General features: G+C 40.5%; 3 protein-coding genes, 1 non-coding gene and 2 pseudogenes across 9 annotated transcripts; 3 read left to right on the top strand and 3 right to left on the bottom strand.

The window, feature by feature from the left end:
* The first annotated feature begins 40,456 nt into the window (after positions 1-40,456).
* LOC119534864 lies at positions 40,457-43,062 on the top strand (annotated as a pseudogene).
* A 25,413-nt stretch (positions 43,063-68,475) lies between these two features.
* On the bottom strand, positions 68,476-106,394 carry TRPV5 (transient receptor potential cation channel subfamily V member 5). Of its 2 annotated transcripts, none has more exons than XM_037837419.1 (15): positions 106,146-106,394; positions 103,592-103,689; positions 103,297-103,419; positions 102,692-102,829; positions 102,245-102,343; positions 101,919-102,094; positions 101,417-101,563; positions 99,290-99,502; positions 80,685-80,771; positions 80,512-80,588; positions 80,083-80,248; positions 79,834-79,900; positions 77,955-78,223; positions 70,466-70,572; positions 68,476-68,648 (listed from the first exon to the last, which is right to left on the bottom strand). In XM_037837419.1, exons 1-15 carry the CDS (start codon positions 106,259-106,261, stop codon positions 68,639-68,641), a joined length of 1,893 nt encoding a protein of 630 aa, XP_037693347.1. In that variant the 5' UTR covers positions 106,262-106,394; the 3' UTR covers positions 68,476-68,638. The 2 variants fall into 2 exon arrangements, with proteins under 2 accessions (XP_037693347.1, XP_037693346.1); XM_037837418.1 differs by lacking the exon at positions 68,476-68,648 and adding an exon at positions 69,067-69,388.
* LOC119534737 lies at positions 84,652-89,542 on the top strand (annotated as a pseudogene).
* Positions 106,395-110,672: 4,278 nt separating the features above from the next.
* On the top strand, positions 110,673-111,602 carry LLCFC1 (LLLL and CFNLAS motif containing 1). The gene is made up of 2 exons (XM_037835894.1): positions 110,673-110,835; positions 111,424-111,602. Exons 1-2 carry the CDS (start codon positions 110,682-110,684, stop codon positions 111,600-111,602), a joined length of 333 nt encoding a protein of 110 aa, XP_037691822.1. The 5' UTR covers positions 110,673-110,681.
* A 617-nt stretch (positions 111,603-112,219) lies between these two features.
* Positions 112,220-131,793, bottom strand: KEL (Kell metallo-endopeptidase (Kell blood group)). 5 transcript variants are annotated; one of them, XM_037835971.1, is made up of 19 exons: positions 131,634-131,793; positions 131,183-131,264; positions 130,710-130,851; positions 130,223-130,399; positions 128,431-128,555; positions 127,964-128,110; positions 124,994-125,056; positions 124,712-124,900; positions 124,335-124,483; positions 123,077-123,206; positions 116,889-116,999; positions 115,556-115,654; positions 115,164-115,238; positions 114,602-114,702; positions 114,298-114,408; positions 114,074-114,141; positions 113,679-113,848; positions 113,226-113,321; positions 112,220-112,497 (listed from the first exon to the last, which is right to left on the bottom strand). In XM_037835971.1, the coding sequence occupies exons 2-19, from the start codon at positions 131,204-131,206 to the stop codon at positions 112,336-112,338; spliced, it is 2,139 nt and encodes a 712-aa protein (XP_037691899.1). In that variant the 5' UTR covers positions 131,207-131,264; positions 131,634-131,793; the 3' UTR covers positions 112,220-112,335. The 5 variants fall into 5 exon arrangements, with proteins under 5 accessions (XP_037691899.1, XP_037691901.1, XP_037691902.1 ...); XM_037835973.1 differs by having other exon boundaries at positions 112,336-112,497; positions 124,994-125,023; XM_037835974.1 differs by lacking the exon at positions 131,183-131,264 and having other exon boundaries at positions 112,336-112,497.
* LOC119535642 lies at positions 126,018-126,124 on the bottom strand. The gene has a single exon (XR_005217255.1). It is a non-coding gene; the product is annotated as a U6 spliceosomal RNA (small nuclear RNA).
* Positions 131,794-144,179: the final 12,386 nt, after the last annotated feature.

The following is a 144,179-nucleotide window of genomic DNA, read 5'->3' as shown; positions in this document are numbered from 1 at the left end:
GCATAGGATAAAGCCAGACAATATGGAGAACCCAAACCCAAACACCTAAATCAAAAGATCAGAGGAGACACAGTACTTGCAGCAATTAATCAAAGAACTAAAGACAAACAACTAGAGCATTGCACAGGATATAAAGGACATGAAGAAGAGCATGGCACAGGATATAAAAGATATGAAGAAGACCCTAGAAGAGCATAAAGAAGAAATTGCAAGAGTAAATAAAAAAAATAGATGATCTTATGGAAATAAAAGAAACTGTTGACCAAATTAAAAAGATTCTGGATACTCATAGTACAAGACTAATGGAAGGTGAACAATGAATCAATGACCTCAAGGACCAAAGAACAAAAAATGAAAGAACAAAAGAAGGAATGGGGAAAAAAATTGAAAAAATCCAAATGGACCCCAGGGATATGAAAGATAAAATAAAATGTCCAAACATAAGACTCATTGGTGTCCCAGAAGGGGAAGAGAAGGGTAAAGTTCTAGAAAGTGTATTCAAAGAAATTGTTGGGGAAAGCTTCCCAAACATTTTATACAATATAAATACACAAAGCATAAATGCCTAGCAAAGTCCAAATAGAATAAATCCAAATAAACCCACTCCAAGATATATTTGACAGACTGTCAAATACTGAAGAGAAGGAGCAAATTCTGAAAGCAGCAAGAGAATAGCAATACACCACATAGAAAGGAAACAGCATAACACTAAGTAGTGACTACTCAGTGGCCACCATGGAGGCAAGGAGGCAGTGGCATGAGAGAGAAAAATTTCCAACTAAGAATACTTTATCCAGCAAAACTCTCCTTCAAATTTGAAGCAGAGCTTAAATTTTTCACAGAAAAACAGATACTGAGAGATTTTGCTAATAAAAGTCCTGCCCTAATTCAGATACTAAAGGGAGCACTACAGACAGAGAAACAAAGAAAGGAGAGAGAGATATGGAGAGAGGTTCAGTACTAAAGAGATTCAATATTGGTTCAATAAAGGACATTAAGAGAGAGGGGGGAAAATATATCTGACAAACATAAACCAAAGGATAGAATACTGATTCAAGTAATGCCTTCACAGTAATAACATTGAATGTAAATTGATTAAACCTTCTAATTAAAAGATATAGATTGGCAGAATGGATCAAAAAATATGAACCATCAATATGTGCATACAAGAGACTTATCTTAGACACAGGGATACAAAGAAATTGAAAGTGAAAGGATGGAAAAATATTTCATGCAAGCTACAGCCAAAAGAAAGCAGAAGTAGCAGTATTAATCTAAGATAAAATAGAGTTTAAATGCAAGGATGTTAGGAGAGACAAAGAAGGCCACTACATATTAATAAAAGGGGCAATTGAAAAAGAAGAAATAACAATCATAAATGTTTATGCACCCAATCATGGTGCTACAAAATACATGAGACAAATACTGGCAAAACTAAAGGATGCAATGGATGTTGCCACAATAATTGTAGGAGACTTCAACACATCACTCTGTCCTGTAGGTAGATCAACCAGACAGAAAACCAATAAGGAAATTGAAAACCTAAACAATCTGATAAATGAATTTGATTTAACAGACATATATAGAACATCACATCGAAAATCACCAGGATACACATTCTTCTCTAGTGATCATGGAACTTTCTCCAGAATAGACCATATGCTGGGACATAAAACAAGCCTCAATAAATTTAAAAAATTGAAATTATTCAAAGCACATTCTCTGACCACAATGGAATACAATTAGAAGTCAATAACCATCAGAGACTTAGAAAATTCACAAACACCTGGAGGTTAAACAACACACCCCTAAAATAAATGGCTTATAATGTAGAATGTAGGGGAACTAGTGATAGGGAGAAATTAATGCAGGGGGAGTAATAACCCAATAAGAACACATAAGCTATCATGGGTAAATTTAACATTCTGGGAATGCCCAGGAATGACTATGGTTTGTTAATTTCTGATGTATATGGTAGGAACAAGTTCACAGAAATGTTGCTATATTAGGTTATTTTCTTGAGGTAGAGTAGTAACATGTTGGAAGTAAGTAGTTATTTTAGGTTAGTTGTCTTTTTCTTACTTCCTTGTTATGGTTTGTTTGAAATGTTTTTTTATTGTATATCTTTTTTTAAAAAATTTGCTTTTGATATAGTTAATTTAAAAAAAAAGAGTTAACTAAGAGTTAATGACAATCAATGCAATATATGATACTGGAGTGGATCTGAGCATGAAGGAGAAAAACTCAAAGGGGGCATAAGGAAAAATTGGAACATAGAATTTAAGCTTTATATCCATATTAATTTTCTTGAATTAACTGCAGTTAAGTTAATGACATAAGTGAATATCCTTGTTCATAGGAAATGTACATGGAAGTGTTATGAGTTCAAGGAGTATGATATATGCAACCTGCTCTCAAATATTCAGAAGATGATAAATGGGTAGATAGATAACTGATAGAAAGATAATAGCTATAGTTGAAAGAAAGAGAGAGGTGGGAGGGAGGGAGGTCAAGAGGAAGGAAGGAAGGAAGGAAAGAAAGAAAGAAAGAGAAAGAAAGGTACTGCAAAGTTAGCAAAATTTAGAATTGGTAGATATGGATATCTGGGGGTGGGGGGTGTTGGAGTTCTCTGTATAGGGTTTGTACAGTATTTGCAACTGCCCTATATGTTTGAAATTATTTCAAAATAAAAATTTAAAAAAGTCTAAAAAAAGTAAATGGACAGTGGGGGAGGAGGAGAATGGGATAGTTTGAATGTTCTTTTTTATTTTAATTTTTGTTTTACTTTTTGTAGTAATGAAAATGTTCAAAGTTTGATAATGATGATGAAAGCACAACTATATGCTGATGCTGTGAACAACTGATTGTGCACTTTGAATGATTGTATGTTATGTGATTATATCTCAATAAAATTGCATTAAAAATGAGGGAGAGTTTAAAATATTCACAGTTAAGCACAAGCTGAGAGAGTTCATTAATAAGAGACCAGCCCTGTGAGAACAATAAAGGGAGTTCTGCTGTGTGAAAAGAAAAGACAGGAGAGAGAGGAGAAAGATATGGAGGTGGGTATAGAATTGAAGAATATTAGTATGGGTAACTGGGGGGATAGATCTGACAAATAAAACTAAAAGATAAGATGGTTAAATCAAGAACTGCCTTTACACTAATAACTTTGAATTTTAATGGATTAAACTCCCCAATCAAAAGACACAGATTTGCAGAATGGATCAGAAAATATAATCCCTCTATATGCTATTTAAAAGAGACTCATCTTAGACCAAAATATGCAAGTAGGTTGAAAGTGAAAGGATGGAAAAAGATATTCCATGCAAGTAGTAACTAAAAGAAAGCTGCAGTAGCTATACTATATCAGACAAAATAGACTTTAAATACCAAAATGTTCTAAGATAAAAAGAAGCACACTATAGAATAATAACATAGGCAATTCAACAAGAAGAAATAACAATCATAAATATCTATGCTCCTAATCAAAGTGCCCCAAAGTACATAAGGCAAACACTAGCAAAGCTGAAGGGAGCAATTGACAAGTCTACCACAATAGTGGAAGGCTTCAACACACCACTCACTCCAATTGAAAGAATAATTGAAGTGTTGATCAAAAAGAAACAGAACCTAAATATTATGATAAATGAACTAGACCTAACAGATATATATAGAACACTGCATCCCCCAAAGAGAAGGATACACATTCTTCTCAAGTGCTCATGGAACATTCTCAAGGATAGATCACGTGCTGGAACAACAATGACAACAACAACAACAACAACAACAAAACCCACAACAAAAAAACCCAAATTTAAAAAGATTGAAATTATACAAAGTACTTTCCGTGATCATAATGGAATGAATCTGGCAAGCAATAACAAATGGAGAAATGGAAAATACACAAATATATGGAGGTAAAACAACACACTCTTAATCAGTGGGTCAAAGAAGAAATTGCAAAAGAAATCAGTAAATATCTGGAGATGAATGAAAATGAGAAAACAATGTATCAAAACTTATGGGATGCAGAGAGATCTGAGATGGTGGCATAGAGAGGAGTGGAAGCTAGTTAGTGCCCCTGGAACAACTAATAAACCACCAGGAACAACTAGTAAATAATCCAGAATGATTGCAGGGGGACAAAAGTGACCATCCACTCATCATACACCAACCTGAATTGGAAGGAATGCCCAAGATCACAGCATAAAATCTGTAAGTAAAAACTGCAGATCCAAGCTGAGAGCCCCCTCCCCTCACAGCCTGAGCTGCAAATCCTCATGGAGCTAGAGAGCAGCTCTCTCCAAGAAAGTGAAAATAGCTCAGCTCAGCACTAACTGGGGTTTTAATTAACAAGCATGGACTACTCAATATGAATCCCCAACAAGCAGACAGAGGCTTTGGGTGAAGACTGACCTTGGACAGCCAGAGGGTGGCTGTGGACTGGCCCTGTAGGGGGCTTTCTGTCCATGTTTTGGCTCAGTGGAGAAAGCGTCAGCCATTTTCAGTTCCCAGTGCTCTGACCCAGATAAGGGTGGAGATATCACAAGCAGAGAGAGACCATTGAAATGCTAATTATCTCTCTCTAGGGGGTCTATCTTCCCTAAGAGGAAAGGGATAGGGCCCAGCTCTACTACCCACCTTTCATTCAGAACCAGACCCCAGAGCTGGGGGAAAACAGCCAAGGGCCACACCTCCTAACACCAGTCTGAAATTATAGGTTGATAGGCACCACCTGCTGGGCAGAAAAACACAGTGACCCAAGGCCTCACAGAGTGTACCAATTTTCTAAGACACACCCTCAGGGAAACTGGATACTGAATATTTCCTTCTGGTACCAGAGCCCATTTTGGTCTGGGAAAACCTGATTGGGGTAACCAAGGAAACCATGTCTAGACAACAGAAAACTACAACCTACACTAAGAAAAATGAAGTTATGGCCCAGGCAAAGGAACAAACTAGCACTTCAACTGAGATACAGGAATTTAAATAACAATACTAAGTCAATTAAAAAAGTTTAGGGAAGATATGGCAAAAGAGATGAACCATATAATGAAAACAGTGGGCATACATGAGGTAGAAATTGAAAGGTCAAAAAACCAACTGGCAGAATCTATGGAAATGAAAGGCACAACACAAGAGATGAAAGACACAATGGAAACATACAACAGCAGATCTCAAGAGGCAGAAGTAAACACTCAGAAACTAGAGAACAAGACACCTAAAAGCCCACCCACAAAAGAACAGATAGAGAAAAGAATGGAAAAATACAAGCAATGTATTTTTAAAGGAAGCACTGCAGACAGAAAGGAAAAGACATGAGTCGGAGGTTTGGAAAACAATTTTGGGAGATAGTAACACAGCAGTGTAAGTACACTGAACAAAGATGCTGTGAGTATAGTTGAAAGAGGAAGGTTAGGACCATGTGGGACACCAGAACAAAAGATGAAGGATAAAGACTGGGACTGTGTAACTTAGGGAAACCTAGGGTGCTCAATGATTGCAATAAAAGGTACAAATATGTTTTTACATGAGGTAGAAGAAATGAATGTCAACATTGCAAGGTGTTAAAACTAGGGTGGAATTGGGGGGAAAATACAATCAATGCAAACTAGAGACTATAATTAACAGAAACATTGTATTATGCTTCCTTTAATATAACAAAGGCAATATACCAAAGCTAAATTCATATGGGTGCAGGGGGGATAAGGGAAGGATATGGGACTAACATCATCATACTCAATGGAGAGAGACTGAAAGTTTTCCCTTTAAGATTGGGAATAAGACAAGGATGCCCACTGACACCCCTGTTGTTCAACATTGTACTAGAAGTTCTAGCCAGAGCAATAAGTCAAGAAAAAGAAATAAAATGTTTCCAGATTGGAACAAAGTTAGTAAAACTGTCACTATTTGCACCTAAGAGAAATCAAAGAAGACCTCAATAAATGGAAAAATACGCCGTGTTCATGGATTGGAAGGCTAAGTGTCATTACAATGTCAATTATACACAAATTGATCCACAGATACAATGCAAAACCAATCAAAATTCCAACAGACTACTTTGCAGAAATGGAGAACCTAATCAATTTTATTTGGAAGGATAAGGGGCTTCAAATAACTAAAATCACCTTGATAAAGAAGAATGAAGTGGGAGGTATCACACTTTCTAACTTTAATGCATATTAGAAAACCACAGTGGTCTAAAGATCTTGGTACTGGCACAAAGATAGACATATTGATCAATGGAATCAAATTGAGAGCTCAGAAATAGACCCTCAGATCTATGGTCAACTGATTTTTGATAATGCTCCCAAGCCCACTCAATTGGAACAGAAAAGTCTCTTCAGTAGACAATGTTGGGAGATCTGGATATCCATAACCAAAAGAATGAAAAAGGAACCCTATCTCACACCCTATCCAAAAATTAACTCAAAATGAATCAAAGACCTAAATATAAGAAATAGTACCATAAACCTCCTAGAAGAAAATGTAGCAAAACATCTTCAAGATCTAGTGATAGGCAATAATCTCTTAAGACTTTAAACCTAAAGCACAGGCAGCAAAGGAAAAATAGATAAGTGGGAACTCCTCAAAATCAAATACTTCACTGCTTCAAAGGACTTTGTCAAAAGGTGAAAAGGTAATTGACTCAATGGGAGAAAATATTTGGAAACCATATATCTGTTAAGGGTTTGATATCCAGTATGTATAAAGAAACCTTACAATTTAACACTAAAAGGACAATCAAACCAATTAAAAAATGGGCAAAAGACATAAATAGATATTTCTCCAGAGAGAAAATACAGGTCTCTAGGAGGCACATGAAAAGATGCTCAGCTTCACTAGCTATTAGGGAAATGCAAATCAAAACCACAATGAGATGCCATCTCACACCTACTAGAATGGCCTCCATTGAATAAACAGGCAACTAAAAGTGTTGGAGAGGATGTGGAGAAATTGAAATACTCATTCGCTGCTAGTTGGAATGTAAATTGGTAGAGCCACTGTAGAGAACACTGTGGCTGTTCCTAAAGAAGCTAAGTATAGAGTTGCCTTATGACCTGGCAATCCTGCTACTCAGGAAATACCCAGATCTGAAAGCAGGGACATGAACAGACATTTGCACACCAATGTTCATGGCAGCATTATTCACAATTGCCAAACAATAGAAACAACCCAAAAGTTCATCAACAGATGAATGTATAAACAAAATGTGGTATATGCATATGATGGAATATAATTAAGCAGTAAAAAGGAATAAAATCCTGAAATATGAAACAACATGGATGAAACTTGAGGACATTACGTTAAGTGAAATAAGCCATACACAAAAGGACAAAATTTTTCTGATCTCACTGATATGAACTAATTATTATATGTAAAGTCATAGACACAAAATATAGAATATAGTTTACCAGGATATAGAATGAGGCTAAAGAATAGGGAACAGTTGCTTAATCTGTGCAGAATGTTTAACTAGTGTGAATTTTAAATTTTGAAATTTGCAGGGGTGATGGTAGCATGCTATTGTAAGAATAATTAACTGTGATGAATGGTGTGTGAGTGTGGAGGAAATGGGAAGTATGGAGTCATGTATGTCACCAGAAAGTTGTAGGTCAAAACATGGTGTATCAGTCTGTATATATATTATGTCCTCCAGAAAAAGCCATATTCTTTAATGCAGTCTTGTGTGGGCAGATATATTGTGTTGATTAAGTTGGAAACTTTGGATTAGGTTGTTTCCATGGAGATGTGACCCACCCAACTGTAGGTGATAACTCTGATTAGATAATTTCCATGGAGGTGTGGCCCTGCCCATTCAGCATGGGCCTTGATTTGTTCACTGGGGTCATATATAAGGTTAGACAGAAGCAGCAAGCTTGCTACAGCCAAGAGGAACACTTTGAAGAATGCACAGGAGCTGAGAGAGGAATGTCCTGGGAGAAAACCATTTTGAAACCAGAACTCTGGAACAGACACTAGCCACATGCCTTTCCAGCTAACAGAGGTTTTCTGGACACAATTGGCCATCCTCCAATTATGGTACCCAATTGTTGATGCATTACCTTGGACACCTTATGGTCTTAAGAGTGTAACTGTGTAACCAAATAATCCCCCTTTTCTAAAAGCCCATCCATCTCTGGTGTTTTGCATTCCAACAGCATTAGCAAACCAGAACAGATTTGGTACCAGAAAAGTGGGGAACTGGTGCTGCTGAGTTTGCAAACACCAAACATGTTGGAGTGGCTTTTTAAATGGATGAGGGGAAGATTCTGGAAGAATTGTGAGGAATTTGATAGAAAAGGCCTAAACCACTTTGAAGAGACTGTGGAAATATGGACCCTAAAGACACTTCTGGTGAGGACTTGAGCAGAAATGATGAATGTGATGTTGTGAACTGGAAGAAAGGTGATCCTTGTTTTAAAGTGGCAGAGAATTTGGCAAAATTGAGTCCTGGTGTCAGATGGAAGGAAGAATTTGAGAACAATGAACTGGGATACATGGATGATGAGATTTCAAGACTAAAAGTTGTAGACATAGCATGGCTTCTCCTTGCAGCTTATAGTAAAATGTGAGCAGAAAGAGATAAGCTAAGAACTGAACACTTGGGTATGAAGAAATCAGAAACTGATCTTTTGGAAAATTCTGGGCTTCCAGAAAGTGAGATCTCAGAAGCTGTAGTCCCATGTGAGGATTTAACCAAACATGGAACTCGGCCACCATTTCAGTACAAGCCAAGATTTGAGATGGAGTTATCCAGAAGGGATTTTTAGAAAATTCTGTTGTCTGATGGTTTTGACACTTCTGTACTCCATGCCAAACCAACAAGATTTTTGTGAGATCTACTTAGACAGAGATACTGCCAGTCTGGACTGGAGGGGACAGAGGAACAAATCAAAGGAAAAATGTCTTCAAAGACAGAGCCATTGAGGTTGAGATTTGGAGTCAAGAGGTCTCAGGCTGGGAGAGTGGAGTGGCCCACATGCATGGAAAGGGTGAGTTTGCCCTACAGGTCGAGGGTGGGCCTTCCACCTCAATGTTCAGGAAGAGTGCTGTCACCCCTGGCCCCAGATAGAGTAGAGCACATTCCCAGGGGATTGTGGAGAGCCTGGCCACCACCCCACCATTCTGAAGGGATTGAGCATGTGCCCAGAAGATGGAAGAGAGTCTGGGTGCTGCCCCAATATTTGAGGAGGTTGGGGCTGAAAAGGTGGTCTCCCAATGTATGGATATGTTGGAGAACTCACCCCAGCATTTGGAGAGAAAAGGGCTGCCACAAAGGCCCTTAGGAAGGGTTAGACTCCCTCTCAAGCCCCAAGAATAAAACTTAATTCCTTATATGTCTCTCAGACTTTGAAATCTAATGGAGTTTGCCCTGTGGATTTTAGGAACTGTTTTGGTCCTGTTAACCATATTTTCCTTTCAGTTTCTCCTTATGGCAATGGGAGTGTTTATATTATGACCGCCCCTCCTTTGTATTTTGGCAGTACATAACTTGTCCTGTTTCACAGATCCACAGCTAGAGGGGAATTATGCCTTAGGACAGACCACACCTGTAACTGATTTTGATGGGACCTTGTACTTACCTATTGTTACTGAAATGATTTAAGTTTTTGTGATATAGCTATAGGATGAATGTATTTGTATATGGAAAGATCATGTCATTTGGGGTCCAGGAGGTGGAATGTGCCAGTTTGAATGTATTATGTCCCCCAAAATGCCATTATATTTGATGCAATCTTGTGTGGGAAGATATATTAGTGTTGATTAGATTGTAATTTTTGATTGAGTGTTTCCATGGAAATGCAGCCCACCCAACTGTAGGTGATAACTCTGATTAGATAATTTCCATGGAGGTGTGGCCCTGTCCATTCAGTGTGGGCCATGATTAGTTTACTAGAGCACCACATAGGCTCATATATAAGAAGTGAACTTGCTACAATGAAGAGGAACACTTTGAAGAATGCACACATGTTGAGAGAGGGGCTGCAGCTTACAGAGACATTTTGGAGGTGACCTTTGAAAGCAGACTTTTGCTCCAGAGAACATAATTATGGACAAACACCCCAAGAGCAACTAAGTGACATTTTTGAGGAGCTGCAGCCTAGAGAGGAACATCCTGGGAGAAAGCCATGTTGAAACCACAACTGTGGAGCAGATGCCAGCCACATGCCTTCCCAGCTAACAGAGGTTTTCCAGACACCATTGGCCATCTGCCAGTGAAGGTACCTTATCTTGGACACTTTACGACCTTAAGACTGTAACTTTGTAACCAAATAAACCCCCTTTATAGAAGCCAATCCATTTCTGGTGTTTTGCAAAAAGTCATCATTAGCAAACTGGAACACATGGGAATGTATGACATAGTGAATCTTTATGTGGACAATGTCTATGATTAACTGTACAAATATAAAAGAAATGTTATTTCATGAACTAGAGTAGATATATGACATTATTATAAGGAGTTAATAGAGGGTATACCAGTTTGTATATATTATGCCCCTCAGAAAAAGCTGGGTTCTTTGATGCAACCTTGTAGGGACAGACATATGAGTGTTAATAAAGTTGGAACATTTGGATTAAGTTGTTTCCATGGAGATGTGCCCCAAACAACATTGGGTGATAACTCTGATTGGATAGTTTCCATGGAGGTGTTGCCCAACCCATTCAGTGTGGACCTTGATTAGTTTACTAGATCACCATATGAGCCCAGACAAAAGGAGCAAACTTGCTACAGCCAAGAGGGACATTTTGAAGACTGCCATTGGAAGCTGATGGAGACATTTTGGAGAATGCCATTTTGAAATGCGACCTAATAGCAAGCAGACGCCAGCCACATACCTTCCCAGCTAACAGAGGTTTTATGGATGCCAATTGCCATTCTCCAGTGAAGGTACCCTTTGTTGATGGACACTTTATGGTCTTAAGATTGTAACTGTGTAACCAAATAAACCCCCTTTATAAAAGCCGGTCCATTTCTGGTATTTTGCAAAAAGGCAGCATTAGCAAACTGGAACAGAGGGGTACATGGGAAAACATGTACCTATTGCAAACTGTGGACTATAGTTAACAGTAATAGTCTAATACTCTTTCATGAACAATAACAAATGTACCATACTAACACTATGGGTCAATAATATGGGGGAGGGAGCAGGGCAAGACGGTGGAGTGGTGAGGTGCAGAATTTCATCTCTCCCTTATATCAGCTGGCTATTACACAAGAACTATATGAAACAGTGTTTTCAGGGTCTCCAGTAACCAGTCACACATTGGACACAAGTTTGGAATTGGAAGAAAAGCTGAGATCACAGTGAACATTGTAAGTTCCCCGGACCAGGGGTCTGGCGACCCTCCCCACCCAGACCTCACAGGCTGTCTTGCTGCTTGCTCCCTGAAAGGGAAAACCAAAAAACAAAAAAAACAATAATCTGCTGAGGGCAAGAAGGGGGACTCAACCCAGCCTCAACTGCAGAATTAATTCACAAATTAATTAACTAATTTTTGGAGCTGGGGGTGCTAAAGAAACGCTGGGCTCCAAGAAGGGGGGGGGCACATAAAAGAGGGAACCCATTCCCAAGCTCCAAAAAAGCCATTTTTCTCCCCTACATTTTGTCCCTTCTGGCTTCTCACTGACTCCTTCTCTTTTTGCATTTCAGTAGCCCCTGGCAGGGGTGGAATTGAAGCTGTTAGAGAGTAATTATCAGACTGCCCAAAGTACATCTTTAAATGCTCTGTTCTGACACTGACAAAACTTCAGGCTGGGGAAAGACTTTTAAAAGGGACTCCTGTATTTTTCTTTTTTCTTGTTCTTGTTTTTCTTTTCTTTTTCTTTTTTTAATCTAAAAGTAACATATGTGGTTATTTTCTATCAGAAAGCCCAGGTTGAAGCACTAGGCTGGGCTTGGGGGGAGACAGAGTACCCACAGTGTCTGAGTTCTGGATTCACTTCTGAAGAAGGCCTCCACCACCGTATTTAATTGGCAACTCAGGCTGACCAAGAAATTTAGCTGGAGTTGCCCCAAAGAGGAGAGGGGAGAAGGGAATAGTGCCCCTGAGAGACAGCTGGAGTTCCTGGGATTGGAAGAGTGGAGGGAGGTTCAGTTCAACTGCAGTCCTCCTTCTGGGAACTCAGACCCCTGGGGCTACAATTCAGATTCCCCTGTCAGTCAGCTTCACCCCTGAAAGGATCAGAGTTCTAAAGGCTCCATACCTCCTTACACTGGTGGGGAAGCTGCAGGCTGGCAAGCACCACCTGCTGGACAGGAGAGGAAAAGCACTGATTCTAGAGGCCTTATAGGAGGTCTCATTCTCAGGAAAACTCCATACCCTCCCTATGAGACCTGGGCCTCTCTAGACTGGGAAAATCTGACTGGAGTCAACCATATCTGAAGAGAACCTCTCACAAAAAGGCTACATAGAGGCAGGGCAAGAAACAGAAAAAACAAGAGGGGAAAAATTCTAATCAACTAAATAAAACCTAAGTTAGAGGTCTAGAATAAGTTGAACTGAATAACAGAGGTCAGAAAACAAAGCCAACCAACAAGAAACCCCTAGGTAAAAGATAGAAAACAAGCTCCAGAATAAACTAATCAAGAAAATCAGATGCCTAGACAACTTAAGATAACAAGCCATGCCAGGAAACATGAAAATATGGACAAGCAAAAGGAACAAACTAATAGTTCAACTGAGATACAGGAGTTGAGGCAACTAATGCTAAATCAATTCAATGAACTGAAGGAAGCTATAGCAAAAGAGATGAAGGATATAAAGAAGACACTGGATAACCATAAATAAGAATTCAGAAACTTGAAAAAACAAGTGGCAGAACTCATGGGAATGAAGGCCACAATGGAGGAGATGAAAAACACAATGGAGTGACACAATAGTAGATTTGAACAGATAGAAGAAAGGATCAGTGAACTGAAGGACAAGACATTTGAATTCATACATATAAAACAACAGATGGTAAAAAAAAAAAAAAAAATATGAAATGCACAAATATACATGTTATGGGTATCCCAGAAGAAAAAGAGAGGGTAAAAGGGGCAGAAAGAATAATAGAAGAAATGTTCACTGAAAATTTCCCAACTCTTATAAAAGACAGAAAATTAAAGATTCAAGAAGTACAGCATACCCCAAACAGAATAGATCCCAATAGACCTACTCCAAGACATTGATCAGATTGTCCAGTGTCAAAGGCAAAGACAGAATTCTGAAAGCAGCAAGAGAAAAGCAATCCATCACATACAAGGGAAGGTTGATAAAACTATGTACAGATTTCTCTGCAGAAACTATGGAGGCAAGAAGACAGTGGCATGATATATTTAAGATATTGAAAGAGAAAACTGCCAACCAAGAATTCTATATCTGGCAAAACTGTCCTTCAAAAATGAGGGAGAGATTAAAACATCTTCAGACAAACAGACACTGAGAGAGTTTGTGAATAGGAGACAGTGCTACAAGACATACTAAAGTGAGAGCTACAGGCTGATGGGAAAATACAGAAGAGAGAGAGCTGGAGAAGAGTGCAGAAATGAAGATTATCAGGAAAGGCAAAAGTAGAGAGAGGAAAAAATAAGATATGACATATAAATTCCAAAATACAAAATGGTAGTAGAAAGTACTGCCCTTACAGTAATAATACTAAATGTAAATGAATTAAACTCCCCAATAAAAAGACACAGACTGGCAGAATGGATTAAATAACAGGACACATCTATATGCTGTCTACAAGAAACTCATTTTAGACACAAGGACAAAAATAGACTGAAAGTGAAAGGTTGGAAAAAGATATTTCATGCAAACAACAACCAGAAAAAAGCAGGAGAAGCTATATTAATATCAGACAAATTAGACTTCAAAAGTAAAACAATTAAAAGAGACAAAGAAGGAAACTATATATTAATAAAAGGGTTAATTCATCAAGAAAACATAACAATCATAAATATTTATGCACCAAGCCAGAATGCCCCAAAATTCATGAGGCAAACACTGAGATCACTGAAAGGAGAAGTAGACTCCTCTACAATAATAGTTGGGGACTTCAATACACTGCTTTCATGATGGATAGAACATCTAGACATAGGATCACTAAAGAAACAGAGCTGTTGAATTGTACAATAAATGAACTAGACTTGACAGACATTTATAGAACACTACATCCAACAGCAGCAGGATACAATTTTTTCTCAAGTGCTCATGGAACATTCTCTAGGATAGAACACATGTTGGGTCACAAAGCAAGTCTCAACAAATTTAAAAATTTTGATATTATACAAAACATTTTCTCAGACCATAATGGAATGAAGTTGGAAATAAATAAAAGGCAGAAGTTTGTAAAATTCACAAACATATGGAGGCTAAACAACACCCTCTTAGAAAACCAGTGGGTAAAGGAAGAAATTACAAGAGAAATTAGTAAATACCTTGAGGCAAATGACAATGAAAACACAACATATCAAAACTTATGGGATGCAGCAAAGGTGGTGCTGAGAGGGAGATTTATTGCCTTAAATGCCTATATTAAAAGAGAAGAGAGAGAAAAAATTGAAGTTAACTGTTCACCTAGAGGAATTAGAGAAAGAACAGCAAAATAACCCCAAAGCAAACAGAAGGGAAGAAATAACAAAGATTAGAGCAGAAATAAATGCAATTGAGAATAGGAAAACAATAGAGAGAATCAACAAAACCAGAAGTTGGTTCTTTGAGAAAATCAATAAAATTGATGGACTTGTTAGGCTACAAAAAAAAAAAAAAAAAAAAAGAAGAGAGAGCAGATGCAGATAAATGCAATCAGAAATGGGAAAGGAAACATAACTACTGACCCTGTGGAAATTAAGCAGATAATTAGAAGATACTATGAGCAACTATATGCTAATAAACTAGACAATTTAGACAAAATGGATAACTTCCTAGAAAAGCATAAACAACCAATATTGACTCAAGAAGAAATAGAGGACCTTAACAAACCAATCACAAGTAAAGAGATTGAATCAGTCATCAAAAAGTTGCCAAAAAGGAAAAGCCCAGGACCAGATGGCTTCACATGTGAATTCTACCAAGCATTCAAGAAAGAATTAGGATCAATCCTACTCAAACTCTTCAAAAAAATTGAAGAAGAGGGAAAGCTACCTAATTCATTCTATGAAGCCAATATCACCCTAAACAAAGATACTACAAAAAAAAAATTATAGACCAATCTCATTAATGAATATAGAGACAAAAATCCTCAACAAAATACTTGCAAATTGAATCCAGCAACACATTTAAAGAATTATACACCACAACCAGATGGGATTTATTCCAGGTCTGCAAGCCTGGTTCAACACAAGAAAATCAATTAATGTAATACACCACATCAATAAATCAAAGTAGAAGAAACACATGATTATCTTGCTCAATGCAGAAAAGGCATTTGACAAAATGCAATATCCTTTCCTGATGAAAACACTTCAAAGGATAGGAATAGAAGGGAACTTTTTCAATATGATAAAGGTGATATATCAAAAACCCACAACTAACATCATACTCAATGGGGAGAGATTGAAAGCTTTTCCTCTAAGAACAGGAACAAGACAGAGATGCCCACTATCATCACTGCTATTCAACATTGTGCTGGAAGTTCTAGCTAGAGCAATTAAGCAAGAAAAAGAAATAAAAGGCATCCAAATTGGAGAGGAAGAAGTAAAACTTTCACTATTTGCAGGTGTATGATTCTATATGTAGAAAATCCAGAAGAATCTACAACAAAGCTACTAGCACTAGTCAATGAATAATGCAAAGTGGCAGGCTGCAAATAAACATGCAAAAATCTGTAGTGTTCCTATACACAAGTAATGTGCAACAAGAGGAGGAAATCAAGAAAAAATTCCTATTTACAATAGCAACCCAAAGAATCAAGTATTTAGGAATAAACTTAACCAAGGACACAAAAGACCTTTACACAGAAAACTACAAGAAACTTAAAAGAAATTGAACAGGACCTAAAAAAATGGAAGAACATCCCATGTTCATGGATTGGAAGACTAAATATAGTTAAGATGGCAATTTTACCTAAACTGATTTATAGATTCAATACAATATCATTTAAAATCCCAATAACTTCCTTTACAGAAATAGAAAAACCAATAACCAAATTTATTTGGAAGGGCAAGGTGCCCTGAATAGCCAAAAATATCTTGAGAAAGAGGAATGAAGTGGGAGGTCTCATACTACCTAACTTTGAAGCATATTACAAAGCTACAGTGCTCAAAACAGCATGGTACTGGAATAAGGACAGATATACTGACCAACGGAATTGAATTGAGTATTCAGAGGTAGACCCTCACATCTATGGACAACTGATCTTTGATAAGGCAGTCAAGACAAAGCAACTGGGACAGAGCAGCCTCTTCAATAAATGGTGTTTGGAGAACTGGATATCCATTTCCAAAGAATGAACGAGGATACCTATCTCACACCTTATACAAAAATTAACTCAAAGTGGATCAAAGACCTAAACATTAGCACCAAAACCATAAGACTCTTAGAAGAAAATGTAGGGCCATATCTTAAAGATCTTGTGATAGGAGGTGCTTTCTTAGACCTCACATCCAAGGTATGAGCAACCAAAAAACAAATAGACAAATGGGATCTCCTCAAAATTAAACACTTTTGTATATCAAAGGACTTTGTCAGAAAAGTAAAAAGGCAACCTACACATTGGGAGATGATATTTGGAAACCACATATCAGATAAGGGTTTAATATCCCAAATATATAAAGCAATCCTACAACTCAACAGAAAGACAAACAATCCAATTAAAAAATGGGCAAAAGACATGGACAGACATTTTTTCTGAAGTGGAAATACAAATGGCTCAAAAACATATGAAAAAATGCTCAATTTCACTGGCTATTAGGGAAATGCAAATTAAAACTACAAAGAGGTATCATCTCACACCAACCAGAATGACTATTATCCAAAAAACAGAAATGACAAGTGCTGGAGAGGATGTAGAGAAAGAGGCACACTTATTCATTGTTCGTGGGAATGCAGAGTGGTGCAACCAGTCTGGAAGACAGTGTGGAGGTTACTTGGGAAGCTAAATATAGATTTGCCATATGATCCAGCTATTCCAGTGCTAGGTATATACTCAGAGGAACTGAAACTTAAGACACAAACAGACATTTGTAAACTGATATCTATTGCAGCATTATTCATGATTGCCAAATGATGGAAACAGCCCAAATGTCCATCAACAGACGAGTGGATAAACAAGCTGTGGTATATCCACATGATGGACTATTATGTAGCTGTAAGACAGAACAAAGACATGGATCATGTAATAACATGGATGAAACTTGAGGACATTATGTTGTGTGAAGTTAGCCAGAATCAAAAGGACAGATTCTGTATGATCTCACTAATATGAACAAACATTAATGAACAAACTTTGGGAGTTAAAAGCTGACAACATAGGCAACCAGGAGATAGAAAGAGGGTAGAGATCAGGCATTTGATGCTGAAGGACCACAGAATGTTTAGCAGGATTGATTGTACAGATCCAGAAATAGATAGCATAATACTGTGTGAGGTAGCACAGTATTGTAAGTACAACAAACAAAGATGTCTGTGAGTAAAGCTGAAAGATGTGGGATAGGAGAATGTATGACACCAGAAGTAAAGATAGATGATAAAGACAGGGACTGTATAACTTGGCAAAAACTGGAGTGGCCAATGACTGTTACTAAATATACAAATATAAAAACGTTTTTGCATGTGAGAGAGCAAATGAATGTCAACCATGTAGAGTATTGAAGAAGGGATGGTATTTGGGAAAAAACATAATCAAAGTAAACTGGAGTCTATGGGCAACAATAACATTGTAATATGCTTCCATTTAATGTAACAAAGGCAATATACCAATGCTAAGTGTGTATGAGAGGGGGATATAGGGGAGGGATATGGGATTCTTGGTAGTGGTGTTATTTTCTGTTCTTACTATTACATTGTATTGTATGACATGTTATTTTTCTTTTTATCATCTTTTTAATTATTGCTAAAAAAGTTTTTCTTGTAGTAATCAATATGTTCAAGCATTGATTGTGGTGATAAATGTACAACTTCATGATGATACCATTGATGACTGACTGTACAGTGTGGATAAATGTATGGTATGTGAATATAACTATAAAATTGTAGGAAAAAAATATATATAGGAGTAAAAGTGTTGGAGAAAACATGGTGAGAGGGATATACCCATCTATTGTTGATGAGCAGGTAGAATGGTGTTGCCTTTCTGAAGGTCAGTGTGGTGGTTCGACAAAATCTAAGTATGTGGGGACCATAAGGTCCTGCAACCTCATTATGGGGTATGTCATTGGAAGATCTGAGAGCAGAGACATGAATGGGTATTTGCACACTGGTATTCATGGAGGCAGTATTCCTGATTTGCAATGGGTGGAGGTGACCTAATGGTACATAGACAGGAACAGAATGGTGAACTGTGTCATATGCATGCAATGGAATATTGAGCAACCACAAGGAGTGAAGCCATGAGACACGCAACAAGGTGAATGGATCCTGTACACAGTATTTGAGTGAAGTACTTCAGAAATAAAGGCAAACACTATAATGCCTCACCAGTATGGACTAACTACAATGTGTAAACTCAGAATTGAATCTTAGAACACAGCCTAATTGGAAATGATTATTGTAATGGTCCCTAGATTGTAAGCTCTTATAGCAGTCAACTCTATTCCTGAATTGTAATGCCTATCTCTAAACTTTGAGATGCTGATCCCTTAGTGTATAACCTGATTGGTCTCTGGAACAATGGATATTTCTGAGATACCTGAAACTCAGAGCTAGAGCTTGGCAGATATGAATGTCAGCATTATTAGCACATATAGCAACTGTTTAAAAAAAAAAAAAAAGCTGAAAAAGAGCCCAAACTTCAATTAGTGAAATGAATGAAGCAGATCTGGTTAAGACTAGGGCAAACCAAGCCAAAGGGTAAAGGTCGAAACTGACTGTGTTTTAAAACTTCAATTTCCACGTGAGACCAAGGGAAGAGATGTCTATTTGGTGCAGGATCTATATTTTCTAAACGGTATGACTCTACAGTCAGTTTGTTCAAACACCACAATTACATGGAACTTTGAATAGGAAGTTAGATATGGTAGGTTAGCATAGGTTAGAGTGAAATAGTGACACATCCCAAAGTAATTTTGGCAGAGAATAAAAACATATATTTATAGCCCCCCACCCAGAGTAGCTGGGGGAAGGTGCTGAGGTGTTGGACTTCCTCATCTGGACTGGTGTTGATGCTGTCACAAACATTGGGACTGGCGGTTTGATGTGCTGAGCCCTCTATCATGGGACTTGCCCTTATGAAGCTCATTACTGCAAAGGAGAGGGTAAACTTGCATATAATTGTGCCTAAGAGTCTCCCCCTGAGTACCTCTTTGTTCCTTAGATGTGGCCCTCTCTCTCTAAGCCACCTCAGCAGGTGAACTCACTGCCCTCCCCCCTACATCGGCCCTGACTCCCAGGGGTATAAATCTCCCTGGCAATGCAGAATATGACTCCTGGGGATGAATCTGGACCTGGCATTGTGGGATTGAGAATATCTTCTTGACCAAAAGGGGGATGCAAAATGAGATGAAATAGTTTCAGTGGCTGAGAGATTTCAAATGGAGTCAAGAGGTCACTGTGGTGGACATTCTTATGCACTATCTAGATAACACCTCTTAGGTTTTAATGTATTGAAATAGCTAGAAGTAAATACCTGAAACTATCAAACTCCAACCCAGTAGTCTGGACTACTGAGGATGATTGTGTAACAATGTAGATTACAAGGGGTGACAGTGTGATTGTGAAAACCTTGTGTATCACACTCCCTTTATCTGGTGTATGGATGGATGAGTAGAAAAATGGGTAAAAAAACTAAATGAAAAATAGGGTGGGATGGGGGGATAGTTTGGGTGTTCTTTTTTACTTTTATTTTTTATTCTTATTCTGATTCTTTCTGATGTAAGGAAAATGTTCAGAAATAGATTGTGGTGATGAATGCATAACTATATGATCATACCATGAACAGTTAATTGTATACCATGGATGAATATATGTGAATATATTTCAATAAAACTGAATTTAATTAGGAAAGAAAGTAATATGGGGGAATAAGGAGTATTAGAGAATTGGGATTGTCTTTTTATTTTTATTTCTTTTCTGAAATAATGGAAATATTCTAAATTTGATCATGGGACTGTATGCACAACCATGTGATGATACTGTGAACCAGTGATTGTATACTTCATATGGTTTCTATGCTGTGTGAATATATCTCAGTAAAATTGCACTAAAAAATCAAGAATCAGACATCACAGGGAATAAATCCCAGAATTAACATTTTAAAATCTTGAAATACACGTGTGCAACAAAAGAGTACGAGATAAACAAAGAAACAGAAAATGAAGTCCCATCCAAAGGGAGATGATTAAATTCCAAAAACACCAATGAAGAAGACCAGGATATGGGCATACCAAACAAAGCCTTTTCAAATTAGTCTTAAAAATGCTCAAGGATATGAAGGAAAATACAGAGAAAGAACTCAAGGATATCAGGAAAACAATGAATGAGAAATATGAGAATCTTAGTAAAGAGATAAAAATTTTAAAAAGTAACCAACAGAACTATCAGAGTTGAAGACTACAATAACAGAAATTAAAAATGCCAAGGGGAATTTCAAGAGCATTAGAGCTGGCAGAAGGAAGAATCAATGAACTTGAAGACAAGACAATGATAATGGGCAAGACTGAGGAGCAGAAAGTAAAAAAGAATGACTGAAAATGAAAATAGCCTAACACAGCTCTGGGACACCATCAAGCATACCAGTATACACATAATAGGAGTCCCAGAAGGAGAAGAAAGAGAGGAGGCAAAAGGAATATTCAAAGAAATAATGACAGAGAAATTCCCAAACATAGCAAAAGACATAAATATACATATCCAAGAAGTCCAGAGAACACTAAACAGGATAAATATGTAGAAAAATATACCCTATCATATATCAATCACATTATTGAATGCAAAGGACAAGTGGAAAATTCTAAAAGATGCAAGAGTGTTTTCTCTTACATTTTACCTACTAGGGAGTCCCAATTAGATTTAGTGTCAGCTTCTCATCAGAAAACATGGAGGCAGCAAGGCAGTATGTTGAAATATTTTAAGTGCTGAAATAAAGCAACTTCCAGCAAAGAATTTTGTATCTAGCAAGAATTTCTTTCAAAAATGAGGGAGAGATTAAGGCATTCTCAGATAGACAAAAGCAGCAGTTCATCAACTCTAGACCTGCCCCACAAGCAATGCTAAAAGGAGTTCTTCAGATTGAAAGGAAAGGACACTAGACAGTATTTCAAAGTGGCATAAAGAAATAAAGAACTGCAGTAAAGGTAACCATTTGGGTAATTATAAATGCCAGGATTGTTGTAGTGTATTTGCTATGTAACTCTTCTTACTTCCTACAGGTGCTAAAATGCAAATGCATAAAAAAACCATGATCAACCTATGTTTTTGGATATACAATGTATAAACAGATAAGTGGTAACAAGTGTGAAAGAAATAAGGTGGGGGGACAGAAAGGTATAGGAACAATGTATGTGAAGCTATTGAAGTTAGCTCAGCATCAAATACAAAATGGTTGTTAACATTTAGGATGTTAACTTTTAATCCCATGTTAAGAACAAATAAAACATGTGAAAGATATATCCAGATAGAAATGAGAAGGCACTCAATGTGGTATAACACACAAAAATCAAATAAATATAAAAGCAGGCATTAGCAGAAGTGTGTGAAAAAAAGTATAAAACTTTTTTCCGGTTTGCTAAAGCTGCTGGAAATACAATGTTGTAGTTTGCTAATGCTGCTGGAATGCAAAACACCAGAAATGGATTGGTTTTTATAAAGGGGGTTTATTTGGTTACACAGTTGCAGTCTTGAGGCCATAAAGTGCCCAAGGTAGTGCATCAACAATTGGGTACCTTCACTGGAGTATGGCCAATGGCGTCTGGAAAACCTCTGTTTGCTGGGAAGGCACATGGCTGGTGTCTGCTCCAAAGTTCTGGTTTCAAAATGGCTTTCCCACAGGACGTTCCTCTCTAGGCTGCAGTTCCGCAAAAATGTCACTCTTAATTGCTCTTGGTGTGTTTGTCTTCTCTTAGCTTCTCCAGAGCAAGAGTCTGCTTTCAATGGCCATCTTTAAACTTTCTCATCTGCAGCTACTCTCTCAGCTTCTGTGCATTCTTCAATGTGTCCCTCTTGGCTGTAGTAGGTTCACTCCTTCTGTCTGAGCTTATATAGTGCTCCAGTAAACTCATCAAGGCCCATGCTGAATGGACAAGGCCACACCTCCACAGAAACTATCCAACCAGAGTCATCACCCACAGTTGGGTGGGGTGCATCTCCATGGAAACATTCAAAGAATTACAGTCTAATCAACACTGATAGCTCTGCCCACACAAGATTGCATCAGAGATAATAGTGTTCTGGGGACATAATATATTCAAACCAGCACATACAATATACCAGAAATGAATTGTCTTTTTAAATGCAGTTTATTAGTTCACAAATTTATAGTACTAAGGCCATAAAAATGCCCAAATTAGTGCATTAAGGGATTGATACCCTCTCTGAGGAAAAGGCCGATGGTATCCAGAACACCTCTGTCAGCTGGAAAGCACATGGCTGGAATCTGTTGGTCCTTTGCTCCAGGGTTGCATTGCTTTCAGCTTCTAATTCCAGTGGCTTTCTCCTTAAGCATTTGTGGGTTCTCACTTAGCGTCTTGGGGCAAATTCTGGGCTTCAACTCTTAGCTTATGTCTGGGTCTGTGTCAGTTCTTATGGGTCCTCCTTGCTTCTCCTTGGGGCAAACTCTGGATTATGTATTTTAGCTTCTCTCCAAAATGCCCCTCTCAGCTTCCCTGAGTTTCTTTCTCTGTGAGCTCTCTTAAGGACTCCAGTAAAGTTATTAAGACCCACCTTGAATTGTCACGGTCATATCTCCATGGAAATAATCTAATCTAAAGGGTCTCAAGCACAACTGGTTGGGTCACATCTCCATGGAAACAATCTAATCAAAAGATCTCACCCAAAATATGTCTGCCCCCACAAGATTACATTGAAGAACATATTTTTTATGGGATATCATAACAAATTCAAACCAGCACAGACACAAAAAAGGCTAAATAGAAAAATGGCAGAAGAAAGTCCTGTGTTATCATAGAGATGTTAAATGCAAATATATTAACCTCTTCAATCAAAAGGCAGAGATTAGCAGAACGGATAAAAAGGCATGACCCAAATATATGCTGTCTGCAAAAAGACATGCCTTAAATTCAAAGGTAAAAGTAGGTTGCAAGTGAAAGGGTAGAAAAAATATACCATGCAAGTAATAACCAAAAGAGAGCTGGGGAAGATATACTAAGATAAAATAGACTTTAAGTCAAAAACAGTTATGAGGAATAGAGACAGTCATTATGTAATGGTTAAGGGGGTAATTCAACAAGAAGATATTACAATTATAAATATATATGCACCTAAAAGCAAAGCACCAAAATATAAGAAGCAACTACTGACAGATTTAAAGGGAGAACTTGATGGTTCTACATTACTAATAGGAAAATTTGATATACCACTTTCAATAATGGATAGAACATCTGGTCAGAATATTAATAAAGAACTACAAGACTTCAATGATACACTTAAAAGACTAGGCCTAACAGACATATATAGAACACTTCACCCAACAAAAACAGAATGCTTATTCTTTCAAGTGTGCATGTATCATTCTCCAGGGAAGACCATATATTAGGTCACAAAAAAGTCTCAATAAATTAAAAAATATTGAAATCATATAATTTATATTCTCTGACTGCAAAAGAATGAAGCTAGAAATTGCAACCAAGAAATTAAGATTTAACAGATATGATGACTGAATCATCATATAGATGTCTTTTTCTTACTTTCTAGTATATTATAGAGTAGCAGAAATGAAATTCTACAGAATTACTGAAACCCACTGAAATGCATATTGTAAAAACCTCATGGTGGAGGCGGGGCAAGATGGCAGACTGGTGAGCTGTATGTTTTAGTTACTCCTCCAGGAAAGTAGGTAAAAAGCCAGGAACTGCGTGGACTGGACACCACAGAGCAATCTGTCTTTGGGCATACTTCATACAACACTCATGAAAACGTGGAACTGCTGAGATCAGCGAAATCTGTAAGTTTTTGCGGCCAGGGGACCCGCGCCCCTCCCTGCCAGGCTCAGTCCCGGGGGAGGAGGGGCTGTCAGCTCCAGGAAGGAGAAGGGAGAATTGCAGTGGCTGCTCTTATCGGAAACTCATTCTACTGATTCAAACTCCAACCATAGATAGACTGAGGCCAGACACCAGAGACTCTGAGAGCAGCCAGCCCAGCAGAGAGGAGACAGGCATAGAAAAAAAACAACACGAAAAACTCCAAAATAAAAGCAGAGGATTTTTGGAGTTCTGGTGAACACAGAAAGGGGAAGGGCGGAGATCAGGCCTTGAGGCGCATATGCAAATCCCGAAGCAAGGCTGATCTCTCTGCCCTGTGGACCTTTCCTTAATGGCCCTGGTTGCTTTGTCTATTAGCATTTCAATAACCCATTAGATCTCGGAGGAGGGCCGTTTTTTTTTTTTTTTTTTTTAAATCCTTTTTGCTTTTTCTAAAACAATTACTCTAAGAAGCTCAATACAGAAAGCTTCAAAGAATTGAAATTTGGGCACGTCAAGTCAAGAGCAGAACTAAGAGAGCTCTGAGACAAAAGGCAATAATCCAGTGGCTGAGAAAATTCACTAAACAACACAACTTCCCAAGAAAAGGGGGGTGTCCGCTCACAGCCACCATCCTGGTGGACAGGAAACACTCCTGCCCGTCCCCAGCCCCATAGCCCAGAGCTGCCCCAAACAACCCAGTGTGACGGAAGTGCTTCAAATAACAGGCACACACCACAAAACTGGGCGTGGACATTAGCCTTCCCTGCAACCTCAGCTGAATGTCCCAGAGCTGGGAAGGGGGAGCAGTGTGAATTAACAGAGCCCCATTCAGCCATCATTTGAGCAGACTGGGAGCCTCCCAACACAGCCCAGCAGCCCAGAACTGCCCTGGGGGGACGGCACTCACCTGTGACATAGCACAGTCATCCCTCAACAGAGGACCCGGGGTGCACGGCCTGGAAGAGGGGCCCACTTGCAAGTCTCAGGAGCCATACGCCAATACCAAAGACTTGTGGGTCAGTGGCAGAGACAAACTGTGGCAGGACTGAACTGAAGGATTAGACTATTGCAGTAGCTTTAAAACTCTAGGATCATCAGGGAGATTTGATTGTTAGGGCCACCACCCCTCCCCAACTGCCCAGAAACACGCCCCACATACAGGGCAGGCAACACCAACTACACACGCAAGCTTGGGACACCAATTGGGCCCCACAAGACTCACTCCCCCACTCACCAAAAAGGCTAAGCAGGGGAGATCTGGCTTGTGGAGAACAGGTGGCTCGTGGACGCCACCTGCTGGTTAGTTAGAGAAAGTGTACTCCACGAAGCTGTAGATCTGATAATTTAGAGATAAGGACTTCAACTGGTCTACAAACCCTAAAAGAACCCTATCAAGGTCAGCAAATGCCACGAGGCCAAAAACAACAGAAAATTATAAAGCATATGAAAAAACCAGACGATATGGATAACCCAAGCCCAAGCACCCAAATCAAAAGACCAGAAGAGACACACCTAGAGCAGCTACTCAAAGAACTAAAGATGAACAATGAGACCCTAGTACGGGATATGAAGGAAATCAAGAAGACCCTAGAAGAGCATAAAGAAGACATTGCAAGACTAAATAAAAAAATGGATGATCGTATGGAAATTAAAGAAACTGTTGACCAAATTAAAAAGATTCTGGACACTCATAATACAAGACTAGAGGAAGTTGAAAAACGAATCAGTGACCTGGAAGATGACAGAATGGAAAATGAAAGCATAAAAGAAAGAATGGGGAAAAAAATTGAAAAACTCGAAATGGACCTCAGGGATATAATAGATAATATGAAACGTCCGAATATAAGACTCATTGGTGTCCCAGAAGGGGAAGAAAAGGGTAAAGGTCTAGGAAGAGTATTCAAAGAAATTGTTGGGGAAAACTTCCCAAATCTTCTAAACAACATAAATACACAAATCATAAATGCTCAGCGAACTCCAAATAGAATAAATCCAAAAAAACCCACTCCGAGACATATACTGATCACACTGTCAAACATAGAAGAGAAGGAGCAAGTTCTGAAAGCAGCAAGAGAAAAGCAATTCACCACATACAAAGGAAACAGCATAAGACTAAGTAGTGACTACTCAGCAGCCACCATGGAGGCGAGAAGGCAGTGGCACGATATATTTAAAATTCTGAGTGAGAGGAATTTCCAGCCAAGAATACTTTATCCAGCAAAGCTCTCCTTCAAATTTGAGGGAGAGATTAAATTTTTCACAGACAAAGAAATGCTGAGAGAATTTGCTAACAAGAGACCTGCCCTACTGGAGATACTAAAGGGAGCCCTACAGACAGAGAAACAAAGACAGGACAGAGAGACTTGGAGAAAGGTTCAGTACTAAAGAGATTCGGTATGGGTACAATAAAGGATATTAATAGAGAGAGGGAAAAATATGGCAAACATAATCCAAAGGATAAGATGGCCGATTCAAGAAATGCCTTCACGGTTTTAACGTTGAATGTAAATGGATTAAACTCCCCAATTAAAAGATATAGATTCGCAGAATGGATCAAAAAAAATGAACCATCAATATGTTGCATACAAGAGACTCATCTTAGACACAGGGACACAAAGAAACTGAAAGTGAAAGGATGGAAAAAAATATTTCATGCAAGCTACAGCCAAAAGAAAGCAGGTGTAGCAATATTAATCTCAGATAAAATAGACTTCAAATGCAGGGATGTTTTGAGAGACAAAGAAGGCCACTACATACTAATAAAAGGGGCAATTCAGCAAGAAGAAATAACAATCGTAAATGTCTATGCACCCAATCAAGGTGCCACAAAATACATGAGAGAAACATTGGCAAAACTAAAGGAAGCAATTGATGTTTCCACAATAATTGTGGGAGACTTCAACACATCACTCTCTCCTATAGATAGGTCAACCAGACAGAAGACCAATAAGGAAATTGAAAACCTAAACAATCTGATAAATGAATTAGATTTAACAGACATCTACAGGACATTACATCCCAAATCACCAGGATACACATACTTTTCTAGTGCTCACGGAACTTTCTCCAGAATAGATCATATGCTGGGACATAAAACAAGCCTCAATAAATTTAAAAAGATTGAAATTATTCAAAGCACATTCTCTGACCACAATGGAATACAATTAGAAGTCAATAACCATCAGAGACTTAGAAAATTCACAAATACCTGGAGGTTAAACAACACACTCCTAAACAATCAGTGGGTTAAAGAAGAAATAGCAAGAGAAATTGCTAAATATATAGAGACGAATGAAAATGAGAACACAACATACCAAAACCTATGGGATGCAGCAAAAGCAGTGCTAAGGGGGAAATTTATAGCACTAAACGCATATATTAAAAAGGAAGAAAGAGCCAAAATCAAAGAACTAATGGATCAACTGAAGAAGCTAGAAAATGAACAGCAAACCAATCCTAAACCAAGTACAAGAAAAGAAATAACAAGGATTAAAGCAGAAATAAATGACATAGAGAACAAAAAAACAATAGAAAGGATAAATATCACCAAAAGTTGGTTCTTTGAGAAGATCAACAAGATTGACAAGCCCCTAGCTAGACTGACAAAATCAAAAAGACAGAAGACCCATATAAACAAAATAATGAATGAAAAAGGTGACATAACTGCAGATCCTGAAGAAATTAAAAAAATTATAAAAGGATATTATGAACAACTGTATGGCAACAAACTGGGTAATGTAGAAGAAATGGACAATTTCCTGGAAACATATGAACAACCTAGACTGACCAGAGAAGAAATAGAAGACCTCAACCAACCCATCACAAGCAAAGAGATCCAATCAGTCATCAAAAATCTTCCCACAAATAAATGCCCAGGGCCAGATGGCTTCACAGGGGAATTCTACCAAACTTTCCAGAAAGAACTGACACCAATCTTACTCAAACTCTTTCAAAACATTGAAAAAAATGGAACACTACCTAACTCATTTTATGAAGCTAACATCAATCTAATACCAAAACCAGGCAAAGATGCTACAAAAAAGGAAAACTACCGGCCAATCTCCCTAATGAATATAGATGCAAAAATCCTCAACAAAATACTTGCAAATCGAATCCAAAGACACATTAAAAAAATCATACACCATGACCAAGTGGGGTTCATTCCAGGCATGCAAGGATGGTTCAACATAAGAAAAACAATCAATGTATTACAACACATTAAAAACTCGAAAGGGAAAAATCAATTGATCATCTCAATAGATGCTGAAAAAGCATTTGACAAAATCCAACATCCCTTTTTGATAAAAACACTTCAAAAGGTAGGAATTGAAGGAAACTTCCTCAACATGATAAAGAGCATATATGAAAAACCCACAGCCAGCATAGTACTCAATGGTGAGAGACTGAAAGCCTTCCCTCTAAAATCAGGAACAAGACAAGGATGCCCGCTGTTACCACTGTTATTCAACATTGTGCTGGAAGTGCTAGCCAGGGCAATCCGGCAAGACAAAGAAATAAAAGGCATCCAAATTGGAAAAGAAGAAGTAAAACTGTCATTGTTTGCAGATGATATGATCTTATATCTAGAAAACCCTGAGAAATCAACGATACACCTACTAGAGCTAATAAACAAATTTAGCAAAGTAGCGGGATACAAGATTAATGCACATAAGTCAGTAATGTTTCTATATGCTAGAAATGAACAAACTGAAGAGACACTCAAGAAAAAGATACCATTTTCAATAGCAACTAAAAAAATCAAGTACCTAGGAATAAACTTAACCAAAGATGTAAAAGACCTATACAAAGAAAACTACATAACTCTACTAAAAGAAATAGAAGGGGACCTTAAAAGATGGAAAAATATTCCATGTTCATGGATAGGAAGGCTAAATGTCATTAAGATGTCAATTCTACCCAAACTCATCTACAGATTCAATGCAATCCCAATCAAAATTCCAACAACCTACTTTGCAGACTTGGAAAAGCTAGTTATCAAATTTATTTGGAAAGGGAAGATGCCTCGAATTGCTAAAGACACTCTAAAAAAGAAAAACAAAGTGGGAGGACTTACACTCCCTGACTTTGAAGCTTATTATAAAGCCACAGTTGCCAAAACAGCATGGTACTGGCACAAAGATAGACATATAGATCAATGGAATCGAATTGAGAATTCAGAGATAGACCCTCAGATCTATGGCCGACTGATCTTTGATAAGGCCCCCAAAGTCACCGAACTGAGCCATAATGGTGTTTTCAACAAATGGGGCTGGGAGAGTTGGATATCCATATCCAAAAGAATGAAAGAGGACCCCTACCTCACCCCCTACACAAAAATTAACTCAAAATGGACCAAAGATCTCAATATAAAGAAAGTACCATAAAACTCCTAGAAGATAATGTAGGAAAACATCTTCAAGACCTTGTATTAGGAGGCCACTTCCTAGACTTTACACCCAAAGCACAAGCAACAAAAGAGAAAATAGATAAATGGGAACTCCTCAAGCTTAGAAGTTTCTGCACCTCAAAGGAATTTCTCAAAAAGGTAAAGAGGCAGCCAACTCAATGGGAAAAAAATTTTTGGAAACCATGTATCTGACAAAAGACTGATATCTTGCATATACAAAGAAATCCTACAACTCAATGACAATAGTACAGACAGCCCAATTATAAAATGGGCAAAAGATATGAAAAGACAGTTCTCTGAAGAGGAAATACAAATGGCCAAGAAAACACATGAAAAAATGTTCAGCTTCACTAGCTATTAGAGAGATGCAAATTAAGACCACAATGAGATACCATCTAACACCGGTTAGAATGGCTGCCATTAAACAAACAGGAAACTACAAATGCTGGAGGGGATGTGGAGAAATTGGATCTCTTATTCATTGTTGGTGGGACTGTATAATGGTTCAGCCACTCTGGAAGTCAGTCTGGCAGTTCCTTAGAAAACTAGATATAGAGCTACCATTCGATCCAGCGATTGCACTTCTCGGTATATACCCGGAAGATCGGAAAGCAGTGACACGAACAGATATCTGCACGCCAATGTTCATAGCAGCATTATTCACAATTGCCAAGAGATGGAAACAACCCAAATGTCCTTCAACAGATGAGTGGATAAATAAAATGTGGTATATACACACGATGGAATACTACGCGGCAGTAAGAAGGAACGATCTGGTGAAACATATGACAACATGGATGAACCTTGAAGACATAATGCTGAGCGAAATAAGCCAGGCACAAAAAGAGAAATATTATATGCTACCACTAATGTGAACTTTGAAAAATGTAAAACAAATGGTTTATAATGTAGAATGTAGGGGAACTAGCAGTAGAGAGCAATTAAGGAAGGGGGAACAATAATCCAAGAAGAACAGATAAGCTATTTAACGTTCTGGGGATGCCCAGAAATGACTATGGTCTGTTAATTTCTGATGGATGTAGTAGGAACAAGTTCACTGAAATGTTGCTATATTATGTAACTTTCTTGGGGTAAAGTAGGAACATGTTGGAAGTTAAGCAGTTATCTTAGGTTAGTTGTCTTTTTCTTACTCCCTTGCTATGGTCTCTTTGAAATGTTCTTTTATTGTATGTTTGTTTTCTTTCTAACTTTTTTTTTCATACAGTTGATTTGAAAAAAGAAGGGAAAGTTAAAAAAAAAAAAAAGAAAGAAAAAAGACAAACAAGGGAAAAAAAAAAAAAAAAAAAGATGTAGTGCCCCCTTGAGGAGCCTGTGGAGAATGCAGGGGTATTCGCCTACCCCACCTCCATGGTTGCTAACATGACCACAGACATAGGGGACTGGTGGTTTGATGGGTTGAGCCCTCTACCATAAGTTTTACCCTTGGGAAGACGGTTGCTGCAAAGGAGAGGCTAGGCCTCCCTGTATTTGTGCCTAAGAGTCTCCTCCTGAATGCCTCTTTGTTGCTCAGATGTGGCCCTCTCTCTCTGGCTAAGCCAACTTGAAAGGTGAAATCACTGCCCTCCCCCCTACATGGGATCAGACACCCAGGGAAGTGAATCTCCCTGGCAACGTGGAATATGACTCCCGGGGAGGAATGTTGACCCGGCATCGTGGGATGGAGAACATCTTCTTGACCAAAAGGGGGATGTGAAAGGAAATTAAATAAGCTTCAGTGGCAGAGAGATTCCAAAACGAGCCGAGAGATCACTCTGGTGGGCACTCTTACGCACACTTTAGACAACCTTTTTTAGGTTCTAAAGAATTGGGGTAGCTGGTGGTGGATACCTGAAACTATTAAACTACAACCCAGAACCCATGAATCTCGAAGACAGTTGTATAAAAATGTAGCTTATGGGGGGTGACAGTGGGATTGGGAATGCCATAAGGACCAAACTCCACTTTGTCTAGTTTATGGATGGATGTGTAGAAAAGTAGGGGAAGCAAACAAACAGACAAAGGTACCTAGTGTTCTTTTTTACTTCAATTGCTCTTTTTCACTCTAATTATTATTCTTGTTATTTTTGTGTGTGTGCTAATGAAGGTGTCAGGGATTGATTTAGGTGATGAATGTACAACTATGTAATGGTACTGTAAACAATCGAAAGTAAAATTTGTTTTGTAAAAAAAAAAAAAAAAAAAAAAAAAGTAAATGAATAATATGGGGGAGGAGGGGTATGGGATGTTTTGGGTGTTATTTTTACTTTTATTTTTAGTCTCATTTTTGTTTTTTGGAGTAATGAAAATGTTCAAAAATTGATGCGGTGATGAATGCACAACTATGTGATGATACTGTGAACAATTGTTTTATACTTTGGATGATTGTATGGTATGTAAACATATTTCAATAAAAAATAAATAAACACATAAAAAAAAAAATGGCAAAAAAAAAAAAAAAAAAAAAAAAAAAACCTCATGACTGGGTCCATTGTACCACCTTATCTTGTTTTACAACTTTAAAGTCTTCTGACCACAAAGACAACCCCTAATATTAACGAAGGAACTTGAGTCAACCCAGAATTATCCAGGGACAACAGTGTTTCTATTACAATGGACATTTTTGCTTAGTTCTAGCTTGGGTCCACTCTTTTACCTTCGTAATTTGTAGTTGTTTATACTTGCTATTGTAATGGTTATTCTAGCTTGTTTCTAGCTTAGCTGTGCTGCTTTACATTTGTGAATTGTCATTTTGATATTTATTATCATAATGGTAACTTTATACTTATTATAATTCTTTATTTGAATCCATGAAATCCCTAAATCACTTAGACTCAGGAAGACAGGTTTCAGGCTGCTAAGTCATCTGCTCTCCTTGCTTTGCATAACAATAAACTCTCCTCTTGCAACCCCAGTGTCATGGATTGGTTGTTATACACATCAGACAGAAAACCCCATATTTCATCAGTGTTAATTTGGTGACTCTGGTGGGACATGGATGTCCATAAAGAATAAGGAATCTGACTACCCAGAGTCCTGGAGCCCAGAAGGGCAGGTAAGCATGGTAATTGAGCTTTTTGTGGTTGCTAGATACTTTTAGTCTAGAGACTCAGCAACCAAGTTTTCATGTGCCCTGCCAATACCCTAGGCTCCTTGGAAATTTAAGTCTTCAAATGGATAAACTTTTTCCAGTTCTAGGTCTGGATATCTGACTGGGTAAGTAGGTCTGCCAAGGTAGAAGTGGATTGGGAAGTTAGTATGAGAGTTTGAGGCCTATGCTGGTTTGTATATTTGTGTCCCCCAGAAAAAGCCATATTCTTTAATGCATTCTTGTGGGGGCAGATGTATTAGTGTGGATTGTGTTGGAACCTATTGGTTCAGTGTCCATGGAGATGCGCCCCACCCAACTGTTGGTGATAACTCTGATTGGATAATTTCCATGGAGGTGTGGCCCTACCCATTCAGTGTGGGCCTTGTTTAGTTTACTGGAGCACTATATAAGCTCAAACAGAAGGCGCAAGCTTGCTACAGCCAAGAGGGACACTTTGAAGAATGCACAGGAGCTGAGCGAGGAACTGGAGCTGAGACAGACATTTTGAAGTTACTCATTGGAAACATGCAGACATTTTGGAGAACACTATTTTGAAATGCAACCTGGGAGCAAGCAGATGCCAGCCACATGCCTTCGCAGCTAACAGAGGTTTTCTGAATGACCATGGCCTTTCTCCAGTGAAGGTACCCTTTGTTGGTGGACACTTCATGGCCTTAAGATGGTAACTGTGTAACCAAATAAACCCCCTTTTACAAAAGCCAATTCATTTCTGCATTCTGGCAGCATTAGCAAACTAGAACAAGGCCCTTGGACCTGGGTTTGAGGCTCTGGGCCCTGCTTCTAGAATGATCTCCCTTGCTCTGTCTTCTACACTTTTCTGTTTTCTGAGCACCAATCCATATGGGGTTGGAGACACTGACCTGAGTTTGTCTTTTCAGTATACTCCTTAAATATAAGTAATCCAACAATTAATTGGTATGTAATGAAATTAAGTGTTTAATATCTGTTTAATTGTTAATTGGTATGTTACTACATTTGTTTTGTTCAAGTGTTCCTAATTTGGTACTGACTAATGAAATTTTTAAAAATCAGAAATTATAATTCTAATAGCATTCCTGAATGTAAATCTTTGGGCTGTATTTTGAAAAATTGGAAAGATTTTATTTATGAGCCTATGAAAAAACAAAAAAAAAATAGTTTATTTCTGTAACACAGTTTAGACTGACTATGATTTAGAATTAGGAGAGAATGGCCTGAAAATGGCCCTATAAAATAGAAAGCTGTGTTACAGTTAGAATTGTTCTGCAAAGAAGAGCAGAAATGGGGTTAGAGGGGGTATGCTCAATCCTTTATATGTGTCTCTCAGCAGTCACTGTTGATGAGGAAATGTAAAATTTTTACCTGTAAAGATTAATGGAGAAAAGAAAAATGTCCTCCCTGATTCAAATCCAAAGGGTCAAAAAGAGCCTTCATCTGCTCCATCTCCACCCTATAATGGAGGGGCCAATACATCAGGAAAGGAAGAAGCTCCCCTACCTCCTCCTCCTCCTCTGTATCCCTCTTTACTGGAGGTAAAAGAACCTGAGATAGAAATGGTGTCTCCCTCCCATACCCATCGGTGTACTCAGTTCAGCCAGGGTTGCTCTCTAAAACCAGCGACTGAGCCAACAACACAAATTCTACCCTTCTGGAAGTGCCTATAGCAGTAGATGACCAGGGAGTCCCTAGAGGATTTGTATATATGCATACCACATTCTCCACCCAGATTTATATAATTGGAAAAATAACACCCAACTCTGCAGGTAGGATGCAATGAAAATGGAAAACAGTTGCCTCAATGTTAGGAAGAGACCTGTTAACCAAGCTGAATGCCCAGATCATGTTTTCTCCAGATTGTCCATCAATACATGTGCCACCAGTAGAAGCTTGTGCATTGCAAGCTGCACTACTGTTTGCTAAAAGAGATAAGCAGATCACCCCTATCCCAGAAGAAATATTGAAAGCTGTAAACCAGAGGCATGGGTTGACGAAAAACCTGGAACTTGCAAAAACAGTAAGACTGTTTCAAATGAAACTCCAAAACCAGGTACTGTACATTATGTTAACATTCACTTAAACTAGAATCCAGATGTGGAATTACTCTATTAATAGAGACATTTAAAAGGATATCAACTAATATGTCCCTGTCAATCACCAAATAACACTCCAGTATTGCTGGTACAAAAGTCAGGCTCCCTAAATGGATACCATTTTGTGCAAATTCTCCAAGTTATTAATCAAATTGTAGAAGACATCCATTCTGTAGTTCCAAATCCATAAACTTTACCCACTATATTACCTAGAGATTTCTGTTGGGCCACAGTCTAAGAGTTGAAAGATGCCTTTTACTGCATATCCCTTCATCTGGAATCTCAATAATGTTTTGCTTTTGAATGGGAAGACTCCATTGCTAACATGAAACAGTATTGTTGGACTATTCTTCCACAAGCATTTAAAAATGCTGCTACAATATTTGGAGAAGCTTTAGCTAGAGATTTAAGGGAATTACACTTACAATAAGGAGCATTACTATAGTACACAGATAACATATTAATTAAAAGTCATACCAGAAAAGCATCAGGTAAGAATATTATTCAAACTGAATTTCTGGGCCAACCAAGCTTACAAAATCTTCAAGAAAAAGGCTCACATTTCACAAACATCACTAAAATATTTAGGTTTTGAATTATCCAAAGAACAGAGAAATCTATTGCCAGATTGGAGGGAAGATTGAGCCCAAGTAGCAGAGAGATTTACAAGAAGGAATCTTGAAGGATTCTTAGGAATGGCAGGATTCTGTAGAATTTGTGTATTTAATTTTGGACTCATAGAAAAACCCTTACATGGAAACTCTAAATTGGACTACAGAGTGAAGCATGTCTTCCAGAAAATAAAAAAAGAACTTTTAACAGCTCCAGCCCTAGGGATCCCAGTCCCAAGAAAATATTGGGAGTGCTTACTACAAAATTAGGAAACACAAGACATCCCATGGCCTATTTTTCTAAAGAGTTTGACAGCACTACCCAAGGATGTCCAGTATACCTAAGGGCTATAGCAGCCACCTGTGACATTCTTAAAGAAGCTGAAAAATTCACTTTAGAACAATCCACCACTGTGCATATGCTGCACTGTGTACTGCCATTTTTAGAAGAGAAAGTGCATATTGGCTTAGCACTAGACAAGTAAATATTAAGTTGTTCTACTAGATAATATCACTCAGAGAGCTTCTTTTGGCGTAAACCTGGCTCTCTTACTTCCAAGTGGAAAAAGGGGACATGTGCATGATTGTATACAAATAATTAATGACATTTATTCCAGGTATTCAAACTTAGTCAATCAAACTTTAGAACATCCAGACATTGATATGTACACTGTTAGAAGCAGCTCTATGGATCAAAGTCTTTGAAATGCCAGTTAATTCAGTGGTAAATCTAAAAGAGTACTAAAAGAGTACTTCAGACCCTTTCACCAGGTATGTCTGTGCAGTGGGCAGAAATTGCACTCGCTAGAGCAATTTCTGGGAAATTTTCATCTGGGAAAGCAACAGTGAATAAACATATATACAGACTTTAAGTGTGCTTTTATTATAGATCATGCCATCTGAAAGGAAAGAGAACTTAACATCTGATTAAAAGGAAATCAAACACACAGAAATAAGCTTTATTAGAAGTAATGTTGCCTAAAGAAGTTGCCATAATATGTTGTTACAGTCATCATAAAGGACACCTAGACTATTAAAAGCAATCAAATAGCAAATTTGGAATCAAAAATAGCATCCAAATTGAAATCTCTATCCTCACCATTAGTACTTTCTCTGATACTAGGTATAAGACTAAAGAATATTTCTCCTCAGTATTCAGTCCATGATTTTTTGAGAATGAAAGAGCTGGGCTTTGACTTAAAAGAAACAGATGTTAGTTCCCAATCAAACATTCCATACAAGGAACCAAAGAAGGATGGATTTATAATAAAGATGAAGTAATTCTTATTCCTGAAAACCTAATGGAAAGAGCTCTTCCTTATTTACATCAAAGTACTCATTATGGAATACATGCTATGTGCCAGTGAATGAAGAGTTGGATATATGACATAGGATGCAAAGAATCATTTAGAAAATGATGCAGAATGGTTTAACCTGTCCTTAAAACAACAAAAACCTTGGGCCTCGACCCCTATGAAAGGAGTTCAAGCAAGAGGCACAATACCAGGTAAGGACTGGCAAACAGATTTTACTGTTATGCCAAAAGCATGTGGAAATTATAAACATCTTTTTTTATTTTTAGAGTTGCATTCACAGGATGGGTAGAAGCATTTTCATGCAGGAGAGAGTGAGTCTTAGAAGTAAGGAAAAAATTCTATGGTTTGGGCTCCCATTTTTAATTCAAAGTGAATATGGGGTGGAGGTGCTTTTACATAAAAAAATTCCAGGAGCTGTCAGGAACACTGAACATACATTGGAAATTATACACATCTCAGAAACCACAATCTATCAGGAAAACAGGGAAGATGAATCATATCCTGAAAAAATGACTCTGTCACAGAAAAAATACCAAAAACTAAACTGCTGAAGATCTCAAAGAAAGAGAGCAAGCTAACAAACTTCCAGAACACAGATATCAATGAGAACCTCTAGAAGACTATTAAAATACATCTTCAGGTGAACAGATAATAAATGATAAATATTTGAACATTTATTTTTAATTGAGTACCCTTAAGTATTATACAAAATTTTATAGATTTTTGTTTTGTCTACAGCATGGAACACCTCTGCTCTTAGCAAAATAGATAAATACTATATAAAATTATTGGACTCCTCTCAACTTGTATTTATGGCTTATCCTTATTTTTTATCCCTGCTATAGTATAGCCCAAGGAACTGATGTATTATTAAACACTGTCTTTTTACAATGGGCACACTCCTATGCAAATTCTATCAATCAATCAGATTGCTAGGTATGTGACCAATTACCTATATCTAGTGTTTCTAGGTTACCCTAGTGGATATCACCTCTGCAGGGAGTTGACCGAAAAAAAAAACTAAAGAAATTAATCAAAAAGATGAGAGAATAAAAAGGGACTCTAGATAGTATAGATAAACTTTTGCAGATCCAGAGAAATGGCCAATTAATTTGGAAAACCCAGTATATCAAATTTCTTTTTCTTACAGTGTAACAGTAGAAACAACCCATTCAACATGCAAACCTTTTAGAAAACAAGGTTGAACATTTAACAAATAAAGAAAAAGAGGGACATTTACAACTTTGGGATGGCATGGTATGGCAATCACCTGGGTATGGTAGATTAAGCCAGACAGCCTCTCACTGCTGAGAAAATTAAACCACTTTCAGCAACACAATCCCTATAATACAAGAAAAATAGGATAGTTGCCTCCAGAACAATGTCTCCAAACATTTATATTACAAGAAAGAGACTTGTTTGGAAAAGGTTGATTTAATAGGCCTGGTGTTTACTGGGTAGCTTCAAGCAGAACCGAAGGGTTGTGTGTCACAAACTGATGGCTCTGGTTGCCCCCAGGTTGGGTAGGGAAATGCACTTTAGGACTTCCCTGGATTCAAGGAAGTGTTCATAAAGCTTTACCACCAATAGCAAGTCTACCTTTATTAAAAGGTTTGATAATTTTGGGGGGGGGTATGGTAGGAACATGTTGAAAGCAATGAAATTATTTTAGGTTATTTGTATGTCTTATTCCTTTGTTTGGTTATGGTTTGTTAATTTTCTTGGGGTATGGCAGAACATGTTGGAAGCAATGTAGTTATTTTAAGTTAATTGTTCTTATTCCTTTGTTTTGCTTAGTTTGAGATATTGTTTCTTTATTGTTTTTTAATATTTTGATAAACAAAGTTTAAAAAAAAGATTGATGGGCCTGATTAGCATTTCATTGGTATGATCACCTAACTACTATATCTTTGCCACCATTAGGCATAAAAGATGTTATACTTAGAATAGAACCCTTAAACAATTTCATAAAACATGCTTTAAATGATATCCTCAACAGTATATCTCTTTTAATACTGAAATGACCCTAACGTATAAAACAATATTACAACACTGAATGGCTTTAGGTATTTTGAGAGCTTCACAAGGAGGAACATGTGTGGGCTGGTTTGGATGTATTATGTCACCCCAAATGCCATGTTCTTTGATGCAATCTTGTGTGGGCAGATGTATAAGTGTTGATTAGGTTGGAATCTTTGGATTAAGTAGTTTCCATGGAGATGTGACCCACCCAATTGTAGGTGATAACTCTGATTGAATTATTTCCATGGGGGTGTGGCCCTGCCCATTCAGTGTGATTCTTGATTTAATCAGTGAAGTCCTTTAAAAACACTGGCACAGAGGATCCAAAATGGCAGATTATGACAGCAAAGTTCTCCTTCATGGAAAACACTGGATAAAAGACAGAAAGTGCTCCAGAAAGGCAGTTCCAGAGTTCTACTGCCTGGACAAGGCCTACTACATCCAGATAGAATGTGCACTTGGTGAAACTGAGAAACTGCATTTGGAATTGAGTGAGTGAGCTGTGGGGGAAACAGCACTCAGCAACTGCAGTGGGGAGAAACCTGGGGTTGACATTTGGAGGCAGGTTAGTTAAAAAACCCAGAAAGCAGCTGTGGATCTGGCAGTGATAGCCATGCAGTTGACCATGGTGGGGAATGTCTTCCATGCCCCAGGCACCCATCTCAGTATCTGGCATGGGTGAAAGCCTTTCACACACCTGTAGCTAATTGTTCCAGACTCAGGAACAGGACACTGCAGAGGACTGTGGATGTGGGAAGTTACCATGGCCCATACAGCCATCTTTTCAGTGGGCTGGGAGATGTCCCTTCACAGTGCTGTGGCTGAGAGCACCCCTTGGGGATCCTGCTCACCTGTGACATTGCACAGTCTTCTCTATGGAAGCCCATGGAGTGCACACCTGAGAGGTGGGGACCCATACAGAAGGTGAAGAGCTCTACACCAATCCCAGAGACTTGTGTGCCCATGGCAGAGAGGGACTGTGGGGAATCTGAGCTGAAGGGTTGGACTTGTGCAACAGCCCCAGGGTATTACATCACAGCTCCGGGAATGGCTGGGAGTTCTGGGTCTTAAAGTCATCTTCCCTGCCTAACTGCTACACGGCACACCCCCCACCCTCAGGGCCAGTGGTCCCAACTGCCTACAGAAAATTGGTATGGTGATTGGACCTCCACAAGGTTTGGACCCACACTGGCTGCACAAAGTTAGGGAGAACTGGCTTGAGGGTAATAGGTGGCTGGGGTGTGCATCTGCTGGTAGGTCAGGGAAAGTGCACTCCACCAAGCTGTAGCCCTGTCAAATTATAGATAGTTGTTCAAATAAGCATGCATATCCTAAAAGAACCCTATCAAGATAAGCAAAAACCAAGAATACAAAAGCCACAGAAAATTTTAAAGCATATGAAGACAAGAAGATATGGGTAACCCAAATGCTCAAATCAAAAACCAGAAGGGAGCAATTAATCAAAGAAGTAATCACAAACACAAGATCAGGCTCAGGATATAAAGGACATGAAGAGGGCGCGTCGGCCTTGCCGAGCCGGCCGGCCGGCCTGGCTCCCCTCCCCGGCCCCGACGGGCTGGTGGGCTGCCCTGAGGAGGCGGGGAGGGGAGGACTGGGCCGGCCGGCGGGTGGGCGACGATGCTGAACTTCTGCGCTGCCCCCAACTGCACGCGGAAGAGCACGCAGTCCGACCTGGCCTTCTTCAGGTTTCCGCGGGACCCGGCCAGATGCCAGAAGTGGGTGGAGAATTGTAGGAGAGCAGACTTAGAAGATAAAACACCTGATCAGCTAAATAAACATTATTGGTTATGTGCCAAACACTTTGAGACCTCTATGATCTGTAGAACTATACATTTTGCAGAGGCATCAGAAAACTAAAGAATGATTGGGTTATTTTATTTCTCAAAATTAATTGAAGCAGATACTTGTGAAGTCATTGGGAGAGTCCTTATAGGACAGTTCTTCGAGATAATGCTATACCAACAATATTTGATCTTACCAGTCATTTGAACAATCCACATAGTAGACACAGAAAATGAATAAAAGAATTGAGTGAAGATGAAATCAGGACATTGAAACAGAAAAAAATTGATGAAACTTCTGAACAGGAACAAAAACATAAAGAAACAAACAACAGCAGTGCTCAGAACCCAAATACAGAAGAAGGGGGTGAAGAACAGGATGAAGATATTTTACCTTTAACCCTTGAAGAAAAGGAAAACAAAGAATACCTAAAATCTTTATTTGAAATTTTTATTCTTATGGGAAAACAAAACATACCTTTGGATGGGCATGAGGCTGATGAACTCCCAGAAGGTCTCTTTACGCCTGATAACTTTCAAGCATTGCTGGAGTGCCGAATAAATTCTGGTGAAGAGGTTCTGAGAAAGCGCTTTGAGACAACAGCAGTTAACACGTTGTTCTGTTCGAAAACACAGCAGAAACAGATGCTAGAGATATGTGAGAGCTGCATTTGGGAGGAAACTCTCAGGGAAGTGAGAGACTCACACTTCTTTTCCATTATCACTGATGATGTGGTGGACATAGCAGGGGAAGAGCACCTGCCAGTGTTGGTGAGGTTTGTGGATGAATCACATAACCTGAGAGAGGAATTTGTGGGCTTCCTGCCTTATGAAGCTGATGCAGAAATTTTGGCTGTGAAATTTCACACTACAATAACTGAGAAGTGGGGGCTGAACGTGGAGTACTGTCGTGGACAGGCTTACATTGTGTCCAGTGGATTTTCTTCCAAGATGAAAGTTGTTGCTTCGAGACTTCTAGAGAAATATCCCCAAGCTATCTATACACTCTGCTCTTCCTGTGCCTTAAATATGTGGTTAGCAAAATCGGTGCCTGTTACGGGAGTATCTGTTGCATTGGGAACGATTGAGGAAGTTTCTTCTTTTTTCCATCGATCACCACAACTACTTTTAGAACTTGACCATGTAATTTCAGTCCTTTTTCAGAGTAATGAAGAAAGGGGTAATGAACTGAAGGAAATTTGCCATTCTCAATGGACAGGAAGGCATGATGCTTTTGAAATTTTAGTGGAACTCCTGCAAGCACTTGTTTTATGTTTAGATGGTATAAATAGTGACACAAATATTAGATGGAATAACTGCATAGCTGGTCGAGCATTTGTACTCTGTAGTGCAGTAACAGATTTTGATTTCATTGTTACCATTGTTGTTCTTAAGAATGTCCTATCTTTTAAAAGAGCCTTTGGGAAAAATCTCCAGGGGCAAACCTCTGATGTCTTCTTTGCAGCCAGCAGCTTGACTGCAGTGCTACATTCACTAAATGAAGTGATGGAAAACATTGAAGTTTATCCTGAATTTTGGTTTGAGGAAGCCACAAATTTGGCAACCAAACTTGATATTCACATGAAACTCCCTGGCAAATTCCGCAGAGCTCAGCAAGGTAACCTGGAGTCTCAGTTAACCTCTGAGAGTTACTATAAACAAACCCTAAGTGTTCCAACAGTGGAGCACATTATTCAGGAACTTAAAGATATATTCTCAGAACAGCACCTCAAAGCTCTTAAATGCTTATCTCTGGTACCCTCTGTCATGGGACAGCTCAAATTCAATATGTCGAAGGAACACCATGCTGACATGTACAGAAGTGACTTACCCAATCCTGACACACTCTCAGCCGAGCTTCATTGTTGGAGAATCAAGTGGAAACACAGAGGGAAAGATATAGAGCTTCCATCCACCATTTATGAAGCCCTCCAACTGCCTGACATCAAGTTTTTTCCTAATGTTTCTGCTTTGTTGAAGGTCTTATGCATTCTTCCTGTGATGAAGGTTGAGAATGAACACTATGAAAATGGACGAAAGCGTCTCAAAGCATACCTGAGGAACACTTTGACAGACCAAAGGTCAAGTAACTTGGCTTTGCTTAACATAAATTTGGCTATAAAACATGATCTGGATTTGATGGTGGACACATATATCAAACTCTATACAACTAAGTCAGAGCTTCCCACAGGTAATTCAGAAACCATTGAAAATACTTGAGACTTTTAAAATAGGTTTTCTCTTATATTTGGAGGAAGAGCTGTGAGGTGTATGTAGGCTGCTTAATCACTGACTATCTTTGCCTATAGGTCTCCCATTGAATACATTTGTTATTAATAATCTACCTATTTAAAGGGCCCCCATTTGAACTCTCATGCTTTGAAGACCTGTCTGTTCTTGCAGAAGGTAGCATTGAAAGTGCCACGTTTCATTTCTGCATGCTCTCCATTAGTGGCACTCTGGAATTATTTTAGTTAAGTCATTTTAGACACGACATTAATCATCACTGTGGCTCCAATTGTCAAGTTACCAGTCCAGTTATCAGTACTTTGAAGAAATAAATTTTGACGAGGTATGGAAGGAAGGAATGCATTTTGTAAAGTGTTACAATGAGGTTCACTATTGACCTTTAACTAGAAAGACTTTAAAGTATGTTGTTAAAATTTATGTTGGACAGTTAAGGGAATTACCAGAGAGTGAGAGAAACTGAGCTCGCCAAGCAAGGATTTCAGCGTAGATTTTGTCTTTATCAAATGAACCTAAAGGAACAAGTTACAGTTCGAATGCCTTTTTCTACATCTGGTTATTGCTGTTTACATTCCTTTATTGAGCCCATGCTTTCATAAGCTGTTTAGCAGGTATGTGTTGAACATTTCTGTTTCATGGTCAAGATAGAATCAGAGGCCATGGATACTGACCACTGATTTGTCTGATTTCTTCTGTCTATTTCCATGACTATGTCTACTGCCTCATCTTGATTATCAGCAGAACCTGGAAAGCCTACAAAAATAAGTGTTTTGTGGTTTATCTAGGAATAATACAGAAAATATTCCTATTATTTTTGGTGAAGAAAATCAATTTTGTACAGTTTATTTCAATCTAAATAAAATGTGAATTTTGTTTAAAAAAAATAAAATAAAATAAAGGACATGAAGAAGACCCCAGAAGAGCATAACAAAGAATTTAAAAGAGGAAATTAAAAAAAAAAACAAAAAAACATATGAGCTTATGGAAATAAGAGAAACTTTGATCAAAGTAAAAAGATCTGGAAACACATAGCAGCAGATTAGATGAACTCAAAGAATGAGTAAGTGAAATGGAAGAAAATGTTTTGGAGAGTGAGAGTAAAAAAGAATGAATGGAGAAAAGATCAGAAAACTTGAAATGGATCTCAGGGATATGATGGACAACATGAAGTGCACAATATAAGAATCATTGGTGTTCCAGAAGGGGAAGAGAAGGGTAAAGACCTAGGGAGAGTATTTAAAGACATTGTTGGGGAAAACTTCCCAGACCTTCTAAATGACATAAATATTCAAATCATAGATGCCCAACAAACTCCAAACAGAATAAATCCAAATAAACCCACCCTGAGACATATTCTGATCAGATTGTCAAATGCTGAAGAGAAGGAGCAAGTTCTGAAAGCAGCAAGAGAGAAGCAATTCACCACATACAAGGGAAACAACATAAGACTAAGTAGTGACTACTCAGTAGCCACTGTGGAGGTCAGAAGGCAGTGGTATGACATATTTAAAGTGTTGAAAGAGAAAAATTGCCAAACAAGAATTCTTGCCAAACAGAAAAGCACAGGTCTATTAATCCTCTAAGAAAAACCATCAGGGGAACCAGATACTGAATATTTCCTCCTTCTGTGGCCTGAACCTGTTCTCATCTGGGAAAACCTGATCAGGGTGGCCTAGGAGGTCAGATGCTTAGACAACAGAAAACTACAACCTACACTAAAAAAACGAAGCTATGACCCAGTCAAAGGAACTAACATACACTTCAACTGAGATACAGGAATTTAAACAACTAATGCTAAATCAATTCAAAAACTTTAGAGAATATTTCACAAAAGAGATAGAGGCTGTAAAGAAAACACTGGGCATATATATGGCAGAAATTGAAAGTTCAAAAAAACAACTAGTAGAATCTAAGGAAATGAAAGGAACAACACAAGAGATGAAAGACACAATGGAAACATACAACAGCAGACATCAAGAGGCAGAAGAAAACACTCAAGAACTGGAGAACAAAACACCTGAAAGCCTACATGCAAAGGAGCAGATGGAGAAAAGAATGAAAAAATATGAGCAACATCTCTGGGAACTTAAAGATGAAACAAAGTACAAGAATCTATGTATCATTGGTATCCCAGAAGGAGAAGAGAAGGGAAAAGGGGTAGAGGCAATAATAGAGGAACTAATCAATCAAAATTTCCCACCTCTTATGAAAGACGTAAAATTACAGATCCAAGAAGTTAGCGTACTCCAAACAGAATAGATCTGAATAGGCCTATGCCAAGACACTTAATAATCAGATTATCAAATGTCAAAGACAAAAAGAGAATCCTGAAAGCAGCAAGAGAAAAGCAATCCATCACATACAAAGGAAGCTTAATAAGACTATGTGCAGATCTCTCAGCAGAAACCATGGAGGCAAGAAGGAAGTGGTGTGATATATTTAAGATACTGAAAGAGAAAAACCTCCAACCAAGAATCCTATATCCAGCAAAGCTGTCTTTCAAATATGAGGGAGAACTCAAAATATTTTCTGACAAACAGACAATGAGAGACTTTGTGAACAAGACACCTGCCCTACAGGAATTACTAAAGGGAGCAATGCAGAGTGATAGGAGAAGACAGGAGTGTGTGGTTCAGAATACAATTTTGGGAGATGGTAGCACAGCAATGTAAGTACACTTCACAAAGGTAGCTATGTATACAGTTGAGAGAGGAAGGTTGGGAGCATGTGAGACACCAGAAGAAAGAAGGAAAGATAAAGAATGGGACTGTGTAACTTGGTGAAATCTAGTGTTCAACAATTGTGACAAAATGTACAAATATGTTCTTTTATGAGGGCAGCAAGAAAATGTCAACCTTGCAAGGTGTTAAAAATGGGGAGGCATTGGGGGAGGGATGCAATCAATGTAAACTAGAGACTGTAACTAACAGAATCATTGTATTATGCTTCCTTTAATGTAACAAAGGTGATATACCAAGGTAAATGCAGATAAGAAGGGGGGATAGGGGAGGCATGATAGACACTTGACATTGGTGGTGTTGTCTGACTCTTTACCCTACTTTGATTTAAGATTACTTTTCCTTTTGCTACTTCCTAGCTGTCATTTTTTTCCTCTTTCTTTTCTGTCTACCTTCTTTGATGCTCCCTCCTGCCTTGCGGAAGAAATGTAGATGTCCTTATGTAGATAGTGGTGAAGGTGGTGAACACATAAATATGTGACCATACAGAGAACCATCAATTGTTTACTTAGGATGGAATGTATGGTGTGTGAACAAAACCATCTTAAAAAAAAATGGGTTGATGTCAAAACCTCAAGGGCAATACACAGAGTGAAATAAGCCAGACACATATGGACAAATATTGCAGGGTCTCACTGATAAGAACTAATTATAATATGTAAACTCATAGACATGAAATATAAGGTACCAAGATATAGGACGAGGCTTAAGAATGGGGGTGGTTGCTTAGTATGAGCAGAATGTTCAACTAGGACGAACTTAAATGTTTGGAAATAAACAGAGGTGTAGGTAGCAAGATGTGAGAATAACTAACAGTGCTGAATGACATGTGAATGAGGTGGAAAAAGGAAGCTCAGAGTCATATATCTCACCAGAAGGAAAGTTGGAGGTCAAAAGATGGGAATGTATAAAACTGAATCCCATGGTGGACAATATCCATGATTAACTGTACAAATATTATAAAACTCTTCCATGAACCAGAACAAATGTATGACAATACAACTAGAAGTTAACAATAGAGGGACGTATAGGGAAGAAACATATACCTATTGCAAACTATATACTACAGTTTGTAGTATTTCAACATTCTCTCATAAACAGTAACAAATGTACTATACCAACACTAAGAGTCAGTAATTGAGGGGGGTTGGTTACGGATATGGGAGAATTAGAGTTTCCTTTTCTTTTCCTTCCCCTCCCCCATCTTTCACTTTATTTCTGGTCTGGAGTAATGGAAAGTTTCTAAAAATTGAACAAAAATTAAGTGTGGTGATGGATGCACAGCTGTAAGAGGGTACCAGGGGCAACTGATTGTACACTTTGGATCTTTGAATAATTGTATGGTATCTGAACAATCCCAATAAAAATTAAAAAAAAAAAAAAGAGACTGAAAATGCCAGAAAAAGAGAGGTAACTGATGGAGGAGGCAGGAGTAAACATGTTCCAGGTTAAAGATGGAGCAATTAGTCTTAGATTTGAAGCAGAACTGCTCTTGCTTTGAATGTGTCTGGAAGAGTAAAAAGGTGAGTAAACATATAGAGAGGTTGTGAAATAAAGTGAGAAGGTGAAGGAACTTGCTCTGGATAGCTAAAGTAAGCAGCAATATCAGCTCCTTCTAGCGGCCTGTCAGTCAAGTGCAGAAGTTTGGAACAGCTGTGGGGAATGTGATAGGAAGTCAACATGAGATAAGAAGGATGAGGAATTGCTGACCATAAGGGAAGACCTAGTTGAAATTAAATAGTATGATTCTACAGTCGATGCAGTCAAGTTTCCAGTGGAATTAATGTTTTTCTTCAAGTCAATATTTTGCTGTGGTTTGCACTTACATGGAGTTTTTCATCTAGCTCATACGGAAATAAAATTTGAGTAAATCGCTGGAGTTTAAAGTCTCAAGAAGAGCTAAAGACAAGTTAAGTAAAAAATGAGAGTCCATGGGAAAAAAATCTAAGAATAAAAGTTAAAAGAGGTATTATATAAAAAAAAAATTTGAGGGAGAGCTTAAAATCTTCACAGACAAACAAATGATGAGAGAATATGCTAACAAGAGACCTGCCCTACAGGAGATACTAAAGAGATCCCTACTGGCAGAGAAACAAAGAAAAGAGAGAGAGGTATGGAGAAGGGCTCAGAACTAAAGAGTTCCAGTAAGGGTACATTAAAGGAAACACATATAGAGGGGGGAAAATATATCTGACAAACAAAAACCAAACGATATGAAGGCTGATTCAAGAATTGCCTTCATAGTAATGACATCGAATAGGAATGTATTAAACTCCCCCAATTAAAAGAAATGCATTGGCAGAATCAATTAAAAAATATGAATCATTAATATGTTGCTTACAAGAGACTCGTCTTAGTCCCAGAGACACAAAGAAATTGAAAGTGAAAGGATGGAAAAAAATATTCCATGCATGCTACAGCCAAAAGAAAGCAGGAGTAGCAATGTTAATCTTAGATAAAATAAACTTTAAATGCAAGGATATTATAAGAGACAAAGAAGGTCATTATATACTAATAAAAGGGAAAATTCAGCAAGAAGAAATAACAGTCATAAATGTCTATGCACCCAATGAAGGTGCACCAAACTACATGAGACAAACATTGGCAAAACTAAAGTAAGCAATAGATGTTTCCAAAATAATTGTGGGAGACTTCAGTGCATCACTCTCTCCTATAGATAGATCAACCAGACAGAAGACCAATAAGGAAATTGAAAATCTAAACAATCTGATAAATGAACTTGACTTAACAGACCTATATACAGCATTATGTCCCAAATCACCAGGATACACATTCTTCTCTAGTGCTCATGGAACTTTCCACAGAATTGATCACATGCTGGGCCATAAAACAAGCATTGATAAATTTAAAATGATTGAAATTATTCTAAGCACATTCTCTGATCACAATGGAATACAATTAGAAGTCAATAAACATGAAAGATTTAGAACATTCACAAATATCTGGAGGTTAAACAACACTCTCCTAAACAATCAGTGGGTTAAAGAAGAAATAGCAGGAGTAATTGCTAAATATCTAGAGATGAATGAAAAAGAGAGTACAACATATCAAAGCTTATGGGATGCAGTGAAGGTGGTATTGAGAGGGAAATTTATAGCTTTAAATGCATACATTATAAAGGATGAAAAAGCAAAAAGCAATGAACTAATGGAGGACCTGAAGAAGCTAGAAAATGAAGGGCAAACTAATCCTAAAGTAAGTAGAAGAAAAGAAATAACAAGGATTAAAGCAGAAATATATCTGAATGTGATTAAAAGGTGTGATGTTAAATTGTATATATAGTAACAGAATAAAATTTTTTTTTAAAGTACATGGAACTAAACTACACAAACTCTGAACCCTAAGTTAAAGCATGGACTTTAGTTAATAGTACAATTATAAAAAATGTGTTATCAAATGTAACAAATGTTCCATGCCAATGCAAGGTGTTAATGATAGTGTGGTATATGGGAATCCTGTATTTTATGCATAATTGTTCTGTAAATATACAACTCCTTTAATACAGAAAAAAAGACAGTGCTCACTTCAGTGCTCACTTCAACCATTTTGCCATTTGCATTTTGTGAGTCTTGTATCTTTTTATTCTTCCTTTCTCCATTGCTGCCTTCTTTTATGTATAATTGATTTTTATAGTGAAACAGTTTTTTTCTCATTTCATTTTCTGTATTTTTAAAATAACTTCATTTCATTACCATTGGGTGTACATGTTACACCTAAATCTTTACTATCTAGTTTGAGTTGATACCAACTTACCTTCAATAGCACATGCAGTCCCTGCCCCTATACCTCTCTGTGTTCCCTTTTATATTGTTCTTGTCTCTAATTGCACCTTTTATACATTGTGTGCCCAATAACAGAAACATGATTAATATTTTTACATTTGTATTTTAGGTCATGTAAGAAATAAAAAGTAGAATCATAAACCAAGAATACATTAATACCTGCATTTATATTTACCCATGTAGTCACCTTTATCATGGATCTGTACTTCTTTATATGGTTTCAAGTTGCTATTTGGCATCCTTTCCTTTCCTCCTGGAGGACTTCCTTAAGCATTTCTTGTAGGTGACCTACTGGTAATTAACTCCCTCAGCTTTTATTTATCTAAGAATATCCTGGCATTTTCCTCATTACTTGAAGGGCATGTTTGCCAGATATAACATTCTTGGCTGGCAAATTTTTTCTTTCAGCACTTTAAATATGTCAACCCACTGTTTTCTGGCCTCCAACATTTCTGTTGACAAATCAGCTCTTAATCTTACTGAGGATCCATTATAAGTGAAGATTCATTTCTCTCGTGTGCTTTTTGAATTCTCTCTTTGTCTTTGGCCTTCCACAGTTTGTACTGTTTCCCAATGTGGCTCTCTTTGAGCTTATGCTACTTGGAGTCCATTGAGCTTCCTGAATGTCTAAATTCATGACTTTCATCAAGATTTGCAAATTTTAGGCCATTATTTCTTCAAATATTCTTTCTTGCCTCTTTCCCTTTTTCTTTCCCATAATGCATATGTTGGTATGGTTCAAGGTGTCCTGTGGGTCTCATGTTATCTGCTCACTTCTTTCATTGTTTTGTCTTTCTGCTCCTCAGACTGAATAATTTCAATTTTCCTACCTTCAGATTCATTCACTCTTTATTCTGCCTGTTCCAATCTGCTGTTGAATGACTCTAGTGAAATTTTGATGTCAGTTACACTCCAAATTTCCATAATTTCTGTTTGGTTTCTTTTTGAATTTCTAATTTATCCTTTTGTTCATGCATCATTTTCCTGGTTTCCTTTAGCTATTTGTGTATGTTTTCCTTTAGCTCATTAAATTTATTTAGAAAAGTTGATTTGATGTCTTTGATTAGTAATCCCAATGTCTGGGCTTCTTCAGGAATAGTTTTATTTTGTTCCTTTGAGTAGGCCATCACTATTTGTTTCTTTGTATGCCTTGTGAATTTTTTTGTTAAAGTCTGAACATGTGATTATTTTGATGCATTAACTATGGAAGTCAGATTCTATCCCTTCTCCAAGGTTGCTGTTTTCTTTTTCTTTTAATTGTTGCAGGCTGTGGTATAGATTGACTCTGTGTTGAGGCATTCCTTCAATGCTTAACCTAGTTTATACTGACCTCATATATAACCCCAAGGTTGATTGGCTTAGGGCCTTCTCTGGTCTTTCTGAGCATGCATCCTAACTTGGGCATGCACAATAGTGTTCAAAACTTCTCTGGTATACACAAATTCTCTTTGATGTCCTTATTCTTTGCTATAAAAAGGAAGTTCTGGAGAAACTGAGATGGTAGCTAGGAGACACAGGGCAAAAAAATACCTCCATGAAAAATACTAGAGGCCAGAAAGTGACCCAGAACACCAGTTCCAGCGATGCACCAGCTGGACAAGGTCTGCTAAATCCACAGGGACCATGCACTTGGTGAAACTGGGAGTCTGCATTCTGAAATGAGTAAGTCAGCTGAATGTCTGGCAGCCACACTGCAGTGTGGAGAAACTGTGGGTTGGCATTTGGAGGTGGACTAGTTCTTTTAAAAAAAAAAAAACCCAAAAGTGGCTGCAGATAAGGCTGCGAGAACCGCACAGTGAAGCGCAGCAGGAAAGGGCTGTGTGAATGCCTCAATATCTGGTGTGGAAGATAGCCTTTTATGCACCCACTGCTAGTTGTCTTGGAGCAAGGCGGGCAGAGGAAAGCCAAAAGGGGAAAAAAAAACCATGCCCCTTGTAGCCATCTTCCCGGCGGGCTGAGAACCCTCCTGTCCAGTGCTGGACTTACAGCCCAGAGCCGCACCAAGGGACCCAGTGTGATGGGAAGTGTTTCTGGCAACACCGCACACTTGCCACAATATTGGGCATGGACAATAGCCGTTCATGCACCCACAGCTAATTGTCCCAGACTGTGAAGGCAGAGCTGTGCGAAAAGGGAGAAATTAACACACTCCATTCAACCATCTTTACAGCAGACTGGGAATGCCCCTGCATGGCCCGGTGGCCCAGAACTTCCCTTGAGGGACAGCATGCACTTGTGACATAGCACAGCCTCCCCTCAGCAAAGGCCCTAGAAGGACACAGCTGGGAAGAGGAACCCACCCAGAAAACCCAGGGAACCTATGCCAATACCAAGGACTTGTGGGTCAGTGGCAGAGACAATCTGTGGTGAGACTGAAATGAGGGTTTAGACTCTTGCAACAGCCTTAAATCTCCAGGAACACCTGGGAGGTTTGATTATTAAAGCTGTCCTTCCTCCCTAACTGCTCAGAAACACACCCCACATTCAGGGTAGACAGCACCAAAAACACACCCAAACTTGGTGCACAAATTGGACCCCACAAGACTCAGACCCCCACACACCACAAAGACAAAGTTTGGGAGAACTCACTTGAGGGGAATAGGTGACTCACAGATGCCATCTGCTGGTTAGTTAGAAAAAGTGTATGCCACCAAGCTGTAGATCTGATAAATTAGAGATTGGAGTCTGAATAATCCTTCATATCCTAAAAGAACCCTATCAAGTAAAGCTAAGGCCAAGAGCCCAAAAACAACAGAAAATTTTAAAGCATATGAAAAAACCAGATGATACAGATAACCCAAACCCAAACATGCAAATCAAAGATCAGAGGAGACAGTACTTGGAGGAATTAATCAAAGAACTAAAGACAACCAATGAGAACATGGCACAGGATATAAAGGACATGAAGAAGACCCTAGAAGAGCATAAAGAATAAATTGCAAGAGTAAATAAAAAGTAGATGATCTTATAGAAATAAAAGAAACTGTTGACCAAATTAAAAAGATTCTGTATACTCACAGTACAAGACTAGTGGAAGCTGAACAATGACTCAGCATCCTTGAGAACCACAGAATGGAAAATGAAAGAACAAAAGAAAGAATGGAGAAAAAAACAAAAAAATCAAAACGGATCTCAGGAATATAATAGATAAAAGAAAACATCCAAATATAAGACTCATCGGTGCCCCAGAAAGGGAAGAGAAGGGTAATGGTCTAGAAAGAATATTCAAAGAAATTGTTGGGGAAAACTCCCCAAACCTTCTACCCAATATAAATACCCAAAGCATAAATGCCCAGCGAACTCGAAATAGAATAAATCCAAATAAACCCACTCCAAGACATATTCTGATCAGACTGTCAAATACTGAAGAGAAGGAGCAAGTTCTGAGAACAGCAAGAGAAAAGCAGCTCACCACATACAAAGGAAACAACATAAGACTAAGTAGTGACTACTCAATGGCCACCATGGAGGCGAGAAGGAAGTGGCATGACATATTTAAAATTCTGACAGAGAAAAATTTCCAGCCAAGAATATTTTATCCAGCAAAACTCTCCTTCAAATTCTAGGGAGAGCTTAAATTTTTCACAGACAAACAAATGCTGAGAGATTTTCTAATAAAAAGACCTGCCCTACTTCAGATACCAAAGGGAGCCCTACTGACATAGAAACAAAGAAGGGAGAGAGAGATGTAGAGAAATTTAACAGATATATATATATAACATTACATCCCAAATCACCATTCTTCTCTAGTGATCATGGAACTTTCTCCAGAATAGACTGTAGGCTGGGACATAAAACAAGCCTCAATAAATGTAAAAAAATTGAAATCATTCAAAGCACATTCTCTGACCACAATGGAATACAAATAGAAGTCAATAATCATCAGAGACTTAGAAAGTTCACAAACACCTGGAGGTTAAAAATGAGGGGGAGTTGAAAACGATCCCAGATAATCAAAAGCTGAGGGACTTCATCACCAGTAGATCAGTCCAATAAGAAGTGCTAAAGGGAATTGTGCAGGCTGAAAGGAAGGGGCACTAAACAATTGATGGAAACCACATGAAGAAATAAAGATTTCCAGTAAAGATCACATGGTAAATATAAATACCAATACTACTGTATTTTTGATTTGTTACTCCACTATTTACTTCCTATAGGATCAAAATATGTAGAGTGCAATGATGAATCAGTGGTTTTGGACTCGATGTAAATATATAATTGTTGATAAGTACTACATAAAGGTGGAGGAATGGAGGAGTATAGGAACATAGTTTATGTGTCCTATTGAAGTTAAGTTGGTATCAAAGAAAACAAGATTGTTATAGACTTCAGATATTTAATTTAAGCCCCATGGTAAACACAAAGAAAGTATCAGAGAATATGAGCATAGAGATGAAAAGTAGAGTATGGATTATGAGAAATGGTGGAAGGGGCAATGCAGAGTTCATAAGAAGTGAGTGTAGCATTTCTGTTTGGGGTGAAGGGAAACTTCTAGTAATGGATAGTGGGAAGGTGATGGCATTGCAACATTGTGAAAGTGATTAATCCCACTAAATAGAATGCTTGGGAGGGGTTGGAATGGGAAGATTTATGCCATATATATGTTTCTACAATTGCAAAAAAGGACAGTCTAAATAGATAATGACAATTAAATGCCATAGATGATCCTGGATGAGATCTAAGAATAGAGGAGAAAAGGCTCAAAAGGACACAATTGGGACATAAGAAAAAAATGAAATATAGAATGTAAGCTTTATATCAATGTTAAATTTCTTGAACTTCTTAACTACACTTAATGTGATTACATAAATGAATATTCTTGTTCATAGGAAATGTATATGTGAATTATATTATTTGTTCAAGGATGTGTGCAACTTGTTCTCATATGTTCAGAAGACAGAGCAATAGATGATGGATGATAGACAGGGAGGGAAAGAAAGAAATGGTAAAGTGACAAAATATTAAAGTTGGTAGATTGGGGTATCGGTGGAGGGGGTTGGGGTATGCTTGAGTTCTGTGTATGGGGTTTGTATTATTTTTGCAACTGTTACTGTAAGTTTGAATTTATTTCAAAATAAAAATTAAAAAAAAAAGAAATTCTCTCCACAGTTTCTCTTCCCATACCCCTGGCACTCTATTTTATGTCTCAGCCACAAGGTTTCAACCAGCCACTTTTCTGCACCCTTCCAGCCCCCCAATCCCTCACTCTAAAGCTCCCCACCCCCCATACACCATAAAATCTAGCTAAGCACAACTAATGCTTGCCTTGAATCAGTTTTCCAGGCAACAGGTGTGGACATACATACAAACACCCTAAATGGGACCCACACTAGGAACAGAGACCAGCTCACTGGGAGCAGGAGGCTGCAACATGTGGTAGGCTAACTGGCGTGGGTGTCATGTTTAGACAAGCTGGGAAAGAGGAGGTGCAAGGGCAATGAAAGAGTCTTATAGTTTTCAGGATTTTCTCTACACATTTATTTTGCCACCTTCTACTCCTGAGTGATTTCTAGAGTTCTGGTAAAAATTGTTTCTGACCATTTCTGAGTGTTTTTCAGGGGGTGGGGAGAGGAAGGGGATTTGCCCAGAGCTTATTAGTACTCCATCTGGCAACATCACTTCCTCTTTCTTTTGTTCTAAGAAAGAGAGCTCTGTTCTAGAGATTGAAATGTGGGCAAAAATTTATTATAGAAGGACAAGAATCCAAAGAAAAATAAATAAGGAAAAGGAAGGAGATATCCAAGACAAGGAGGGATCATTCACTCAACCAAAAAAGAAGGGAGATGCTGGCTAGAGGCAGAGAGGATCACCACGTGGGATAATTTTCTATCTTGCTGGGACAATGTTAGTTGGTAAAGGCCCCTGAAGCCTTGGGACTTCCAGTACAAGGAGACGGAGGGACTGATATGGTTGGTGGTGGAGCAGGATGTAGATATGCAGGAGCAGGTAGAGGAAAGGCATACCTGCCAAGGCAATATTCAACCCATAAACTAATTATTGAGTAGGTGGATGTAGGGAGGGGCTGGCTATAGAGGAGGCTGGCTGGCCAGAACTACACAAAGCATGTGCCTAGGGGCTGGCCACCAAGGGCATCGCTGATGAGTGCTAGAGGAGGAAAGGAGGGCCTGGTGTTGAAGCCCTCATCCCTGGTTCTTCACTGTCTCATTTGCCATCTCTGCCTTTCTTTTATTCTCCATTGAGAGGTGTATGTACAAGGAAATTGGGTGGGAGCAACTTTTCCCAACTGTCCCAGCTGGTAGACCAGATATTTGGAAACTGCTTCTTAGTTTCTACAGGAGTCCTTTCCTCCTCTCTCTTCTGACTTTCCTCCCTACTACTCCTTCACATTTGTGATAGTCATTATAGGATCTTGCCTGATATTGAAAAAAATTATCATAGTAAAATTAGGGTTTAGAAGCCATCTTTTTGCTAGGAATGAAAACAAAACAGAACTTTAATATAAGAGTTCAGAGAGCTAGAAAATTTTCAACAGAATCATACAAAAAAAAAATGGCTGAGATGAGAGAGGTACCAAGAGCCTGCCCAACCACAGGCTAGGGTCATGATTTACAACCACAGCATGGGCCCCTATGCAAAGACTGGTGGGGAGGAGAATGTCAAAGTCCACAGCTTTCCCTTGGGCTATCCTCTTCTCCTGCTTGTCATGCTTCTCCCAGTCCCTTTTTTTCTACCTCCATTTCTCTTCCTCACCAAACCTAGAATCTCCCTGCTAAAGCCTGATACTTCTGCTCTGTTAATCATCCCTACTCTGTATTCCTGCCCACCCCCCCCCATATCTGCCCCCTCCCTGCTCATGCAGGCACCAAAATTCTCCAGGAAGAGGCTGCTATAGTGCTCATGGCCCTGAGTTTCATCACAAATATGTTCAATGCACAGTGTGGGGAATTGGCTTCTGGGAGAGGCAAATCAGGAAGAGCAATCTATTTCTAATCTGAATAGCTGTGTTCAATGTTGACCAAAAATCACTTATGGGACTTTGGGTAAGCCACTTACCTTTTAGTTTCTCACCTGCAAAGCTAAGGCCTTTAGTTCCTAAATTTCCCTACTTCCTTCTCTCAGCTGTCACAGAAGCCTTAACTTAAAGTACAGGAATGATGAAGCCACCGTCATATAAGAAAGGACCCTTATCTGTCTCAGTTTGTCTGTCTGCCTTTGTCTCTGAGTAACATAGGCCAATCCTCCACAGAGAAGAGGAGAAAGACAAGACACACAGGAAGATCTGGGGACACCTCCACTGTGACCATCCTTTAGCCTATAACAGTAGGATCCTGTGTTCCAAGCAGATCTGGGTGGGTTGAGAATAAAGGTTCCCAACCATGGTGACTCACAGAGCTCCAGAAGACAAAGATAGGGGTGAGAACAGTGTAACACAGCAGAGTACAGCCAGACCCTGGGATCCCTAACACCAGCTGTTTCCACTCTAGAAAAAGTTACATGGCCTTTCAACTAGGTGGTATGGGAGAGGACCTTAGGTCACTGGGCAGAATGTAAAAAATACCGACTTGGGGGTTGTTCTAGTTTGCTAATGCTGCCAGAATGCAAAACACCAGAGATGGATTGGCTTTTATAAAAGAGGATTTATTTGGTTACACAGTTATGGTTTTAAGGCCACAAAGTGTCCAAGGTAACACATCAGCAATCAGGATGGCCAGTGGTGTCAGGGAAATCTCTGTTAGCTGGGAAGGCACATGGCTGGCATCTGCTCCAAAGTTCTGGTTTCAAAATGGCTTTCTCCCAGGATGTTCCTCTCTAGGTGGCAGTTCCTCAGAAATGTCACTCTTAGTTGCTGTTGGGGTGTTTTTCCTCTCTTAGCTTCTCCAGAGCAACAGTCTGCCTTCAACGGCCATCTTCAAACTGTCTCTCATTTGCAGCTACTCTCTTAGCTTCCATGCATTCTTCAAAGTGTCCCTCTAGGCTGTAGCAAGCTTGATCCTTCTGTCTGAGCTTATATAGTGCCCCAGGAAACTAATCAAGGCCCATGCTGAATGGGTGGGGTCACACCTCCATGGAAATTATCCAGTGAAAGATCTTGCCCACAGTTGAGTGATCACATCTCCATGGAAATATCCAATCAAAAGTCTCCAACCCAATCAACAAAAATATGTTTCCTGCCCACACAAGACTGCAGCAAAGATAATGGTGTTTTGGGGGACATAATACATCCACACTGGCAGTGTCAAGAGACAGAACTTAGTCATTATCCCAAAACATATCATGGCTGTTAACAAGCAATACCCTTTCCCAAAAACATGCACTCAATCTGGTAACCTTAACCTTTTACAGCAGCCACCCAGGAGTGGTGGCAACTTACTCTCAATTTTCCCTAAATTTGGCTGCGGCCATGTTATTCTTTTTCTCTCCCCACTGCAATAAACTCAGTGAAGGGAGGCAAATAACTTTTTCATATTCTATTTACTTAACATAAGCACTCACCCAAACACTCACCACCTCCATCAATAGAACCAGACAAAAAGCCAAACTTTCTAGGAGTAGGGGCATTTGTTTAATGTGTAAAAACACACACAAGCCCTGGACTGGGAGTTACTAGCAGCAAGTGGGCATGCTTCCTGTTAAAGGTCTGCTCTGAGGAGTAGAAGTCAGAGAGGGAAAGGGTTAAGAAAGGAGAGGAGCAGAGAAGGGAAAATGCACTGGGGGTGGGGGGACCACTGAGTGCCTGGGTGTGGGAAGTGGAGTTAGGGTTGAGAGACCCCTGTTCCTAACTCCTCTCCTTCCCACAGCTGTGGCTTTTAGCTTCATCTGATGGAGCAGCAGGGAGAAGGTAGATAGCCTCCCTATGGATTGTGAGGCAGAGCCAAGCTCGGACATGAGGGCCTGGACAGACTCTATGGCAGATAACTGAGCAGGGTATGGTGGGAGGCTGATGGGAGGGGGAGGCAGTCAGGAGCCAAGGGAGGCAGGAGGTGGTGTCCCAGCTGAGTATGCAGGGAGGCAGAAGCCAAACATATGACTCTAGGCTGCTGTCAGGCAATTGTGGACCTGGTCACCAGGAGCGTGTGGTTCCTAGTCATCCAGGAACTGGGAAATAAATAAAAAGATTTTAGCTACTTAGCAACTCCTCCCCTCCCCCACCACCAGACACAATTCCAGGGACAGTGTGTTCTCCTTTGTGTCACAGTGTGTGCATGAAGGAGTATGGATGTCAGAATGTGCCTGTCTGTGCCTTTCTGGATTTGTTTGAGCAAAAGTACACTGGTACATGAATGGGGCAGGGCAAGAGGGGGATTTGGGCATTTGCTGGAGTATGCAATGATGGAAATCTGTTCACTGGACATGTGGAACCATCACATCATCAGAGGGCTGCATGCAGTGCCCTGGGGGCAGCTCTTACTCCTTGGCTCCAGTTTTCCATCCCTCACCTCCAAAACCTTCTTCTTGTTTAGCAGATATCCCCAACTCCAAGAGCTGACTTTGGTGTGTCAGAAGAAATTGTGAGCATCCAAGCTGCTGAGAAAACCAGTAGCCAGTTTGCCACTCTGCATGGTTCCAAATCCTTCTACTCAGATCACAGTGCTGAAGGAAAATATCAGAGAAGAGCTTTGTCCATTTGAGTCTATTTTGAGTGTCAATTTTGTGTACACATCACTGAGGGTGGTTGACAGATTTTACTAAAATTTGTTTATTGTCAGAGATTTGCAAATGCCCCTGAGCATATCATCAGGCCAAGTTGTCTTTGTGTTCCATTCTCTCTGTCCCTTCTTGTTAGACTTGCTGTATAGAGTAGCACCCAAACCCACCTGGGTCTAGATTTGTCCCACTGTCCAGATGGGCAAGGGAGACAGGCTCCCCAGGAGCCAAGAAATCCTGGGTTGTTGTCCTGGATCAGCACTGGTGAGAGCTGTGACCTCAATCACACAACCTCTCAGAGAATCAGCTTCCTTGTCTGTAAAATGGAGATGGTAATCCTGCTCTGTTCCCTTTACAGCTTTATAGGGCTTTTTTTTTTTAACACATCTCTTTCAGTAAAAGATGAAACAAACATATACAGTATATGTACATATAAATATATATATATATAATCTACAACACATGATTGGAGCATTGTTTAATAAATTTGACACAATTAACATGACCTCAATAACTTCAAATTCATGTTCATTTCATGTGTACATGGATTATTTACCAAAGTTGACCATAGAGTTAGTCTCAATGTATTTCGAAGGATTAAGCTTATGGAATATGTTCTTGGGCCCCAATGGAATTAAGCTAGCAGTCAGTGATAGATAATTAGAAAAGAAAATTCCAAATATTTGAAACTTAAGTTTGTATGACATCATAATGGAATGATTAGAGTAGAAATGAGTCATTCGCAAACTACATATACAGTAGAGAAGATCAACAAAGGTAAAAAATGTTTTTATAGACTAATACAACTGGTAAATACTTAGTGAGAATGATTATGATAAAAGTAAAACACAAGTTACAAATTTAGAAATGAATTAAACAAGTGCTTGGTTTAAATGAGAATCCTAAGACAAAAACCACAGCTACTTTTTCCCAGAATTGTTTTCCAAACCTCTCACTCCTGTCGTTTCCTTTCTGTCTGCAGTGCTTCCTTTAGTATTTCCTGTAGAGCAGGTATCTTGTTCACAATCTCTGTCATTGTCTGTCAGAGAATATTTTAAGCTCTCCATCATATTTGAAGGACAGTTTTGCCAGATATAGGAGTCTTGGTTGGTGGTTTTTCTCTTTCAGTATCTTAAATATATCACACCACTTCCTTCTTGCCTCCATGGTTTCTACTGAGAAATCTGCACATAGACTTTTCAAGCTTCCTTTGTATGTGATGGATCACTTTTCTCTTGCTGTTTTCAGGATTCTCTCTTTATCTTTGACATTTGATAATCTGATTGTTAAGTGTCTTGGCACAGGCCTATTCAGATCTATTCTGTTTGGAGTATGCTGTGCTTCTTGGATCTGTAATTTTATGTCTTACACAAGAGATGGGAAATTTTCATTGATTATTTCCTCTATTATTGCTTCTGCCCCTTTTCCCTTCCCTTCTCCTTCTGGGACACCAATAACATATACATTCCTGCATTTCACTTTGTCCTTAAGTTCCCAGAGACATTGCTCATATTTTTCCATTCTTTTCTCTATCTGTTCTGTTGTGTGTAGGCTTTCAGGTGCCTTGTTCTACAGCTCCTGAGTGTTTTCTTCTGCCTCTTGAGATCTGCTGTTGTATATTTCCATTGTGTTTTTTGTCTCTTGTGTTGTGCCTTTCATTTTCATAGATTCTGCCAGTTGTTTTTTCAAACTTTTGATTTCTACCTTATGTACACCTATTGTTTTCATTATATGCTTAATATCTTTTGCCATGTCTTCCCTAAACTTTTTGAATTGATTTAGTATTAGTTTTTTAAATTCCTGTATCTTAGTTGAAGTGTAAGTTTGTTTCTTTGACTGGGCCAAAACTTTGTTTTTCTTAGTGTAGGTTGTAGTTTTCTGTTGTCTAGGCATCTGGTTTCCTTGGTTACCCAAATCAGGTTTTCCCAGATCAGAACAGGCTCAGGTCTTAGAAGAAGGCAATAATATCATGTCTCCCTGAGGGTGTGTCTTAGAAGATTAGTACACCTTGTGAGGCCTCAAGTCACTGTGCTTTTCTGCCCAGCAAGTGGCACCTGTCAGCCTGTATCTCCAGACTGGTGTAAGGAGGTGTGGCCCATGGCTGTTTTCTCTCAGGCTCTGGGGTCTAGTACTGAATGAAAGGTGGGTAGTAGAGCTTGGCACCACCTCTTTCCTCTTAGGGAAGATAAACCCCCTAGGGAAAGGTCATTAGCATTTCAGTGGTCTCCCTCTGCCTGTGCTATCTCCGCCCTTGTCTGGGTCAGAGTGCTGGGGACTGAAAATGGCTGAGGCTTTCTCCACTGAGCTGAAAAAGGGACAGAAAACCCCCTTTAGGGCCAGTCCATGTCCACTCTCTGGCTCTCCAAGGTCAGTTGTTACCAAAAGCCTCTGTCTGCTTGTTGGGGATTTGTAGCTTGTATTGAGCAATCCATGTTTGTTAATTAAAACCCCAGCTGGAACTCAGCTGAGCTACATTTGTTTGCTCAGGGAGCGCTGCTCTCTAGCACCATGAGGCTTTGTAGTTCAGGCCATGGGGGAGGGAGCTGCTGGCTTGTATCCGCAGTTTTTACTTACAGATTTTATGCTGCAATCTCAGGCATTCTTCCTAAATCAGGTTGGTGTATGATGAGTGGACAGTCACGTTTGTCCCCCTGCAGTTATTCCAGATTATTTACTAGTTATTCCTGGTTGTTTATTAGTTGTTCCAGGGGAACAAAGTAGCTTCCACTCCTCTCCATGCTGCCATCTTCTTCTGTCTCTTTACAGGGGTATTAAAAGTAGATAATGGACATGTGGTCAGATGTTGTACAAATGCCAGTCATTTGTTTTATTATGTTTTTTTTTTTTATTAGTGTTGTTTATAATTGTACATATCTAGGTAATAACTTTCCAATAGAGAGATTAGAGCATTTTTTTTTTTTTTCAATAGAGAGATTAGGGCTCTGGATCTTGTAGTGGAAGGAGCATGGGCCTTGGGACTAGATAAATTTGGGTTCAAATTTACTTAGTCAACTAATTACAAATTGAGTAATCTCAGACATATTACTCCACTCTGTGAACCTCAGTTTCCTTGTGTACAAAATGAGCAGAGAGTCACTTGACCTAGACCAGTAACTTACCCTCTCTGGGCCTGAGGTGCTTCATCTATATCAAGGATAATAACAGTTCACTTGTAGGCCTGTTGTGAGAATTAGATGGGACAGCATGTGCAACCCCCTGGTACATGGTAAATATACTGTAATAAGGTCTATTTTTATTTCCTCATTCCTCCCTTCTGCCCCCATTTTTGTGACTTGGAACTCTTTCAGTGGACAGTTTACCATCCCAAGGCCAAATTTCCCACATGGAATCAGAGCAGATCTAACCTCAGATTGCTACTACCTGCACAGTAAATGTCTGTATCATTCATCCCATAGATCTCACATCACATCCTTCCTAAGGGGCTGTTTCAAATCTAATTCCCTATTACTCAGGTAGTGAGGAAAATGTGCCTTGGCATTTCTTCTATACCAGGCTATCTATACAGGTTAATCCTGTCCCAAATCAGGAAGATGCCTTGGATTATCTGGTTCATAAACTCCAAATCAGACCTGAAAGCCCAATGCGAATATTATGTTCTCTCCTCTCTTCCTGCATCACCTATCCCCACCCATCCAGAGCCAGACCCTGCATCCTCTGTGCTCCCATCTCTCTGTGCTCATGACCATAGTGTACAGAACAGAATAGAATTAACATTGGTCTTTTACCTGCCTATAATCCCAGCCTGGAGAGTCTCAAGTTCAGTGGCTAAACTACACTGTACTCTGTATAGGGTATGTTGATTTACGTTTTATGGAGGATGATCTATGCCAAGGAAATTCCAAGCAATTTAGTTTAGTTTTTTCCTAGACCTCAAAGCAAAAGTGAGATGGTAAGCAAGAGAGGGGCCCAGAAGGTGAAAGGGAACAAAAGAAAAGTGGCAGGAAAATGTCTGTATGTCATGAGGGTTTAGTCATCCCCAGCCCACACCAAGAAACTATCTTCTGCCTTGCAAAATTAATTGGCCTGGAGAAAGTAGGAGGTGGTCAACAGCTGGGATGAAGGGTAGGGTATGGTCTGTACAACAAAGGTATCTTTGTCCTAAACCACTTCCTTCCTCCACCCCACCCTCAGGTCCTAAGCTCCCCCATCCTCTGGCCTGGAGCCAAAGAGGAGAAGGTAATTACTGCCTGACCTGAGGTCTACAGGGTGCTGGAACAGAGGCCATGGAGCTTGGGAATTGTCTCCTCATGACCCACCAGTTTCACCAGGTTCAACCACAGAGGGAGAGAGAGAGTTGAAGAGACAGACTTCTGCCTGAAAAAGGAAGAACAATTTTTACTGGTACTTCCTTTTAGCTCCCCTCCCCAGACATGGTTTAGGTGGAAAGTAGAGAGGGAAAGAGAGAGGCTGTGGTTTGAAAGAGAGGAATCACACCTGAGTCTCAGAGAGAAAGGACTGGCTTGTTGATTTTGGGGGTTACTCTCTGATCCAGGGGCAGGAGAAAGACTCTAAGGACTGGGTCAGAGGTCACCTTCATGGAGCCCCAGCTTTTGATACAGCCATCTCTCCCTCACCTTCTTATTCCTGAATTGGAAGGCAGTGCCTGGATAGGACTGAGGGAAAGCAAAGGGGAGCAAGAGAATAAGAGAGAACTGGGGGCAGGCAAACTATTGTAATAATATTTGTAAAACTTTAGCAACCCAAGTACTTTCACATGCATAAACCGATTTCATTGGCACAACATTGCCAGGTAGACAAGTCAGAAATTATTACCATTCCTGACCGATGTCCATGTTTATGCAGCTAATATCATGGCAGAGCTGGAAGCTGACATTTGTTTTTCACCTACACACCTCGGTTCTCCAGAGTACTCTCTTTCCAGCAGTCTCCACTCACAGTATGAGGAAGGGACTAATGATTCATTGTCACAGAGGCAGAGGCTTACTGAGTTGGCCTTATGCTGGCCCAAAACCCAGCACAGTGACTGGACAAAGCGGTCAAAGTGTCACAGGAGGAGGGGAGTGCTGGTAATGTTCCTTGGAGTGGCCTGTACCATTCCACTCAGTTTACTCAATTTGACCAGGAAAGAGTTAGAAAACCAGATCAAGAAGGAAGAAGAGTGGAAACATTGTTGATGAAAGAGCAGCCATTTAAGACTCATGTACTCATGCACACACAACATGCACACACATGCACACAAACACAGACAACACACAAGCAGACCCTTTGCAGATACACATTACAGAAGTCAATTTAGACATACAGCTGTGTCCCTCCAGCTGCATCCCAGCCTTGCGAAATCCCCTGCTCCATCAGGCCCAATTGGTCATAATTGCCACCCCTTCAATCTCAAGGATAACAAAGAGGTCCACACACAGTGAGGAAGGTGTCCCAGTCATACCCCAGGTGGCTCCTGCCTAGCTGCCATCCCAGGGCAGAAAGAGGGGAGCAGCACTTACCCAACCAATCACCCTTAGTGCAACAACACTCAGTGTTACATGGCCAAATATTCTCTCCTTGCTCATCTTTCCTTCATTGGTCTTGAAGAGACAGGTGGGCCTGGCTCAGAGAAGTAAATGGTCCTTAAACCTCCAGGTCAAGGCATTTTCTCAGCTTTTCTTTAATTGATCTCAGCTGTGCTTGGGTCCCTCTGGACAACATGGTTTTCCGTTCTCTCTCCAACTCTATTTCTCTACTTTCTCTGCCATGCCCAACCTGCTCTCAGGACCTACAAGGTCAGCCCTGCCCTTCCCTCCAACTCTTTTTCCTTCTCTTTTTCCCTCTTTCTCAGCTTCAGTGCCCCAGCCCTTATTGACATTTCTTTAGAAACAGCCCATGGGTTGGAATGCTGACCTCTGGTCTCCCTTCCTAAGGCTACAAGCAAAGCCCTTCTGACCTGAGCCCTGAACCTTGTCAATAAAACACTTCGCAAATGTCTGGGAAGGGACATAGTTTTATGAGTCCAGCATGCTTGTGAGAACAAAATCTCCCCATCACCTCCCAGCCTCTGGCCTAAGTGGCACAGGGAAGCAAGAATTTTCTGTGCTCTGTAGTCTGAAGGAGCAGGGTGGAGAGTGGAGGGTAGAGGAGAGAGGAGAATGGTAACTATTTGCGGGACCCGAAGAACTCCTCAGGTAGCAATAGCACAATTTCTTTTGCTCTTTCCCCATCCCTGTCTCTGGAGTCCAATAAATAAGCCTGACAGTCTTCCTGGCAGGACAAGAATCATCTGTGAAACCTTTTAACCCTTCAGCAACATAGGTCAATTACCACATCTTCCCTGTGGTAAAGTGATGTCTATGCATGTTTTCTTTTCCCTTCTCACTTGGGCTCCTTAGGGCAGATGTGGATTCTTTGAAAGCCTCTTATGCAGGTTATGACATATTAGGTTCAGTAAGCGCTGTCCCAGAGCTTTGCTACTTGGATTCTTCCCTCATTTTCCTCCTCCTCCTCCTCCTTTTCTTCTCTCTCTCTCTCTCACACACAAACTCACACAGAAGTATATTGAAGGTGAGAAAATGCTTCAATAATCACATCACATTGGGATTTAGCCTTTCCAAGGTGTTTCCAATCATATTGTGAGGTCATCTTTATTACAGTCCTACTCAGTGGCAGATATTTTTATCCCCTTTGACAGATAGGAAAAAAAAAAAAAAAACAACTGTGGCATGGTCAGTAGGATAACTTCCATAAAAAACTAATCAATCATTCAAAAGTTCAGTTAACAAATATTTATTACATACTACATTGTACTGGAATTATACAAGGCACTGGGAACTCAGTGATGAGCAAGACTGACAGCATCTTTGCCTCACTGAATTTCTAGTCTACTAGGAACACAGACATTGAAACAAATAATTGCAATAAAGTGCAGCAGGTGTACTAAATGTACAAGGTGGTTTAAAACTATAAAGCATATGGACCCTAACTTAGCCTTTGGGTCAGAGAATTCCCCCTACCTCACAAAACACACACCATTGTGTGTAATCTTTAAGCTAAGACCAATAGAATGAATAGAACTTAAGATGATGGAAGAGGTAATGGATGCATAAGGTAGAAAGTTTCAAAAATTGTGAAGACTCAAAAAATAATTCATAGTAGTAAAGTAGAGGAAAGAGGAGAGATGTATAAGAGAAGCCAGGGTTGAGTTCATGGAAGCGCTTCCTAAAGACAGTATTTAGAGGTAAGAGTTGCATTTTTCCAGGATAATTTTTCCTTCAGTGTGGACTATGGATTAGAAAAGAACAAGACAACATGTAAAGAAAGTAGTTAGAAATCTACTCCTGTAATATGGGAGGGAGATGATGGTAGCCTATTCTAGATGCATGGCCGAAAGATTGGGAGAGGTATGGGCAAATAAAAGATTTTTTTGAATGTTGTACTGGATGGAACAGTATTCAAAATGTTTTACTAACTGAAAAAAGCAAAAAGTGTTTTTTTCTAATAAAGCCTGTTTTTACTATCTAGCATTGTTTTTATTATCTAACATTTACCATCTAACATATAGGTTCCATATGCTTTACAATTTTAAACCACCTTGGACATTTAGTACACCTACTGCACTTTATTGCAATTATTTGTTTAAATGCCTGTGTCCCTAGTAGACTGGAAATTTGATGAGGCAAAGATGCTGTGAGTCTTGCTCATCACTGAATTCCCAGTGCCTTGAATAATTCCAGTACAATGTAGCATGTAATAAATATTTGCTAACTGAACTTTTGAATGATTGATTAGTTTTTTATTGTAAGTTATCCTACTGACCATGCCACAGTAGTTTTTTTTTTTTTTCTATCCGTCAAAGGGGAAGCATAGTAACATTTTACTATCTAACATTTAAATACCAAAAATAACATTGTTTCCATATAGGCTAAAATATCCTTATAATATTTTTGGAATGATAAATAATAAATTTTATTTAACAATAAATTTTACTACTGAATGTCCCCAAGGAGAACACCTGGGAAAAGGGGTGGAGGTAGGATACCTTAATTTCCCTGTATATTGTGGGTGCTTTTTGAAATTTGTTCCATGTTATTTATTACCTAACCAAAACTAGGGATTTTTCATAAAAAGATGTTTAGGTAATAGAATCCACAAGACTTGAGATTTAAAGGATATGAGAGTTGAGACAGAAGGGCTAAGGATGACACCCAAGATTCCAGGTTAGGCAATTACTTGGTTGGGAACACAGGCAGAGCAGGTTTGGTGAGTAGGAACAGCTGTTTGGTTTTGGACATGTTGAGTCTGAGGTGTCTGTAAGATATCCAGGTAGAGCTGTCCAACAGATAGGTGTCTAGGCTGTTCATGCCTGGAGCTCAGAAGACAAACCTAAAGTGAGGAGAGTGAGTATGGAATTATGGGCATGTGCATGGTAGTAGGATTTGTAAATGTAGGTGGTACTGCGTAGGAGGTGAGGGGCACACAGAGCTGGGGTCTGAACCTTTTGGACTAAAAATATTTAAGGAATTGACAGAAAAAGAGAAGCAGCCATAGTGGTGGGGGGAATCCAGTGTGTGCGGTGCTAGATGTGCTGAGAAGTGGTGAGTAGTCAACTTTTTTCTGAATGCTACTGAGAGGTCATGCAAAATGAAGACTGTTCAGCAGCTTTATCTATAGGTAGATAACCTTAACAAGAGATTGGAGAAAACAAGGTCAAATCCCAAAGGGTTAAGGAATGAGTGGGTGGCAAGCAAAAATGTAGAGGACTCAAGAAGTCTGGCTTTGAATGGGGATGAAGAAGAGCAGTAGCTGAAAGGAGGGGTGGAGTTGTGAGAAGGAATTTGTAATTTCTTAAAGATAGAAAAGAATAGCATGTGTTTATTTGCTGACAGTGCTAGTGACAAAGGAAAGGCTGAAGATACACAAATGTGAAGAGTTAGGACAGTGTAGACACAGGAGTCTGAAGATCCAGAATACCAGATCTGGAACACAGATAGGAGTTTCGCTTAAAAAGCAGTAAGAGAACTTCCATTGGGAAAGAACATAAAGAGGAATTCTGTTGACTGTGTGTGTGTGTGTGCATGATTGTGTAATCCCTCATTGTTAAGTACTTAGCTGTGCATTTGTGCAAGTCTCTACGTGAAGTTTTCTGTGGGCCACAAATACCACTTATATCTTTGCTATTTCAGACCACAGTCTTCTTAAAATATGTTATGGCCTGTGGCGAGGGAGATGATAGGGACAAGAGAGGTAAAGGGCTGGGAACAAAGAGGATGATTCTTTGTAGCCATTATAATAGGTGCCTTGGACACCTGGTTCCCAATTTCCCTCTGGAGATGGATGGCCTGCTCTCCATTATTGCTATTCACCCCACAACTCAGCACAAAGGCAAAGAGATATGGAGGATGGAGAGATAGCTACGGCAGGAGACAGCCAGAAACCTGCATAGAGATGATTAATTTCTAATGAGTCACCTGAAGATGGAGAATGAAGGGTTCTATAGAAGAAATGATTAGGCCATTCAAGCATGTAAAGGCATAACTTACCACATATTTTAAAACACACCAGAATGTAAATAAATGCAAACACTTTCAGACTCTGAGCCTCATAAACTATAGATTAGCACCCTTTCTTCTTGCAGTGTTCTAGGTGGGGGGTGGTTTGCTAAAGAGTCCTGCAGAGAAGGAGGGGAAAAGAAAGGGTCACAACCTCTTTGCCATGCATAAGTCTTCCCACGTCAATCCCTGTGGATGGGCTTCACCAGATTAGTGCTTTCTAGTACCCACATGGCATAGAATGAGAAATCACCTGAAATTAGTGTCACATCCTCACTTCATGTCTTTAATTGCCTAGTCCAACTTCATTCCAAAAGATACCTCTTTTTCCCCAAGATATGGGACTTACATGAATCCAGAGGATATGCAGGAACATAGATGTCCATTGCCCACCTCCAGAAATGCTGATGTGAAGGATGGCACATGACCTTTTAGGAACTATTCTTGCCATAACTTCTCATAACTAACAGGCAAAAATTAGATACTTCATAGGTGTCTCCCTCTCTGCTCACCCCACAGGTCCACCTGGAGTCAGGTCAAGAGTAACTAGGGACCTAATCAAAAATGATAGACTCTCTCCTCTCCATCTTCCTCATCAAGGTCCAATCCAAGGTTTAAGTGCCCCAATGTGTTGCGCCGAATTATCTCCCAGCCCCGGTGAATGCTACTGCTGTGGGATGTGGTCCGGGACAAGGAGGGAGTAGGGATGGCCAGGGAGGTTCTGGCTAGAGTCCCACTCTCAACCACAGAGGACAGTTTCTCTGAAATATGTTCTTGTCCATCCTCCTTGTCTGAGCCCTTGAAAGCTTCCACATAGCGAAGCACTCGCAAAGAATTCTGATCATGGTGGTTCTCAACCCTGATGAAAGGAAAGGGAAAGGACTCAGTTGAGGTGGGAGATAAGCCATATGGAGAAGCAGAGGTAACTGGGACAAATGACAGAAACAGGATCAAGAGGAAAGGGGACATGGTGTGCATAAATACATTTTTTTTTTAAATCAGGAAACACCACTCTTCATAACAAGAGAATGCAATGGAAGACCTCAAGTAGCTTCTCTAGCATTAATAAAAGATGAAACCAATTTGACTGTAACTTTAACTTAAAATATACTTAATTGGCTTTGTGTCCACTGAAAATTAACAAATTTATTATAAATGTCATGCTATGTATGTGTTAATAATATTCAGTTCATTGAAAAATTTATTTAACATGAATACTATTTTCTCCAATAATTTTGAATGAGAAATTATTATTAAAAAAAAAAGAAAGAAAGGAAAAAAAGAGGAAAGGAGAAGGAAGAAACCAAAGTTGAACCAAGAAGAGCATCTAGGATCAACTGATGGGAACGGAAGAGAGGTGCAGTAGAGTGGAAGGTCACTAGGATGGGGACTAAAGAAGTTGAGCAATCAATATTTGTAAGGTAATAGGGCTTGTGTATGTGTGTGTGTGTGCACGTGTGTGTATGTGGATGAATATGGGAGAGAATATAAAGCCAATTAAATACAAGTGAATCACAAAGATGAGTAGAATGCCATTCAGGAAATAAACATGGGGAGAGAGGAGAGCTGGGTGAGGAGATGAAAGTAGGGTATGAAGAAGGAAGTTAGATTCAAGTCAAAATGTGGGTCGTGTAAGAACAAGGCTAAAACAATTTGGGTGGTCCAGGTGCATATTCACGTTTGGACATATACATGTAAGCCATCACAAATTACTGCCCTGATATACACACATTTCCATCCCCTTCCCCAAAACAGGCTGCTGTAGTCTCCCTTTATAGGGTGGTCATCACTCCTTTGGGTCCAATTTGGAGCCTCAATAAAGGAGAAAAGGGTAATAAATATGAAATTGGTAAGGGAGACCAGGGCTGTATTCACCCACCCACTCTAACGTTGCCTCACGCATGTCTGAAGTTCACATGTACACAATGTCGCTCACCTCAGGTACCAGCGGTCCCCCAGCCCGTACTCGCGCCCACAGATCCCTGATCGCGGCCACAGGCAGCGAGGCAGCTTCCGCTCCAGCATCACAGTGGTGGCCACAACCTGGAAGGAGGTGAGAGTCAGAGAAAGAACTCAGAGCCATGAGCTTCAGAGAGACCAAAAAGCTACAAATAGAGGAAACAAAACAAAACAAAACAAAATCTGTGATTAAAAAAATGGAAAGACAAAGGACAGACTGCGAGAAATTATTTGCAAAACACATATCTGACAAAGGACTTGCATCCAAAATACGCAAAGAACTCATAAAACTCAATAAGAAAACAACCCAATTTAAAACTAATGGGCAAAAGAGCTGAAAAGACACCTCACCAAAGAAGATATACAATTGACAAACTGGCATATGAAAAGACATTCAATATCATATATTATTAAGCAATGGCAAATTAAAACAATGAGATTCCACTACACACCTATTAGAATGACTAAAATCCAAAACACCAACACCACCAGATGCTGGTGAGGAAGCAGAGCAACAGGAATCCTCATTCATTGCTGGTGAGAATGCAAAATGGTGTGGCTGCTTTGAAAGACAGTTTGGCAGTTTCTTACAAAGCTAAACTTAGGCTTACCATTTGATCTGGCAATTGTGCTCCTATTTACTTATTCAAAGGTATTGAAAACTATTGTCCATGCAAAAACCCGCACAAAAATGTTTATAGCAGTTTCATTCATATTTGCCCAAAATAAGAAGCAACCAAGATGCCCTTCTATATAGAATGGATGAACAAACTGTGGCACCTCCGTTCAGTGGAATATTACTCAACAATAAAAAGATATGAGCTATGAAGTAAATCAACAATGGGGGGAGGAGGGGAATGGAATGTTTTGGATGTTCCTTGTTTATTTTAATTTTTATTTTATCTTTTGGAGTAATGAACAGTTTCAAAGATTGATTGTGGTGATGAATGCACAACTATATGATGATACTGCAAACAACTGATTGTACACTTTGAAGGATTGTATGCTATGTGAATATATCTCAATAAAATTGCATTAAAAAAAGACATGAGCTATCAAACCATTAAAAGACATGAAGAACATTAAATACATATTGCTAAGTGAAAAACCAATTTGAAAAGTTTACATACTGCATGATCCAACTACATGACATTTTGGGCAAAATTACAGAGGCAGTCAAAAGATCAATTGTTGTCATGGGTTAAGGTTGGGATGGGAGAAAGCGATGAATAAGTGGAGCACAAAGCAGGTATTTCTAGGGCAGTTATTCTGTACAATACTGTAATGATGGATACATGACATTACACATTTGCGAAAACCAGTAAAACTGTGTACTCAGAGTGAACTCTAATGTAAACTCTGGACTTTAGTTATTAATAAGATATCAATATCAGTTCATCAATTGTAACAAATATACCACATTAATGCAAGATGTTTAAAATAAGGAAAACTGTATGGTGGTGAGGGATATGGGAATTCTTTGTATTTTCCATGCAAACATTTAGTAAATTTAGTAAAATAGTAGATTTCTGTAAATCTAAACTGCTCTAAAAATGTTTATTATTCAAAACACAACAAACAAAGAATGGTGAGATGAGGATGCCAAAGGTTAGTGGTGAGGACAGTGATTTATCCAACCCCTAGTCTGTGCTATGCTTTACATTTCATTTATCAGAAAAGGAGAGATATATTTTATGAGTGTTTATAATAAAACAGTGATCCTACTTTATTATTCAGTTTCGTGGAAAATAAGTCAATCCAAACTAATCTCATTTCATTTTTCGGAGGAAAGCCATAGACCAACTATGCCGTTTTAAATGAAATGATTAAATATAGTCTCTATGATATTGGGATTAAAATGATGATGCTAATATTTGGGCAATTGGCAGACAATTAAACACCCACATCCTAAGAGGGGGAAAAAAGTTGATACATGACTGTGGGAACATGGGAGGGAAATTTGTAGCAGCATATCATTCAGCCTTCATTAATTACTTAGATGAAACACAGAAGACATACTTATCAAATATGCCTATGAGACAAAACTGGAAAGGATATGTAATATATGAGGCTACAGAAGCAATATAAAAATGACCTCACCAGACTAGAATGCTGGTCTAAAATGAATAACATGAAATTCAAGAAAATAAAAAATAAAAACCTACATTTATGTTTAAGACTAAAGTACTATAGGAAAAGAGTAAAGGAGCTTAGCTAAGTCAGTCATGTGAAAAAGAAAATGCATGCACTCTTGTTGATCATAATTAGGGCCAAATGTGTATTTATTAAGAGACCTGATTCCATTTAAGTGATATTAATAGTATAGCATCCAAAGCAAGGGAAGACATGACCACTCTTTGTACTTCATTATTCCAATCGTATCTGGGACAATTCAAGTTCAAAAGGATGATAGCCTATTACAGCAGGAACAAAAGGGTGCAATAAGGATGGGGTGGGACCAGGAAGTGTTATTTATTGAAAGAGCCAATAAGATCCCAACTCTCCAGCCTCATGTTCTTCCACTCCCCATCTTTCTGGTAGTTCACATTGGCTTTCTCCTGGCTTCTTAGTTGCACTAAGTTTCCTACCCTCCTCATGACTTTCAATCATTCTCTTCCCTTTCCCCGGATACCTCTTCTCCCTCTTTCCCTTGAAAAGGTATTTATTATTTGTTGTTTCTTCTCCCCCTGTCCTTCAACCCTCCACCTTCTTTAGCAACACAGGCCATCTTTCATTTAAGGAATCCTTCCTCCACCACTCTTAGTCCATTGGTTAGAGTGGACTGTCCTGGTTAATTAGTGTATTTTAGCCCCTTAACCCTTCCCCCCAACCAATACCACATTATCCACCCTTCAGTCATAGCCTTTGATTCAAGAATAGGTTTGTAGGGAGGAACCTAAGATGGCAGCTAGGTGAGACAGGACAAAAAAAACACCTCCATGAAAAATACTAGATAAAAACCAGAGAGTGACCCAGAACACCGGTTTCAGCAATGCACCAGCTGGACAAGGTCTGCTAGAACCACAGGGGCCGTACACTTGGTGAAAATGGGAGTCTGCATTCTGAAACAAGTGAGTAAACTGGCTGAAAGACCCGTGGCCGCGCTGCAGTGTGGGGAAGCCGGGGGTTGGCATTTGGAGATGGACTGGTTCTTTAAAAAAAAAAAAAAGGGAAAACCCAGGAGCGGCTGTAGTTGCGACAGTGGGAACCGCACAGTGAAGCATGGCAGGAGCAGGCTGAGCTGGCCTCTCGGTGTCTGGCATGGAGGATAACCCGCTGCAGATTCCCTCAGGGCCAGGGGAGTGGAGGGGAGAGCTGGAAGGAGAAAGAAACCCTGCTGCTTGCAGCTGGCTCCAGTGGGCTGGAGACCCTCCTGCCTGGGGCCGTGCCCACAGCCCAGAGCCGCATCAGTTGTCCTGGAGCTGGGAAGGAGGAACTGTGCAAGGAGGGGGGTGGGTTGAGATGCCCTGTTCAGCCATCTTTGCATCAGGCTGAGAGCACCCCTGCACAGCCCAGAGGCCCAGGGCTTCCCTTGAGGAACGGCGTGCACTAGTGACATAGCACAGCCTTCCCTCAGCAGAGGTCCTGGAAGATCACAGCTGAGAAGGGGGGCCTGCTCGGAAAACCCAGGGATGCTACGTCAATGTTGGTGGTTTGTGGGTCAGCGACAGAAAGGGTCAGGGGGAGAACTGAAATGAAGGCTTAGACTCTTGCAGTGGCCTTAAATCTCTGGGAACACCTGGGTGGTTTGATTATTAAAGCTGCCCTGCCTCCCTAGCCACCCGGACACATGCCCCACATTCAGGGCGGACGGCTCCAGCAACACACCCAAACTGAGTTCACCAACTGAACCCCACAAGAATAATTTATCCACAAACCACAAGGACAAAGTTGAGGAGAACTGACTTGAGGGGTATAGGTGACTTGCAGACGCCATCTGCTGGTTAGTTAGAGAAAGTGTATGCCACCAATTTGTATTTCTGAAAAATTAGATTGGTATTTTTTTACAACTTGAAAGAACCCTATCAAGCAAAGCAAATGCCAAGAGGCCAAAAACAACAGAAAATCTTAATGCACATGATAAAAACAGATGATATGGAGAACCCAGTCCCAAACACCCAAATCAAAATATCAGAAGAGACACAGTACTTGGCACAATTAATCAAAGAACTACAACTGAGGAATGAAAACATGGCAAAGGATATAAAGGACATGAAAAAGACCATGGCACAGGATATAAGGGACATAAAGAAGACCCTAGAAGAGCATAAAGAAGACATTGCAGGAGTAAATAAAAAAATAGAACATCTTATGGAAATAAAAGAAACTGTTGGCCAAATTAAAAAGACTCTGAATACTCATAACACAAGATTAGAGGAAGCTGAACAACAACTCAGTGTCCTAGAAGTCCACCGAACAGAAAATGAAAGAACAAAAGAAAGAATGGAGACAAAAATCGAAAAAATTGAAATGGATCTCACAGCTACAATAGATAAAATAAAACGTCCAAACTTAAGACTCATTGGTGTCCCAGAAGGGGAAAAGAAGGGTAAAGGTCTAGAAAGAATATTCAAAGAAATTGTTGGGGAAAACTTCCCAAACCTTCTACACAATATAAATACACAAAGCATAAATGCCCAGCGAAGTCCAAATAGAATATATCCAAATAAACCCACTCCAAGACATATTCTGATCAGACTGTCAAATACTGAAGAGAAGGAGCAAGTTCTGAAAGCTGCAAGAGAAAAGCAATTCACCACATACAAAGGAAACAACATAAGACTAAGCTGTGACTACTCAGCGGCCACCATGGAGGTGAGAAGCAGTGTCATGACATATTTAAAACTCTGAAAGAGAAAAATTTTCAACCAAGAATACTTTATCCAGCAAAACTCTCCTTCAAATTTGAGGGAGAGCTTAAATTCACAGACAAACAAATGCTGAGAGATTTTGCTAATAAAAGACCTGCCCTACTTCAGATACTAGAGGGAGCCCTACCAACAGAGAAACAAAGAAAGGAGAAAGAGATACAGAGAATTTTAACAGATATGGAATCTTACATCCCAAATTACCAGGATACTCATTTTTCTCTAATGATCATGGATCTTTCTCCAGAATGGACCATATGCTGGGACATAAAACAAGCCTCAATAAATTACAAAAAAAAAAAAATTGAATATAGTCAAAGCACATTCTCTGACCACAATGGAATACAAATAGGAGTAAGTAATTTTTGAATTGTAACTCCACTATTTACTTCCTACATAATATAAAATACACAAACTCTAATGACAAATCAGTGGTTTTGAACTCAATGTAAAATATGTAATTTTTGACAAGAACTATATAAAGGTGGGGGAATGCAGAAGTATAGGAACATAGTTTATGTGTCCTATTGAAGTTAAGTTGGTATCAAAGAGAAACAAGATTGTTATGGATTTAAGAGGTTAATTTTAAGCCCCACAGTAAACACAAAGAAATTATCAGAGAATATGACCATAGAGATGAAAAGTAGAGTATGGGTTAAGAGAAATGGGGGAAGGGGCAATGGGGAGTTAAGAAATGAGTGTACGGTTGCTGTTTGAGGTGAAGGGAAATTTCTAGTAATGGATGGTGGGAAAGAGATAGCATTACAACATTCTAAATGTGACTAATCCCACTAATGGAATGCTAGGGAAGGGGTGGAATGGGAAGATTTAGGCTATATATATGTTTCCACAATTGAGAAAAAAAAAAAAAAAGACAGTCTAAATAGATGACAATTGAATGCCAAGGATGACCCTGGATGGGATCTGAGGATGGAGGACAGGAGGCTCAAAGGGACACAGTTGAGACATAAGGAAAAAAAAAAAAGGAAATATAGAATGTAAGCTTTGTATCAATGTTGAATCTCTTGTACTTCTTAGCTGCATTTAATGGGATTGCATAAAAGAATATTCTTGTTCATGGGAACTGTGTATGTGAATTATAGTGTTTATTCAAGGATGTGTGCAGCTAGCTGTCATATGTTCAGAAGACAGAGCAATAGATGATGGATGATAGATAGGGAGGGAGTGAGTGAGGGAAAGAAATAGCAGTATGACAGCATGTTAAAATTGGTGGATTGGGGTATCAGGGGAGGGGTGTCTGTGTATGCTGGAGTTCTGTGTATGGGGTTTATATTGTTTTTGCAACTGTTCCAATAACTGAATTTATTTCAAAATAAAAAATAAATAAATTAAAAAAAAAAAGAATAGGTTTGTTACCCAAACTTGTTCCAATGAGCTATAATTTAGCTGGGGCTTACTGGGGAAAAGCAGCTCTTATAGAGTACACTATTGCTAGAGTTGGGAATCACACAATGAAACATAAATGGTGCCCTTAGAATGTGGAATGCAGTGTGCTAATTCTCTTGGGAGTTTGGGGCTTCTATAAGTTATCTCACCATGATGATGGGAGAGAGCCTACCTGAAATGAGAGCCAGCACAGAAGAAAGCAGAACAGAGAAACGAATGTACTGTGTGAGATGGATGTTTGGGCATTGGTCAGATATAACTAAAGCTAATTTAATCCTCTATAATTTAGAGTTATGAAGACCAACACATCCATCTCACCCTCACATTTTTATAAAAATATCTGCCTTCCCAACTAGACTGCAAACTATGGGGGCAGACATTGCATCTGTCATATTCAAGCTTTTATCTCCAGATCCTAGACATTTCTCAACACATTATAAGCTCTAAATAATTCATTTGTTAAATGAATGAAAAATCTGAGAGGAAAATTTATGTCTACATTCAAATACAGTATTTGAATGCTGTTTATATGGAAGGGCATGTTTTATATTATACCATAGGAAAAGATGGGATCCAAATGGAGGAATTATAAGATGATAGGTTTCAGTTAATGCAACATGGAAATTTCTAATAAGAAAAGCTTTCAAAATATGGAAAATCTCTCTTCCTCCCAGTCCCTACTTATATCCACAAAATATTCATAAAGAGTATTTAGAAAGGTGTTGAATAACCCTCTGACCAACAAATGATGATTGTGTTGGGTAGGAACCTTAATTAGAGGACCAGTAAGTTTACTTCCAATGCAAATATTTTATTAGTTTATGACAATACAAAGAGAAGATCACAGAGAAACAGGGATTTATAGAATCAATTAGAAGATAAGGTCCAAATTAAAAAACTACAATAAACAAGAATGAGATGTTTTCTAGCTCCATCTGGAATAAAGGATGACCCTTGGGTCTACTTTTTTCACATTATAAAGATTTCTACTTCTTGTCCCTATCTTACCATTTTACACTCCTTGATAATGATATCTATCCTCATGTACCTCAATTTTAAATAAGCATCTGTTGAAGTGACAGCACCACTGAGTGGTTCTGTGGCTTTCCTAAGAGTGATCTGCCATAACATATACCACTTGATTTTTCTCTATCCTCTGCCCCTTAGCAAAACCAATACTTAAAAACTCACCTGCGCCCTCCAGAGCTCGTCCCTCTCATGGGCCACCCGCCAGTGTGTGTCACCCATCATGGCGATGAACAGGTTGATCATAAGCAGTGTGGCAATAATGACAAAAGCAAAGTAGACGACTCCAAACATGAAGGGCAAGTTCACATCGTAGTTGGCAGGCCCATCGATGACAGTGAGGAAAAGTTCGAAGGTGCTGAACAATGCCATTGGATAGTCATAGAATTGCCCCAGATTCACTGGGTCCTCTGTCTGGAAAATGATATAGAATGCTGCTCCACCCAGGTGGAAGGAATAGAGATGAGGAAACAGGGTATTATCATGATGAGCATGGGCCTGGTCAGCCTTCATTCTACTTCTGATACATACATCGCCATGTACTTACATGCATGAACACACACTTACACACCCATAAAAGTAGATATGTGAAAGTGTGCATTACTTCTGGGACTGACTAACCCTGAGACACATTATGATTAAGTTTAGCACCCTGGGTAATAGTGATACTCAGCCATTTGGCAGAAAATATGCTTATTAAACTAGTCACCTAAATGGTTTTTACATTTTAGAAAACCAAATATTTAAAGGGAAAGTTATTTCAAGAACACATGGAATCTTCAACAATTTTAAAGGACTTTGTGCATGAAAATTCTAAAAGAAGAGCACCTTCTTTTTATTTCAATGGCCTCTAGACAACCTTTCATTACCCTGAGATTTCCTGGGTGATCCTGGACCTCACAGAAAAGTTGTCCCTGCTCAGCAATGTAACGTACTGGAGAGTACTGCACATTCTGGAATCCTATAGCAGCATTAGAATATTTTAAAGACTCCTCCCTGTATATGGAATTAAAACATGAACAAGGTGATTCTTGGAGCTAATGGGCTTGGGGGTGGGGAGAAAGGGTAGATGATGGCTCAGGGAAGTGGAAGTCTCCAAATAGCAAAAACTAACATGGTTTTACCCTTTTTATTTCAGAGCTCAGTGTACTTTTTCTATCTGCTGTTTTGTGAGTAACCCCATTAACAGGAAGGTTCCTGAGGGCAGGAACAGTGTTGGCTGAATTGAAACAGTGTTGGTTGAATTGACTCAGGATCTATTAAATTTTGGGGTGTCTTCAAAGATCACCTAGGACAATCCCTATGTGTTAATGGATGATCAGAAATTGGTTACTGCTTTAGAGCTACTGGCCTTTCTCTCTTCACATCTGGCCCTTCTGCTTTATACCTGTCCCTAAGAACTCTCACCTACTCGTTCCCTTCCCTATGCCTCCCTCTGACTCTTTATCAGCCTAATTATTTTTCCTGTGTTCCTTTTCTTCTCCCACGACACTATGGCTGATTCCTCATTTCTGTTCCACCCATCTCTCTTCACAACTCTTCTTTTTCTGTTTTCCTTTCCCATTCTTTGAACTCTTTTTCCTTACAAAACCCATTTTCATTTTCTCTCAAATTTAAATAACTACATTTGGAAAAAAAAGCACATTGCCTTTTATTTAATGCCTTTTTCCCCCTTTGGAATTGTAAACATGGTAGAGTAAAAATTGCTCTGTTTCTGTTCGAACACATAGTTCTCAGATTCATGATTGACCAGTATTTCTTGTTTAGTGTCCCTCTATAAAGGCCTTTGTCTCTTTTTTCGAAAGACCTTCCATGGTGGTTAGGCTATGTGAAATGTAATTGGCCCAGAAGTTCAGAACACAAGGTTCTGTCTTCTAGGCCATCTGAGGGGCTCTGGTCCTATGGATATGGGGGTACTTTTGACTCACTTTCTTCCAGGAGAAATAAAAACTGAGAAAGAGTGTAAACAAGAACTGAGAGCAAGAGTGAGCACTCTAGAGAACTGGCTCTAATGATCAAATTGAAATGGAAATAGCATTCTTACCTGAGGCAAAGCCCACTATGACCACAACCATCAACCAGCAGAAACGCATGAGGTCTCCAAAAATCATCTACAGGAAACAGAGAGGAGAAAGAAATGTGGGATGATTTTTTCACCATCTGTTCATGAGCAGCTACCTCTGATAGACCAGAAAGACCTCTAGTTCCACTAGATGCACCTTTAGCAGGATTTGCTTTTTTTGTTCCCAACCCTATCCCTCTATCTGGAAGGTCCTTAGGAGAAGGCACTGACCTTCTGGATCATGATGGTGAAGGGGCCCAGCATCTGGAATCCTCGGGCAAAGTACATGACACTGCACCAGCCCAGCACCAGGGCAAAGGACATGGGCACCACCTCCCCAGTGATGTTGGTGAGCCGCATTACCATGATCATCAGCACCAGGCAAGCATAGGTGATGCTGGGGAAGAGCAAGAAGGGGGAGTGAGAAGAGGGCTGAAAATATGCTAGGTTTCCAATAGCAAAGCCATGAATTAGGTGGTATCCACACACTCAAGCTTAGTCTTTATACCTAAAACACACACACAGTCACACATGTAAGTCCCTGAGAGAGAAATCCACAAAGGTGAGGATCAACTAAGTTCTAGATCTTGGGCAATGAACTGGAGTACTTGAATGATTTTGGTGAGCAAAAGCAGGGACTGGGAGAAGGAGAACACTCACATGATGACATGGAATGGTCCTCCAAGTACTGTCTGTCCAAAATAGCAAGTGGCACCGACCCTGAAGATGTCCGGGATCTGAGGAGAGGCCAGTAATACAAACAGACCATGGAGACTGCAGTACAGGCTGGCCCACCGGTGATGGTCTCATGTTGGTTGCCACCCACACCTCACCTCTAGAAGCAGAATGATCACAGCTCCGATGATGGTCACCAGCTCACCCACCAGTCGGATTTCATCCTGATAAGTCACATAGGCCTCCTATGGGGAAAATTCAGGATAAGAAGTGCTTTCTGATGGGTGGAGATTCAAATCCTTTTGGCAAAGGAGTCTAAAGCTGCCAAGGCCTATCCAAGATGAAGAAAACTCCTCACCTCCACCATCACCAACATCCCCATTGTATTTGCTATTGTGGCTAACTCTGACCAGGACATCAGTCAGTATATCTAAATTCAGAAGGCTAAACCAACAAGAAGAGGTATTAGGGGCTTGGGAAGTTTTCAGCTATGCTGACGATCCAGCTTTTCCAATTTCACTGTGGCTCCCAGTGGGTAAAATATGCTGTAAACATATCACAGAAGTCAGGCTCCAATATGGGACCACAACTTACTAACTCAAGTGAGACCTTGAACCAGTCACTAAAACCCTCTGAGCTTGAGGTTTTATCATCTGTAAAATGGAGACTCAGGCTTACCTTGTACAGTTATTGTGAGGATCAAGTTAGATGCTATATTTGGATGTAGTTTATAAACCAAAAAGCACTATAGATAGATTCACTGTGGTTTTATTAAGATTTTAATATTATTTCAATTTCATAGGTCAACTTGCTATGTAATGGTTTCTAGTTGTTTGGCCAAGCAAGTACTGGCCTGATTGTTACTCTGAGGATATTTTATACATGGATTTTCATCTATTATCAGTTGATTGCATCTACAATTAACAAAGGAGACTGTCTTCAGCAATGTAGGGAGACTCCTCATTCAAAGAGCCAGAACTGGGAATTTCAGAGATCAGAAATTCTCACCTCACCTTCAATCAACCAACTAACCCTGGGGAATATGAATTGTCAGTCTTCAGAATCACCTATATTCAGCTTGTAGCCTTCTCTACAGAATTTGGACTGCTAGCCCCCATGGTGACATGAGCTAAGTCTTCATAACAAATCTCTCAATATACATATACATATATATATATATATATATATATATACACACACACACACACACACACACATTTTATATGTGTGTATGTATGTGTGTTTGTGTTTGTGTGTGTGTTTGTGTGTATCTATGAATCCTGTGATTTGCTTCACTGGAAAACCCTGACAAAAATAGATTTTGGTATCAAGAGTGGTTCTTGAGAAACAAAATCTTAAGGATGAGATTTTGGAATAGGTTATTGGAAATTGTTTCTCTTATCTGATTAGATTTAAAGGCACTGTTGACTCTAATTTCCAATGATCAAGGTGGCACTGACAGTCCATGTAGTGATTTAGCAATAGAGATACGCAAAATATCACCATTGGATACTGCTACTACTCAAGTGTTTATAGGAGGCAAGACTGAGTGACAATGTATTTGAAACCTTAGGATATTTTTGTCAAGCTAAAAAATATAATGAAGTTGCTTACTAGAAAAAGTTGTTAAAGAAAGGGATGAGCTCAGGGCTTCAAATTCCCAACTCAAATTCTACATGAATGACATGATAGTTTCTTTGTATGCCCTGGAAAAAACTCTTACTTCTTATAAAGACTTGAGATTTCTGAAAACCAGAGTCTCATCCTGAGAGTAGATGAATTCCCAACCTTGCAGCATGTTTCCTATTTAAGTGAGGGCATTAATTAAGAAGAAATAGGACATTGAAAATCAGAATGGAGACATCTGGATTGATCATGAGACAGTGGAGACATTGAACCCGTAAATTCTGCTGAGTCCCTTTTTTTCCAGATAAACCCACAACAGCCTGACTGAGAAAGTAGCCCTCCCAACCGTGTCTGAGATTAACCCTGTTTTCTCCAATAAACCTGTGATTCCCTCCTAAGCAATCAGCCATCACACATCCCACTCTGTTTCATCAGGTGAGAGTTTAATAGAAAACCCTGAGATCATTGAGTTGCAAGGCACTGCCAATTCCTCTCATAACCAACTTCCACCAACCCTCTTTTCTTCCAGACCTGTAAATAAACTGAAGTCCCAGCAGGCCCCAAAAGGTGTTGTAGCTCAAGGGATTAGAAAGGTCTCTCACAGTTTGTTTGGTTGTTTGGCCAAAGCATGGATCAAAAAGTGGTCTACATTAAAAGAAACTGAAATGCCAGAACAGCCTTGATAAAATGTAAAAAACATATCCAAAGACTTAGAGAGATTGGAATGTTGAGTGGATTTACCATGTAAGATAAATGGACCTGAGCTAAAATCTCCATTGATCACTTGACCTCTATAAGCCCCTACTCTGACTTCGCACTGACTCTGAACTGATACCTACCTGAACTGATACTCACCCACCTTGGGAGTGTTCAAAGGACACACTTTTCACCATGATTGTGAGGAATAAATTTGTGAGAGGAGCCCTGTCATACCCAAAGAGTTATGTGATGGCTCTACTCTGTAGGCCAGATATTACAGTGGGATCTGCTGCCACTGCAGTAGAATCTTTAAATACAAAGAGGATGATCAGATTCCCTTGTTAAACTTTCTCCCAACCATCCCCAATAGGATCTACAGCCTTTTACCAAGGTGATTGTTCATCAGGGAAAAGAAAATTAGCAGACATTTCAGGGATTACTGGATACTATGAACTGACACTAATTCCAGGAGACCCAAAATGTCACTGAATAGGTATCAGTTCAGATTCAGTGTCCAGTCAGAGTAGTGGCTTATGGAGGTCAAGTGATCAATGGAGTTTTTAGCTCAGGCCTAACTAACAGTGGATCCAGTGGATCCCTAAAGCCATTTTGTGATTATTTGCCCATTTCTGGAATGCATAATTGAGTAGATATATTCAGTGACTGTCATTATCCTCACAATGGTTCCTTGACCTGGAGAGTAAGGATTATTATGTCAGGAAAGGCCAAGCAGAAACCACTAGCACTGTCTTTATCTAGAAAATAGTAAACTAAAAGTAATACCACATTCCTGGAGGGACTTCAGAGATCAGTGCCACCATCAAGGACCTGAAGGATGCAGGGGTGTTTATTCCCACCACATCCCCATTCAACTCTCCTATTTAGCCTGTGCAGAAAACATTTGGATCTTGGAATATGGCAGTGGATTATTGCAAACTTAATGAGATGATGACTCCAATTGAAGTTATTGTTCCAGATGTGGCATAATTGTTTGAGTAAATCAACACATCCTCTGGTACCAATATGAAATAATTGATATGGAAAATGCTTTTATCTAAAGACCATGAAAACCGGTTTGCTGTCACCTGGCAATGCCAGAAATACACCTTCACTGTCCTACCTCACTGGTATATCAACTCTCCAACTCTATGTCATACTATAGTCTGCACTAGTTCATTACATTTGTGGTCCATTAAAACATAATGACATTGATGACATTATGTTGACTGTATCTAGTGAGCAAGAAATAGCTACTATTCTAGACTTATTGGTAAAACATTTGTATGTCAGAGATTGGAAAATAAATCCAACAAAAAATTTCAGGAATCTACTATCACACAGCAAATGAGGTATAGCACTGGGTCCATGCTCATGGAATTCACTGGTTTTACTATGTTCCCCATCATCCTGAAGCATCTGGATTGATGAAATGGTGGAATAGCCTTTTTAAGACTCAATTATGATGCCAAGTGTGTAGTAATACCTTTCAGGACTAGAGGAATGTTCTCCAGGAGGCTGCACATACTTTAAATCCAATTTATGTGCTGTGGAGGATGTCATCACCATAGCAATGTAAGACATCCTCTGAAAAAAACACCCAAGAGATTTAGCAAATAAAAGGAAAAAGACCACTTGCTTAGAACTCTGGAGGATGGTAGAGACTGGAGAAGGATTCCACATATGCTGAATCAAAGAAACAGGAAAATCTCAGGTAGGAGAATTCTGCCCTGGATGCCAGTTGGTCCTCATAATCCTCCCCCTCAGATGGTTCCACTAGCTTGAGAGTGACACAGAGGTAGCATGGTCCAGCTCCCTCCCACCATAGAGTGAGACAGTAGACTCACAGCAGTGAATTAGAACTCCATATATATCCAGGCACAGGGACCAAAGTCCACAGAGACCCAGGGCAGAGCACAAGCTGCACACAAAAGGGTGCTGAGGGGGAAAAAAGAGACCATGCTAAAAAGGTGGTAAGAACTGTTGTGCCCTCACTCAATCCAGTTTCAGTTGGCTGGACACTTAAGGCAAAATGGACATTTTCTGAAGTGCCCTACCTTACTGGATTGACCCCATTGGCTTCCTCATTAATGGGGAAGAAACCAGAGGCAGAAAAACCTCACAGAAAAAAATAAAAACAATAAAAAATATAAAAAGGAGATTAAACTGAACTGCTGTAAATAGGATGGGACCCTGAACTGAAAAGTATAAGGAAAATGGAGCACTGAGTGAAGGAGAGAATTTAAACAAATCATAGGAGTTGGGGAGAAAATTCTGTACAAAAACAAACAGAAATGAGCAAGATTCCTGGAGAAGCAATAGAGGAAAGGATGCTCTCTCAGAGGTGAAACATTGCAATAAAAATATAATCTTAAAAATTGAACTGCATATTCAGGGCAAGAATCTGATTAGAAAATCTGAGCAGTTAAACAAGGGCTATTCTTAAGGTCTAGAATAAGTTGCATCAAGCATCAAAGAAGAGCCTTAACACAAAGCCAATCAACAATAAAACTCTGGACAAGAAGAAGAAATGGACCTTCAGAGATAACTCATCAAGATAATCAAATGCCTAGATATTAGTGAAAAATTACAAGCCATACTAAGAAACAGGAAGATAGGGTTCATCCAAGGGAACAAATTAAAATTCCAAGGAGACTCAGAAGTTGGAACAACTAATCAAAGATGTTCAAACAAATCTCCTAAATCAATTGAAGGATATGAAGGAAACCATGCATAAAGAGATAAAGGAAATTAAGAACACAATGCATAAACATAAAGAAGAATTTGAAACTATAAAAAGAAACATAACAGAAATTACAGGGAAGAAAGACACAATATTAGAGATTAAAAATACACTAGAGACATACAATATCAGATTTGAACACGCAGAAGAAAGAATCAGCAGACTAGAAGACAGGACAGTTGAAATTATAGAGTCAGAAGAACAGACAGAGAAAAGAATAGAAAATTTTAGCAGTGTCTCAGGGATTTTGAGAACAGAACGAAGTGCACAAACACATGCAGTATGAGTGTCACAGAAGGAGAAGAGAAGGGAAAAAGAGAAGAGAAAGGAAAAAGAGAAGAAAGAATATTTGAGGAAATGATGGCCAAAAACTTTCCAACTTTTATGAAAGATACAAATACACATGTCCAAGAAGCTCCGCATACTAAAAACAGAATGCATCCTAATATACCTACTCTGAGATACATAATAATCAGAAGTCAAATGCCCAAGATAAAGAGAGGATTCTGAAAGCAGCAAGAGAAAAGTGCTCAATAAGGGAGGCTCCATAAGACTATGTGTGGATTTCTCAGTAGAAACCATGGAGGCTAGAAGGCAGTGGTATGATATATTTAAGATACTGAAAGAGAAAAACTGCCAACCAAGAATTCTGTATCCGGCAAAACTGTCCTTCAAAAATGAGGGAGAGTTTAAAATACTCTCAGACAAACAGACACTGAGAGAGTCCATGAACAAGATACCTGCTCTACAAGAAATACTAATGGAAACACGACAGGCAGATACAAAAATACAGAAAAGAGAGGTTTGGAGAAGCATGCAGAAATGAAGACTATCAATAAGGGTAAAAAGAGAGAGAGAGAAAATAAAAATAAAAAAAGATATGACATATAAAATCCAAAAGACAAAATGGTAGACAGTAGACAGCACATTGAGTGAAATTAGCCAGAAACAAAAGGAGAAACACTGTATGGTCTCACTAATATGAACTAGCATTAATGAGCAAACCTTGAAAGTTAAAGTTGAGAACACATTATCAGGAGATCAAAAAAGGGTAGAGATCAGGCCTCTGATGCTGAAGGAGTATAGAATGGTCAACAGGATTGATTGTAGAGATCCAGAAATAGATAGCACAATACTGTGTGACAGTAGCACAACATCGTAAGTACTCTGAACAAAGGTGAGTGTGTGTACAGGTGGTGATAAATGAAAGAGAGTAGAAAAACAATAGAGAATCACTGAAACTGAGAGTTGGTTCTTTGAAGAGATCAACAAAATTGTCAAATCTTTACCTGGACTGAAAAAAAGAGATGGCAGGCAAATAAAAAAAATCAGAAATGAAAGAGAGACATTACAACAAGCCATACAGAAACAAAAAGGATTACAAGTGGAAACTATGAACAATTGTACGCCAACAAATTAGATAACATAGAAGAAATAAAAAAAATCCTAGAAATACACAAATTACCCAACCTAACTCAGAAAATAAATAGAAATCTTTACAGGCCAATAACAATAAAGATAATAAAATAATCTAAAATCTCCCAAAAAAGAAAATTCCAGGACTGTGCTGTTTGACTCTGTTACGTACCCCCAAAAAGATGATGTTCTTTTAATCCACTCTTGTGGGGGCAGACCTATTGTGGGTGGGATCTTTTGATTAGGCTGTTTCCATGGATATGTGACCCTACCCATTCAAGGTGGATCTAAATTAGCTTACTGGAGTCCTTAAAAGAGCTTAGGGAGAGAGAGAGAGCTCAGAGCCAACACAGACCCAGATGCTTGGAAATGCAGACAGAAAGACATTTGGACACACTAAGCTAAGAAATGAAGCCCAGAGTTTGTCCCAGAGAAGCTGAGAGCCCACAGATGCTTAAAGAGAAAGCTACTGGAATCAGAAGCTGAAAGCAATGCAACCCACTAGCAAAGTACCAGCAGACGCCAGCCATGTGCCTTCCCAGCTAACAGAGGTGTTCCAGACACCACTTGGCTTTCTTAAGTGAAGGTATCCTGTTGTTGATGCCTAATTTGGCCTTAGAGCTATAAATTTGTGACCTAATAAATCCCCTTTATAAAAGCCAATCCGTTTCTCACATTTTGTGTATCAGCAGCTTTAGCAAACCAAAAGAAGGACCAAATGGCTTCACTGGTGACTTTTATAGAACTTTCAAAGAATAACACCAATCAAACTTAAAAAAAAAAGCCTCAGAAAATTAGTAATAGAAGGGAACTTCCTCCCTGACATAAAGGGCATAGATGAAATATCCACAGCTAACATCATACTCAATGGGGAAAGACTGAAAACTTTTCCTCTAAGATCAAAAACAAGACTAGGATGCCCACTTTCACCACAGCTATTCAACATTGTACTGGAAGTTTTAGCCAAAGCAATTAGATAAGAAAAATAAATAAAAGTCATTCAATTTGGAAAGGAAGAAGTAAAACTATCCCTAATGCAGCTGACATGATCCTATACATAGAAAATTCTAAGGAATCTACAAGTTTCCAAAGAATCTACAAGAAAATTAATAAACAAATTCAGTAAAATGGCAGGGTACAAGATCAATATGCAAAATCAGTGGTAGTTTCTATACAATAGTAATGAACAATCAAAATGGAAATTAAGAAAACAAATCCATTTAAAATAGTAACTAAAATAATCAAATATGTAGGAATATTTTAAATAAGAATATAACGGGCTTTGTACAAGGAAAACTACAAAAGAATTTAATTAAAGAAGAGCTAAATAAATGGAAGGATATTGTGTGTTCATGGATTGGAAACAATATCATTAAGATGTCAGTATTACCCAAAGCAATTTACAGATTCAAAACAATCTCAATCAAATTCCAACAGCTTTCTTCACAGAAATAGAAAAACTAATCATCAAATTCATATGGAAGGGCAAGGGTCCCCAGATAGACAAAAGTGTCTTAAAAAAGAACAAAGTTGAAGGACTCACATCTCAATCTCAAAGCTTATTAAAATAGTGAAATAGTTGGTACTGGTACATATAGGCAACGGAGTTATAGGTGAATGGAGTAGAACTGAGAGCTCAGAAACACACCCAGAGGTCTACAGCCAACTAATTTTTGTCAAGTGGGTTACATCCACACAATGCAGAAAGAATAGCCTCTTCAACAAATGGTCTAGGAACACAGAAAAGCCACATGCAAAAGAATGAAAGTGGACCTCTACCTCACAGCATATACAAAAATTAACTCAAAATGAATCAATGACCTAAATATAAGAGGCAGAGCTATAAATTCTTAGAAGAAAACAGAGGGAAGTATCTCCAGGACCTTGTGTTAGGCAATGGATTCTTAGACTTTACACCAAGAGCGCAAGCAACAAAAGAAAAATTTATTAAATTTGACATCAAAATTAAAAACTTTTTTTTTTGCTTCTAGTACTAACCTTACCCATGGGGTACCCAGTTCCTGCACATCACTTCTGCGGCTCTCAGCAGCACCACCGACCAGCGGCTGCTCCTCGCCAGATCTTGCCTGGGAGCCTGTGGGTTCCTGGGGACCAAGAGGCCCGGTGGGAGCGCAGGGACAGCCGGTCGCTGAGCGTGTCAGCACCAGTGTGGATCCACTCAGAAGAGAAAGTAACAGTGCACTGTATAAACTGTGACGGTGAGACATCAATAACCAAAGGAAATGTTGGTGACTCTCTGCTAGATGCTGTGGTTGAAAATAATCTAGATAATGAAGGTTTGGTGCGTTTGGGGGAACGTTAGCCTGCTCTACCTCATCTTTGAAGAGCACATATTTGAGAGGTTACAAGCAATCACTGAGGAGAATGACAGACTTGATCTGGACTGTGGATTACCAGACACATCACGATTGGGCTGCCAAATTGGTTTGACTAAGTCAATGGACAGTATGACTGTTGGAACCTGATGCAGTAGGCAATGCCAGACAATTCATTGACATCGACAAGAACTCCTAGGCTAAAATAAATAGGAATAGTTTCATGAAATTTTACACGTTTATAATTATTATTCTTAATGTAATTAAATGAGAACATGTATGAATGGATTTATAATTATATCTAGCTTTAGTATTTTAATTCACCTTGTATAACTACTGAATTTTGTAGTTCTGAAAATATGCAATCTTTACTTTGGTTAAATTACAAAAATGTCAACCAAATATTAGGAAATAGTTAATATGATAAAACCTAACATATTTCACCTTCTCTTTCTTTAGTGACATTAGCAAAATGTTGTCATAAAAATCTTGTCTGCTTACCTATAAGTTATGTTAAAAAGCTGTTTTTATCCCTGTTTGATCCAGGTGAAGGCAGGGATCTAAAATGCCTGCTCTAGGGCCATATAACTAATAGAAGATCTGGTGCTAGAACCTACATCCTTTCACTACAAATTAAATGTTCAGACTGAAACTGGAAAACATATGAATATCTTACTTAGAGCAGTAATTAAATATGAATGTGTATGAACAAAAATAATTGCTCAGTGAACAATTTCAAAGACAGTTATTAACCTAATTTCAAAGACAATTATTAATCTTATAAAGGAATATTTTAAAATTTGATTGATTGATAAGTAAAGTCTGAACAAAGGCATTTTAAAACTATAAAAGAAGTTTGATCCCTTTCTGACAATACTGGACAAATAAACTAAATATTAGATGTCTGTATTCTTCCCTATTCTAAGCAGAATGGTCTGTCTTTGTAATCTTTTAATAATTGCACTGAATTATAAATCTGTCTGTAGCAGAATAGGAATCTTACAAATTAGGTTTTCTCAGTCCCGAGCCAGAAAAGGAAATGAACAGGCTGCCCATTGCACAGCTCTAGGGGGCGCAGTTCTCTTAAACAAGGCTGAAGTTGCACAGCAGTATGCACCAGTCCCAGAAGTGAGAGAATGGTTTTGAGTACCACAGATTAAAAATTACAAATGAAAAACATTTGTATTTGTGTCCTTATTTTTACTAAAAATAAATCTGTAGTTTTAAAAAAAGTTGATAAAAGAATAGATAGTTTGCCCTTTGCAAGTATAGTAAAATGAGAACTAATTGTAAGAAAGAGCAGAACAATTTAGTGAAAAAAATGTGAACTGTAAGACAACTCAATCAGCTTCAAGTACATCCTGCAGTATACTTGATCATTTTTACAATATTTATGAAGTACTGAATCTGGCATAAGACACTGTTTAAGGCCCATTGGGGAATACAGAGCTGAATAAGACAAGGAATAACCTCAGGCAGCTTACCTTCTATCAGGAGAAGATAGAATATATCACAAACAATTTGCGTGAACTGAAATGACCAATCTGCCAAGTAAGGATTCTGTTAAAGTGATTAATAGAACTTGAGGTTTCTAATGTTCATTAGGTGTTTAATAAATATTGTGTGACTTCTTTGTGCAGAGAGCTTCAAAATAACATGTTCTTTTAAGTAGCTTCAATATTTTCCTTGTATTCTTGCATGGATTCCCTAAACTTTCCTGTCCAGAGCTACATGGCTTTTAGATTTCAAATTAGAAAAGTTCAAACTAATTAAGTTGAAGAAGGGATGAAAAAAAGCATGACCCAACTATAGTATGTCCTTAAATTTAAAGGAACAATATGTTAAAAATGAAAGGATAGAAAAAATATTCCATGAAAATAGTAACCAGAAGAGAGCTGTGGTAGCTATACTAATTTCAGATATAATAGACTTGAAGTCAAAAACTGTTAAAGAGGACAAAGGATACTGTATAGTGATAAAGGGATCAACTCAACAATAAGACTTAACAACTATGAATATATATGCACGTAACAGCAGAAGCCAAAATTATATGAAGCAAATAATGACCACATTCACATTCAAAAGAATGAAAGCGGACTCCTACCTCACACCATAGGCAAAAATTGACCTCAAATAGATCAAAGACAAATATAAGAACTAAAACTATAAAACTCCTAAAAGAAAACATATGGAATCATCTTTAGGACCTTGTATTAGGCAGTAGTTTTATAGACTTTATACCAAAAGCACGAGCAACAAAAAGAAAAAAAATAGATAAATGAGACTTCATCAAAATTAAACTTTTGTGCATCAAATTATTTTATCAGGAAAGTGAAAAATAACCTACAGAGTGAGAGAATATTAGGAAACCATATTTCTGATAAGAGTTTAATGTCCAAAATATGTTTAAAAAAAAAACAAAACAAGAACAAACAAACAAACAAACAAAATCTCCTGCAATTGAGCAACAAAGAGACCAGCAACCCAATTTAAAAATGGGCAAAGGGCTTGAATATAAATTTTCCAAAGATATACAAATGGCCAATAAGCACATCAAAAGATGTTCAACATCACAGCCATTAGGGAAAAGCAAATCAAAACCACAATGAGATACGAGTTTATACTCAATAAAATGGCTACTATTAAAAAAAAAAAAACAGAAAATTGCAAGTGTTGGAGAGGCTGTGAATAAATAGGTAACTTCATACATTGTTGGTGAGAATGTTAAATGCTGCAGCTGCTGTAAGTTTGTTCCTCAGGAAGTTAATTATAGAATGAATTACCATATGACCCAGCAATCCTACTTCTAGGTATACACCCAAAAGAATCAAAAGCAAGGACTTGTACAGAAATTTGCACAATGAACCAATGTTCATAGCAGCATTATTCACCATTGCCAAATGGTGGAAGCAATCCAAATGTCCATCAAATGATGAATGGATAAGCAGAATGTGGTGTATACACACAATGGAATATTATGCATCCCTAAAAAGGAATAAAATTCTGATACATGCTACTACATGGAGAGTTAATGCTTAATTGGTATACAGTTTCTGTTTGGGGTGATGGAAAAGTTTTGGTAGTATAGATGACAGATGTTGGTTGGTGACAGATAGACATTAGAGAGAGAAAATAATATAACAAATGTAGTAGAATGTTAAAAGTTGGTAAATCTGGATATGTGGGTAGGGGGATATTGGAATTGTCTGTATTGTTTTTGCTTTTGTTTTTGTTTTCAACTTTCTTGTAAGTTTGAAATTATTTCAAAATAAAAAAGTAAAAAAAACAGACAAATAGGAAATGTGTATTGAATTATAACTGATGACCTCTTGCTGTCTATTAAACTGATTATAAAGTTTCTCCCTAAACAAACCATGCCTGAATCTCTTGAATTAAACCCTAAGAGTAAACTGGTAGTTTTTGCTATTTTAGATTTTTACTTCCTGGGGACTGTATTCAGGATTTTCCATATATACTGAAAGGCTGATCCACAGCTTTCTAGATTTCTGATTCTTATGAAAAGGTTTTGGGATCAAGGTTACGTCTGTCAAAGTAAATTAGCAGAGACACTCTTTTGCAAGAGCCTGTTCATTCAGTCTCTCAATTCTGTCTCTGAAACCCTCCTCCTTCCCCTCAATTCATGGCACCACTGCCTAATGCAACCCACAGCATCAATCAGTTACATTACCCTGCATCCATTTTCTTCTCTGCAACCTACTCCCTACTCTGCTTCTGGACTGATGTTTCTAAAATGAAAATATCTTCACATGACTTCTCTAATACCTTTCCTAGAGCTTTCCTACAGGGTACTGTTGAAATCCTTATCATTGTAGAAATCCAGTAGATAATACTAGTTTGATTAATAGAGAGAAAAGCATATTATTCAGCAGGGTGAAGATATAAACAAAAACAAAGAGTTAGAAGAGATAAAAACTGTTGCCCCCAGGGAATAAGACAAGAAGTCAAAGGAGGTAGGTCAGGACATGGTTGTTTTTCATTATAACTGTGTCATTTAACTTTTTAATCATGCACATGTATATTTTTAATTTTAAAAGCTCATTATGATATAATAAAAATAAAAACAGTCTACTAAACATAATGGTCAAAACTCTTGGTAGTCTGGTCCCTGCCTCCCATCCTCAAATCCTGTCTGCCCAGCCACACTGAACTAATGTGGTTCTCAGTTAAGCTATGACTTTGCATGTACTGTGCCCTTCTCATAGAATCCCCTTCCTCCACCACATTTGCCTGGCTCACTGGTGCTTATTCCATAAGACTCTGATCAGACAACCCTCCAGCCAGGTGTCCTTGCCTGCTCCTCTGCACCCAGTTTAGGTGTCTCCCCCTTAGGGATTCTCTGTTCACAGTGCTCATCCCTGAACACTGAAATTGCACACTGAAATAGGGCTCACTGGTAGTTTTAGAGACCCCTGAGGGTAGGGACATCTTACCCCTACCTTTTATCCACAAAGCACACCAAGGTAGGTGCTCAGTAAGAATGGAAAGAAGAAAGACGTGACAGGATGGAGAAGGCAGGCAGGTACAAACCAAGCATTGTCTGAGAGCAGCAGAAGGGAAATAAAGGTGAAATCAGGAAGTTGATTAGAGAAATCTATCTGGAGGCAAATGGGGAAAACAATAACAACTAATTGGTCTCTTTTGGTATTTCCAGATTCCTAGCTCAGGGTCACCTAAGCAGGCTTTGCTAATACTGCATTGAAAAAAACACTCCTCCTCCACTTCCTTAAAAATGTCTCCAAACAATGCCTGGAATTCTTCACTTTATCACATTGCTTGCATTTTCAGGAGTTGTTAACAATCAAATCCCCCTGAAGAGGTTAGCCATAGGTACTTCATTGATATCTGTCTAATGAGATTGCTCTCACTAGCTGGCTGAGCCCAGTTCTTCAAAGGAAACAGCAAAGAGAAGTGGGGGTCAAAGAGACTTTGAGCACTACTGAATTGTACAGGCCAGGTGTGCACCATGTGGGGAAGGAGCAGGGTAAGGGGCTGCATGGGAAACCCCAAGGATCTGGCCTCTTGCTGGTAAGAAGTGAGACGGCACCAGCACCTACTGTCAAATACCAGCCTTAGCCCCTTCTCAATATCCCAGGCTTGCAAAGGAATGAAGCTCACAGGAAACAGTAATCTCTTAATGACGAGTTACTTGCATCCTCAAAACTGTATAAAAGGATCCTAACCAGGGCTACATATCCGAATCAACTGGGAAGTTACTGTCAAAACATACATGCCTAGACCAGTCCTGGAGATTCTAATTTAATTGATTTGGAATGGGAATCTGATATCTTCTAAAAAAAGCTCTTTAGGTATTTTTGATATGCACCCCAAGTTGAGAACCATTGGGCCGAAACAAGAGGGAGATTTCTTAGTTGCCATCTAAGGTTATCTTCCAAACGTTTTAATTCTTGTCCGAGTTGTGCATTTTCTCAAGAGGATTAACTTGGGAAATTCCCAGAAAAGTATGATTTAGCTTATGCTTCTATAGGTCAACCACACCAGAAAATGGTTCTATCATTAAAACTAGAAAATAGACAGTGTCTCAGAAGCTGGGGCTGGGGGCACTTCCATATATGACCTTTACCCCAGCAATCCTGTGTTCCCTCCTCTAGACAGGGAAAGATTAGATGTGGCCAGATAAAGGTGGGTGTAATAGGCCTTGGCTAGCTCTCAAAGCCTGGAGAAATGAATTTCTCACTTAATGAATCCCCTAAGAAACAAGATTGCATCCATTCAAGATACCACTCTGGAGGGAGAAACAGCCTAGCTTGGTATTTAAAGATACAGGCTCTGAAATAAAGCAGACCTGCACCCCAATTCCAGATCTGCCCCCTGACTAATTGGATGTCCTTGCCAAATTACTTGACCTTAGATCCACCATCTTTAAAATAGTCATAATTTTATTTACTTAATAGGATATTTATTAATACTAAATGATACAAGGCCTTGACATTCAAAATGTGGTCCACAGAATCACAACATCAGCATCATCCAGGACTGCTTGTTAGACATGTAGAATGTCAGTTTCCACCCCAGCCATACTTTCAGAATCTGAATTTTAACCAGATGTCAAAAGCATGGATACAATGAATGTGAAATGCTTAGCTCAGTAACAGACAAATGGTAAGCACTCAGGAGACATTACCTTTACCTACCAAGCTACCTGCTTGTCTTCATCTCTTTCCCTGTCTCTTATTTCCTGTGTTTGTTCCACAGTGGTTGGAGATCACATGGGTTCTCAAAGAGCTGGTGTTTGGGGTTGTTCAGTTTATAGGAACAATGATATGTAGGCAAATCAATCACACTGACTTGTGACAGATAGAAGATAATTTAAAATGGATGGAAACCTACAAACCATTCCTGGCACTGTCTTTTCCTTTTTCTCTGTACCTAATGCATCACATAGTCATGATGATTTTGCTTCCAATTAGTCTATTGATTAAAATTCCCTTTTTCCCTCTCCCCACCAGCCTCTAAGACTATTTCTGGCTGCCTCTTAAAAGATCTTCCCACACCCTCCCTTGTCCTCTCCAAATCCATTCTCTATCCCGTAAACAGAGATATCTTTGTACATCAAAAGTCTGGTCATCACTCCCCTGCTTAAAATCCCTCTGAGGCTTCCCATTATTAGAATAAAGACTAAAGTCCTCAACGTGACCTTTAGGGCCCTGCGTGATTTGGGAAGGATGTCCTTGGACAACCTTATCCAAGGCCCCTGTCCCCAGTCCCTGTAATCTAGCCCCATAGGTCTTCCTGCAGTTCCCAGACCTTGGTGTGCTTCTCATGCCTCGGGCCGTTGTATACATATTCTTTCTGCCTAGAGCAGTCTTTTCACCTTTTAATCCATAACGTGCAATCTCAGCTCAGATAAGGGAACCTGAGACTCGCTTTATTAATCTTCCTCATGGAAGCCTTCCCCTTCCTCCAGGCCCCTGTTATATAGCACTCTGTCTTTTTTCTTCTCATAGGAAAAATGATACTGAATTATAACAATTGAAGGTTGTAATTAAACATCTGTTTGTATGATCATTTGATTCATGTAAAGCAATCTGCAAACCGCAAGGAGGAAGAGGCCACATGTGTTTTGCCCAGAATTTGTTTGCTTAACTCCTAACACCTAGAATAGTGTTTAGCATTTGCTAAATAAATGAATCAGTGCATGTACTGGTGAAGGTAGGTGGGAAAAGGGCAGAAGAGAACTTGAAGGAATTTTCTTTGAGACAAAAAGGAAATCTTATGATGGGAGACCAATGCCACCCTGCTGAACAGAGAGCATCAGGAATCTACGAGGTCAGAATGATCCATAAACACTGTAATGTTAGCACTGACTAGATTCTCAAAGATGGAACCTGGTAGTTCTCAATTTAAAAATTATTCAAAATGGTTTTTAAAAATATCAATGCCAGCACCTCATCTCCAGACATTCTGATTTATTCAGTCTGGTTTGTAGCCTAGGAACTAGCACTTTTACCAGCTTCCTAGGTTTCTAATGTGCAGTCAGGGTTAAAAATCAATGATCTAATCTCAAGAGGCAGAAGACAAAAGGTGAGGAGATTTGTTCAAGATAAACAACAATTCAGCTTCACAGTTAGAACTAAATCCCAAGTTGCCTGACTCCCAGACTTTGAATTTTCACTCATTTGGAAACCTAAGAGGATTAGTATTATAATGCATGTTGTTCTGCCTAAACCAAGAGAAACTAAATGGAAATAGGAAATATTATTAGAGTTCTGGAAAACTTTGGAAAGATATAATTGTATGGCCAATCAAGCATCTTCAGGTGAAGAAACCCATTAAGATATCTCCTAAACTGGACCAACTAAATCAATCCTTACTTTGGTCTTTTTTTTGGGTGGATTGTACCACAGCATATAATTAGAAGAGTTTACCTTCTTCTAGTTCTACTGTCCTGATGTGGTGTTTCTGGGACATTCTCATAAAATCCCAAGGTGTTAGAGGCAGAAGGGATCTCAGGATCATCAAATTGGGTGACAACTCCATATTCCACAAGATCCACAAGATCACTGTCCTGCAGTGATGGAGATCCCAGCACCTTTGTATTCATTAATATGATTGGATGTTAACATATCCATTTTTCCAAAAGAAAAGTTCCACAGGCTAAATAATAGATCAACCATTGCATTGATCAAGTAAAGACACTGAATTAGTGCTTTTTCACTTTTCTATTATGTTCAGGTAACAAAAAAGAAATAGAAAAAAAAGAGAATTTCCTGTTAACAGATGTGGTTCATTTTTAGGTTAGAATGATTTAGATCATGGTGATAAGTTTGGGAGCCCCTGATCTAATCCGATTAGATTTATTACTGAATAAGAGGTACATAGATGTTCCATAATCTTAGCACTAAGGCTCAAGTAATACACCAAAGAATAGGCACTTTCTTTGGTGTTTTTCCCTATCCACACCCCATGCAGCAGCATTATCAACCCCTCACCAAAAACAATATTTAAAATTCAAGAATCTTTTATTTAGGACCAAATGACTTTTACCTAAGCAGAAGGCAAAAGGGTAACAATGCTAATAAAAGAGAAAGAAGGAAACAAGAAGAAAGAAAAACAGAAGAATGAATGGAGCACTTAGTTACAATTATGCTTCTACTCCTGAGGCAAACAGAAGGGATATGTTAAAGATAATTGAGATGAGCTGGGTACATCTTTATACATAATTAGCCCTTCGTCAAAGAGAAAGACACACACACATGCAAACACACACATGAATGAGATGTAGGGACAATTAATTTCTCAGTAGCACCCAACTCTTAGGCCAGAATGCTATCCATGCTTCTCAGGAAATATGGTCAGGAAAGTTGCAAAAGTCCAATCACGTGCCACATCTTTCAAATTTATAGATTTTCTCCATTTCTAGTCACTTCCCTATCCCACTAGCCATTTCCTAAATGTCCTCATTCTCCATATGTGGTCTCCATACCTGGACCATCCTTCATGCCCAGACTGAGATATGCGTAACACAACCTCCCCTTGAGCTCCCCTGTACGCTCTCCAACAAGGAAGGCCCGCCACACTCAGGACCCAGGTTGCACACCCTACCTTGCTCCGGACACACATGCAAACTGTACATATGGGGAGAGGCAATTATAAAAATTGGAGAGAGAGAGTGTCTACCTAGCTTAGGGTTTAGCAAGTTTCTTTTCCCTGTACTTTTTTTTGGTTACCCATGAACAATCATCTCCCCAAATGTAGTGGTGCTTTTTGAGTTGATATACTGGAAAATACTCCCCACAGTCTACTCAGTCTGATATGCACAAATGAGTGTCTGCTCCCTTCTACAGCAGGTTTTAAATCTATTCCACACCTCAAATCGGCCATCCTCACAACCCAGATATCTGAAGGGCACCCCAGAATAGCAGGCCTACAAGAGTTAAAAGGATGTCAGAGATGATTTACTTCAGCTTGGTTCCCAACCCAGGATCCTTCTGCAGTGTATCTGACAGCTGGTCAGACAGCTGACACATTATTGCCAATGCACTCATATTGACAGTACACAGAAGAGAATACAGGCCAGAAGGGCTCTTTGTGTTGTCCTAACAGACCAGGACTGGATTCAGATGTTTAGAACAACAGGTTTCCCTTAAAATTCCCACTACAAAGGGCTGGTCCTCTTTGTAAATTGTAAGGGATTTCACAACTACACAAGTTTCTAAGTTTGTAATAATATGCACACTTTCAAAGTTAATGATGAAAGCCATAGTTCCCTGGATAAATGATCTTTTACTTACTAAGCTCCTTCACTGTACCCCTTTATCTTAAGCCTAATTTCTACCTGAGTGGTTAAGAGAATACAGCTGCGGGAGGCCAGTGAATGGTGTTCTTCCAGAGTAACATCACTCTGGTCTCCAATACCATCACTCCATATGACCACCATCTTTCATCCCCTCCAGAAAAGAATCACCTGGAGCAGTTTCTGCTGGAGTATGGTGTTATCCCGAGAATCTGTGCGGTTGTCATCACGGAGCTTGAGTGGGCGGTAGACACAGCACATGGTGAAGCAGATCATATACAGCACATACAAGGCACCCAGAATGCAGAAGTATGGCCGTCCATATTGTCTCCACTTGAGACTCACCAGCTCCTTCACTGGGGTCTGGTCCAGAATCTGGCGAGCCTGGCATGGAAAAAGAGTGTAGGTTGGTTTGACCAACATAGTGACAAATGTCAGGCATCCCATTGGGATCCAGAAATGCAGAGTAGTAACCATCACTATGATCATTCATTCAATGAGTCTGTCATTTCTTTCACAGTAGACTAGTAAGTTTCTATAGTATAGTAGGTCTTTGCTATTGTTATAAACTATTACAGATGTAAACATACAGTGCTAAAGAGGCTCAGAAAGTAGAGCAGTAGTTAATTGAGTGAAGGAAGAATTAAAAAAGATCATTCCACAAAGTAGCAGAAGTTGCCAAGGTAGGGAAACATAAGAAGCCATTACTCATTTGTAGATGAGTTAAGGTGGGAGATATGGGAAATCCTATTGTGGGGGTGCACAGGAGTTATAATTATTGAAGTAAATATGGGCCAGATCATCATACATCTTGAAAGCCAGATTAGGAGTTCAAATTTATTTTTTTTCCTAAATGCAATAGAAAGCTACAGGAGTACTCAAACAGGGGAATGAAGTAGTCATATTTGCTCTGGAAACCCTGAAGATTGAGAAGAGCAATAGATGAGAATACATATTAGGATGTGGTAATACTCCAGGCCAGATGGGATGGAGCATTGATATAAGTAGACAGTGAGAGGTTAGAGATACAAATAAGGGAATAATGTAAGGAATAAGGCACCTGAGAAAGTAGGAAGAGGCAGATTCAAACTATAGCATGAGGATTAACCATTAACAGAAAGAATATCTTTTCCTTGGACCTGGAGTATAGGAAAGAGACAGTGGGCACTATCCACATGTGCTTGGCAGTTAGGGCAGGAAGTTGAAGGACAGTTTCTATTTTCACCACGAGGTGTGAGTCCAGGTCTTCTGATGGAACTAATGGTGAAGGTAGTAAGGGATGTAGAAAGGGCTAGAAAGAAAAAGCCCTGACTCAGGAGAAGTATAAAAGCTGCAGGAGAAAGAGCTCTAGTAGCTATGGAACACAATCCATACAGAAAGACTGGGGTTCCAATTTCTAAGCAGTTCTGCTCAAAGCTTATCTGTTTCTATGTATCTCCTATGAGTAAGATCACACAACATGGCCACTCAACTTTATATCCATTCATTTGTACTGATAATCTTAGATGTTTTATGGCTCTATAAAGGTTCCTACAGAATTGTCATGTGGCAAATAAGCAACAGAAAGTACATCTTGCCACTATCTTAGAGGTTCCTGAAAGCAACTATCATTTTCTCCTTTCTAGCACAGTTCTCAATAAATTTTCATTTCTCTCGTAACACTCAATCCAGGAGAATTCTGTGGGTAGTTTGCTGACTGACTGAATGACATATGCATTCTTCCCTCTCTGAAAAGCACTCTTTTTCCTTATCTTCCTTGTGACTTCCAACTCATCCCTGAAGACTGAACCCAATAATTTCCTCCATGAAGGCATCTTTTCTGGCCCATTCAAGCCAAAATAATCCTCCCCCAATTTCCTGAAACTTTGCATAACATACAACCCTATTAGAGCATACTTTTTCAGTCTATAACAATTATTGAGGATTAGGACTAGAAATTGAAGAAGGTGAGTGACAGGAACTGTATTTATTTCTGTATTCTCAGTTCCCTGTACAGTGCCTGGGATGCAGGAGGTCAACATGTGGAATGAATAAATGATAGGAGCTTCCCTCATCTGAAATATCCGTATGAGAAAGGTAGGCAGAAAGAACTAGATCTAAGAAGAGTGAGAGATGATGGTAACAAGGCCTATTGGTTGGACTTTTCTACCAAGGTCACAGATAATTGTGCCCATGTCTATCAATTACTGTAGAGTCTCTGGATCCCAGGGCTTAGCAGATGGAGAGGTTCTGCGTGGTCACTAAGTTCTCTCACACAGCAATTTCTGGCCTGAAGCTGATCCTTCTTGACATTCATACCTCCCGCTTCTTGGAGGAGACCACAAGCTCTAGAAAGGACAGCTCCTCTCCTGAGTCATCGATCTCTGTGAGGTCATAGAGAGTGGAGGTCAACGGGCCATATGTCCACTGGATGTGCTTCCGCTTCTGTATCAGATGTTGAAACATCTGAGAGAACACAGGGTCAATGTGTGAGAAGCTGGTCTTGGGGAATAATACCATTAGAAGAGGGGTGATGCCCATTCCTTGGGGTCCACAGACAGTGGGGATTTGGCAAACTTCTGCTTACTGCTTACACAGATTTCCTTTCTGTTGTTGTTGTTGTTTTTTGTCTTTCTTCCCCACAAACTCTAAAAAGCTCTTAAAGTAGAGAAAAGATAAGGAGAACAGAGCTCTTGGTTACCCCCAGCAGATATTATAAAGGGAGATTCTTAAATCCTCACAAATCCTCCTAAGTCAGGGATTCACCAATTTAAGGAGCAGGGTTATTGGAAAGCCACCTTAATCAGAGTGTGTGTCTCACCACAGTGTTGCCCTCCACTCCAGCCAGCTTGAAGGGGGTGAGACCCTGGTGATTGGGCACAAGGTCCAGGGACTTCAGGTGGTCCCCACGTCTATCATAGGACAGCAGCAGGTTGTACATCTGACAGGCAAAGGTCTTTCTGGGCTGCAGGATGAGGATGTGCAACACTGTGTTTCCTGGGGGAGGACACAGGATGTCATGTGGCCACTGATCCAAAGTTCCCCATGTTTCCCATTCCCACCCTGTGATCAGTAGGGAGGATGTCCAAGCTCCTCCCGTCATATTCCTCCAGAATCCCACCTCCCTTTCCTTTCCCCAGCAGTTACCTAGGTAGTCCTGGGCTCGGATGTCAGCTCCATGTTCAATGAGCAGCCTCACGATCTCCTCACTGCCCACACAGGCAGCAAACGACAAAGGATGCTCCCCTGGGGTACAGAGGGATCCATGGCATGAGACAGCAGGATGAATGGGCAGTCTCCCCCATGTGACTGCCTCCTCCTTCCCCCACATCTCAGCTCTGGGTTGAGGGGACACTTGTTGAGCAGAAGCAGAGGGATGGCTGGTACAGAGTTTTGGGGAGAAATTGGCCTCTAGCCTTAAGTGCTAGAGGAGCTGAATCCTCCCAGGATCCCAGCCAGATGAAGCTGAGGGCAGGGCTTTCCTCATTGCACCCTCCCTCAGTCCCTGCCCCAGCTTCCCTTCAATCTTGTCTTCTTCTCTACCTCCCCTTCTCCCAGGCCTGCCTTCCTGCCCACCCTGGCCCTGGCTCTCACCAAAGTAGATGAGGTTTCTGGGGCTGTGGCGGAAGGCCAGTCCTGTAGCTCTTGCAGAGACGCTGGCTCCGTGGGCAAGCAGGGCTCGCACCAAGTTCACATTTTGATTCACGACAGCTATGTGTAGTGCAGTCTGACCTGGCCCAGAGAGAGCCATCAGTTATGGGTCTGTCCTTGGGGCCTCTCAGGGGCAGGACAAACCCACCCTTTGCCATAGGTCTCTGGCTGGTCCTTGCCCATGTCTCAGCAGAGTGGCTTGGGACTAATCCCAATTAAGTCCTTAGGCTACCCATCTCCTTTTCCCTACTCCTTCACTATTGGGGAGTTGGGAAGTTGCTATAAATATAATCACTCTCGTGTTTTTGTGAGAAAGAAGTAGAGTTGTATCCTTCAGGGACCTTGAAAAGAGTTGAAAAGAAAAGATAAATGGCTAAAGGAATTCACTTAGGCTAAAGCCAAGATTAGGATCTTTGCATTTCATAAAATTCAAAGAAGACATTCCTCTTGACTCCTCTATCACTCCTTCCCAAAACCAACCTTCAGAGACTCATTTTAACAGATTACTTCAGACCCTCCCACCTTGAATTACTGTCCAGCGTCCTCACCTACAAATGGCTCACACAATGTGGGCTCCTTGACCAGCTCTGGGGCAGCCTCCATCATCACCATGGCTGCTTCAAAATTGTCATGAAGTGCAGCTATGTGTAGCGCTGTCTCCCCAAGGGCTCCTGGAATGGAGTAGAGCAGGTGTGTCAAACCCTTTCCAGAGTCCTTATCAGTAAGGGACTCCCGGCTCTAGTAAACACCTTCAAGTTCCCTTTGAGAAAACATTCAGAATCCTGGGGAAGAAGATAAGATGTTTTGGCCCCAATCCCCATCTCCTTAAAATCTGATTCCCACCTTTTTGTCTAATGTTGCAGGTTCCTTCCAGCAGAAGTTTCTTAAGAGCACAAAGGTCGTTTTCTTTGGCGGCCCGAAACAATGGAGACTCCTGAATCCTGGGGGAGGATGGACACTGAGTCAGGTCAGAGACAGAGTCACACAGAGCCCAAAGATCAAAGACAGAATCAGAGATTCTCCGTTTAATCTAGGCACAATACACACTGAGCGTCTAATGACGGACTGGAAAGAGTTGTTTAAAGGACTCGAATGAACAGAGGGTCACACTTTGGACAAGAGAAAGCCTCACCTTAGGGACTTTTCATGCAGTTTGTATCACACTAATTCTTCTCAGGGAGAAATGGTGAGGCTCTCCCTTGGCAGGGCAGGGATTGTAGCTCAACTATGTGTGGAAACACAATAGATGGGGAGTAGTACCAAAGTAGGGGGCCCGGGGTATCAGTCATGTGGTGTTCCAGTGAGGAGAACAGAGGACTTCAGGCCTGGCTGAATTAATGTAAGCTGAGTAACTATTTCAGGGACATGGAAAGTTTAGCAGGCAGGGGAGATAATTTCTATTCTGGGTTTTTACTCCTGCCCCAGGCCTGCTGAACTTGCTGTCTTTAGTCAGGGGTGTGTTTGAGAGCTCAGACCTTCCAGGCAGAAAGGGAGCAATGAACCAACTGTAGATCTTAGGAGATTAGTAGAATTTGTGAATGGGGAAAGTCCTGACCTCATCCACCCTTCACGCTGCTTCAACACACATCTTCTCAGGGCAGAGGATCTATTTGTTCTTTTACCCTTAGATTCAAGGGCCCTAACAACTGGTTAGAACAAGAAAGAGTGGAGCTATTGAAATTCTCTAAGCATTTGTGCAACTCAGAGCCTGCAGCAGCCATTTTCAGATATTCATTCTACATATAGAACCTTTGTTATTTGTCTTTGCTTCTAGCCCTACCTGGCTTTGAACTAAACAAGAAACAAAGTAGAAGTGAATTCTGCAGGGCACTATTGGCTCCAACAGCAAACTCAGGGTCTGGCAGGTTGAGGGTCATGAGAGGGGGTAGAAAAGACAGACAAGCTGACTGATGGGTGGTTCCTCAAAGCCCTCTCTTCGAAGACACATGGCCAAGGGAAGAAGTGTTTTCATGTAAATGGGGAGCCTCCAATCTGTCCTTTAGGGAAGTGATCTTGGGTGGAACAAATAAAATGAAGAGACCACCCCTGCCCACATCTAGGAGACCCTCAGTCTGAGTGGTACATTCAGTTCCTCCGCGGTCAGGAAAGCCAGAGCTAGGATTCCAGAGTTTACTGCCCTGTCCTGAGGTACTGCACAAAGCCTGATGGCTCCAGCCCTCTACTCTCACTGCCCCTCTGCAGAGGGAGGTCAGGAACTCAGTCCTCAGTGACTGCCCTAGTCCCTCCTCATGGAGGTCAAGGTTTCCACTGCAGAGGCTTGGGGTCAGGGGTGGTAAGTAGGAAGAGAGCACTTCTAACTCGGGGTCTCAGACTGCATACCAGGGCTAACTACATAATATTGGAGGTCCAGTTTAAAATGAAAATGCAGTACCTCTTATCTAAAATTATTAATTGTTTCAAAATGGTGACTGCAAGGCTTTAAATCAAGTTCAGGGCTCCTCCAAAGCACGGGGATTTGTGTCACTGCAGAGGTTGCATGTCCATGGAATCAGCCCTGGAGGAACCCAAGATTAGCTTAATGTCTACTCATCCCACCCCTCCAAGCAGCTGTCTGGTGGGAGACACCTAGAAGCAGCACCTGCTGACAGCATGGGTCCCACCACTGGCTGTTCCTCCAGGGTCTGGAGCTCAGGGCTAGCTCTGAAATGATCAACCCCCAGGTGTACTGCCCCAGGAGAACTGACAGTTCCCCAGGAGCATATGCCCTGCTATCTCTGTATCCTCACTCAGGACCTAGCATACCACAGTGTACACAACAGACTCTCAACAGAAGTTAGATGAATTAAATTAAGAACTTTTCAATGTCAGCTGATTTCCCTGTCACCAGGTCAGCTCCATGTGTTTCATAGAACAAAACATTTCCTCACCCTTTCCCACAAAATAAACTCTTATTCACACTAATGGTAATTCCTCATGTTTTCATTCAACCAACAAGTTGCCTAAAGAGACATTGCTTTAAAACTCACAGGACCTCACATTTCTATATCATTCCTTCCCCAGAAATCACAGCCTGCTTCTCAGTAGGCTGCTCCTGCCTGGCCCTTACAACCCACAAATCCTTGTTCTTCTAGCTGCTCCTTTCAGTTTCTCTCTGCCCTGCTCCAAGAAGCAGACAACACAGAGCCCTGCCTGTCATTCTATGCACTTCCTTCAGACCTGTACTCAAGGTACCTGTGTGGCCCCAATGCCACACCTCCCACCACCACTGGAGAGGGGCATGCTGGGGCTTTGTAGGGGGTGGGCTGATAAGGTAGGGTATATTCAAGTGCCTAACCCAGTATTCTAGAAGTTCCATCAGGGAGAGAGACCCAAGTGGGTCAGAGGGCTTAAGTCTCAGTAAGAGTCATGGGGAGGCTGGTAGAATGGGGAAGCCTACCTCTTCTGTTGCAGCATGTGCGCCTCTTCCAGATGCCGGTCCCAGACTTGTTCTCTGACAAACCAGGAAGTCAGAAGTTTCCAGAACCCTTTTTCCTTGGGTGGAGGAGGCTTCATCCCCTCTCCTTTCAGGCACTGGGAAATTATAGGAAAGTGCTAAAAGGAGAGGGTCTGGGACAAAGCGGGCACTGAGGAAAAGGCAGGATCTGTTTGGGGCTGGGGCTCTGAGTGAGTGTATCTTCCATGTGACTTCTATGTGCAGAGTGCACTTTGTGGCTCTGGTGTGTGTGTGTGTGCAGTGATGGGACTGGTGGCCCTGCCTAGAGAGATGGGCTTTATCTGGAGGTGGGAGGAGCTCTTTATAGACCAAGCCCCTAAGTCACACAGTGCAGCCCTTGAGCTGGGAGGGAAGAGGAGAAGGAACGTCACTCCTGGCAGTGGGCTGGGTGGCAGAGGCTGGGAGACGTTGGGAGCTGGGACAGAGGAATTTAGAGGGAGAGCAAGGACCGAGTCTGGAAGATGGGTCCCACAAACAAAGTGCACAGTTGGTGGATTGCTGGATAGTAGGGAAGTTAAGACCTCAGGCTAGAGAATCAGACAGATCCTGGTTTGAATCCTTGGTCAGAGGAGACCTGAGAGGGCCCATTGTTTCCCTAGAGGTCAGACAGAAGGAACTGAGCAGAGGTGGAAGACAAAGAAATCTTAATTACAAATTTGGTATTCCTTCCAAGAGTGAAACAGGAGGAATGAGTAAAGATAAGACAGTAGTATGCTATTTTTTTATTAGATAGTGTTTTTGTTTGCTAAAGCTGTCAGAATGCAATATACCGGAAATGGGTTGGTTTTTACAATGGGAATTATTAGCTTACAAATTTACAGTTCTAAGGCCACAAAAATGTCCAAATTAAGGCAACAGGATGGTACCTTCTCTGAAGACCAGTTATGTACTCTGTCACATGGGAAGAAGCTTCAACTTCTGCTTCTGGCTTTTCTGTCTGTGGCTTTTCTCTCCAAACTTCTCTGGCGTTTCTCTGAATCTCATCTCTGGGCATTTTCTGGGCTTTTTCTGTATTTTATCCTCTCAAAAAGGACTCTAGTAAAAGGATTAAGACCCACCTTGAAAGGCGTGGGTCACACCTTAATTGAAATAACATTACAAGGTCCCACCCACAATAGGTCTGTACCCACAGGAATGGCCTGCATCCAAAGAACATGGCCTTTTCTGGGGTGGGTTAAATGGGATGTGAGTACCCCTATGAGTTAAATGGGAATAGAATAAGCATTCTCTCTGTTTTCCAAATGAGAAGACAGAGGTAAAGAAAGGCCAGTAACTGTCCAAAGGTGCAAGGTTGAGTAGTGGCAAAACTGGAACTGGTTTTGAGTTCTAGAATCTTAGCTCCAAATACTCATTCGAAATTGTTGCTTCTTGGGAAACTTCTGACTTCAGGATGTGAGAGACTTGGATAGGAATTCAATGGGACACTTTTCCTTGGGGTTCTTTAAGAGCAGGGTACTTACCCCTTCTTTGCTGTAAGAACAGATCTCTGCTCTAGGGACTGAGGGGTGAACAAAATAAACTTTAGAGAATGCTAGAGTACAAAGGAAAATAAGTATAACAAAAGGCAAGGAGGGATTATTCTTTCACCCAGGGAGGCAGAGATGCTGGTTGGGAAGGGGAGGGAGTCACTGTGTGCCACATTTTTCTGCCTAGCTGGGGGTTGGGGCAGTGTGTGGTGGTAATGGCCCCTGAAACCTTAGGACTTACAGTCTAAGGAGATGGAGGGAGTGATAAGGTTGAGGTGGGGGTTGTAGATGCTCCGATAAGCAGGAGCACCTGCCAAGGAAACACTTAACTTATAAAGCTAATCATTGAGTGGGTGGGTGTAGGGAGGGGCTGGTTATGGAGGAGGCTGGGAGGTCAGAGCTGCACAGAGCAGGTGCTTGTGGGCTGGCTGCTGATGGGTCCTGGAGGAGGAAAGGAGGATCTGATGTTGGACCCCATATTCCTGGTTCTTCGCCCTCTCATTTACCATCTCTGCCTTCCTTTTCTTCACTATTGGGAGGGATAGTACAAGGAACCTGAGTGGGAGCAACTTTTCCCATCTATCCCAGCTGGTAGACCAGATATTTGAAAGCTGCATCTTAATTTTCACAGGAATCCTCTCCTTCACCTTTGTGATATTCTGCATCTTGACATCAATTTTTCTTTTGACACCTCTCATTCTTTTCAGCCCTTCCTCAGCTTTTAAAAAAACCTTTCTCCCTCAGGTAGCAGTTTCCCCTCCACTATACCTCTAAGCGTAGTGTGAGTCAGTAATGCCTCCCAGGTGTCCAGAGGAGAACTGGGCTGGGGGCACCTCAAATACACTGTCAGTTCTCAGAACCCCTTTTCCCCAAAGCAGCCAGACCTCTTATTCTGATGTGATAAGGAGGAGAGAGCATATTACTTGGCTTTCATTTTTTGGAAAATATACTCCCCCACTCACATGCCCTTTTCACATAGGGAAAGGAACGGATTTTTTTCTTTGATACATTAAGAAAATTATCACTGGATGATGCGATTATCAGTTTTTGGTGTTTTGTTTTTTGTTTTGTTTTTAGTTTCTTGCTTTTATTTATTTTATTCTTTTATCCTAAGAAAAAAATTATAAGGGGGTTTCTGCTTCCCTGCAAGAATTCATCTCTTTCAACACTCAGAGTTGGGCAGAGAGTGGTAAGGAAATGGAAATAATGGTGGTTGGTACAACCCCGTTCTTTCCACTCCAGCTGCCTGTGTAAGACACTCCCCACCTCCCAGAACCTTTCCCATCACTACCCACAGATACTGGAAATGGCGTCTCTTTTCGCCAGGAAATCAAGAGGCCCCTCCCCTGAAATAGCCTGGAGGAAATTAGTTATTTTTCCACCCACCTTCACTACCTGGGCCCGCAGGTCAATGGGTACAAGTTGGGAGTAAGCAGGGTCATTCATTGCTTAGATCTATCAAGTGATCTCTTGTACTGACTCCCCAGTCTCCCTGTCTCCTGGCTTAAACCACCAAGAAATATCTAGGAAACGGTGTCTGCTGTATGTAAGACAACCTCTAGGTGAGCATATTTTCATGTGCTGCCATGTGTAATATCTACGTGAAGGTATCTTCATATGAACATCCCCATTTGTACAATTCCCTTTATCAGAAGTGGCATGAGTTTCTGCACATATCCTTGTCCTTGCATTTATATGGCTCATTCATTTATGATATGAATGAATAAGCAGGAGTGGTGTGAGCTGGTTAAGATAGTTCAGTTGTGAATAAATATCCTCCATCCTGTACTTGGACCCCTCCTTCTCATGGTCTGTATCTCTGTTTCTGGTTTTCCAGGGCAGGCCTTGGTCCTATCTCCCCTAATATCCCCATCCCCACCATCTCTGCTCCAGGAAGCAGATGGTAATTAGCCACAGCCCATTACTGCTAACAAGGTGTGGCTTGTTGGGTTCAAAAATAGGACGGGCACTGGGGCCTTGAGGCAGGTGTAATCAAGATCCATTGTTTGAAATTGTTGCCTCTCTTCCAGAGGCTCTTATGTGCAGATATGAAGTCCTCCCACTAAGGAAGGGCCTTGGAAAATAAGAATATAACAACTTTTTTTGTGTCTAAGAGAAGAGTAGGATGTAAAATAATATTAGAGGTTTTTTCATCCTGGGAATACAACAGGGCAAAGGCTAGGAATGGGGACAGCCAAAGGGAGATGAGGACAGAATGAGAGAATGGTTTCTACGTGGGGGCAGGTCCCCCACTCTCTTTCCCTGTCTGTCCATCTCACTCCTCTCCCTTTCTTTCTGTCTCTCCTTTTATCACCCCCCCACACACACACACAGACAGAACATGTATCCTTTTCCCACTTGCCACCTAAACCCCTCCCCTCCCTCAGTTTTGACTGACCCCTAGTTTCATATGAAACATTAATCTCATTCCCAGAACTTGAGGGTCCCTATTTCTACATCTAGGCTGGGCCTCTTCCTATGAAGCTGCTTCCCCTAGAGAAAGGCCACATAGGATAGTGGAAAGAATGTTATATTTAGAACAAAAAAGAGTGAATCGAGTCTTGGTCTGCCCTCTATTATCTGTGTGATGTTGAGTGGGAGAATCATTTGTTTTGTGAACCTCAGTTTTCTCATCTATATAATGGGTATGATAACTCTACTCCTCTGGAGCCCTGGTTGCTACAAGGATCTAATGTTGTAATGGATGTGAAAATACTTTGCAAACTCTTCAGTCATTTTCCTTCCTTTCCACAGGATTGGCCACTATGGTCATCCTGGAAGCCTCTATCATCCCCTGCCAGTTACTCTCCACTCTCGCCTGGCAATGGAACTCTTTAGTGAGTTGGAATGTGGATCAGGCCCATGGCTGTGATGTCACAGAGCCCATGAAGTCAGAGGGCCTATGGAAGGGAAAGGGAGAAAACGGTGCTGGGAAGGGGTAAGGGCAGGGACAGGGACAGGGGTGGGGGGAGGCTGTAGACCTTGGGGAGGCAGGGAAGGCCAAAGGCAGTGGATGGGCAGGCCCATGACTTCTCTGAGCTCTCAGCTCTACAGGGCCATGCTCCTGACAGCCATCCTGCTGCTGCTGCAGGTGAAAGGGGTGAAGTCTCAGAAGGGGACCCCAGACATCAAGGAGAGGAGCCAGAAAGACGAAACACCCTCCACAGGTAGGCAGAGAAGAGGGAAGCAAAGTCTGTAGTCTAGGAATCAGATCTGTTTGGTGTCAAGCCTGAAGCTACCTATGATGCTAGGGAAAGATGTGAAATAGGTTTATGTTATCAGAGATAACCACAGTCCCCTGTTTTTATAGTGGTGTCATGTAAAAGAACTAGAGCAGGGTTTGTTAGCTTGTGGTTTCAGAAGCATACCATAGAATAGCTGGAATTGCATGCAACTTTCATTTGTAAGAGAAAAGGTACATGTGTCTGGGGAGAAAGCATACAATTTTCATCATATTTTAAGGTGCTCCTCACCTCCTAAAAGGTATAATACATTAAAGGAGGGAGGTTAGAGTTATAAATAGGGGTGTACATGTACTTGAATTGGGGCTGTGGCTGAACACAGATCAGAAGAGGTCTCTAGAAGGAGCATGGCCTTGGCCAAGGCCAAGGCTATGGGTAGGTGGGGTCAAAGTCCCAGGCCCTAATTTTCTACCACAATCTCCAACTTCTTCCCCTCTCTGGTTCAGGTCAGGCGCAGGGTAGGGGCAATTCAGGATCATTGCTTTCAGTCCTTTCTCCTCTCCCCTGTTTCAGGCCAGGATCAAGAGCAGTTTGAAGAGCATTTTATGGCCTCCTCAGTGGGGGAGATGTGGGAGTTGCTGGACATGGCACAGCAAGAGGAGGATGAGACATCAGAGACGGCAGCTGTCCGTGACCACCTTTTTGACCTAGCCTTCTGCTTTAATCTGGCAAGCATCATGGTTTTTTTATGAGGGACATTGAGGCTGAGGTCGTTGCCTGGTTCCTGGATGAGGACTTGGATATCTACCTCCACTTCATGATTGCTTACTGACCCTGTCTCCCCATGGGGCTCCAGGTCCCCACCACTCTCAAGGGGGACATACACTCAGCTTCCTGCCTCTTGCCAGCCGGCTCTTTATCTCCGGATGCAGCAACAGGGAGTTCCTAGAACTGGTCTAATTACCAGTTGCCACTGTTTAATCACCTCCCCAAGCTCTGAGCTTCATCTCCCAGGACCAGAGACATTAGACCCTTGTCCTTCTCTCTTCCATGCCTCTCGTGGTTTTGTTCGGGACAGCAGATTAGGAGGAGGAAGCAGCAACCATGAAAGTAGTAGTAATAAAATCTTGAAAACAATTGGGGGCCGGTTTTCTGAGACTTAACTAAAGCCCTTCAATCTCTAACTAGTCTGTTTAATTGTCCAACCCTCTGACCTATTAACTTATCTTTAGACCCACCAGTTCATCAATCATTGGCATTTTCCTTTTCTTGTGTCTATGCAACCCTGCTTGGCACTTTTTCCTCCTATCTTTTCTGGCAGCTAAACAAAGAACATAACATGAAAGAGTCATTGAGATACAGGAAGAAGTCAGGGGCCATGTTTTATTTCCGGAGTAGAAGGGGAAAGAGAATATTGCCCCAAGTCCAGGGATGGGATCGGGGAGATGTTGCTACATCTGTATCGAGGTCTCTTTGGGAGTCAGGTTACCAGAGTTGACAGCGGCTGGAGGGGTTCATGAGGGAACCATGTGGACACTGGAAATGTCTTGCAAAGGCCTGGGTGTTGCTGAGGGGCCCGTGGACTCGAAGGGTGGAAGGGCTGTGAGTGTCCTGCGAATCCTGGTGACCTGGCTCCTTACACATCACCTAAGAAGTAGAGAGATCAACACAGGGTAAGGAGAATAAGGGGAATAGCAGGTTATGATGAGGGTCGGTAAGACAAGATAGAGCATGTGACTAGGGAGAGCAGAGAGAGAAGACAGGGAACAGAAAGCTCAAAGGACCACAAGGAGAGAGGAAGAATATTTACCATTTTTGGTCATTTAATCTGGCAGTACGGGTCTGGGGTGGAGATGGGGGTTATAATAATATTATTTAGAGTGACGGAGAGGTGGGTTCTATTGGAAGAACTCTGTAAGGTGTCTTTCAATGAGTTGAGAAATTAGGGGCAGTGTCTGTCAAGGGAGCACCAAGGTATTTAATGGGGTTATGTCCAAGTTGGAACCACACATAGGGGTGAGGTCTCTGAACAGGTATATGGTGTACTGGCAGTCTGTTGGAGGCCCGTTGTTAAAGGATTTATATTACTGGGACATGAGAGAAGACAATATTGAGCTTAACCCAGGGAGGGAGGGATCTAGGAATAAGAATTATTGTTTCTATTTTGAGGAGGGGATGGGATTTGGTATAGGGATTTAAAGTAATCTGAAAGGATAGTTTCAAGGGGGATATGTGTGAAAGGATGACAGTGGGGAGAAGAGACTGTGGCAGAGATTTGTGGATATTTGGGAGAAGATGTTGCAAGGATGAGGTATTCGTTGATAGGGTGTGTATTTAGGGTGGAGCAAGTTGTGGCGAGAGGGTGCGTTGCATACCTGGGCATAGCTTCGGAAAAAAAGCTGCTGGGGGCTCAGGCCCAGTTTGGGTAGGGTGGTCTCCCCATGATTCGACAATAGTGTCTTGAAATATGCCTGGATATGGGGGTAGAATGGAAAGTAGTCCTTAAGTTCTAGACCTATGACCATTTGGAAGTCTGATGCCTTTGATATACATAGCCAATTCATGGGTCCTTCTTCCCAAGTGCTGCACTGACACACTGGTCTGAGCCAGGATACAGGATATTAGCAAGAAGACCCATGGAAGTCCTGGAAAAGGATGATCCTTAGGGTAGGAGAGGGATCCCCAAGTTTCCATCTGTTCAGTGGGGATGTGCATGGCAGAAAGCTATGCAACTATCTTTGCATGGGGAATGGTAGAAGAAAAACATGGGGATAGGGACTCTAATATGCTCATTAAAAAACGACCTCAGCTTTTGGATTGTGAATTACCTGCAGTGCAATGGCCAGCCCCCCCATGTCTGCAGCATTCTCCAGCAGTGTGTGAGAGGCATTGAAGGAGACTCCACTGGGCAATGGGAAGGCAGCATAGTGGTTTTCTAGGCACAGCAATGCCTCCTGAAGGGCACGTGTGTTACAGGATGGGCAGCCCCCAGGGAGTACTGTTGTAAATGGAGGAAAGGGTATAAATGGTAAGCAATGGTGCATGGAGTGGGAGTAAAGGCAGGATTAGGGTGAGTAGGAGGGGAAACATAGACTGCACTGGCCCCCAAGAGCATTTCAAAGGTTCTGGGACTCGTCCACCTGGACCCTCACATACCCTGCCTTTCCCCTCCACTAGGCCTCCTCCTATGGGGCCCACCTCCCTATGGCTCACTGTTACCCACAGAACTGGTAGAAGATGTGCAACAGCTCATGAGCCATGATGCTGCCAGCAGCGCCAAAGTTCACAGCTCTATGGAGACAAAGGCTTGTCTTACCACCAGAATCCTTCAGTTGTCAAACTACAAGCCCCATCGATCATAACACCCATCCATCCCCCCACAGGAAAGTCTTACCTCTCTTCTTCTTTCTGGAAAGTACCTGCCCTCCCTCACAAAATGGCCCATACCTGGGGTAGCCTGGGTGGAAGAATGGGGGCTGGAGGAGTCCAGCAGGGATGACCACCATGTGATCAGGTATTGAATAGTAAGCATTGACTCCCCAGGGGGACACCTGCCAGCTGTGGGAAGAGCACACATGAACACAGTCTGATCATTTATTGTCTACCAACCCCCATCCCACCCCGGCCATGGGCAGTCCCTCCCGACCACTATCATTGTTCTTGTTACCCAGAGCCCCAGCTTCCCTTCCTACTAATCATGAGTGGGTATCTCTGGGATGGACGTGTCAGCGTATCCCTTGTTCTCTCATACCGGTGTTGGGGAAAAGGCTGCAATGCAGCCTGAACAGTTCTAGCTTGGAGAGATTGGACGCAGCTTATGAAGGACTGCAAGAAGTTGGGTCCAAGTTGTATCTGGGGAAGAAATAGGAGGTTACTTGGGTGCACAGAGACCAATATAAATGCACACTCAATATAGATCGATGCATACTCACACTGAAATACCCTGATGGATACATTGAATACAAATGGAGGCCCTGACATAAGAAATCCACAGACAGGTAAAGAGCAATACAGAATCATCATCACTAATGGCAGAGACAGGCTTCACATGCATCAGAACAGAGATAAACACACCAGGTCACCAGAATGCATGGGTTCATGTGTGCGTACACACATGCATTGCAACCTGAGAAAGACCCAAACTGCCAGCAAGACCCACAGTGCACATATCCCCTGACACAGCCTGACAAGCACTAGGTAGGAGAAAGTTACTTAGGATTGCTTGGGGAAAACAGAAGACAAGGATTCAGGTGACTCAGAGAGGTGAGGAGATGTTAAGGACTAAAGAAGAGTCTGGAAAGGGAGGAACTCACATCACTGTATTGATTGGTCAGCTTTGGCTTCAGAACCCATTCTGGGGCCCCCATCTTCACCTGCAGTTGGATGACCTGAGGAGAGACAAAGGAGTAGGAACCTAGCTACCCTGAGTCTTTTGGAGAGAATTTCTCCTGCTCACTGGGTTTGTCCTCAGCCTATTATGTTGTCACCAGGATGTGTGTGCATTATATCTGTTTTTATACTTGGTGTGTGTCCTTGTACCTTTTGCACTGTGCTCTGGTGACCATGATCTCATGATGCATAGAACCCACCATCTTCTATGGTTTTATCTGCCCAGGATACCTCCCTCCTTTCTCTGACTGGATTCTCCATTACTCAATTCCACTACCCACACTTACCCCACACAGGCCCTTCCTTTTGGCCTTACCCTTTCCTGGGCCTCTTTCCGGGTCTCCTCATTCATCCATGGAAGCATTTTGAGGTGAGTTAAGAGGGCATCCTTGATTGCAGAGAACAATTCCATGGCCTGTCTTGGCAGGGTGGGGGTTGGGGGAGCAGTGGGGATAGAGAAACAGGATCAGCCTCAGCCCTGGCTCCTGCCCAAGGGGCCTGACTCTACCAAGAGGCCTCAGCCCAAAAGAGCTGCTGGCTAGAGGAGCTGTCAGAAAAGGGAGAAGAGCTCAGAAAGAGAGGGTGGAAAGGAAAATTTCCTACATGAACAGAAACCTCCAGAGTATAAAGATCTCAAGATAGAAAGGAGAGGTGAAGCCCAAAAAAGGAAGGTGGCAGCTGGTTACCCCTAAGAGTTGACCAGAGGAGATGATTCCTTTCCATGGGGAGATCTAAGACTGAGAGTGGAGACACTATCTTTACTCCAAAGGCCAGAAAAAAGGCTCAGGAAGCAGAGGAAAAAAGGATGCCATTCTCTTCTCTGCTCTCTCCTTGTCCTAGCACCCTCTTTCACAAGGCTTGCATTTCATCTCTCCATCTCCCTGGGCTCTTTTCTTCAGCTTGCCAACAAGTTGAACAACCATACTTTGTATTTACTCTTTTCCCAGTCATCTATCATCTTGTGCATATTTTTTCTTTGCAGAGGAAAGAAAATATGCTATAGTAGTCAGGGCTCTGGAGTCCGAATGACTGTGTTCAATTTCTGACTCTGCTATTTGGTAGCTGTAGGACCTCGGGTAAGTTGCTTAACCTCTCTGTGCCTCAGTTTTTCCATCCATGAAATTAGGATGATAATAACACTAACCTCACAAGGTTGATATAAGAATTGAATAAGGTAGTTCATGCAAAACTTACCAGGCTCTAGGTAAGCACTTAAAAACTTTCAAGTAGTTATTTATTTGCACTTGTTAAGATTATATCTTCCCATTTTCATCTTGTTTAATATGTTGTTAAAAAAAAATCACAGATTAAACAAGACTTTAGAGTTGGGAAGGAGGAGCCCGAGAGATCATGGAGCTCAATTTTCTAGTTTTGTGTTTGAAGAAACAGAGAACTGGGAAATTTGGTGACCTCTGCAAGTTAGCACATGTGTATAGGCTGTGTGTCCCTTAGCCACAGTGCACACACCACAGGAGGCAGCGTGTCTTCTGAGTCTCTCACATCTGCTATCTGGCTCTGCCTCCAATGACTATGCCTGCCTGGCTCTCTGACTGTGCAAATCCTGAAAAGAGCCAGGTTAAAAGAGTTTGGGGAAAGTGGGTTGGGTGGGGAGGGATAGGTGATGTGGGCTGGGGAAAGCTCTCACATACAGCATTCTGGATGCTCAGATTGAAGGCATCACGAACAAACAAGGCTGCCAGGGTAGGTGCAAAGAAGTTTCTTGTATGCTGCACACATTTCATCCACCGAGGGTAGGCGGGCTGTGGAGACAAAGTCGGCATGAGTGGCCCCTGTCCTGGGCTCTTTGCTCATTTGTTTTCCCACCCACCCTTCTCTAGACCTTCATTCACAGAGGGTATTCTCTTTTCTGGACTTTCTGGGTTTAGTCTCACTTTATTCTATTACCCCTTTGGGGGATCACAGGAATCTATTGCTGCTCAGTGAAAAAGGCCTTGTGCCCTCTTCCAGGATTTGTCCTTTGAGCCTGAGTTGGGTAAATCACCCATGTTTGTCACTGATTGAATCAAAAGCAAGGCCTTTGGGAGGCATCATTCTTCAGGACCAAAGGATCCCAGGAAGGCTAGGACTAAAAACCAAACCTTTTTACCTTAGCATGTCTGTTACCCACCCCGTCCTACCCACCACACTCACCATCCTGTATCCCAGCAGTGACTCCCATCCTTCCACTCTTTTCCTCAAAATAGAAATTTGAGAAAGCAGTTCCCCCCACCCTTCCACTTACCCATCTCCCAAATGATTAATGTGGATCACATTGTAGAATTTTGCTCATTTTGCCTTATAATGAATAAAATCATCAGTAAAATTGGGATCTAAATGCCATATTGTTTGGTAAGAGAAGAGAAGAGAAACAAAAAAAAAAAAAAAGAAGTAAATGAATTAAGAGAGCTTTAAGCCAAATCTGTAAAGAGTAACTGGGATAGGGTGATGGAGATCTTCAACTTCAATGCAGAGAGGCCATTAGATAAGAACTCATGAGGACAGTAGCAACTGGGATTTTTTTTTTTTTTTTTTTTTTTTTTTTTAGCAGCAGGACCTAAACAATAATAATAATGATAATATAACATGAGAGAGAGAGAAACTAGGGGAGTCTTCAATGTTGGGCTTAGATGGCTTTGAAAACAGTAGACGAAGCAGTAAACAACCCAGAGATGACGCAGGTAGGACTAAGAAACATATTCAAGGGGCGTGGGGAAGGGAATAAGGCTGCTGGCCTAAGGGAAAGCTGAGCTGGAATCTATAAAAGCCAGCTAATATGCTAATTTTTGATAGAAGGGATGAAGTCACAAGACTTCATTCCTGTAACTTATTTACTTCCCATGGTCTCCTCCCAGGGAATGCAGTTAGGCTGCCACTGTACTCTCTGCCTGAGCTGGGGAGCTGGGCTGGACCAAAGATTGGAGAGGAGGTTTTGGAGGTTTCCATTAAAGAGGAAATATAAAGGGGAAGGCTGGTGTTGTAGTATTTGAAGAATAAGGCCCTGGGCCCACCTTTTAGGGAGTTCATCATTTTGGAAGTTGTTCCAGACCAGCCTTTTTACAGTGATGTGCCCTTTGCCCCTCACCAGGAGGTCTGTTAACATCTCCTCTTATGAGGGGAAGGCACTCAGACTCTCTCTACGGTGTATTAATTTGAACTCTGAAATATGACTATTACCTAGAATAAGGAAGTTCATGGAGATAGAAAGTAAATTAGAGATTACCAGGGGCCAAGGGGTAGAGGAAGAAATGGAGAGTTATTGTTTAATGAGTGCAGAGTTTCTGTTTGGGATAATGAAAAAAAAATTGGTAATGGATGGTGGTAATGGTAGCACAACATTGTGAATATAATTAAATCCACTGAACTGTATACTTGCAAGTGGTTAAAATGGGAAATTTTGAGTTGTACATATGTTACCACAATAAAAAAAAAATTTTTTTTTAAATCCTAATTAGGGAAAAAAGAAAAACTCAAACAAATGAAAGGAAAGCTGGACTAGATAGCAATGACTAAGTCAAGTAGAGGCCCTGCTGGCCACCTTCCGTTTCCTTCCCAATGGCCCCTAGGCAAATGTGGCTGGGACTGCCTCTCATCAGATGGGTCATGGCGGACAGCCCTAAGCAGCACACACCAGGAGCCCACTTGAGCTTGGTAATGTGGATCTATCTACTCTTTTCACATCTCCTGGTTCCTGAGTTGTTTCCTGATCTCTCTGCTCTTGTTCCTTCTTTGCTGGTGTCTGCCTATTTCTCCAGCAGCACTTTGCCTGCTCTTTGCCTGTCCTTACAGCCTGAGCCCATGGCAGACGCTGGCCTGGTTAGTGGAGAGTACAGAACCCACTGCCCATGACCCAGCTATCACCCCTATGCAGACTCTGATCTGATTCTTTTGGTCACAGTAGAGCTGAGTCACTTGTCCAAGATTAGGAGAATAACTATCAGAATTTAGAAATAAACGTAGGCCTCAGGGGTGGAGGTTCATAGGTTACATATTCATTGCCTGGAGGTTATCAGTATCTGAACTGTCTCTGGAGACATGGATTGATAGAGTATACCACTTAGATTGAAAAAAGAAATAGAAAGAAATGCAGCATGATCTTCAAAACACGAAGGATGGAAGAAACTATTCAAACAAGATAATGAAACTTGGTGGATTAATTTCAGTGAACAGAAAAAAAAAATTCAGCTGTAACCATAGGATCATGAATAATATTGCCACTGCAAAACTACACTGCACAGAGTATTCAGCAGTGAGGATTATCAATTTAAACCCCTAGGCTTCAGTTACAACAGCTCTAAAAATGTTAATACCTATTCTACCTTCCTCACAGATTTGCTTTCAGGACGAGGTGAAATGATACATTGAAAGTACAGTACTCTATAAATTGTAAAGTTCACTCTAGTCTGTTGGCATTACCTTGATTTCAACAAGGCATTTGGTGAAACCAAAAATCAAGTGAATTACATGGAGAAATATATGTTGGTTGATAACATAAAGTGGACTCTCAGTTTGCTGAACCATAGCAAAATATCAATGATTAATGACTCCACGTTAATAGGACCTACCCTGATCACCCTACTGAAAATTGTTACACACTCTCCACCAAGAACTCCCTCTCCCCTTTTCCGGTTTTATATTTCTCCCTAACACTTACCACCACCTAACATTTTATTTACTGATTTATTGGCCTCCCCCATTAGGACATAAGTGTCTGAGGGCATGAATTTTTGTCTGTTTTGTTCACCAATGTACCCCAGTATCTAGAGAATTGCCTGGTACATTGTAGGAGCTCAATAAATAGTTGTCACATAAGCAAATGGATAAATCTATAGTTAGATCTTCAGTAACCCAATCCAATGCCCTTCCTTCATCAGGATCTTAACAATAATTTGGATGAGGATGCATTAAAATAAAACAGCAAATGACCCAAAGTTGGAAAGGAGAAGTAACATAATGGAAGATTGAATCAAAATTTAAAATTACGTAAATAAATTGGGATGCGAGACTGAATACAAAAAGTTCACATGTCTAACAGGCATAAATGTGAAGATTTGCTTCCCAAAACTCAGCTTCACAAGTTTAAGAAGAGAAAAACCTGTCTTACCTGTCATTTTCATTGACTAAACATTCAAAATTAATCCACAAAAGATAGCCAGATAATGAGATAAAGCAGTTTTTTTTTTTTAAATAAGGAATTAGAATTCATTCAGAAGAATATAGTCAGAAACCTGTAATTAATGACCATTGAAAAGAACCAAAAATTTTGGTCACATCAAGGCTGAAAAACCTTTGTAATGTCTTTGACTCCATTCTCACATCACACATCCATCAGAAAACCCTGTTAGATTTCAAAATACCTTCAAAATACCTTTTGCATCTGATCACTTCTTCCCATCACCATTTCTACCATGCTGTCAGAGATGCCATGACCTCTTACTTGGATTACTGCATTAACTGGAAAGTTCTTCCTGATTCTACCTTTGTCCCCTATAACCTATCCCAAGTGCTGCTTTTAAAACATAGAACAGGTGAATACTTTTGTGCAGTGAAAAGCAGAAGTCCTTAAAGGTCCTGTGTGGTAGCCTCCTTCCCTCTCATTTTCTCCTATTACCCTATTCACTCACTGTGTTCCAGTTACACTGGCTTCCTTGCTAATTCTCAGACGGGGTGTGCTCCAGCAGTGGGGGGGCACAGGCTTCCATGAGAGCCTAGTCCCCTCAGTCAGAGCAACCATGAGACCATAGCATGCCGGGTTTTAGCCAGCCTGCTCCTTGTCCAGTCAGATGATATCCCCTTCTTAGCCAGGAAATCCCTTCGCCTCTCTTGACATCTCTTCAGTCATGTTTCCTGCAGCGAGATCCCATCGATCATTCAAACCCTCCATGATCTTTCCTTCTTGGAAACTCCAAGAATAATTGTTGTCTAAATCATAGTTTTTTTAGAACACAGCTACAACCATTCATTATATAGTGTTTGGCTGCTCTCATACTAAAAGAATAGAGTTGAGTAGTTGCAACAGAGACCATAGGAATCACTAAGCCAAATACATCTACTATCTTGCTTGACCTTTACAGAGTTTGCTGACCCCTTGTCTATACCACTCACTAATTTCTCAGTCCTATAGGGCGTGGTTAAAAACATTGCCTCATGAGCCAGAAAAATCTGTTTTGGAGTCCCATTTCCTTCACTTATAAGCTGGGTGGTCTTGGAAAAGTTACTTAACCTTTCTGGGCCTATTTCTGCACCTGTAGAATGGAGATTAAAAATCTTAGAGTGGTTTTTGGAGGATTAAATAAAATACTACATGCTCAGTGCTTCATGCACTTCTTGACATATAGTAACTACTGAAGGTATATTAGCTATTCTTATTATATGGCATATTTTACACTGTTGTTTCAGAAAGGTAAAGTGACTTCCCCAAGCTCACCCAACTATCTCTTGGCAGAGGTGAATTCAGCTCTAAATCCAAAGGGTAATTATATATAATGGGAAGGGTGGTGAGTTTATCAATCTGGAAACATTCAACATTCTTTAGGACTAGCTAGCACTCTTAAACCTTCAAGAAGAGACATCAGGCCATGATTTACAGCAAGCTGTTTGTTACTGGGAATTTTGTAGCAACGAAGGGCACAGTGTCCAGGAGTTGTGGCTCTGTTCCACTTCATCTGAATTGAGACAAATGCTGGGCAGAACCTTTCTGGGGACTCGCCCACTTGAGTGACGGCCTTAAGGAGAAGTGCTTTTTAACATACTAGATAAGCACTCAGGCCCTACAGCCAGAGTTCAAATACTAGCTCTACCAACCTACTACCTATATAAATTTGCAATTTCCCTAATCTCTGTGCTTTAATTTCCCCATTTGTAAAAGAGAGACAAAATTGTGTGCTTACCTCATGAAATTTTTTTGAGGATTAAATCAGTTAATTATCTAAATTAGCTTAGGATAATTCCAGCACATTATAACCTCTCAATAAGCAATAACTATATTGTAGTCCTTTATCAGAATTGTGAATATAGTTTACTTCTCTGAATTACATGGATATTTCGGGATGTCAGAGCAAAGAGTTTCTCCAAGGGCACTGAAGTGGACCACAAAGCAATAAAAACCATTGATTTTCAAGACTAAACTGAGTCCTTCACTAAAGTTGGGGCCTGATGTATCTAAAGCACTAGATGCTTCTACTTGCACGTAGATGTATTTTGGTCTAAAATTTCAATGTTTTAAGTAAAGGACATCTTATATAACATGGTAGATTCTAGTGAGTGAAGTGAGTTTGCTACACAGCCCCCTCCTCAGTTGTTAGATAGATTAGGATCTGCACAACAAGGCCCAGGTTGGGGCCCAATAGATCCCACTGGATGCCAGAGAAGAACTCTTTGAAAGCATATTTGAACATCACAAAGGCATCACGAAGCTTCTAGGAATCACCTAAACGGAGGGAAGGCCACTGCTTGCCATACCGGTCTCTTCTCCCATTGAATCCCATGTTCTAGGTCCAGGTTCACAAATCATAGAGCTCAGGATGACTAACCAAATATTGCAAGAGTCATGACAAAGGAAGAGCAGTCGTTAATAATTTCGTTATTTAAACTCTAATACTCAGCTAAGGCCAGAGAGGTGGCCAGGAGATGTATGCCTAGGAGCCTCTGGTACCTGGTCCCTCTGTTCTCAAGTTAACCTTTGTGCATCCAACCCATCTGCTTCCACAGCAAGCCCAGAACCAAGGGGCATCTACCCTCATGCCCTTCTCACTAAGAGAGAGATGCCAAAACTTATCCTTCAAAATGGCAGATCCCCTTCAGCCCCAACCTGGGAACATCCATCCCCTTCTCTCCTCACCATGGGTGGCTGTCCTGTCAGCTCTTGCAGCTTCTGGCTCAGCTCCCTGTGTGCCTCCTGGAAATTACTGTCCAGGGCTGGAGAAAGGGTATACACCAGCCCCAAGATCATATGGCTCTGCAGAAAGTCCCTATGGAAAGAGAAGAGACCTGTACATATATCCCAGAGCTCTATGGATTCCTCTGGTAAAGAAAAGCATCCTCTTATGTAAGTCAAGTCCTCTTGAGAGCCCTAGGGTCAGCCTGTTCTCCTCTGCATTTATTGAGAATAACTTTCACATGTAAACAAATCAGGCAGAGCTTTTCTTGGTGCGGGTTGAATTTGGGGAATGGTGGAAGAAGGAACAAGAAGAAGATGTGGACTTCTCAAGTTGCAGGGAGAAAATGACGTGGGCTAGATTAAGGCTGGACTCAGATTTAACAAAACTGATGCATCTACTTCCAAAACCAAGAAATCTAAGCTCATCTTAAGATGTATCTCCAAAGCATAACAAAGCTGGGTTCTGTGACCTCTCTGCTTTCCTCACAACTGTCTTACCAGGTATGGACTGTACTCATACATAAGCCTACCTACACCCATGTGAATGGCCTGTTTGCTTCCCTTAAAAAGAATTTCTAGATGTTGTTGTCACTGAAGAAGGGCCTTGAGCCTTAACCCCTGGAAGGAAGGCATTGCCTTCAGGTGGTGGCCACACAGGCTTCAGGAAAGGCAGAGAGCCCAACGTAGCACTTGGCTCTCAAGTTCCCCATGCTCCTCTCCTTCCTAATCCCAACAGAAATGGTCTTAGAAAGTCTGTCCCACAAGGGCCACAGAACTCTCTCACTACAGCTGAGAAATGGCCTCTCCCCAACCTTTCTTCCCCCAGAGCATCCCTAGCCTCCTCCAGCCCAAACCCCACAGCTGCTGCAAATAGAAATGCTCTCAGCTGTCACCAATGACTGGGCTTCCCAGCATCACCTACAGCTCAGAGATCCTTTACAGGTTGGCATTTTACTCCCAGCAGACTGTTTCTTGTCTGACCCTTGTATCCCACATTTCAGGTGTGTTCTCCCTTCCTCTTGCCTCCCAAGCCTCTCATACTTCCTGCTTCCTCCATTTCCCCCCTCTCTTCCTCCACATCTTCCTGGGTGCCTCCCATCTTCCTGGCAGGCCCTTACCAGCCTGTATTCTTCAATGTCTCTTTTGTCCCTGCACATCTACGGTTCCTCAGACTCTCTTTACATTTCCCTTATATTTCCCAATCCCACCTGAGGCAAACCTGTGCATCAACTGTTTCTCTTCCACCAGTTGCGACATGTTTTTCAAATACTCCAGATTATGGACCACGAGGGGCTCAGAGGGGCTCAAGGACATCAGTGTGAATGTTGCTTGCAAGCAGGACAACCAGTCGATGGCAGGGGCCATTTCCTTAGAGGAAGGACACAAAGGCTGAGGTGGGATAGGAAAGGAGGAGGAAGGGGCTTCCCTTCAGAGTTTGAGAGGGAGTGAGGAGGGGGATAATAGGGAGAAAGGATGGGGCCAGAGAAAGTTAGGACTGGAGAGGAACTAAGAGCATGAGGGGAAAGAAGACAAGGAGGTAAAGTTTGGGAAAGAGACTCTCATATCCATCCCCCTCTGGGCCCTGGCCCAAGGCACCTGCAGTTGGGCAATAGTGACTATCTGGAAGAGCTTCCCCTGTGCCTGCCGCTGCTCCAGGGGCCTCAGAAACTGAAACAGCTGTGACGTTATGGAGATGGACAAGGCAGTGTGGTTTTGCACTTCGAATGAGTCTCCTCCCAGCAAGGTTCCCAGTCGATTCAGGTAAGCCAGGTATACCCTCAAGATCTAAGAGAAAGACAGCTTCAGTCACATCCAGTAGGGGGTCTTTCTTTCTCTTGGCTACAGAGTTCAGAACCCTTGTCCACAGCACCATCTTACCTGGGCATAGATCTTTTGTTCCTGCTCCTGCTTGAGGGGAATGTCAAACTTTGGCTGGTCTATCTGGACACAAGAGAAACTGGAGAGAAGTGGGGAACATGGGGAAGGAGAGGGCAGGTGTGGGGAGATGGAGAATGTAATGGAAGGGCAGATGGGCTAGGGAGATAGAATTAAAGAGGGGACTGAGAAAAAGTGAGAAGAGGAAAAAAGGGAGGGATTGGGGCCTAGGGGCATGGTGGAAGAGAGTCCAGACATAGAAATGGAAAGACAGAATGGACATTTAAACTACCTTGAGTATGCTCAGCAAGAAAGAGGCAAAACAGTGTCTTAAAGGGGTCCATTCCCTTTAACTATGTTTTATCAAAAAATCCACAACACATTTTTGATCCATTTTGAAAAAAAATATGGATTTTTTCCAATATATCCAACATGGATTTTTGATCCATACTGAAAAATCATGATTTTTTCCAAAAAAATTTCACAAAGAACTACATGTTGATATTTTGTTCATCTTGGATTTTTGTAGTGTTTTTATTTTTAAAAATTATTCATTAAAATATATCCATTACTGAGTTTTTTGGTACTCTCTTAAATTTTGCACTTAATGCGGATATCTTACCTCACTTACCTTAGCCTAGTTCTATCCCTGCCATATCCTTAATTCTATTCTGATGATCTTTATTCCACACTTTCCTTTTCCTTCTCCAATTTCAACATCCCATTTCCATCTTGAGCTACCTTGAAAAAACTTTCACTTGACCTTTTGTCACCACATGTCTGAACTTCAAAAAATAAAAATAAAAAAGGCATCTATGTCTCCTGCCTCAAGTTCCTTAAATTCCTCCTAAACCCCATATAATGTGTCCATTCCCATAACCATTTTATGACTATCCCTCAAAGGTTTCCAAAGGTGTTTTCTCATTCCTTATTCTTTATGAGCTTGGAAGGTTCTGGAATCAATGATTCCCCTCCATTCTGAAGCTTACTCCTACCTTTCCTTTTCTTTCTTTTTTTTTTTTTTCCTTTAAATCTGGATCACTTCACAAATTTGCATGTCACCCTTGTTCAGGGGCTATGCTAATCTTCTCTGTATTGTTCCAATTTTAGTATATGTGCTGCCAAAGCAAGTACCTCCCTTGTCTTTTGTGGCACTCCCTTTCTGGTCTTTCTCTCGCCTCTGACTGTTGTTCCTCTTCTCTGGCTCCCCTTCCTCCTCCAGATACCTCATTAGACATTGGAGTGCTTTCTCAGAAATATATTGTATCTACCTGGGCTTCCCTTCAGGGTCCATGCAGTATCAAGTTGTTAACCACCATTCTCCCATTCACACCAAATCAAAACCATGGGACCATTTTGTGATTTATCCATCTCCTTTACTTGCATTCAATTAGTCACCAATCCTACTAGAATCACCAATTATCGTCACCACTAGAATGAAGTTGTCTCAATCTTCACACTTGTTTCTTGCTTTCTAACTTTTCCAAAATCACCTAGGTTCAGGACCTCAAAAATGCTCATCTAGATTCTTCAGTAACTCCAGATTGATCACCAAAGCAGTAACTGACTCCGCTGAAACTCTACACGCAGGCATCATAATAGTTGAAAGCCGTCAGTGACACTTTTTTCCTGTTATGTCAAATCTTATCACCTCTGTCTGACTTCTTAGGTCAATAATAATCAGGCCCAACCTCATGTCTTCAGTCTTAGTTTTACCCCCTACTACACCCTGCACCCACTCTAAATCCTTCATTAAACAGACCAGTCTCCTCACTGACCCCATGAAGTAGTCACATACATCATATATCCATACTCTTCCCTTTGCTCAGGATTTTCCCGTAACCTCTTTAAAGCCCTCTAGATTCACCTTCACCTATGTGAATCAACCATGCTTCGAGGCTCAGCTCATACTCTCTTCTCTCTCATTTCAACTCTTAACTAATCACCAAAGGCTTCAGCCAATTAAATTCCTGACCATACTCTTTAGCACTGAATTGTATAATACCTCATATTGATTACCAGTTCTTCTTATATATTCAGCTTCTCAAAAAGTTGTGGAATTTTTGAGAATAGGGGCCAAATATAGAGCATCACATTGCCTACCAATGTGTATTTTATTTATTTATTTACTCACTCAACAAACACCTGCTATGGGCCTCTTGATGCCTGGCATTGTGCTAGGTCCTGAGAAACAGAGGTGAATAAGATGTGACCCTGTTCTTAAGAGGCTCCTGACCTTCAACACAGAGCGTTAAGTGCTGAGAGGGTGGGAAAGTGGGAGGACAGAGGGATTCACCTAAATCATAATCAGAGTGTCAGTAGAAGCTTTCTGGAAGAGATAATAAAGCCAAAATTTGAAAAATGTGTAAAAGTTTTCCAGGCAAAGTACAGAGGATTGGGGAGAATGTCACAGGCAAAGAAAGCACCCTATGCAAAGAAATGAGGAATATTCTTGGAGCTACTAGTGAGTCAGCATGGCTTATGATATAAAGAATTAGGGGTTGTGGCAAGAGATAAGGCTGGAAAAGTATGTAAGAGCCAGGCTATAAAAGTGCTTGCAAGACTTTGCTAAGGAAAATGGACTAGATCCTAGTGAGCTGATGGGACAATGAAAGTATTTACTAGCTCTTGGCTTAGAAAGGTTGCTCTAGCAAAAACAAAGAGAGTAAATGTAAGGAGAGCAGTATTAGAGATAGAATAGTTAAGAGACTCTGGAGTAATCCCAATAATCAAATAATTAGACAGAAGTATGTCTGTCTCTTCAGGACTGGCCCTGCTCTTTCTCTCCGCACCCCCATGTAGTGTCCCTGACTCTCATTGTAATAATTTTCCCTGAAGATAGAGCTCCTGTCTACATTGCATATTTGTCCTAGCTCCCTAACTAGAATAACTCCCAACCTTATTCTAATAGACGATAGGATAGGGTTAGAGTCAGGCCTAGGTCCCATCGTGTTTGCCAGTGCCCCCCCTCACCTGGATGACTGGTGCATGTGGAGGGGAAGGATGAGGGCGCAGAGAGGCTCTGAAGAATGGGAAGTAGCCATACTGACTCATCAGAAGTCTCAGGGTTCGGTTAAAGTCTGGCGAAGTCCAGTTACCAGAGAGTTGCCAGCCTCCAAGCTGGGAAGAAGAGAGACAGGGCTCAGCAAAGGGATCTCTTTGACCTAAGCCCCATTATCTTGGTCTTCTCTTCCTTAGATAGCTGCTACTTCCTGATTTCTATTCTGAGTCCCTTGATCTCTCTAGGGCTCCACCTCTGGTCCTTTCTCCATCCTCACCCAAGGTCCTGATCCTTCCATAGGCACTGCCATTTCCATCTCTCTCTTAGAACATGGAGATCCCTAGGAAAGGGACCCACCCTCTCAATAACAATGGCAGCCCTGGGCATGCAATGGTCTTATGTGTGATGTTTCTGGAAAAGATGATGCCCCAGGTCTCACCTCCTCAATAATGTGTTTCAAGGGACCAGTCCCTGCAGCTTCAATGGCAAGTGTGTCCATGCAGGAATTGTAGAATTTGAAGGCCTTCTCCTCCCCAGAGCCCACACGCCAGGAATCTGGGGCCTCTGGAAAGGAAGCATGGGGGGAATTGAAGAAGTGGGGGCCAACATAGAGGCAAACAGGGAGGACAGGAAATCAGGAACTTATAGGAAAGGAAAGGGAGACTCCTGGGGCAATGGAAGGAAGGGGAGAAAGAGAGGAGTGAGGAAAACTGGGAAGATAGGAGGGTCGCCTAATTTGGGAATGGATCAGTTTGATGAAAGAATAAGGGCAGAGAAAGGAACTGTGGAAAAGAAGAAAATGAGGAAAAGACATGGAATCAGAATAAATGGGATATGGATAAAGGAGAAAGGGTAGAAATGGAAGGCAGGAGGGAGGTAAATGAAGAAATGAGAAAGATTAAGGAAACTAAAAATTTAAGAAATTAGAATAATTGAGGGGTTGGAAAAAGTAAAACTCACAAGGAAAGGTTTAGAGAAAAGAAGCAGGGGAGAACTCCCCTGGTCTCCACATGTCACCCATTGATCCCAGGAAACAAACAAATGCATTACAATAATCCTCTAATTTAATAATTAACACTTTCCCTTCAGCTGCCCTCATGTCTTTTCATTCTACTGTGGGCAACAGAATTTATACTAAGCATATTTTTTTTCTTTTCATCCCTGTGCCTTAACTGAAAGTGTGATCCTCTACCAAGGGAGAACCTACTTCCCACTCTTGCCATGTCAAAGGGAGGAGGACAGAGTGATACATTTATTTCTACCAATTCCAATTGATACTGTAAACACTTTCTCTAGATTTCCTCATACTAGAAATGCATGTCTGTCTTCTATTTCCTTATTCCCAAATCCTTGACACTTCTACCAACTTCCTGGGACCCACTTCCAGCCTCTTAGATGTCCTCTGTTTCTCCCTCATATTTTTCCTCTCTGTCCTGTCTCTGGCCATCATCTTGCATATTTCAGCTTCTATATGGATGACCTGACACATCCTCATCCTCAGCATCACTGCCCTGTTCTTTTTTCTTCTCCACAGCAACCGTCTACAGAATGGCTTTACCTCCAAGGTCTATAACCTGGTTTCCTCTTCTTCTAGCACATCCTTCATGCCTATATTCTTTCCCTTACCCACCAGCATCTCCAACGGCACAGCCCCTTTATCACTTCTCCCCCCATTATCCCACTTCTTCCAGTAGAACTTGAACACCATGGTCTGAGATTCCTCTAGGGAACCAGGAGATAACTGGCAGAGAGGAGAGCTGTGAAGGGGCGGGAGGGAAAGGGTAATGTTGACAAGGGGGTATTGAAATACAAGAAGGGTTTGAAAGCTAGAGAATGAGAGGGATAGAGAAAAGAATTAAAGTGCAAGAGGTGTTGCAGAGATGGTGGTCAGGGGAAAGTTGGGGGAGATAGGGACAAAACTAGAGCTGATAAACCAATCTCAGGAAGTTGAAAAGAGAACTTGGATAGAATGGATTAATCAAGGTGAAATGAAAAAGGGAAGAGGCAACAATTAGGTAAAGAAAAGATGAAGAGGGGGACCAGAAGAATTGGAAAAGAGGAGGTACCCGAATGGGAACAGTGATAGAGAAGCAAACCTAGGCAGTTCGCTGGGGGACCCACTGAGGATGTGGCATCAGCTGTTCCCCAGCTACATAGGGTTTGGGACAGTCATGATAGTTCTGAGCTCAGAGTCACCTATTTGCGTGGAGCATCTCCTGTGCTTTCCTTACCCAGTATTCTCCTAAGTCGGCTCTTATTCTCCTCTGCAAGGATCTGAAAAGAATTACTGGTCCCATTGGCATTTTCACAGGCAAAGGTGAAGAAGTTGGTGCAGGGGTCCACGCTACTGTTCCCAGAGGCCAGGTAACGAGCCAGGAGATCCAAACACACCGGAGTCTCACAAGTGCCTGTGAAGAGTAAGCTCACAGCTGGGAAGAGGGAAAGAGGCGAGGGCTCCCCCAAGGGGCTAAGCAAAGGAATGCCTGGTGAGGAAAACGAGAGAGAACCAGGTAAGAGGGAAAGGGTCTTATGGGTGGCCAGGAATGGGATGCAGACAGGAAGAAATTGGGAACTGAGAGAACCCAGTGACAGCTGTGAGAAATAGGACGGTCAGGATGAGTGGCTAGGTCAAAGGCCTTAGAGCTTCAACAGCATGAACGGGGGGGCATGACTGAGGGAGGGGTGACTAGGTTGGGGGGGTTCTGGGATCTTGCTTACAAGGGCCACAACTTTGGAAGATAAAGAACAAAAGCAAAGAAGAAGCAAGGAGCACGCCAAAAAGCAGGACAGCCATTAGCACCCGTCCTGCCACTGCCTGCCTTCTGCCCAATTCATTGGGCAGCTCCCCCTCTGGAGATCTCTGAGAGGAACAAGGAGGTGAAAAGTACCAGGAAAGAGGTGGTTGGGGAGAGGGATGAGGAGAAGAGAACAGAAGGGGTGAAAAGGGAGGGGGAGAAAGAATGAATATGTTAGTGTGAGGGCCTCTTTGTACAGAAATAATTATCCTCATTCTCCCTAAACCCAGCCCTATTTTGAGTCCTGGAAGATGAGAAAAAAAGGGATGTCACCTGTCTTGGATAAGGATCAAAGCAGGTAGTTAGGAGATGAATGTTCAGGGAACTTTAGAGGGGTTAACCTAACTAAAACCTAACCCTACTGCAGTCCAAATGTTTGTCAAGGAGGTCAGTTACCTCTTTGCTCCAGAATGTCCCCATGCCACTTGCTCAGCCCAGTCCCCTTGGTTCTTCTTCACTTTGTCTCCACTTTCCTAGACTGAGTAGAAGAGGAGGAAAGAGAGAGAAGCTGGCTCAGGAAGGGGGGAGCAGGGCATTAAAGAGTTTTATCAGACATTTTGCCACTTCCTCCCTGCTCACCCCCACATACACACATAGATCCATCTCAGGGCAGGTTCCTAAATGAGTTTCAGAATGAACCTCTCCTGGGTAAGTACCATTGCTTCCCTCCCTCTCCTATCACTTCCCTCTCCTTTCCCCTTTTCCATCACGGTCCTTTCTACCCTCAGAGCCTCACATTCTCTCCTCCCTAGCAGGGCACAGGGCATCCCCACCCACTCCTCCACCTCCCCCTCCCCACCCTAGGCATCTGACTAGAAATGGGAATGATTTTCTTCAGGGTACTTGCCGTCTATCTGTACTTCTCCAGCTGTACTTCTCCTAGATCTCCCGGAATCTTCCTGGTCCTGCTCCAGGTTCTGAGTTGAAAGACTGGAATTCAACAAATGTTCCCCCTCCTATCCCCACCCCAACTGCTCTGTCCTGAAGAAGGGGCACTTCTGCCAGTCTCCCCTCCTCCCGCTATACACATAGCATTGGCCTCTGGGTGGAGACTGTTTATCAGTCAGGAGACACCCAGGCCTCTCCTACTCCTTTATCTCAACTTCTCAGGGGAGGAGAAGGGAGGGACTCTTCACTCCACAAGCAGTCTTGCCCATGGGCTGCTTGCTCCTCTTGTCCTGCTCTGTGACTCTGCTCACGGAGCTCCTTTATTTCTGGAATACTCTTCTTTCTCTCCTTTCTTTTCTGACTGACATCTCTTGGATCCTTCAATTCTCAGGTCAAATACCACCTTATCCAGGAGACCTCACAGCTTCATACCCATCCCCTCTGCTCCCAAGTATGCTTAGTCACTTCTCTATGTATTTCATAGCCCTCCTAGTTGCAGGCAGAGTGATGCATTAAAAAGATCACCCAAATGAGGAGACCCTAATCTGCTAATTATTAGCTTGGTGACATTAAGTCACTTAAACTCTCAGGCAGGTAAGCAAGTTTTGTCATCTGGAAAATGATGAAATATTTGCTTCACAGAGTCGCGTGTCTTCTACAAAGGAAAGAGAAATTATTGAGCCTCTCTTGCTTTCATTGTATATTCTATTTCACTGGTGGTTTGCGTTTTCATCTCCCTATTGATTGGAAAACCTTGAGTGGCAGGTATGGTGTCCCTTTTTCCTTTTGTCCACCAGGATGATTCATGAATATAGGTAGGAATTAATTGCATTTCAAGCCAGAAACTCTCATTCCCACATTATACTTAGTCTCACCTGTGGTCTCAGTGATGCGAGCACATTTCTGGGAGAAGGTGTTTCAAGTCTGTCACCTGTTTCCCCATCTCAGGCAAAATGGGATTTATTAGGAGAGCCATGCTAATGCCACCCTCACAGTATCTCCTGATTGCATCAGCACTGTGCTAGGACCATAAGCCTTTGTTAGGATGGAGCTAGAAAGGGAAGGATGGCTCCATGGTTGGAGAAGCGGGAACTAAGTTACTGTGTAGACAAGAGCCATATTATTGAATATCATGAAAGTCATGAAGAAAGGTCAGGACTTCATGGGTTACTAAAGAAGACACTGAAGGTTTTTGAGAAAGGGCATGACATGATGAAAACAATGTCTCATAAAGGTACTGAGGACCTGGATTGATTAGATGAAAGACTAGAGGCAGAGTAGCTAGTTCAGTGGTGCAGGAATGAAGAAGTGAGGGTCTGGCCAGAGTGATGGCAGAGGGTAGGGAAATACATGGAAGGAAAAATTTTATGGAAGAAAATAAAGTCTTGGTAACTGGTTAAATGGTGGTGGTGGCAGGGTTGTATAATGGAGTTTGAGATGAGCTCCAGGTTTTATATCTGCATCATGGGGAGAATAGTGATGTCATTGATAGAAAAGGTGGAATTTTGTTTACGGGAGGGAATGGGGATCAGCTTGGGAGCAAAAGGATGATTCAGAAATTTAGATATTTTTGGTCTGTTTGGATATATATCAATCATGCCTTCCCTGCTACTTTCCCTTCCCTGGAAAGTCTGCCCATGAACTTCTAGCTTCCTTCATCTATATTCCTTTTGCTACTTCTTTTCTACCAATCAAACCTCCTTAGCTGATGTTCTTCTAGGAAAATGATAAGATAATTTATAAATAAATATAAATAAATCTAATTTATAAATAAATTAGATAAGAGCAAGTTGAGGAACAGAGTATGCCCAGTAAAACTGACTTGGTGAACATCCTGGCTTTAGATTTGTTACCAATAAAATGTGGGGTTCTCTGCCCTATGCGCATAACAGCCAATCTATGACACCTGGGTTTCAAAAGGAAAAACAAGTTTGTTGCTAAGCAAGGAAAACAGATGGCCTATTAGCCTAAAACCTGTCCCCCCAGTCTAAGGAGTTTAGGGTTTTTATGGATTCAAACAAGGTGAGATGGAATTTTTACCGTTAAGTAACAAGTATAAATAACTATAATTTACAAAATGTAAAGAAGTGGAGCTAAGCTAAAGTAACCATCCCAGTAACAATATAAACAACTATAGTATCATATAAAGGAGTGGAAAGTAACCACTACAATAGCAACTATAAACAACTATAGCATAACTTAAAAGGGTGAAACTAAACTAGAACAAAGCGAAAACCACTACAATAGCAAGTATAAACACTGTAGTTAGAGGTTACTGTCTCCCCTTTATTTTTTTTATTTTTTTATAAGAAATTTTATTTTGAGATAAATTCAAACTTACAGGAACAGTTGCAAAAACAGTACAAACCCCATACACAGAACTCCAGCATACCCCAACCCCCCTCCACCGATACCCCGATCCACCACTTTTAACATCCTCTCACACCATTTCTTTCTTTCTTTCCCTCCCTCCTTTCCTCCCTCCCTCTCTCCCTCCCTATCATCCATCATCTATTGCTCTGTCTTCTGAACATATGAGAGCAAGCTGCACACATCCTTAAAAAAACAATATAATTCACATATACATTTCCCATGAACAAGAACATTCTTTTATGCAATCCCATTAAGTGCAGCTAAGAAGTTCAAGAAATTCAACCTTGATACAAAGCTTTCATTCTATATTTCCTTTTTTTTTTTTCTTTTTTTTTCCTTATGTCCCATCTGTGTCCCTTTGAGCCTCCTGTCCTCCATCCTCAGATCCCATCCAGGATCATCCTTGGCATTTAATTGTCATCTATTTAGACTTTTTTTTTTTTTCAATTGTGGAAACATATATACAGCCTAAATCTTCCCATTCCACCCCCTCCCTAGCATTCCATTAGTGGGATTAATCACATTTAGAATGTTGCAATGCTATCACCTTCCCATCATCCCTTTCTAGAAGTTTCCCTTCACCCCAAACAGAAACCCTACACTCATTTCTTAACTCCCCATTGCCTCTTCCCCCACTTCTCATAACCCATACTCTACTTTTCATCTCTATGGTCATATTCTCTGATGCTTTCTTTGTGTTTACTGTGGTGCTTAAATTTAACATCTTAAATCTATAACAATCTTGTTTTTCTTTAATACCAACTTAACTTCAATAGGACACATAAAATATGTTCCTATACTCCATCATGTCCCCACTTTTATGTAGTTCTTGTCAAAAATTACATATTTTACATTGAGTCCAAAAACACTGATTTATCATTACGATTTATGTATTTTAGATCCTGTAGGAAGTAAATAGTGGAGTTGCAAATCAAAAATACAGTAGTATTGGTATTTATATTTACCATGTGATCTTTACTGGAAATCTTTATTTCTTCATGTGGTTTCAGTCAATTGTTTACTGTCCCTTCCTTTCAGCCTGCTCAATTCCCTTTAGCATTTCTTATAGGACCAATCTACTGGTGATGAAGTCCCTCAGCTTTTGATTATCCGGGAATGTTTTCCTCTCCCCCTCATTTTTACCCTCCAGGTGTTTGTGAATTCTCCAAGTCTCTGATGGTTATTGACTTCTATTTGTATTCCACTGTAGTCAGAGAATGTGCTTTGAACAAATTCTTTTTTTTTTTTTTTTTAATTTATTGAGGCTTGTTTTATGTTCCAGCATATGGTCCATTCTGGAGAAAGATCCGGGATCACTAGAGAAAAATGTGTGTCCCGGTGACCTGGGATGTAATGTTTTATATATGTCTGCTAAAATTCTCTATATCTCTCTCTCTCCTTTCTTTGTTTCTCTGTCGGTGGGGCTCCCTTTAGTATCTGAAGTAGGGCAGGTCTTTTATTAGCAAAATCTCTCAGCATTTGTTTATGGAAAAGTTAAGCTCTCCCTCAAATTTGAAGGAGAGTTTTGCTGGATAAAGTATTCTTGGTTGTAAATTTTTCTATCTCGGAGTTTTAAGTATGTCATGCCACTGCCTTCTCGCCTCCATAGTGGCCATTGAGTAGTCACTACTTAGTCTTATGTTGTTTCCTTTGTATGTGGTGAATTGCTTTTCTCTTGCTGCTTTCAGAACTTGCTCCTTCTCTTCAGTATTTGAGAGTCTGATCAGAATATGTCTCGGAGTGGGTTTATTTGGATTTATTCTATTTGGACTTTGCTGGGCATTTATGCTTTGTGTATTTGTATTGTGTAGAAGGTTTGGGAAGTTTTCCCCAACAATTTCTTTAAATACTCTTTCTAGACCTTTACCCTTCTCTTCCCCTTCTAGGACACCATTGAGTCTTAAATTTGGACATTTTATTTTATCTATCATATCCCTGAGATCCGTTTGGATTTTTTCAATTATTTTCCCCCATTCTTTCTTTTGTTCTTTCATTTTCTATTCTGTGGTCCTCAAGGAGGCTGAGTTTGTTCAAATTCCTCTAATCTTGTATTATGAGTATCCAGAGTCTTTTCAATTTGGCCTACAGTTTCTTTTATTTCCATAAGATCTTCTATTTTTTTATTTACTCTTGCAATTTCTTCTTTATGCTCTTCTAGGGTCTTCTTTATGTCCTTTATATCCTGAGCCATGCTCTTGTTGCCTGTCTGTAATTCTTTGATTAATTGTGCCAAGTACTGTGTGTCTTCTGATCTTTTGATTTGGATGTTTTGTTTTGGGTTCTCCATATTGTCTGGTTTTATCATATGCTTTAAGATTTTCTGTTGTTTTTGGCCTCTTGGCATTTGCTTTACTTGATCCCTAATTTGACAGAACTGCAGCTTGGTGGCATACACTCTCTCTAACTAACCAGCAGATGGTGTCCATGAGTCACCTATTCCCCTCAAGTCCGTTCTGCCCCACTTTGTCTTTGTGGTGTGTGGGGTTCTGATTCTTGTGGGGTCCAATTGGTGCACCAAATTTGGGTGTGTTGTTGGTGCTGTCCGCCCTGAATGTGGGGTGTGTGTCTGGGTGGTTAGGCGGGCAGGGCAGCTTTAAAAATCAAACCTCCCAGCTGTTCCCAGAGATTTAAGCTGTTGCCGGAACCTAAGCTTTCATTTCAGTCTTTCCACCGATTGTCTCTGCCGCTGACCCACAAGTCCTTGGTATTCAGGTAGTATCCCTGGGATTTCTGAGTGGTTCCCCCTTCCCAGCTGTGCTCTTCCAGGACCTCTGCTGAGGGAGGGTCACGCCACGTCACTAGTGTGTGCCGGCCCACCAGGGAAGCCCTGCGTCGCTGGGCCATGCAGGGGCGCTCCCAGCCTGCTTCAAAGATGGTTGAATGGGACGCGTTAACTTCCCCCTTTTTGCACAGCTCCGCCCTCCCAGCTCCAGGACAATCAGCCATGGGTGTATTAAAGGCCACTGTCCACGGCCGATATTGTGGCTTGTGTGTAGTGCTGTGGGAAAGATTCCCCATCACACTGGGTTTCTTGGCGTGGCTCTGGGCTGTGGGTCTGGCCCCGGGCAGGAGCGTCCCCTGCCCACTGGGGAGATGGCTGTAATGAATGCGATTTTTTTTCTCCTTCTGGCTCCCCTCTGCTCCTCTGGTCTTGAGACAATCAGCAGTGGGTGTGGGAAGGGGTATCCTCCACGCCAGACAACGAGGCGTTAGCCCGGCCCACTCCTGCCGTGCTTCACCACACAGCTCTCCCCATCATATCTGCAGCCACTCCCAGGCCTTTTTTTTTTTAAGGAACTAGTCTGTCTCCAAATGCCAGCCCACTGTTTCCCCACACTGCAGTGCAGCCATGGGACTTTCAGCTGACTCACTCACTCGTTTCGGAATGCAGGCTCCTGGTTTCACCAAATGCACGTTCCCTGTGGATTTAGCAGACCTTGCCCTGCTGGTGCATTGCTGGCAGTGGTGTTCTGGGTCACTTTCTGTTTTTTATCTAGTGTTTTTCATGGAGGTGTTTTTTTGCCCTGTCTCACCTAGCCGCCATGTTAGGTTCCACTCTCCCCTTTATTTTTGTTCACTCCTCAATCCTGAGGGATATCTGGGTGAGGACTGCTCTGACTTCTTCATGCTGAAAGGAGGTGTTGACCCTAGGGGTTGGGAGAATGCAACTACTTAGATTGTAGTTGTACATATTCTTTAAATTTAGGTTTTGGCTGGAGTATTAGCTCTTTCTCAGTAATTTTGTTATGGCAAGGGTGGGATAACAGACAGAGACAGGTTTTAAAGATAAGCATGCTTGCAATTATTAGTAATATCATTAGTCCTGATTGTAATACTGAATGAAACCATGATCCGATTCCTGTGGGCAGGCGCATTTGCTGGTGTTGGTAAAGCTTTATGAATACTTCCTTGAGTCCAAGGGAGTCCTAAAGTGCATCTGTCTATTTAATCTGGGGGCAACCAGAGCCATAAATTGGTGCCATATAACCACTGGGTTCCATTCAGAGCTACCCAGTAAACACCAGGCCTATTAAACCAATCTGTTCCAAATTGTTCTCTTTCTTGTACTATTATGGTTTGGAGACATTATTCTGGAGATAATCATCCAATTTTCCTGGTATTACAGGGATTATGCTGCCAGGAGTGGTTTTGTTGTTCCCAGCAGTGAGGGGCTGTCTGGCTTAATCTACCATACCCAGGCGTTAGTCACACCATACGGTCCCAAATTTGTAAATGCCCTTCTTTTTCTCTAATTGTTGAATGTTCAGCCTTGTCATCTAAATGGTTTGCATGTTGAATGGCTTTTTCTACTGTAATACTATAAGAAAAAGAAATTTGATGTACTGGGGTTTCCAAATTAATTGGTCATTTCTTTGTATCTATAGTAGTACCTTTGGATTCTATAGTATCTAGGGTCCCTGTTTGTTCTTGCATCTTTATGATCAATTTCCTTAGTTCTTTCCAGTCAGTTCCACAGAGGGATTAGGGTAATCCAGAAACACTAGATAGAGGTAATTTTTCACATACTCAACAATCTGATTGTTTCCTAAAATTTGCATAAATGTGTGCCCATTGTAAAAAGACTTTAGTGTCTGACATATGTCAGTTCTTTGATCTATACTATAGTAGGGATACAAACAAGGAAACAAGTCTGGAAATATATGTTGGGAAGAATCTAATAGTTTTTATAAAATTATGTATTGGTCACAAATGAGAGTGGTTTACCTTTTAGGTAACACGTGTCTAGTTAAGTTTTGAAATATTTGACTGTTTTCAAGCAAAAATAAATGCTAGAAACTGGAACTTTAGATCTGCTCATATTTATCATTTCTTATCTGTTCTCCTGAAGATGTATTTTAAATCTTCTAGAGGTTCACACTGATATCTGTCTGCTGGAAGTTTGTCCGCTTCCTCTCCTTCTTCAAGGTCTCTGACAGTTCATTTTTTCGTGTTTCCTCTATGAAGGAGTCTAGGAGAGAAAGACTGGATAGGAGGTGCTATTTTTAACCTGCTATGGTGTATGCACGGTTTCACTCCCATAAGTTTGACAGAGGAGTGAGTGGTTAATGAAACTTCATAGGGACCTTCCCACTTTGGTTCTCACTGGTCTATTGGACGTTGATGTTTCCATTTCCTTTAAAGAATTCAGTGCCTAGTCTTAGAGTGATGTAAGGAAACCTCTACAGGAAAAGAAAGCCTACTTGATGCAGAGTGGTGAATGCCTCTATTGTGGCTCCTAGTGACTGAATACATCTCTTAGTTTCTAATTCCTGGACTTGCTCAGTCCAGGTATACATACCACCTTGTTTCAGGAATGGTTTCCCATACGCCATTTCAAATTGGCTCAAAATAAGCCTGCTTTTGGTGTAACTGATACCTACATCAAAGCTTCTGGTAGAACCTTGTCCCATGAAAGATTAGTCTCCACAGAATTTAGCTACCATTTTCTTCAAGGTATGAATCATCTTTTCTCTTTTTTTGGTAGATTGTGGTCTCCAAGATGCATGCAATTTTTAATGTATGTTCAGTGCTTCTGACAGTTCCTGTAAAATTTTTTATGTAAAACTTCACCTCCCCCAATTATTACTTTGTGTTGAATATGGGAGTCCAAACCATTGGATTATTTCCTTCAGGAGAGCCTTAACTACATCTGAGGCTAGTTCTGTCCTGCAGGAAAGGTTTCCACCCATCCTGCAAAGTATCTCCAAAAACAAGAAGATATTTATAATTTCCCCTGCTTTTGGCATAACAGTAAAGTCTACTTGCCAGTCTTCACCTGGTTTTGTGTCTCTTGCCTGCACTCCTTTTATAGAGGGCAGAGCTCTGGGTTTTGGATTGTTTCTAGCACAAGTTAAATAGTTTTGGGTTGTTTTCTAAATGGTTCTTTGCATCTTAGTTTCTATAACATAATTTTTCAGGCACTGATACATGGACTCTCTCCCATAATACGTGCTTTGATGTAAAGTAAGAACTCCTTCCATTGTGTTCAGTAGTAAGAATTACCCCATCTTCCTTATAAATCAATCCTTCCTTGGTTCTTTTGTATGGAATGTTTGAGACACCTGACTCAAAGCCCCACTCTTTTGCTCACAACAAATCGTGGGCTGAATACAGAGGAGAAAATTTCTTTACTAATGATGAGGATGCAGGTTTTAATTTGGCTGTTCCTTTTGCTTCTAGATCTGCTATAGATTGTCTTTAATAGCATCTATTTCTCCCTTCTGATGACTGTAGCAATGTATTATGGCAACTGCTTTAGGCAACATTACTGCTTCTAATGAGGCTAAGATTATGTCTGTATGTTTAAGTTCCTTTTTGCCACATATTAAGAGTTCTCTTTCCTTCCAGTTGGCTTCATGAGCATGACCTATATTAAAAAGCATACTTAGAGTCTATACATGTGTTTATTCATTATCCCTTTCCCAAAGATAAAGCTCTGGTGAGTACAATAAGTTCTGCCCATTGTGTGGATGAACCTGGTGAGAGGGCACCACTCTCTAGTACTGTTTGTAAAGTTACCACTGCAAAACTGGCTTTTCAAAGTCCTTGATCCAGGAAGCTGCTTCCATCAGTATACATCTCAATGTCTGGATGTTCTAAAGGTTGGTTGATTAAATCTGAATGACTGGAATAAACTTCATCAATTATTTGCATACAATCATGCACAGGTTCCCCTTTTCCACTTGGAAGTAAGGTTTAAACTAGGAGACTGTGGGGTGATATTTGGATTGTCCAGCAGAATAAGTTGATATTTGCCTAATCACCCAGCCATGAGCCAATATCCAGCTTTCTGTTCTAACAGTGGCAGTACACAATGGAGTATGTGTACAGTGGTAGGTTGTTCTAGAGTGAATTTTCAGCTTCTTTGAGAATGTCACAAGTGGCTGCTACAGCCCGTAGGCATACTGGCCATCCTTGGGTAGTGTTGTGTGACTGTTTAGAAAAATAGGCTCTGGGAAGTCTGACATTTCCTAATTTTTGAATAAGCAACCCTAATCCAATTCCTTTCTTCCCATGTATGAAAAGGTCAAAATATTTTCTTGAGTCTGGGAGCCCTAGGGGTGGGGCTTTTAAAAGTTCTCTTTTTATTTCCTGGAAGGCATTTTTAAATTCCCATAATCCAACTTATAGGTTCCCATTCAGATCCAATCAGGGCTTTATATAAGGGTTTTGCTATGAGTCCAAACTTAGGTATCTGAATTCTACAGAATCCTGCCATTCCTAAGAATCCTCAAAGCTGCCTTCTTATAAGTGGCTCGGCTACTCAGCCTAAAGCTTCCCTTTGATCTGGCAAAAGATTTCTCCATCCTTGGGGTAATTGAAAACCTGAATATTTTACTATTTGTGAAATTTGAGCTTTTTCTTTGAGACTTTATAATCCTCATCTGCTAAGGAATTCAGAATATGATTAGTGTTCTTATCTGATGCTTTTCTGGTAGGACTTGAAATTAAGATATCATCTATATACTGTTATAATACTCCTTATAAGTGCAATTCCCTTAAATCTCTAGCTAAAGCTTCTTCAAATATTGTTATGGGAGCATTTTTATATCCTTGTGGAAGAACAATCCAACTAATATTGTTGTTTTATGTTAGCAATGGGGTCTTCCCATTCAAAAGCAAAAAAGTTATTGAGATTCCAGAACAAGGGGTATGCAGTAAAAGACAGCTTTCAACTCTTAGACTGTGAACTAACAGAGATCTCCAGAAAATGTAGTGAGTAAAGTATATGGATTTGGAACTACAGGATGGATGTCTTGTACAACTTTATTAACAGCTCAGAGATGTGGCAGAAATCAGTATTTATTTAGGGTGCCTGATTTCATACCAGCAATGTTGGAGTGTTATATGGCAATTGACAGGGCCATATTAATTGATATTTTAAAAATGTCTCTATTAATGGAGCAATTGCTTATCTGGATTATAGTTTAAGTGGATATTGTTAACACAATGTACAGTACCTGCTTTTGGAGTTTCACTGGTTTTACTGTCTTTGCACATCCAGGTCTTTCATCAGCCCATGCCTCTGGTTTTACAGCTTTCAATATTTCGTCTGGGATAGGGGTTATCTTCTTATCTCCCTTAGGGAGCTGCAGTGTCATTTGTGGTGCACATGCTGGTCCTGGAGGCACTTCTATTGACGAACAATCTGGAGAAAATGTTATCTGGCCATTCCACTTGGTTAATAGGTCTTTCCCAGCAAGGAAACTGGACATTCTAGTATGTACAGAAAACAATGCTTTAAATTTCTGGTCCCAATTAGGCAGTCTAGCAGCTGCAAAAATGGTTTATTTGCTCTTTTACAGGATACTCCCATTATAATAATTGGTTAGAAATCGTATTAGGTTTTTATTTAATACTGAGTATGTGGCTTCTCTATCAACCAGAAAGTCAATTAATTGATTTCCCACCCAAGGCTACTGATAGGACATTAAGAGAAGTGATGTTTCTTCTAATAGAGTTCCTGGGCCCCTTCATTCCAGGCCCTGTAAGTTGCATCATCTTGTAGGAGCATCTGGAATTTGGGTCACCCAGCTTCCTTCATGGGTTTTCTCTGGGGGCAGCTAGTCTTCTTTAACTTTGCCTCTGTTGTTATAAACCTTAAAAGCAATTTCAACCAACCTGGAAATAGAGACAATCCTATTTCATTATCAATTTTCTGTAACTTTCTCCTTATATCAGGAAAATTCTGAATAATAAAGATCATGTTCAAATTTCTGGCATTCTCTGGACTGCCTGGATCTGTATCAGTGTACTCCTGGTAGGTAGTATAAACTCTTTCAAGGAAAGCTGGAGGATCTTCCTTTGGTTCTTGTATTACTTCATTAATCTTTTGTAAGGTAGTATGTTTAGGCACCTGTGGTAGTTTAGAAACTGCTATGTACCCCAGAAAAAGTCATGTTCTTTTAATCCATTCCTGTGGGTATAGACCCATTATGGGTGGGACCTCTTGATTAGGTTACTTCAATTGGAATGAGACCTACCTCTTTCAAGGTGGATCTTAATTCTCCTCCTGGGGCTTTTATAAGAGGATAAAATACACAAAGACACTAAGAGATATGGAATTAAGAGAAGTTTAGAGAAAAGTGGTGGAGAAGCTAAGCTGAGTTTTAGAGAAAAGTTGTGGAAAAGTTGTGGAGAAGCTAAAAGTTGTGTCAGAAGCTGAAAGCAATGAAAACCAGGAGAGAAGGACCAGCAGAAACTGGCCATGTGCCTTCACATGTGACAGAGGTGTCCTGGGGGCTGGCAGCCTGTCTTCAGAGTCCAGGTGTCATCGTGTTGATGCCTTGAGTTGGAGATTTTCATGGCCTAAGAACTTGCAAGAATTATGAGTTAATAAACCCCCATTGTAAAAGCCAACCCATTTCTGATATATTGCATTCTGGCAGCTTTAGCAAACCAGAACAGGATCCCTTTTCACAGACCCACAGTAATACACTCTTTATTATGCTCTGATGTAGCCTGGTCACCAGCATCATTTGGATTCCATTCAGGATCCCTTATTGTCACTGCTAAATTTGCTCCCACATACACTGGGTTGCCAGGATTTTCTCCTTGTTTCTTAGCTGCTTTTTGCTTTGCCTTTTCTATTACCATTCTCCATTCTTCTCCTGTTATCAAGGTATTTAACAAGGCCTGAATTATCAACACAGTTGGGGTTATAGGTTGCAGATATTGAAGCAACTAAGCTTTCCATTTTCTTTGGGTCCTCTCTATAGAGAGGGGTATTATTTTTCCAACTATAGAAATCTGTGTGAAGAATAGGATATGCATGTGGACCAATCTTCTTGGGCCTCCCTGTTCATCTACTCCTGCAGGCACTCGCCAGAGGGGTAGGATTTGTGCCATTGGCTCAGTTGCTGGTTTTAGAGAGCTGGCCGAACTGAGTACCCTGATGGGTACGGGAGGGGGACACCATTTCTCCCTCAGGTTCTTTTACCTCCAGTAAAGAGGGACATAGAGGAGGAGGAGGAGGTAGGGGAGCTTCCTCCTCTCCTGATCCACCAGACCCTCAGTTAAAGAGTGGAGGTGGAGCAGATGAAGGAGTTAATAACGGCTTATTGGATCCTCTGGACTTGATTCAGGGAGGACATTTGTCTTTACAAGTAAAATTTTACAGTTTCCCATTAAC

This window comes from Choloepus didactylus, chromosome 5 (genome assembly GCF_015220235.1).
Source record: "Choloepus didactylus isolate mChoDid1 chromosome 5, mChoDid1.pri, whole genome shotgun sequence".
In the NCBI taxonomy this organism is placed as follows: Eukaryota; Metazoa; Chordata; class Mammalia; order Pilosa; family Megalonychidae; genus Choloepus; species Choloepus didactylus.
The sequence above is the reverse complement of the archived record's forward strand: the minus strand, read 5'-3'. Positions and strand labels throughout refer to the sequence as shown.

Excerpts from the sequence above, each read along its gene's own strand:
- TRPV5 (XM_037837418.1), bottom strand. The coding sequence starts at position 106,261 with ATGAAGCCTCCTCCACCCAAGGAAAAAGGGTTCTGGAAACTTCTGACT. Across the intron at positions 102,095-102,244 it reads CCGAGCCCAGGACTACCTAG|GAAACACAGTGTTGCACATC; the intron begins GTAACTGCTGGG and ends GTCCTCCCCCAG. Across the intron at positions 80,249-80,511 it reads GGACCATTCCATGTCATCAT|CATCACCTATGCTTGCCTGG; the intron begins GTGAGTGTTCTC and ends GCTCTTCCCCAG.
- LLCFC1 (XM_037835894.1), top strand. The coding sequence starts at position 110,682 with ATGGGCAGGCCCATGACTTCTCTGAGCTCTCAGCTCTACAGGGCCATG. Across the intron at positions 110,836-111,423 it reads AGACGAAACACCCTCCACAG|GCCAGGATCAAGAGCAGTTT; the intron begins GTAGGCAGAGAA and ends CCCCTGTTTCAG.
- KEL (XM_037835971.1), bottom strand. The coding sequence starts at position 131,206 with ATGGGGACATTCTGGAGCAAAGAG. Across the intron at positions 124,484-124,711 it reads TCACTATTGCCCAACTGCAG|GAAATGGCCCCTGCCATCGA; the intron begins GTGCCTTGGGCC and ends CCTTCCTCTAAG. Across the intron at positions 114,142-114,297 it reads TTCCACCCAGGCTACCCCAG|AGCTGTGAACTTTGGCGCTG; the intron begins GTATGGGCCATT and ends TTGTCTCCATAG.